Source organism: Arvicola amphibius, chromosome 1 (assembly GCF_903992535.2).
Source record: "Arvicola amphibius chromosome 1, mArvAmp1.2, whole genome shotgun sequence".
Classification (NCBI taxonomy): Eukaryota; Metazoa; Chordata; class Mammalia; order Rodentia; family Cricetidae; genus Arvicola; species Arvicola amphibius.
Genome location: NC_052047.1, coordinates 175,250,335 through 175,394,108, shown reverse-complemented (window position 1 = coordinate 175,394,108; position 143,774 = coordinate 175,250,335). Strand labels below are relative to the sequence as shown.

The 143,774-nt window shown below is 42.3% G+C and overlaps 2 protein-coding genes and 1 pseudogene across 4 annotated transcripts; 1 reads left to right on the top strand and 2 right to left on the bottom strand.

Annotated features, from left to right (window-relative positions):
- Nucleotides 1-2,813: 2,813 nt before the first annotated feature.
- On the bottom strand, nucleotides 2,814-2,960 carry LOC119806153 (annotated as a pseudogene).
- A 37,499-nt stretch (nucleotides 2,961-40,459) lies between these two features.
- Nucleotides 40,460-120,127, top strand: Slc16a12 (solute carrier family 16 member 12). 3 transcript variants are annotated; one of them, XM_038330800.1, is made up of 8 exons: nucleotides 40,460-40,631; nucleotides 96,276-96,537; nucleotides 97,550-97,797; nucleotides 107,803-107,906; nucleotides 111,124-111,267; nucleotides 112,900-113,479; nucleotides 115,546-115,805; nucleotides 117,590-120,127. In XM_038330800.1, exons 3-8 carry the CDS (start codon nucleotides 97,688-97,690, stop codon nucleotides 117,850-117,852), a joined length of 1,461 nt encoding a protein of 486 aa, XP_038186728.1. In that variant the 5' UTR covers nucleotides 40,460-40,631; nucleotides 96,276-96,537; nucleotides 97,550-97,687; the 3' UTR covers nucleotides 117,853-120,127. The 3 variants fall into 3 exon arrangements, with proteins under 3 accessions (XP_038186728.1, XP_038186720.1, XP_038186711.1); XM_038330792.1 differs by lacking the exon at nucleotides 96,276-96,537 and adding an exon at nucleotides 88,610-88,761; XM_038330783.1 differs by lacking the exon at nucleotides 96,276-96,537.
- A 14,575-nt stretch (nucleotides 120,128-134,702) lies between these two features.
- Nucleotides 134,703-143,387, bottom strand: LOC119820997 (interferon-induced protein with tetratricopeptide repeats 1-like). The gene is given in 3 exon segments (XM_038339793.1): nucleotides 134,703-136,663; nucleotides 136,665-137,030; nucleotides 143,226-143,387. Coding segments are annotated over 3 exon segments (1,383 nt in total). The 5' UTR covers nucleotides 143,231-143,387; the 3' UTR covers nucleotides 134,703-135,651.
- Nucleotides 143,388-143,774: the final 387 nt, after the last annotated feature.

Below are 143,774 nucleotides of genomic sequence, written 5' to 3'. Positions count from 1 at the left end.
TTTTATACTAAAACTACTTTAGTGAAAGCATGTGTGTATATGCATACATGTGTACACACACACACAGACACTACACACGCACACACACACACACACACTTGTGTGGTCTCTCTATGTAGCCCTTGCTGTCCTGAAGCTTGCTATGTAGCCTGGCCTTGAATTTACAGAGCTCTGCCTGCCTCTGCCTCCCACGGGCTTGGATTAAATGTGTACCGTGCCTGACAAAGTGCATGCTTTTAAATTTAATAGCTGAATAGCTTTTCAAATACGACATTATTTTAACTATAAACTGGGAGTATTTTTGTATTAAATTCTATAAGTCCATGGGGCTGAAATGAGATAAGTCAACAGCACCGTGAATTTTAAGTTGGGTACTTTTAGAAATTCTCCTCTGGGGTTCGATTACTATTTATATTGGATTCTAAATTCTAAAATGAGCAGTCATTCCCCTGACTGTCAGTTCAAGCGCTGACACCCAGGAGCTACACACTCAATGTTTAGACAGGCAGAAGGAAATGGAGAAGTGAGGCAATTATCTGCATCTCCCTCCCACAGGCAGTCTTTGGAAACAGCAGAGCAAAGAGCTAGTTGTCTCCCACAGTGAGTTCTGTTTCCTCTGCCCAGAATTTATAAGTGATTGCACAGTTCCTTGTATACTTTAGCCTGTGTTCTGAACTTTACATTTGACTTCAGCTGTTCCAAACAGTCTTTTGTGCTCATGAAATAAACATGAGGACTGTCATGGCCAAATTCAGCTGTGAGGATCCACATTCATTGACAAGCTCGAGCTCAGAAAATTTTAAGGATAATTTCATCTGTGGCATTTTAATGATCATTGGTAGAGACGTCATAATGATGATGTGACCTTACATAATAAGAAATTAATCTTTTAAAGAGGGGATGTGGCTTTAAGATTTGAAATTGGGAAGGGGGTACATCTTCCCAGGGCTTGAAGGAAGTTTACAGTGTATTAAGGACAGCTGTACACTGCTATACAGCCAGTCTCCTAGACTTGTATGTGTGTTCATGTGTACATAGATGTGCATGCACAGAAGCAGAGTGGGGGTGGGAATGAGATAGGCATCAGGCATCTTCCTCAATAGCTCTTCACATTACTTCTTGAGACAGGGTTTCTTATTGGCCTGGAACTTACCTAATTAGTTTAGGCTGGCTAGTCAGAACGTCTCAAGGATCCTCCTCTCTCTGCCTCCCTAGCCCTGGGATTATAATGGTACAGTGCCCCATCCAGTTTTTTTAATTTATTTTATTTTATATGTGTTAGTGTTTTGTCTGCATATATATCTGTGTGAAGGTGTCAGATCTTAGAGTTACAGACAGTGGTCAGCTGCCATGTGGGTGCTGGGAATTGAACCTGGGTCCTCCGGAAGAGCACTCAGTATTTTTAACTGCTGAGTCATCTCTCCGCCCCCTCAGCCATCTTTTTATGTGGGGTTTTAATTAATACAGTTTCTGTGTGATTATTTCTGGTCTGGGCGGCTGGGAATGAAAGAGCAGCCTCCATCTACAGGGGAAGCTATACTCTTCACTATTTTTTATAATGTTCAAATACACAGACAAAGGTTGAATAACTGTGCAAATAATGTCAGCTAGGGAAGGTACCTGCATTTAACTTTTACAGTTCTAACCTAGTGCTGGATAGAGAAATCAAGCGTGGGTCAGAAATGGCCTTTAATGTCTTTTCCTTTAAATGGAAAGTGTGTGCTTGTCAAACTGCCATATAAATATTTATAATTATTCTCATAGAGTAGTGTTGCTGTCAGTTTGAGTTAGAGCAGCTTCTTTTCTCAGTTGGAGGCAATCACTGCACAGACCTTCAGCTGGTCCAAGTCATGAGAATTAGTGACTATTGAACACTTGGCCCTCAGAAGGACAGACAATATCACCCTCTTCAAGGCTAAGGGAACAGGGAACACTGGAGAAGAGGGAATGGCAAACATTTAGGGAAGCTAGAAAAGGGAGGCATCTTGTGGAAGGCTGTCTTTCAGACATGACAGGACGTGGTCGTTTCAATGAACTCACAGCAGCTGTGGCTACCTGCACCACAGCTTCACAAAACCAGGTGCTTCAGCAGTCAGTGGGGAGGAGGGGATTACAAGGCCCCATCACTGTCTGAGAATTTGTAGGCAGTTAATGGTTGCCAGGGAGGAGTTCACTAGCTGTTTCTCCTACTTTCCTGCATGAGCAATTGGCTCTTCACAAAGAGAGAAAGATTTTCTTCAGTGGTGTAGCCACTGGTAAGTTGTCCAAGTGCCTGTAAATAACTTCCCTCCATGTTCACCCCCTGCCAAATGGCAACAAAAAGAGAAGAACTAGTTTGGAAGAGAAAACAGATCATCAAGTGTGAGAAGGGAACAAGAGAGAGTAGTCAGGTATAAATATGGTCAAAATATGTTGTATGTATGCATGAAAATGTAATAATGAAACCCATATGTTTTGCATAATTAATATATGCGAATGAAAAATCAGAACCCCTGAAACAGTCTTCTGAAGAAAATTAAGGCTTTGGAAAGGTGAGATGGCTCAAGGCCAATGAGTTTGCTGGCAAACTGATGGCCAGTCCTTGGGATCCACATGATGGAAGGGGAAAGTCAAATCCCATAAGTTTTCCTCTGACATCCACATGTGTGTTGGATGAACATAGGCTTCTGCTCTCCAAAATAAATAAAGATAATTTATAGACACTTTTAAAAGAGCATTAAGATTTCTAAAGATTTTCTACCACCAAAAGGGATGTATACAGAGGCAGTATTTAAATATGCAAATATCCCTCACACAATTTCCTTTCATTGGTAATGGGGAGAAAATGAGTGGGAATGCAGTCCCCTATGACTACAAATTGTGCAGTTGAGTTTACCACATTTGAGTATCACAGAGGGCAGTGCATCCTCACTGAGAAAACTACATTCATGATCATGGTATCAACTCTGCTAGGTAGGTCACTCCCTCCTGTACTGATATGGCATTGCAACGTCTGCATGCCCAGGTTAGCATTTCATCCTAAGGATGAGTTCTGGGTTCTTGATTAAGTTCCTGCCTCCTATTGCTTGTTAGTTGCTATGACTATTCCTCCATATGGCCACCCCTCTTCTCTCCCTCATCACACTTCTGACACCCTCTAAATGGTGATGACAGGCTAGAACTTAGTAAGGTATTTATAAGAATAACAAATAATGAATTTGCTGATTAAATTGCTGTTGGATTAAGTTAATATGTGTTCTGTTTCATCCAGAAAGAAGTACTTACATCACCTTAAAGACCTACACCAAATTATTTTTGAAGAATTGAAGCCAGGGCTGGGCACATGACTCAGTCAGTAAAGTGTTTACCATGAAAACACGAGAACCCAAGTTCAGCTTTGGAGCGTGCATATAAATGCCTGGCACACATGGCTGCTTGTTTGTCATCCTAATACTCAGGAGGCAGAGACAGGGGTGTGACTTTTGGTTTCAGCAAGTAGAACTTCTTTAAACGATTAATTAGCTTTTTATTTTATTTTTTTTTAAAAAAAGACAGTTTTCTATAGCCTGGGTAGACCACAGACTTGCTCTGTAGATGATGAAGACAGGGAACTTTGATCCTTTTGCCTCTTCCTCCCCAAGTACAGAGATTACAGGTGCACACCACCATGCTTGGCTCTAATCATTTATTTTTTTATTTTGTATGTATACAGTGTTTAGTTTTATTGTATGGCAGTTTCTGCTGATTTAATCCCATTTCTCTCCTAGAAATAGTATATGAAAGACTGTACTCCTTAATAAACTTACCTGGCATAAGACATTGCTTGTGTAGGGCCTCCTGACCCCAAACTTCTCATCTTCTGATCCCCTGATGGTCTCTCTCATTCCTCCATTACTGAAGAATGACCTGCTGGTCCAGTCCTATGCAGCACATAACAATAATGTCTATCTCATTATTCTTTTAATTAATTTTTACTTTATACTGTATATATTAAGTGAGTGTGTGTGTGTGTGTGTGTGTGTGTGTGTGTGTGTGTGTGTGTGTGTACATGCAAGCTTGTGAGCGTGGGTGCCCCTGGAGGCCAGAGGTGTCAGACCTACAGGATCTGGAGTTACAGGCAGTTCTGAGTGACTGACAGATGCTGGAAACCATACTCTGGTTTTTTGGAAGAGCACTACATACCCTTAACAACCAACACATCTTCTGGTCCACTAACTAATTTTTAAAAATGATCTATCACCTTGCCCTGAAATATAGTTTATATTATGAAGAGTTTGTCTCCTAAATTCATCGTGATCTTTCTACAATAGTTTTTTAAAAAAATTATTTTTATTCCTTCTCAGTGTTTTTTTTTAAATTATTTATTTATTATGGATACAATATTCTGCTTGCATATATGCCTTCTAGAAGAGGACACCAGACCTCATTACAGATGGTTGTGAGCCATCATGTGGTTGCTGGGAATCGAACTCAGGTCCTTTGGAAGAGCACTCTTAACAACTGAGCCATCTCTCCAGCCCAGTGCTCTTTTTTTTTTATCTCTAGGAATGATGTAGGTTAAAGATAGTTACTTCTAATTTTTAGAAACCACACATATTTATTTGTGTGTGAGCCGATGTGTGTGCAGTGGCACCGCAACACACATATGGAACTCAGAGGACAACTCCGTATACCATATCCACCCAGAGAGCAACCTTCGATTGCCAGCCTTGGCAGCACACACTCTTATCCACCGAGCCTTCTCACCAGCCCTAATTTTCATTTTGAAATAGAATTTTGTGTTCCCAAACACAAACTTATTGCAGCACCATAGCGAGAGTGAGTACTCATTCTATGTCAAGTAATTTTTACCCAGGGGAATAAGGCTGGTAACAATGAGTGAAGTGTGGTTTAGACTTCCACGTCTTATATCACCTCCAACTTTGTACAAAATGTCAAACTTAGTATGTCTTAAATCTCTAGGGAGGGTGTACCCCAGAGAGCATTTTTAAAAACTTCCATGGATGGTCCTTAACATTATCTTACAACTTTTCTTTTAAATTTACATTATTACAGTATTAAAAGTCATATTTGCAGTGCTACAGGGATAGCTACAGGAATAAAATTTAGACTTAGCTTGCAAGAGGCTCTGAGTTCCCCATCACCCACCACCAAATCTTTAACCATATCTACAAAATACTCCTTGTTTCTGTAGCAGCTCGTCTAGATGTAGGGAAGCAGTTGCTATTGATGGCTCACTACTCACTACACCACCTAAGTCAACTTGGTTTCTGTGTTCAGATGGCTGTTGCATGGCTGATGGGCACAGACTCATGCCTCTTAACACAACCGAGGCTATCTGCTTCCCCGATGTCTTATTAAAAGTAATTTTGTGATGTGCTCTTTGGTTTCCCTGCATTTTTCTAATGTTTCCTGTGGCACTAGGAAGGCAGTGTTCTGAGCTGACTTTGCAGGGTTGAAGGTTTGCTTGGTGGGTAGTTACTTTGCTCAAGATTATCTAGAGTTCATCTCAGGTGAGCGTATTTCCTTCAAGAGCAGAAGTGGCAGAAGACAGCCTCACTAGATCAGCCTGCCCTACTGTAGCTGCCATCCCTAGAGATAGCAGAAATAAACATGTTGCATTATTGAAGCGCCCTTCAGGCACACTAAAAACTTGAAGGACAACTTGCAAAGAAATGTTAAGATCTCTTTTCTTGCAAACAGAACATTCTGCTGAACAACAGAGGTAGTGTTTCCTTACAGCTATGTGAGGTTATGGGAAAACAGTGGGCATATCTTGAATCATGCAGTTCTTTCTCATCTGGGGGAGGTCCCCCAAATTTTCTTCAACAGTAAAAACAAAGATCTGTGACAAACCCTCAGCTTTCTAACAGTTAGAGAACATGTTTCTAAAGATCTTGTTACAGGAGCTGAGATAGACCCATTGTCTGTTCACCTCCATTTTATGAAAGGACAGCTAAACTGAGCAAGTATTTATAATTGCCTAGTAGGAGCCAGCTCTGTGTTTAGTTCCCAAACTTGGCAACCCAGAACCCTTATAATTATTGTAATGGTCTGTCCTGTCCCTTTAAGAGACAGGCCCCACCTACTCCCTCCCCCATCCACTGAGGCAAGCAGATTTTTTTTTTGGTTTTTCGAGACAGGGTTTCCCTGTAGTTTCTAGAGTCTGTCCTGGAACTAGCTCTTGTAGACCAGGCTGGCCTCGAACTCAGAGATCCGCCTGCGTCTGCCTCCCGAGTGCTGGGATTAAAGGCGTGCGCCACTACCGCCTGGCTGGCAGGCAGATCTTATACTTCTAGCCTGAGCCCCTTCTTTTCCATCTGTCTCTCTGCTGAAGAGGCAGCTTTTGCCTCTCTCCCTTCTCCCCACTTTTCCCCTTCCCTCCCCCTCTCTGTTTCTCCTTCTCTCTCTCTCTCTTTCTCTGCTCTTCTCCCTTCTCCCCTTCACCCCCTTTCCTTTTTCCTTCCATAACCCACTAAATAAATACCCACTTTCTCTGCATGGCGTGCCTAATAGGCCTCTGTCTCTTACCCACTGCACGGCTTCCTGCTTGGGACCGGCTGCTTTCGTGGTCTGCTGTGGTCTCTCGTGCCTGCTTCCCACCGCCACTACTCGGAAACCCGCAGCATTTTACCATATCAATTATCTCAAGAGTTGTCTTTATATTTTTCTCACAATTAAATCATCAAATTAATTTTAAAAAATCATTACATATTTCAAAAACTAAGTCGTGTTCTCCATGCATAGAAGAGAGATAGATGTTCTTAAATCTCCAGACTCTGGGGTGTCAATGTCCCCAGGTGATTGAGAGTCACATATTTCCTTAGCTATCTAGCTGATCTTTACAAAGTTCCGACGCACAGCATGTATATCCCCAAACCATGGCACTTTGAAAAGACCGGAATCATACTAGGGTAAGACTTAACATAATAAGCACATCAGGGGTTTAGAGAGATTGTTCAACAGTTAAGAGCACTGGCTTGCTCTTCTGGAGGACTCCAGTCCAAATCCTAGTACCCGCGTGGCAGTTTACAACCACCTGTTACTCCTCTTTCTGGCAATTGGATGTTCTCTTCTGGTCTCAGGCACAAGAACACAGTAGAGTAGTGCACAGGTGTTCCTGCAGGTAAAATACCCAGACACACAACAAAATGAAACAAAAAACCAACTAACCAACTAACAAACGAAAACATAGTCAAACAAACCCAATTGTCCTTATCATTTACTAGGTAATTGCTAAAAATTTCCCTTTAGGGTCATTTGCTTTATGACCCTAGAATTCATTTCCAGATTAAAGGGAGGGGGGGTGCATGATGAGGTCATAAAGAAAAAAAGAGGAGAAAGCTAAGACAGCAATACCGCAGAGGACCTCTAAGATGTCTGATGTAGTGGGGCAAAGGGGGCTCCAAAGGGTAACATGGCTATGGAAAAGGAATCTGGAAAGGGAGGAAAAGTTCCCGCAATAGCTCTGGAAAAATTAAGGAGGGGGGTAAAAAAAAAAAAAAAGAGGCAACTCTTATGGAAAGGAAGATGTTTTTAAAAAGTGACCTCAGGGGCTGGAGAGATGGCTCCGAGATAAAGAGCATTGCCTGCTCTTCCAAAGGTCCTTAGTTCAATTCCCAGCAACCACATGGTGGCTCACAACCATCTGTAGTGAGGTCTGGTGCCCTCTTCTGGCCTTTAGGCATACACGAAGACAACATATTGTATACAAATAATAATTTTTTTAAAAGTGATCTCACAAACTTGGAAAAAAAAGATGGCGGAACAGAGCTGAGCAGTGGAGAATGATGAATGAATATCCTTCAATACCAAATCTCAGCCAGCAGGCTGCAAGCACAAAGGCAGTGTCAGATGAGCCACGGTGAGATAAGCAGAGGCCTAGAGCCCCTGCAAAATCAGGTCATTACTAAATAGGGCTGCCCTAGGCCCACCAACCAGTTCCCAACATGAAGCCACCATGGCTGAGGCCTGTGCTGCTTGCTCTGTTGGGAGACAGGGAGTGTGGCAAGCAACAATACTGCCTACAAGCTACAAGCACAAAAGTCCAGCCGGGGGAAGCTCAGGGCAGCAGTCACCAAGGGTAGGAGGTGTGTGACAGCCAGGAGCTGGCTCAGAACCTGGCCCTGGATGCCATACCTGGTCGCACCATCACCCTAACTCTGGGCAACAGCAGGATATCCAAGATGAATCTCAGCAATGGTCCAGTATGTATGGTGCTTCAGAAACCAGAGGCCTTGAACCAGAACGACTCTTTGAAATGAATATTTACATATAAAGATGTTTGGGCAAAAAAAAAATACTGTGCCACATATTGCATGTCACTATGTTGGACTAACAAATATTCAATGGAGGGAAAACAAATTTTAGATGGTGGGAAAATGGATGAACAGAGTGGTGCATGCATGGTGGGGATGGGCAGAACTAGAGACTGGAAAGTGCCGACAGGAAGGAGCTAAGGCTACAGGGGATGGTGGAACAACGCGTCCTTGCTGAGTAGGGCCCGGCAGGCTGGAATTTACGCAGACTCGCCCCCCCCCCCCCCCCCCCCCCCCCCCCCCCGCCACACACATTGCCCAGCCTCACGACACCCCTGATTCTGAACAATAACAGAATGAATGAAGAACAGTTCATTTTCTGGAATGGACCTACTCGAAAGACTCCAATGGTTTGTGCTGCCCCTGCAGGTCACTTTGGTATTAGTGATTTTCTTCCTCAGACCATGGCGAAGCCCGAGGTTCATGCCGGATGTCTTTGGTGTTATAGCACTCTGTGACCAGAAGGCATGCGGATGTTAGAGGTCTGTGCCTGAAGTCATGCTAATGTCCTCAGGCAGTGCAGCCACCACCAGGGGCCATACTGATGTGAGTGACCTTTGTAGTCACCTAGGGCCATGTTGATGTCTGTGAGTTATGCTGCCATTGAGAGCAAGGCCTGGGTCTGTGTTTACTGCAGTCGTGACTGTGCTGAAGTCCGTGAACCGTGTTACCATGGTGTTACTGCCGGAAACCAAGTTGATGTCATGGGACGTGCTGCCATTGGGAGCTATGTTGATGTGAGTAGCCTAGGCTACCTACCACCTGAGGCCATGTGATCTGTATTGCCACCAGGCACCATGCTGAGGTCTGTGGCACATGCTGGTGCCAGAGACCATGTGGCTGTCCATGGTGCCTGCTGTCTCTATCCATGATCTGTACTCCCACTTTTTATAAAGGGCAAGGAAACCACGGTTGACATGGTATCCATGACTGCAGACTCACAGTTGAGAAAGTGGGACAAAGACAAAGGTGTCTTGGACAATCCCTATACCACCTCATCCCCCAAACAGAAAAGTAACAGCTTAGACAAATGCTTCAAAGAGAAGTCTGAAAAATTGTGATGAGATATTGAAGTGCAGCTCTCTGGCAGAAGTGTGGTGTAGTGATATTTCATTTGTATTTTAATAAATAAAGCTTACCTGAAGACCAGAATTCAAAAAGTCAGTCATAGGGGCTGGAGAGATGGCTCAGAGGTTAAGAGCACTGGCTGCTCTTCCAGAGGTCCTGAGTTCAATTCCCAGCAACCACATGGTGGCTCACAACCATCTGGGCCCTCTTCTGCTTGCAGGCATACATGGAAGAAAGGCTGTATACATAATAAATAAATAAATCTTTAAAAAAAAAAAAGTCAGTCATACAGGCCAGGCGGTGGTGGTGCACACCTTTAATCCCAGCACTAGGCGGGAATATAAGGCAGGATGAGACAGGAACTCACTCTTTTCAGTCTGAAGATTTCATAGAGGTAAGTAAGAGATCTCTAGTGGTTGGCTACTTTGCTTTTCTAATCTTCAGATTGAATCCCAGTATCTGCTTCTGCCTCTACCTCTGGGTTTTAATTATTTGTGCTACAGTGTGGATGGGGAAGGACTCAATTTTTTTTTAAGGATTGATCACCAGTAGTTCTACCCTGCTCCAGTAATCTTCTTTCTTTCTTTCTTTCTTTCTTTCTTTCTTTCTTTCTTTCTTTCTTTCTTTCTCCTCCTCCTTCTCCTTCTTCTTCTGTGTGTGTGGGTAGGGAGGCGACTAGGATGGGGGAACAGGCCTGGGGGAACTAGGAAGTGAGTGTGATTGGGATTTATGATGTGAAATTCCTAAATAACCAATAAAAATATGTAAAAAGAACTGGAAAAACAACCCTAAAATTTAAAATCTAGTCTGGTCCACATAGAGTTCTAGTTCACAGGACTAGAGTAATATCTTGCTTCAAATATACCAAAAAAGAAAGGTAATTGGGAGGAAGTGAGAGGGAGGGAGGGAAGGAGAGAAAGAGAAGGAGGGAGATTTAAGGGTCTTTATTTTTTAATTTTTCTTTTATTGAAAATAGATTCTTTTCTCATACAATATATCCTGATTGTAGTTCCCCCTCCCTCTACTCCTCCAGTTCCTACCCACCTCTCCTCTCCTTCAGATCCACTCCTTTCTGTCTCTTATGTAAAAAACACAGGTTCTAAGAGATAACAACCAAACATGACAAAATAAAATATGATAAAATGAGACAAAACTGTCATATTGAAGCTGGACGTAGCAACCTGACAGCAGAAGAGTTCCAAGAGGAGGCACAAGAGTCAGAGACTCACTAGTTCTCACAGTTAGTAGTTCTGTAAAAATTTAAGCTAATAGCTATAACATATACACAGCAGACCTGGTGCAGACCCATGTAGGCCCTGTGCTTGCTGCTTCTGTCTCTGAGAGTTCATGTGCAACTTGCTTAATTGATTCAGAGGGCCATGTTCTCCTGGTGTTTTCCATCCCCTCTGGCTCTTACGATCTTTCTACCTCCTCTTCCTCATGATTTCCTAAACTCTGAGGGGAGGGATTTGATGGAGATCTCCCTTAGATCTCTCTCTACATAGTGTCAGGCTGTGGATCTCTGCATCTGTCTCTGCCTGCTATCAGGAAACTTCTCCAATAATGACTGGATAAGGCATTGCTCTATGAGTATAGCAGAATATCATTAGGAATTAGTGTTTTTTTTGTTTGTTTGTTTTAGCAGTAGTGTTTGGTTTTGCCCTAAGTTTCTGGGCTATCTAGTCTCTGGTTCTTGGTTACACAGTCAGTATCAGACTTGGGTTTCCTCTCCTGGGATGGGTCTTAAGTCAAATCAGACATTGGTGGTTACTCCTGGTGTCCAGGTTTCTCTTTCAGTAGCTTGCAGAGTACCTTCCTGTACCAAAGAACTAGAACACAGGCATGAAGGCTCCATGCAGACACCAGCTCAATTTCTCCATGTTCAATGAATTGTGTAAGTGTCTTCGGCAATGGGGCCTTCTGTCAGTTTGTAGGGAGCAAGCCTTTGTTAGCATCAGCCTGGGTTGTTTGGGAGTTTCCATGAGACCCCCCTTGGCCAAAACGTCTATGATTGCAGTCCAGTCCCGCAACTGAAGTGCTGCCTGGGTATAGTCACCATTTTCTGTTTGATATTCAGTAGCTTTTTCACAGAGCAGAGTACTCACTTTCCTCAGGAAGCCAAGACCGTTCAGATGCCTTCCATCACGTGACAAGTTAAGTCTGTCTAAATGTTTTGTCTATGATATACTTGTTAGTGAGCATAGGAAACACAGTCTCTTTGCTCCATCTCCAAGAGGTTCCAATGAGTTAACTGGGAAGGGGGCCAAGTATTCTGCATTTAACACTCTCACTAAGTGATTCTAGTGTGTGGTCTCAGATGAGAACCACTGGATCCATGGGCAGGAAGGAACACTAAGGGTCAGTATGCCTAAGATGTTGGTTGGCACTGTTAAGCGTTTAATGAAGAGCTGCTGGCTACCAGGTATTGTGGGAGGTGAAGAATACCAATTATGTTTTCTTTCTCTGAGCAGAAAGATGATATGATCAAAACAATATTTCTTCATTTTCTCCCATTTTTCAAATTATGAAAACAACACAACCGTCTTGTGATAACTGTAGCATGCCAGGTGAGAATTCTGCTTTCTGACTATCATAGCCTCTCTTTCCTAGTCTCTCCTTCCTGAGGTAAGTTCTAGGATTAATTCAGTTTTCCCCCTATTGACTTACACTTACAGGTATTCATGGAAATACACAATTTTGATGCCACAGACTTATTGCAAATGCACACATTCATTAGAAATACGAGAGTACAGAATTATAAACAAGACATTACAGATAACCCAGAGGAGGAAGAAAAAGGGTTAGAAGATGAATGGAGGATGGCTACAAATGTTGACAATTAAGCTGCCTCATGGTACTGTCCTGGAATCCTGTTGTTCTTCAAGCTGAGGCAGGAAGATTGCAAGCTCAAGGCAGGCCTTGGTAACGCAGTGAGATCAAGGTCAGCTTGGGCAATGTGATAAGACCTTGCCTCAAAATGAAAAGAAAACACAGGACTGGTGATTTAAGTAAATGATAGTATTTGTCTTAGCATGCACAAGTCCTTGGTTCAATTCCTAATACTGAAAAAACATCAAGAAGTAAAATCAGTTTTGCATAGACAAATATCTGTTATTTCATTTATTTTTTAAGAGTTATGTTTATTTTAAAAATTCTGTGTCTATGCATGTCCCTATGTGTGGGTGAGTTTGTGCTCATGAATGTGGGTGCTTTTGGAGTCTGGAGGTGGGCATCAGGTTCCTAGAAGCAGCTTGTGTACTGAGCAACTGAGCCATCTCTCTAGCTCTTTATTTTTGAATGAGAAGCAGAGCTTTATTTCCATGTGTCCCAAATAAAGCTGGTTGGGTAATTGGTTTGAGGAGATTAACCAAAGAGTGAACCCCATATCCTCTTCTGATTCCTCTGACTGTACCTTGCCTTCAGCTTTGACTGAGCCCACAGGAACAGCTGTGGTGGCAGCAGGCTCAGGGATGGCAGCTACAAATGCAGGTGGATCAGTAGAAAGGCTTTGACCTTTCCAGCAAGTGGGGAGATGGACTGAGTCTTCACAGACAGAGCCAGGACATACTTGGATCTGCTATGATAGAATGTGCCAAGGCAGGGAACAGTTAGGTAAGCAACCCGCAGACAAACATTGTATTTGAGATGCTGTGTGATGGCATGCCTTGGCATTCTCGCCCAGCAGCCCCACAATTATCCTACTGTGGATAATATGCCCAACAGAAACATTTTGGGTACTCACTTCAAAGTTGGATGACCCTTAGGAAGTACTTAGACTTCCAGGTCATCCTTTCCTTCAGAAGAAGTATGTCAGGGACTGCCACATAGGATTTAAAGATAATGCCACTCTACTGAGGATGTGTGGTGAGAAAAGGTTGAATATTCCTTACGTTAATTAAATTTCTCAAATGTAAGAGATGAAATAATTTGTTTTATGTGAGTATACGTTAAATATATTTATTTTTATAAACAGTCTCAAATTTAGGAGAAAAGGTGAAGATGGGAAAGTCCTCACATGCCTCGTGTCAGACTCCCTGATTGCTATCTTCAATTACCCTAGGAAGTTTGTCACAATTAATAAACCATTATCAATAATTCTACCTAAGGTCTATACTTTATTCAGGTTTCTACAGTTTTACCTAATCTTCTTTTTAATTTCAGAATTCCTGTCATCATGTGATTAGTCATTCTTACTTCTAAGATAATGCTTGGCTATGACAGGTTCACAGAATTTCTTTGCTTTCAAAGACTGAGAAAATTTAGGGAAATATTTGAGAAGTATTTTGCCGTGTATCCCTCCACTGGGATTTTCTGCTCCTTCCTGATTAGGCTGGGGTTGTAGGTTTGGGGGAGAGAAATTTCAGAGACAGAACACCATTCTTATACTGTCTCAAGGATATAAACTATGGACCTGTCTTACTGTGATGATGCTGACTCTGATGTCTTGGTTGATGTAACAATTGTCTGGTTCCTCTACTGCAACACTTTCCTTGCTCTTTGCCTCGTTCAGCCTGTACTTGTCGGATGACTGTATTTAAGGACTCCACAGATTGTCCCTAGTTGTCTGTTGGAGCAAGAACCAAGGGATTTTCTTCTATACATTTGTAATGGGCCCTTAGAGATGGAGCCGACTGGATCTCTCTGCTGGAAGATCAACATAGGTGCATGCCATTGCCCCTGTTGGGCTTTTAAACTTTTATTTTTTTTTAAAGACATATTTATTCGGCATCAGGATAAAACATTTAGGAATCAACAGCATGGGTGAGAAAAAGTCTACTTTAAAACACTTTGTCAGAATGTGTTTCTCTTTGCACAGGACAGATGTTAAGATAACCTGCTACACAATTAGTCACAAATTCACCTTTGCAGTTCTTTTTGTCTATACACAGGAATATTGACTAAAACATGTCTTCTTTGTCGTGAGTGGCGAGCCCACTGCCACCTGTGCAGGGCAAGTTCACAAATCCTTTGTGACCTGCGGCTTCCCTGTCACCCCTCTGGCTCTCATCTCCTGCTGAGCTTACTTTCCTGCAGTAATTAGGAGCATCTGTCACTGCCAGAGCTACCATTGCTGCTAGGATCACCATAGCCACCTTGGTTTTGTGGCTAAGCCAAATACTGTCCTTCATCACCATAAGGAACGGAGCCTCTGCCCCCAAAGTTTCCTCCTTTTATTGGTCCAAAGTTTAACGCTTGTTGTAATCATTGTAATCATTGGAGCCTCCACTACCTCCAAAGTTGCCTCCACTCCCACCACCAAAAGTCTCGATCTCCTCCATTGTCAGGGTTGTCATGGCTGCCACTCCTGCCATAGTATTCTGCTTTCCCAAAACCCTGTTCACCACTTCCATAGTCTCTGCTTCCACCAGAATAACCAAGGTTGCTTCCTCCATAACCACCATTGTTACCAAATTCATTATGGCCATCTTCACTGCTGCCATATAGCCACCACCACCATGACTGCCACCAAAGTCACCATGACCTCTGAGGTTTCCTCCTCACCAAAAATGTTATTGCCACCAAAACCACCTCCAGGACCACCACCAAAGTTTCTGGAAACACTTGGAATCTTTTGACTGGATGAAGCACCAGACACTTCTTGCTTCCATGGAGCTTGTTTCATTGCATGGTGTGGCCATTCACGGTTTGGTATTTATGGATGACAGTCTTATCCACAGAGTCATGGTTGTCAAAGGTGACAAAAAGCAAAGCTCCTCTTTCCCTCACTCCGCCAGTCATGGTTTTGATCACTTCAACTTCCCTATACTGTTCAGAATAACATTGTAGGTGATCTTCTTTGGTGTCTTTTCTAATGCCATCACCTCAGAACTTATCACAGCTAAGTGGATACTTGGCCTTTGAGACTCTTCTATTGACAAAGTTCTCTTCTGTTCCTCAACTCATAGCTGCGCCCACTTCCTTCACAATGGCATCCTCGACAAACCTAAAGCCCCTGCATTGTTCGGTGCTTGGATTTCTCATTATCACAGTCAGTTAGTGCTCCCCATTGGTCAAAATGGCTCCTCAGATTTCCATCATTCCTTTCCAAGCTGAGCTGGCCGATGAAGAGCTTGGGCAGTTGTCCATGCCCATCCCCTTCCGTAGGAGATTCTGACTTAGACATGATGGCAGGGAGGCAAGAGCCTTCTGCAAGGCTTCCTCAACCACATCAGGAGGCAGAAAGGAATAAGCCAAGGGATGTGTGGGGGCCTGAACTTGAGCTGAGGTTCTGTGAAGTGCTGGTTCCCGCATGCTCCAGATCAGAATCCACCTTCTCAGGTGTCTTTCTGGACAGCTTTCTGTTTGAACCCACACCGAGAAAAGCTGATGTCCTGCTCCCGCTGACCAGAGAAGTGATCTTCTCTAACCGTGTGCCCGGATCACACCCTCCTTCTACTATTGTTATCTAGACATAGGACTCTTCACAACTCGAGTTTAACTTTTAAGGAGAGAAACTGCCTTTTAGACCTTCACGTTTTTCTAACACTTAGGACATAAGATTGAATAGTAGCTAGAACATTGTAGTGGAGGATTTATATTTCCACCACGTTTTCTTCAGATGAAAGGGTCATGTCCATGAGAATGTTTAATCTCCACTCTCAGCCCCTGGCAAATCCCCTCAGTCTCCATGCTTTTACCTATTCTAGACATCGCTTGTAGGTGGGCTCATGACTGGCTTTTCTCATTAGTACAGTGTTCTCAAAATTCATCCATATTTGTAGCATAGCCCAGCATTTTGTCCCAGTTCTCTCTCTCTCTCTCTCTCTCTCTCTCTCTCTCTCTCTCTCTCTCTCTCTCTCTCTCTCTCTCTGCCTCCCTCCCTCTCTCCCTCTCTCCCTTCCTCTTTCCCTCTCTCCCTCCTTCTCTCTCTTCCTCCCTCCTTTATTTCTTTTTTTTCCCCTCACTTTTCAAGGGAGGAGACACTTATTTTGATTCATGATTTAAGAGATGCAGTTCATCATGACAGGGAAGGTATGTAGGCTCTATGGTGGCGAGAGCAGGAAGTGACAGCGTGTATTTCACTAGAATCCAGTATTTCATTCCCTTTATAGGGTGAATAATCACACACTTGATCTGTTGCAGGGACGCAGCCTCTGCCTAGTTCTACCACTAGATGGCATCACTTCCCTAGGAATTTTGTCGTGCGCACTATTTAGTGAAACCACAGAAATAAATGTGAAGTCTTGATGATTCAATGACTGCTTTCGCAGCAAAACTAACTGAGACCTAACAGATTAGTCACTACAGGTCCATTGGCACTCTAGCACACAACACACATCCTGGATATAGCCAATCCATACGTGGGTTAAAGGCAACAGTGACTTCTACAAAAGTAAATACTTTTGATGGTTAGGCTTAAAAATACTTCTCTCATTCATATTGAAAGAATCATTGTGTTATTAATCTTTTAGAAAAGTTTCAGTGAATAATTCCTATCAAGACTGGAGAAAACAATGTATTGGGTATTTTGTAATGCTTCCCTTATGCCATAGTGAAATCTATGTGAGACTTGGCCTGAAGAATCGATCTCTATTAACTGCAGGACCATAGGCAACTTAACCCCACTAGGCTTCCTTTCTTTTCTTCATCTTCTTTATTTTTATTCTATGTATATGGATGTTTGTCTTATATGTATGTGCACCGTGCCTGATGCCCACAGGGACCAGAAGAGGGTGTGATAACGGGGATTGTAGGCACTGATGAGCCCTCCATGTGTACTGTGCTGGGAACTGAAAGCAGGTTTCGAACAAGAGCAGTAAACTCTCTTAACCACTGAGCCATCTCGCCAACCCCTCAGCAAGCTTTCTTAATCCTCAAAAAATAAAACAAACCTCACACTCCTGTTGGTATTTGCACATTAGTTTAGTATGATCAGCCTAATTATGTCTTATAAATTTTATCAGCCTAAACCAGAATGATGTTCTCAGCATCTTCCTTGGACCATGGCTTGGAGAGGGTGGTTTGAAAAGATTCCACGTGATGTCAATGACACAGGTGTGGAAAGGGAGATTGCTGGGGTCTAAAGGCTTAAGTGTGGAGGGGTATGGGAGGGGAGGACGGAGGCAGGTGTGGGGAGGGATAACCACATCCAAGGATGTGTGAACAGTCATATGTGAATCTATTATTTTATAAGTTTATTAAAACCATAATTTAAAAATGGTCTGAATGGAGATCTTCTGCATTGGTGAATAACACTCCTCCAAGAAGCCATCATTTATACACAAAATCCCAGTGTCAGATGTAGCATGTGAGTCAGGAAGGCTCTAGAGGCCCCCAAACAATAGAGGCTGTTGTCATTACTCTTGGCTGCCAGGTGGGAAGACCCTATCGTAAAAGACACCATACACTTAAGTTACAGGACACAGAGAAATCCAGCTGGAACTCAGTGACAAGCTTCTCGTGCTGGGTAGTTTTCATAGTGCTGGAAGGTTGTAGGTAGCTTGCTGGAAGAATACAGTCGTCAATAGTTGTATTCAAGCTGTGGACCCTGCTCGCTACACCACCAGCATGCCAGGCAAAACATGCCCACTGCTACAATTCTGGCTTAAATCTTATGGAGGCAACCAGCTTCTTTCATTTTGAATTTGACACCCAGTTCACAAGCGAGAATTCATGCCTTGTACTGTAAACTTGGTCAAGAGTCACGGGTTCTGGTAGAGGTGGAGTGGGAGGGCTACGACTATCATTTTGCCAAATGGTTATGCTGCCAAACTGACTTCTAAATACTCATGTTTATACCCACGGATCAGTACCACTGTCAGCCTTCTTCAGAGAAGTTTCTCATTGTTTCAGACAGTAGTCAATGCAGAGACACATAATGAAGTGCCAAGAATAGGGAATCAGGTGTGCAATTGGCTATTGGTATAAGACCTGCACAGATTGGGCAAGTCAGCACCGTCACATCATCACAGAAAGGGAAAGAGCCTATACAATCCCATTCTCACTTGAGGGACTGTGGCAGTTAATGATTGTTGGAGGAGAGGGAGTCATTTTCTTCAGAGGTTTTCATTCTCTGGTAGATAGCCCATGTTTGTACAGGCAACTGTAGTAAACCTCAGTGAGTCACACACATATATAAGACATGGGAATCTGGGGGGATTTTGTTGGGAAGGAAGATTCCAGTGAGGAGGAAGAGGGCATGAGGGAGGATAATAAGCATGGGTAAATTAACTAAAATCCATATACATGAATATGTTTGTGATTACAGCAATTTTCCTTGACTTTGACTGAAAACTCATTTTTTATATTCGAAAAATATAAAAATACTTTATATATTTATACCTATTTTTTTGTGTGTGCAGTGTTTCTGCCTGTTTACATTATGGCATGCATATGGAGGTCAGATGATGACTTGTGGGAGTCAGTTCTCTCATTCCAATAAATTCTGGGCATTGAATTCAGGTCATCAGACTTGACGGCAAGTGCCTGGACCCACGGAGACATCTTGTTAACTCAGCAACTACATTTAAAGATTACTAATATTAATTATTATTATTTTTATTATTATTGAGTGTGTGCATGTGTGTGTGTGTGCGCACACACATGCACATCATGATCCATGTATGGGTGACAGAGGACAACTTGATGGAAGGAGTTGGTTTCCTCCTTCAGTTTCCTTTCATACTTTATGGGTTTCAGAAGGTTGAGCTCAGGTTCCCAGTGCTGACTGCCTTGCCAGACCCCAAAATAAGCTTGGAAATACAGACATTTGTCTTATTTGGTGGTCATAGTTCACAACCTCTTTGTGCGCTTAGTGCCCAATACCGAATTAGACAGTTAAAGAGCTTTAAAGAAGTACACAATGTTAAGTCATAAGGGAGGGACATTTCTTTCACATGGCAGTGTAAAAATTGCCATTGTTCATCAAACATCTCTTCTTGGACCTCAAGCAACTAATATAGGAAGTGTTTACTTGATTCACAGGTAAACTGATACGTGCATCATGACTAAGAGACAGACTATTTGGGTTTAAAAAGCTCAAACTATATTCTGAAATTATTATCAGCCAAATTTCAAAGCTATGTATTCTCTTTTAGCTGGCATGGATGCCCAAGAAGTAGTCACCACTTGACAGGTGGTATGCATAGCCACTTACAAATAACTCAGACGGCCTCCATTTCCCCCAAGGCAGGCAACATGGAGCTCTTTGAATGTGTAGAAAACAGTGTGATCTTGTGAATTGAACAGACCGATGCATGGATTAAATGAATCAATAACACAAAGCTTTCAACTCAGTCAGTACCTGGTTTGCAGCCTCTTTGGGCTAAGGCAGCCCTGTTAGAATAGTAAACAAACAAACAAATAAATAAAATGGTATGATGTTGTCAGACTCTTTCCCTACGACATGACCTGATGCTTAGTAAGAAAACTACTAGTATCTCTCTGGGCCTTGGTTCCTTGCCTGTATGAGGAGCCACTGTAAAGACTCCCCTACCGGGTACTGATAAGGGAATGCCAGCAAAATTCAGAACAATGATGACAAATGTATTTATCTCAACAAGAGTTGCTCTTTTGCACAAATAGACTGTTCCCAGTGACGACAAGACAAAACCGCACACATCAAACCTTTGTTAGTCTGAAAGTATGGATTCAGTGCGTCAGGCCTGGAAAGGAGGTGGATCCTCGGAGCAAAGTTCCCCATGGGAATGTGGTCTTGTAGAGAAGATACTTAAACGCAATTGAGATCATCTGAAGTAGAGAACATGTGGAATTCTCTCCTGAATTCCCATGATTATATTCACTATCTTCATTCTAATGACTTCCATGTCCCTAAATACTTGTTTGACGGGCCTTTGAAGAAACAAGAAATGCCTTCAATCCTTGCCCTGTGTCTATCCCAGCAAGGTAACTGGTACAGGCTCCCAGTCTTTTCTGAAGTCTGGGGGTAGATGAGGCAGTTGGGATACCCAGCGTCTTACTGTGTGATTTTCTCCAGTACTTTGATTATTGCTTTCATCTGAACTTTATTATTATAAATATTCCCAAGACAACCAGGAGTACAGACAAATGCAGGAATTCATGGGCTGCCTTCAGCAGGGTTTTGACCATCTTATGGTAGACTTAATGAATTAATAGCCTTTCAGATGGAGGTACTCAGCAGAGTTGACCAGAAAGCAGCGTCTCCCACTATGACCTCTCTGGATGAGAATGGGACATTCCTCATAGATGAAGAACTTACACAGGCACACCAATGTCATCTAAAGACCTTATGCACCCTTTCTATTGTGCAATCTGAGTTTTAACAAATGAAAAGAACATCTGGATATTATTGGAGTGTCCCTCAAAGCCTCTTTTCTCTAAAAATGCCCTGTGCTCCACCAGTCCAGCCCTGCCTCTAGGGAACCACTAATATTTTTAAATTTGTCTTTGCTTTGATTTGTTGAGTATCTAAGCCTCAAACATGCAAGAGCTCTGCCACAGAGCCATACCAGTCTATCTATCTATCTATCTATCTATCTATCTATCTATCTATCTATCTATCTATCTATCTATCTATCTATCTATGTGATTTTAGCCAAGATCTCTGTGTTTTACTGTGTTGTCCCACCCCCACCCCATGCTCAGTGCAGGGTTAAGTGTTGGCTACTCATAGGCCACATATATGATATGGCAGACTTTTTAACAGTGAAAACATGAAACAGCATACACCTTCTCCAACAAGCTCAATTTAAAGACAGGTTTCTTTTCTTTTCCTTCTTCCTCCCTCCCCCTCCCTCCTTCCCTCCCTTCCTAATTCTCATTTTGTATGTTCATTGTATACTGTGCTGTTATATAAGGACATTTTCATGCAAGTATATATTGTATGTATGCATATATATTTACCCTGATATTAGTCCCTTTATTCCTCTACATATCTTTCCTTCTACTCTCATGCCTTTTATACACAATTCTGTGTTTCAATATAAAATGCAGGAACCAGAAAGGAGGAGAGTTATACCATGCTTGTCTTTCTGAAACTGCTTTGTCTCCCTGAACACAACCATTTCCAGCTGCACTGATTTTCCTGTAAATACCGTAACTTTGTTTTTTATAGCTGACAAAAATGCCAGTGTATACATAAATGGCATTTTCTTTTCCTATCATTCTTGGACATGTTGATATTCAGTTTTCCTAGCACCATTTGTTGAACCATTTGCCTTTTCCCAATGAATATTTTTGGCACCTTTATAGAAATCCAGGTGATTGTAGTTGTGTGGTTTAATATGTAAGTCCTCTGCTCTACTCTGTTGATCTAAGTGTTTCTGAACTACCGTGTGTTGCCTCTGTTCTGTGGTAGAAATTGAAATCAGGTATGATAGCACCACTAGCATTATTGTTTTTGCACAGGACCGCTTTAGCTATATGGGACCTTTTCTGAATCCATATAAATTTGAAGATATTTTTTCCTATATCAGTAAAGAATGACGTTAGAATTTTTATGGAATTGTATTGAATCTGTAGATTGTTTTTGGCAGATAATATTAGATCAGTAATCCATTACCAAAGATATTATCCTCCTTCTAGTGTCTTCTTCAATTTCTTTCATCAGTATTTTTAAATCTTTATTGTAAATCTTCCTTTCTTGGTGAAGTTTATTCCAACATATTTTGTTTTTTGAGGCAATTATTAATGTAATTGCTTGGTGTACTTATTATATAAGAAAGCTACTCATTTTTTGCACTAATTTTGTATCCTGCAACTTTGTTTAAAATATTTATCAGCTCTGGTACTTTTCTGTCAGTCTTGAGAGTCTCATGTACTGAATCTTATCATCTGCAAATAAGGATACTTTCATTTCTTCCCTTCTTTCATACCTTTTATTCCTTCTTTTGTCTTATTTCTCTAGCTAAAATTTCAAGTACTAGTGGGCACCTCATCTTGTTCCTAATTTTAGTGGAAACTATTTGAATTCTTCTTTTTATTATAATGTGGGCCACAGATATGCCACACACAACTTTGTTATGTTGATTTATGAAATCTGATGTATCTGTGTTTGGAGCACATGTTTAAAACTAATATCTTCTTGATGATTTTCCTCTTAATTAGTTCTGAAGTGATTTTCTTTATCTTTTCTAATTTTGGTTTAAAGTCTTTTTGTGCACGATTAGAGCAGCGACATCTGCTTCTTTCCTAGCTCGACTGCTTAGAGTGTCTTTTCCATCCTTTAGCCTTAACATTTCCTCTGTCTTTGGTGGCAACAAATATACGGATACTTCTTATTTGAATTATAACCTGATAATCTGTTTCTTTTGATGAGGCGAATTGAAGCTATTCCCATTTATAATTATTATCGAAAAGTATATTTCTCTCTGTAACAGTCCTAGATCAGGAACTAGCTCTCTAGACCAGGCTGGCCTTTAACTCACAGAGATCCACCTGCCTCTGCGTCCCAAGAGCTGGGATTAAAGGCGTGCGCCACCGCCTCCTGGCACCATTTTCATCATTTGGTTGTGCTTTTCTGTTCCTGGTTTGCTTAACTCATGCTCTAGTGTTGTTTGCTCTTTTCTGTAGCTTCACGGATGGTTTTTTTTTTTTTTTTTTGCTCTTGAGAATGAAGGATTTTTTCATGGATCTTCTGTAGAGCTGGCTTGGTGGTTGTGATTTTTTAATCCTGGAAAGCAGTTCTTCCTCCATTAACTATAACAGATAGTTTTTTGGGGGATAGCAGACATTAGTAGTTTTTAGACTTTTATCATGAAATTCTTATCTTTCTATGTCACTGATTCATAGATTTTTTTTTTCTTTTCATAGTGTTCTAGATAGAATGAATGTTTTGGTATCTTCTTAGTAATTTATCTTTATCATTATCTGAATGTGCCAATTCCTTTACCTTGTCATTAATCCCTGGTAGTCTGCCTTCTCCTTGATCCATTCTGTTTATGAGGGTAATAATAATAATAATAATAATAATAATTAATAATAATAATAAACCAGGGGAGATGAGTTGGTGGGTCTTAGGAGATTGGAGGGGAAAGATTATGTGTGTGGGGTGTGAATAAGCTCAAATGCTTTGTATACATCTATGAAATTCTCAAAGAATAAATACTGAAAATATTATTTAAAAAATAAATGCAATCTACTAACCTAAAACAGTCCTTGTCTCAGAAGGCTGAGATACAGAGACCTGGCAAACCAGGTCAGCTTGTGTTTTTCGGGAAGCCTATCAAAAAGAAAATTAAAAAGGAAAGAATAGAGAAATAAACGAGGAGAAACAAAGATAAAAATCAAATATTGAATTTATCCAGAATACACGCATTTTTATTTTTCAAAAGAAATTTGTAGTTTTATGGACACTTTTCCAATTTTAAAAAAATTAGCAGAGTTATCAATAGGTGAGGTTATTTTTTTTAATAAAAAAATGTTTTTTAGACAAGGTTCTACTGTGTAGCTACATGCTAGCTGGTTGGCCTCTAGAACTCACGGAGATCTGCCTCTGCCTCCTGGATGCTGGGATTACAGGCATGTACCACTGTGCTAGGAAAAAATATTTGTGTGTGTGTTGGGGTGGGGCAGGTTGCTTAGGGTTTTTTGGTAAAAATATTTTTAAGACAAGCTTTCTTATGTCTGGAACTTGCAGTGTGCCGCAGTCTAACCTTGGACTAATCCTACCTCAGTCCCCTGGGTGCTAGGGTTGCAGGCATGTTTAACCTAACTCTCGCTGGGTGAGAAGCTTTTTTATTTTTTAGTACTTTGAGGTTCAATTCCAACTCAGATTTGGAGCTGAGGCACTCATATTTGTCCTGGACTCTGGAGTTTAACCTGGAACTTTACAGATGAAGTACCAGACTGAGGGAAGTTAATGACCTTGCTCTACATTATCATAAAAATTTATGTTCTTCTTTTTTCTTCAGTTAGTCAGACACTAGCTACAAAAGGCAAGAATATGTCTGACCAACATGGGGACAACTACTGTTGGTTGGAGCCAGTGGAGGATGGAAAGGATTGACATGCAACTTGGTCATCATTTGAAAGCATGAGATTTACACAAACAGTGAGTGTACCGTGGTACCTAATGTGGAAAAGGATGATTATCACAGAGGGGCTAATGGGAAAACAGAAGATAGGCTAAACAGTGGCTGGGTCTTAAGCAGGCACTGTGATGGCTCTGTCAAACATGCATAACTATTAACCCGATGGTCAACTGGAAAGCAGCTATCAGATGACGTTATAAGAAGTTCTGGGCAAGCCAGAAATTCTATTAGTTCATAAATCTAATAAAAGAAGCGCATATGAATTCTACTATTAAATTAAGAAAAACAGTGCAATATCACATAGGAAATTGGATAAATATGTAGATATGAATGAGCAGATGAAGGAACATTTAAATCAATTCCATGGGTGGTGCAACTTTGAGAGCTATTCAAATGTACTTGACAGTTATTTTGTGGAGCTAGGGACTAAAAGTAGCTTGGTAACATTTAAGAAAGTGAAATTTTTGAATCTTTTTTATTAATGTTTATTACATGACTAATTCTTGGGTCAAGCTGATAGTGCAATAGGAAAGCCGTATACAGACTTCACCATCTAATCTAGCTGAGCCCTGGTTCCTCTTCATTTTTACTGGCTTTGATTTTATTAGAGTGGAGTTAATGTCCAGCCTGTTACTTCCTGGCTCTCAGAAAGCTCTCAATAACTGTGTAGTTGGGTTGGTTTGACCAGCTGGAATTGAAGAATAAGCAATGGAAAGGGATGGGGAAGTGAATTTTCGTCATCTGCCCACTGCCGTCATTCCTGGTCTGATAGCCCTCCCTTCTCAACTTCAATACGCCCCATGCCACTGTTGGAGAGTAGCCGGGTCTAACTCAGCGCACTGCTTGAGACCTTTGCAGTGGGGCTGAAGAGGTGGGTGTCATTTCTGTTAACAATCATAAGTTTATAACTGACATAGATTTCCGTACTGAAGGCTAGGTTTGTAAGCAAGCAAGCAAGCAAGCAAGCAAGCAAGCAAGCAAGCAAGCAAGAAAACAAGCCATTTGTAGTGGAGAGGTACCTACTTGTAATCAGGAGTTCAAAATTATTCTGGGTTATGAGGAGTGAGGGGGTCAGATTTATAAAGATGTACGGTGAATGTAAGATAGGAGTAAAGCAACTCAATGCGGTGGTGCAGTTAGGGTCCTGGATTAGTAAGCAGTTTAATAGAGCACAGTGTATTTTAAAGAAGCAATAGGAAAAATTAAAAAGTGTCGTAGGCTCTAGAGGTAGGACTGTTGCCAGGAAGACATTTGCTCTTGAATGCAACTGGCATTGCTGTCTCTTAGTGGATGAGTGAGCCCTGGGAAGCACATTCACACAACATGTAGGTGTGCAGAGCGCTCTCTATCTAGTGTTAGCAGATGAGTGAGCCCTGAGAAACACTTTCACTTACACGTGAGTGTGCATAGTCCTCTCTATTTAGCCTCTGTGATCCTGTCTTGCTTTTTGATGAGTAGGAAGTTCCTTTGGGCTTTGATTGTCCTGATATTCCTCTTTATACTTTGGGGAGAATATTTTGGTTTCCTTTTTAACTGCAAAATAGATTATCAGAATATTTAAGGTCCAAATTTTATATTTAAAAAAATGAGGTTACATGGATTCACATTGAACAATGTTTTCATAAAACCACAATAATTAATAGCATTTGCTGTATAGTCAGTTGGCATTATTCCACAGAATTAAAATCCATTTTTCTTGATATATTTTCCCTCTTAGAGAAGAACATTAGTAAATCCTTCCTCAAAGATGCAAAACCAACTCTTGTCACCACGGAAACTGCCTGATAGCATTGTGATTCATCTCTACTGGATTAGAAGAGCAATGGACTCAGACAATTAAGTTCCCAGTCACTAACTGTAACCCTGGAATATGGTTTAATTTTAGAATGCATAAACTTTCTGAGTTGGAAAGGAAGCTTCTAACTTGTCTATTTCAGGGACCTCAGCACTGAGAACTTTGGATCCCTTTTATTCATCTAATCGTTGAGTTCATAATTATTTTGGCAAGTATCATCCTAGGTTTTGAGAGCACAATGGTGATCATGGCGGACACTATTCCTGTTTGCCTTGAGGTTTTAGTTGCTGGTGTGTCTGATCTGTGGCCTGCAGCTCATATGAGCATCAGGGTAAGTGTGAATGTTCATGTGAGCATCAGGATAGATGTGAATGCTCATGTGAGCATCAGGATAGGTGTGAATGTTCATGTGAGCATCAGTGTAGGTGTGAATACTCATGTGAGCATCAGGATAGGTGTGAATGCTCATGTGAGCATCAGGGTAGGTGTGAATGTTCATGTGAGCATCAGGATAGATGTGAATGCTCATGTGAGCATCAGGATAGGTGTGAATGTTCATGTGGCATCAGTGTAGGTGTGAACACTCATGTGAGCATCAGGATAGGTGTGAATGCTCATGTGAGCATCAGGGTAGGTGTGAATGTTCATGTGAGCATCAGGATAGATGTAAATGTTCATGTGAGCATCAGGATAGGTGTGAATGTTCATGTGAGCATCAGTGTAGGTGTGAATGCTCATGTGAGCATCAGTGTAGGTGTGAATGCTCATGTGAGCATCAAAATAGGTGTGAATGCTCGTATGAGCATCAGGGTAGGTGTGAATGCTGTCAAGCACAAAGTCATAAACTTATTTAAAATTCCATGATTTTTTTGAGATTTAAACATTTTCAAATTTTGTATTATTTTACTTATGTTTGTGCATGTATCTGTGTGAGTAAGTGCTGTGTGTGTGGAGAAGCCCCCAGAAGTCAGAAGAGGGCAACGGATATCCTGGAGCTGGAGTTACAGGTGGTTGAGCTGTGCAATTTCGGTGCCAGGAACATAAGTCTGGTCCCTTATCACTAATCCATCTCTCCAACCAGGTGATGTTTTTGATAACTCCACAATGTGGTTCTTTTTTGTGTGAGTTTTGCAGATGGTAACTTCCTGTCACAATGTCAGAAGGCTAGACATGTCTGGAGGTCAAAAACAGGAAAAAATTCTAGGATAAGTCAAGCCTGGGAAGATTGATCTCGGAAATCCACATAATGAAAGATGAGAACCAATTCTCAAATGTTGTCCATTGACACAGGACATGGCACACATATATAACCCTCACCCAAATAAGTAAATGTTTTCTTTTTACTTCCATTGTGATGGACATTATGAATAAAATAAAAAGGGCTTTGATGGAGAGGAATGGAGCAAAGAAGACTGAATATAAATGAATTGTCCTCTCTGGGAAGGGTACAATTGTCATAAGGCTTTATAGCAATGCAAAAGAACTTCTTAGGCAAGTGGAGAGGCCCTTCCTGTCCACTACACCCCTGACCTTGTGCTGAGTGAAAGGTCATGTATCAAGACAAGAATCCTGGCATCTGGGGAGTGTGGCATAGAGGATGTGGACAGCCAACCCAGCTGTCGCAGTGTACTGGGAACCAGAGGAGTGTTCAGCTGTGTCACCCTGGGTGGGACATGTCATCCAAGTTGAGTTTTGAGAAGATGCTGCAGAGACTGGACAATAGAAACTAAGTAGAGAAGTATATAGATTGTGTAGGAGGGGACTGTGGTGCTGGGGAACAGAGAACACGGCAAGTGGATTGGGGGGGCCGCAGAGCGAATTGAAAAGAAGGCGGATTTTGAGGTTGACTTTGGTGAGGAAATTGGCCTGACAGGCCTGTGGGTTGATGTGGGAAGTCAGTGATGACTTTTAAAGAGAAAGGATGGAAAGGGGGGAAAGTTGGATCCTATGTATTAGATCCCCCTCTTCCTTTCCAAAAACCTACAGCTTTAAATTGTGTTGTGCTGAGCGAGTCATTGGGAAAGTCTTTCCTGATGTAACAATCTTGGAGTGGAGTATTGGGTCAGACTGGCCAACATAACTGTGTTTGATGTGAGAAGGAACTGAAAGCATATTTTCATGGTGTTCTTCATTAGCTGTGTACGAATGAAACCAAAATATGAACAATAGCTATTATTTAATTGGTAGAAATTTTCTGAGTGGTTATTCTATTTATTTACTTAATATTATCTAAAACTGTAAGAATTAATTAATGTACATAAATCTACATGTCTGTGGAAGAAATCTAGCACAACAAGATGCAGTAATTTGCTCATTTAAAAAATGGAAATTAATAATAATAACAATAATAATATCAACAGCAACTTGATTGTGTCATTTGGATAACACTTAAGATATGTACTTGTAGGGGCTTGGAGAGATGGCTCAGTGGTTTAGAGCATTCAATGCTCTTCTAGAGTTTGGTCTCCAGCATTCATACCTGACTGCAGTTCACAACTGCCTGCTAACTCTAGTTCCAGTGGATCCAACACCTCCTGGTCTTTGTGGACACCCACATATACTCACAAAGCCAAGGACGCATGCATGCCAACAAAACTAAAAATAAATAAATCTTTATTAAAAAGATGTACTAAAAGCACAGAAGCTAAAAGGAGAGTTGACTATTGCTCATTTCACTGGATGATACTTTTGTGGTGCTGGGCATTGGTCCTAGCGGCTTGTGCTTAACACCACCAAGCTATCGCCCCAGAATGGGCAGGCAGCCTTTGTTTTCTTCAATTTGCGCTTTCTAAATTTATCAAAGGAAGAAAGGGTAATTAATTCATTAAGTTCACCACAGAGAGTCCGGAAAGGTTAATTAGTCTTAGACGAAGAGGGCTGTGTCCATTTTCCAAACAGGTCCAATCAGTCTCCACTGTGTTTCTTTCATGAGTAGTCCCGTGGGAACCATCCCAAGACTTAGGAAAGGCATCTGGCATTGTGGTCAGCAGGTCTTGCTTATTATCATTCTATCTTCTCCCGAAAGAGCATGTTTCCTGTCCGCTGGTGCACGGCTCTCCCTTCTCTACGTGGTCACCACACTGTGGAGATTACATGGTTCTGGCTCCGTCTACTCAGCTGTCAGCTCTGTACTTTCTTTATCTCCCCCACTAGACATGGTTGGCATTCCCCAAGGGCCAGCCTTTCTCTCCCCGCTGCTTTGGCTTTATCTCACCTCTCAGACACTAGAGATTTTCCAGCCATACCGGAAACCTGGACTTTCTCCCCTGGTCCCTGACCTGAATTTTCAATTGCTAACTGGATGTTTTACTCCCACCCCAAGCTCCACATGTCCAATATTAAACAGTTTCCAGGTTGTTAATAATCAACATGCTCCTGGCTGGCTTCATTGGCCTCTTCCACTCTGTATCTAGTCTGTCACTTGGTTCTATTGATTTTTTTCTGTTCCCATCAAATGACTTTTTGTTCACTCCCAAATGTGCCGTGCACTTTTCTGCTGCAAGTATCATCACCCCCACTTCCACCAATGAAGACGGGTTTTCTTGACTACTTTACTTTATTGAAATATTCCAACAAGCCAGCCTCCCTCTTGCTAGCTTCATTCCCATTCATGTCAGGTCTCAGAATTCTCCTATCAAGAGTTGATTTACTTTACCAAAATGATCAAATATCTTCTATTTTGAAATAAAATGACCACATCCACCTTTCTAGTTGAAGTTTTTTTTAAAAAAAATATTTCATCATTTAGCTTCTCTTACTTGCATGGCTGTATTACATATCTAACTAGACGATAAATTCCTTTAAGATGAGAGCCATGCCTTAAAAACACCATTGTACTGTGTACAGGTACTGACCCGACCAGGTGCTCCAGAATGCTGGCTGATTTGTTTGCTCTGTGTTTTCGCCTCGTGGTAGAAATGGGGCATCACTCGCTGTAGTTCAGTTTGTATGTCAGCACATAGTAATTGGCTCATCAGGGACAACTTGTTTCTCTTTTCTTCTAATGTATCATAAGATATTTTATTTCCCTCTAGAGTAACCGAGAAGACTATAAGAGCGTGAGAGAAACATGAGAGGATTGGCAAGACGGCTCAATGAGCAATGCGCTTGTTCCAGCCTTGACAACCTGAGCTCAGTCCACTGGGACTTACTTAGTAAAAGGAGAGACTGACTTATATACAGGATGTTTAGTGACCTCCATATCTGTGCCCTGACATGCCTTCGAATAAGTAAATATAACAAGAAATTGAAAAAGAAACATAAGTGAAAACCGTCTGATAGGTGTTTGCAAAGTTTTCTCTCTTAGCACGACTGTAAGGTGTATTTAATAGATGGAGCTTGGGTGACTACGTTTTCCATTTCTTGATTAACTAGTGTTGAAGAACAAATAGCCATGCCTCCGTGGTTACTTATTTTCAACACGAGTAGGTCTTTGGCTGAGCAATTCTGTTAATTTGGTCTGGTCTTGGTGGGCTCACTCATGCACCTGCTGCCTGCTACAGAACAGCTATGCTCTTCTTGGCTAGACTCACTCAGTGTCTGGACCTTGAAACTAACAACTGGGCTGACTCAAGCTGGCCCATGTGAACCCTAATAGCCCAATAGACCAACTCCACTGTCATTTTTCTTCCCTATTTGCTAAAACAATCACAGGGTCTGCATACAAGGGTATGGAAATAGGTACCATATCTTGTTGCGGGGAGCTACAAAGTCACACTGCAAAGGATGTGGAAGCAGAGATGGTGGGAAGAATCCAGCTGTCTTTGCAACTGATTACCCCAGAGCTAGACCTATTTCACAGACCGACACTGCTTACCAGGCACACAATGTGGTATCATTTCTTTAACCACTTGTAGTTATTTTACTTCAATTGGCAAACAGGCATGGTGAAAACTGAATAAAATAACATATACACAAAGCTTGGGACATCACAGGCACTCAATATTAATGTTTATTAACATTAATAATTAATAAATAGTCCACAACTTTCCATTTAAAGGGATGCTCTTAACACTAAGGACATTAAATATTTTATTTAAATAAAATGTGAGAAACAAAATGCTAGAACAAAACACATACTTGGAGAAAAGAATAAGTAACATATTGAATGATATAGCAATGGGAAAGCTAATCCAAAGTCATTGACACTAATACTGATACAAAGCCTGCGTGTGGATCTAGTGAGATCAAGAAAAATATGTCTGGAAGTTCATGAATCATACCTTGGGGAATTGTCCTCATTATTTCCGTGTTTGATTTGGGGACAATGATACAGAAAAACACATACTTCCATTCCCCATACAAACATATATTTATTGGTCTAAAATTATCATTCAAAGGATTCTCTCTTTGTTAGAGAATGCTATAACTACATAGAAGTACCAAGCTTGGAAATTTCTCATTCCACTAATAAAGAATTAGGCTAGGAGTGGGCCTGTCTGGGCCCTCCCTGTGCGGGGTGGTTGATGTTAATAGTAGTTGCTTTATAAATACTAGTTGAGTGGATCTACCAGAGCAGCCTCAGACGTCATCAGTAGAAACAGTACATAACTAGCATTCACCTGTTACATACCTCATTCTGTAGTGATTAATTAATACTCGCGACCTACAACCAAACAGAGAATGAGAGCCCAAATGTAGGTCTTTATCAGGTCTCTTCTCTCTGAGCTTCGGGAAACCTGCAGAAAGGTGTGTGTGTGTGTGTGTGTGTGTGTGTGTGTGTGTGTGTGTGTGTGTGTGTGAAGAGTAGGAGCCAGAGGGGTTAGGACACCAGGAGAACACTAAGCCCACCGAATCACCTAAGCAGGGCTCATAGGGGCCCACAGAGATTGAAGTGGTACTCATGGAGCTTGCATGAGTTTGTGCTAGGTCCTCTGCAAATACGCCATGGTTGTTAGTTCTGTGTTCTTTGGGGACTCCTAATAGTGGGAGAAGGGGGTGTCTTTGATTCCTTTGCCTGCCCCTGGGGCTCCTTTCACCCTGCTGAGTTGCCTCACACAACCTTGATGTGAGGGTTTATACCTAGTCTTATTGTAATTTATGCCCTGTTCAGTTGATATTTCTGGGAGGCCTGCTGTTTTCTCAAGTGAAGAGGTGGAGGAGGAGTGGATCTGGGAGGAAGGGGAGGTGATGGTAGGGAGCTGGAAGGAGTGGAGGGAGGGAAAACTGTGGTCAGGATGGATTGTATGAGAAAAGGACAAGAAAAATTCTTACTCTTTAGGCACCTGAGGAATGGTCAGTAGGACAGAAAAACTGTTTCCCATCAAGCATCACAAGCTGAGGTGTTTAAAGCAGAAATGTTGGTGTTTATTTCCAGCTAAAATGTTTTTAGTGCTAGCTTCAGCTAATTTGATAAGTATCCCACTGTTCTGTTTGCCATTTAACCTTCATTGCAGTCGTAGGGAGAAGACAAATTAATGAAGAAACTAAAGTTCCGAGTTGTCATGTAACATGCCCAAGGTCACCCAGCAGACAAACAGTGAGTGGGTCTGGGCCTTGACCTCCAATCTGTCTGGTATCTGTGCTTTGCTTCTTAATAACGTTGCCTGGGGCTGGCGTGATGGAGGCTTTGTGGAAAAATTGGGTTGCTTATTTTAAATTTCAACTTATTGTTATTATTTATTATTTTACTATTTATTTTGACAATTTGAAACAAACCAAATTGAAAGTGTCACATTGTGAATATCTATAGGTTGGTATATAAATTCTAAATTGTTATGTTGCTGAATGTGATTTACTTTATAACTACTTGTCCACTCCCCACTCTAGCCATTAATTATTATTATTATTATTATTTATTATTATTATTATTATTATTATTTTGCTTCTGATGGCTTTCAAGAGAAGCTGAAAACATCAACAGAAGTTGAGATATGAAGTACTGTGAAGAACGCCATCAGATCTCTACAGGCCAAAGTCGGGGGTGGGGCAGTCCCTAGACATGTGTAAGAATGTGGGAAAGAGATAGTGTGTGATGACCTCATAGAAGAAGAAGGTGAAGACAGGACTAAGGATGAGGCTCAGTGGCTGAGCATGGAAGGTCCTGTGTTCAGTCAATAAAGAGGGGGCGGGGAGAGAGAGGGGGGGGAACACATGGGGAGACAGAGAGAGGGAAGGGAAGGAATGACAGGGGCACAAGGAAAACCAGTTTTTAGTAGAAAGGATGCTGGCTATAACTGTGTTGAGAAGGTCGGTTGTACACGTTGGGCAGTGGGAGAAGAAAAGGAGGAAAGCAGTTCTAATGACTTCTGCATGAAGGGGAATGAGACTGAGGAGAGCGGCTGTAGACAGGGAAGTAAGCCCGCTAAAAGAGGGCCTCCTTTCTTTTCCTGTTACAGTGACAAACTGCTCGGAGGAAAGTGACTTCAAGAAGACAGGGCTTAGCTCATAGTTCCTGGGAGGCATGACATAGTCCGTCATGACTGGGAAGGCATGACATAGTCCATCATAAATGGGAAGGCATGATGCAGTTCGCCATGACTGGGAAGGCCTGGGGGACATGATGCAGTCCATCATGACTGGGAAGGCATAACACAGTTCATCATGACTGGCAAGGCATGACACAATCCATCATGACTGGGAAGGCATGGGGGGACATGACATAGTCCATCATGACTGGAAGGATATGACACAGTTCATCATGACTGGGAAAGCATGGGGGGACATGACACAGTTCATCATGACTGGGAAGGCTTGGGGGGACATGACATAGACTGTCATGACTGGGAAGGCATGGCAGTAGGCAGGCAAAGAATGAAGGCACAAGCAGGAAGCTAGTGTTGGCACTGGGGATAAACAGGAAATGGGACTGGCCTATAAAACCTTAAGGCCCATCCCTTACTGGTTCATCTCTTTCAGTAAAGACCCTCTTCCTAACTGCTCCAGAATCTTCTTAAATAGTACCACTGGCTGGGACCAAGTGTTCCAATGAGCCTTACTGAGGGACATTTCTCATTCAAATCACAAGAGAATATAAGAAATTTCTTTTAGTGTTGTTTCAATTTCAACAAAATATTTGCTATTGTGTAATTCCGAACAACACAATTTAATTTCCCCCTTAAAGGTGTTCATGAGATACTCAGCTATAATTTTTAAGAAGACTTTACCTTGATTGAACTTCATACATGAGTAGACATCCATATTCTGTAAATAATAACCCTGGTCAAAAACTACACCAGCCATTTCCTATTCGTCACCTTATGTAAGCCACTGTGGCTCCTCCCAGCCTTCCTCTGGCTTCATGAGTATATTTGGAAGTACTGAAGACAGTCACTATGAATAGGAGGATGTGTGTTGACCTCTACTGGTCCAAGACCAGGGATGCTGCTGAATACTTTACAATGCACTGGTCAACTTGAGAGCTTTGTGGAAGCTAAGAAAAAAAAATCACAGGGATAAGTAATTTTAAAACTTGAAGTGATGGAGAGGGAGACTGGAAGTGAAAATAACTAGTGGGTGTCAGGTGACAAGAACTGAAGTTCAGAGGGAGGTCAGGACTGGAAATGCCAAGCTGCTGACAGCAGGTGTTAGCCACAGCAACGAGAAGGGGCCTGGGATGGGCTCAGAAAGGCGCTCAGGAAGTAGGAACTGAATTCTAGGAAAATGCTTACAAGAATAGAAGGGATGTGAAGAGTAAAAGAGGAATTAATGACTACAGTAAAGAGAATGGGATCTGGGAAAGGTTCAAGGGTCATGATATTTTATTCTTTTAAAGCAATTCTTTGTTTATAATTTTTTAAAAATGGTTTATTTGTTTTTATTTTGTATCCATTAGTGTTTTGCCTGCATGTATGTCTGTGTGATGTAGTCGGAGGTTGCTTGTTTGTTTCCCGGTTGCCCAGGCCTGAAAAACCACACAGAAACTGTATTAACTGCAGTACGGTTCAGCCAATGACTCAAGCATATTTCTAGCTAGTTCTCACGTCTTGAATTAACCCATTTCTATTAATCTGTGTATTGCCACAAGGCTATGGCTTCAGGGTAAGTTTCCGGCTTCTGTCTCCTTCACTAGCTACATGGTGTCCCCTTGACTCTGCCTACTCTCTTTCTATATCGCTGTTCAGATTTCCTACTTGGCTTTGCTTTGCTAAGTCATTGGACGAAACACCTTTATTCATTAACCAATGGCAATAAAACATATTCACAGTATAGAGAGGGGAATCCCACATCAGTGTAAGACTGTCAGATCCCCTAGAACTGGAGTTACAGACAGCTATGAGCTGCCATGTGGGTGCTGGAAATCGAATCCATGTCCTCTAGAAGAGTAGTTAGTGCTCATAATCACTGGGTCATCTCTCCAACCCGTCATGATATTATTTTAAAAGCCAGATGAATTAGAGTTTGAGAAGATAATATTTAAAAATATGTTACTTAGAGTCCAGAGAAGAATTTCACTATACTCTCCTACCAATTACAATTCCATGTAATTGATGACACATACCCTTTCATTGTCTGTATGCTGTTTATAGCTATCATTAACATCTTTATTAGCCTTGAAAATAACATCTCAGTTCTATTTAGACAAAAGCTTCAAGGCCATATGCCCACATCCAGACCATCTGGTAGCTTTCATTTTGATGTGGACACTGTACATCCTCCTCGTCTGAGGCCCATGTTCTCATTGGCTCTGCTGAATCCACACATCTTGTTTGACCAGGCAACAGGAACAAATACTCCTTCAATAATGGCTGTACTGAAGGTGTCATGCTTCTCAGACTCTCTCTGGAGATTAATTAGACTAAACCAGCAGTTCTCAACCTCACTAATGCTGCAACCCTTTAGTACAGTTCCTCATGCTGTGGTGATCCCCAAGCCATAACATTATTTTATTGCTACTTCATAACTGTAATTTTGTTACTATCATGAGTCATACTGTAAACATCTGTGTTTTCCAATGGTCTTAAGCAATCCCAGAGGGATCGCGACTGACAGGCTGAGAAACTCTGTACTAAGCTATGGTAGTTAAAAAAAAAACATACTTGTTAATTATTGGCTATAAATGGTAGGGCTTTTACCAAATAAACTGTGCCTCCAGGCTGGAATAGCATAGGTAGTGTGCAGTTCTGGAGGGGAGAGGAAGGGCAGCTGAGTGTTCAGATCAGCTGATCATATCAGCAGAGATTACTTCATTAGCACTGACATGACTATAGTACCATGCCTCCTGTTAATGAAAAATTGTTCAGTGACACTTGGTAGAGCATTGTAAAGAAGAAATTTTTTTTTTTTCTGGAACACAATTTTTTAAGGAACCACTATAACAAGGTATTATAAGGGGAGAAAGAGATACAGTATATCGCTCCGTACATTATGGGCAAGTAGGATTTTATAACCAAGGGTATAGGGTCTCCACCTGTACCAAGGGCATAGGGTATAGGGTTAGATGATTGAAAACTACCAGGAGGAAACTTCGGGGATAAAGGAGGTTATAGCTAAAGCAACCTATTTGATCCCTGCTGAAGATAGGCCAGAGTAGTCAGACATCCTGTGGTATGGAGGACGAAGAACTGGCCAGGTCTGGAGGGTAATCAGATGTGAGGGAAGAAAGATTCTGGCCATACTAATGTGGAGGTCCAGAACTGGCTCAGAAAAGAATCCCTGTCAATCACAAATACAATATGGGTAAAATTTTGCATGGTTACAATGGTCAAAACACTGAATTAAATGCATTCATTTAATGCAATGTTACTACCTCATTTAATGTTATTATCTCATTTAAAATCATCTCATTTAAGGACCATTATCATTCTGCACTGCCTCTGAACAGGTGACAGCTTTCAGAGAAGTACCATATCTGGTCTAACCTCCTCATCCAAGCCCTAGCCTGTAACCATCACTGACCGAAAGGCCTGCTGTGACGAGGGGTGGGTTTTGTTGTGGCCCATCTTGAGAAACACTAGTTGCATGTTGGTAAGGAGCCCTTGAAACATGGCTCACAAAACAGATGAGCACAAAAAGAAATGGCACACACAAAACCTGAATTTAGTTACGTGATTAAAGCATGTGTGTGAACAGCCGCATGTGGGGTGTTGTTGAATAGTGCGATTGTAGAACATTGCAACCACTGCTGAAAGCTTGACCCACACCTCTGCTTGGAAGAGAGTCAGTGCTTTGTCTTCCTTCCGTTTGGAGTCTAGGGTCCCACCTTTTCTTCCAAGGAACACGAACAGATGGGCTTTCCTCTCTAATCCCAGCCACTCCAATTCTTAAGTGTAAGAGAAAAGAGACTTTTCTTCCTCTGTCCAGCTCCCCTTCTGTGTGGCCTACACCTGTATCAGCAGCAGCTTCCATAGCCTGAAAGGGGGGCTCCATAGGAAGTGGCTTTCCTGATGAGGCTCTTCCTATTCAGGTTACACGTATCAGCAACCCACAATTACTGAACACCTTTTACTTTTTTATTGTCAAGGAGCATTGAGACGTCACAGTGGAACACTGTGATGTCACACGCAGCACTAGACAGCCCTGTGATAGTACAGGACAGCAGCGTGCTAGCAGCAATAGAGCATCATGATGCCATCAATAAGCATCGTGATATTGCAGTGGAACAGTCGAATGCCATAATTGAGCTGTGATGCTACAAGATCGTGTTGTGTTAGCGCCATGGAGAATTGTCATGTGACAGTGGAAACTTGTGATCCCATAGTGGAGTACTATGATGTCACAATGGAGCAATAGACACAATAGCCACAGTGGACACTATCACGCATTACAGTATAACATGAGAATCACTGTGATCTCTTAAGAGAGTTGTGATATTGCAGAAGAGCCTGTGATGTCATGATGTGACACTGTTTTGCTACAATGGAACATTGCGATCTCATAATAGAGTACTATGGCGTCACAATGAAGCATTGTGATATAATGAAGCATGGTTGTGTCACACAGAGCATTGTGATCTCACAATGGAGTACTGTGAAGTCACAGTGGAGTACTGTGATGACACAAAGGAACATTGTGACAGCAAAGCCGCGCATAGTGATGTCACTATACAGCAGTGTTCTGTAAAAACGCAACGTTTTGATGGTGCAGTGGAGCACTGTGATGTCGCAGGCACCATCATGATGATTGCATTAGTATGACCCATTGCTGTCAGCATTTTCGCTCTAGATATTTATGATTCACTGGCTATATTACTCAAATTTAGGGTTAAATGTCACCTCTTATGAGAGTCCTCCCTTGTGCTCATTGTTTAAGCAATCACCCGGTCAGTCATCCATCCTCACATCCGGCTCTATTTACTCCAGAGGACTTGTCACTCTCTCTATGACATTACATATTTCTTTAGCGCTCCTTGCCCTTTAGACTAGAGAGAGCTTAAGGGGAGCAAGGGGGAAATTCTTTGGTCCATGTTTTATTCTCTGCTCCCAAGGCTTGGTGAGCCCAAGACTTCATGTCTGCCAGGCAGCACTCAATCAAGTGAGTCACCACAGCCTTGCTTCCAGTACATCACAATTTTCATGTGTTTATTTATTTTGTGGAGGTCAGAGAACAACTTGGGACAGTCAATGATTCTCTCCTTTAATCACATGTGTCCCAGGAATTAACTCAGCTTTACCTGCTGTCTCGATGGCTCTTGTCTGTCTCTTCAAGGACAGAGGTCTTGTTATGTAGCCCAGGCTGGACTCAAAATCACCATCCACGACATGCCTTAGACTCTAGAGTGCTGGAATTGTTGGCATGTACCATCACACCACCAATTACTAAACTCTCAAAGGTTAAAACTCCCTCTGCCAGAGAGCAGTCAGGCAAACAAATTCTGAACACCATCAAGGATAAAACAACAGAGGCATAGCTCTTAAACCAATAAATAAAATAGCTCTGGGCTTTGTTAGAGGCCCCATGAGCGGTGACTTAGAAAGAAGTCTGAAGATTTGTTCTGTTCTCCAGAGGTTTTCAAAAGAACCAGTTGTCCTGTATTATTTAAATGGAAGATAAACTGATTTGCCACTGAAAACAGTATAACTGGAAGAAATCTTTTTCTCAAAGCAGGGTTTTCAAGCCTTTGACCTAAGGACCTTCATAGCTGAGGGGTTAGGCTCATGGCTGCCCCTGCATTTATAATCTCATTTTCAATGCTAACGAATTCAGCTTTCTGTGTATGTTTTAAACACACATTTACTAATCCCTTAGATCTAAACTAGAGTTTCACGCAAGTAAAAAGAGTCCTTAAATTCCAATTTCTAGTTAAAGTGCAGGAAGGTCAGCAGAAAGGGAGACATACAAGGCAAGGGGCAAGATGCGCAGGGTGTTTAATCTGCTGTTTTTTGTGCAACGTTAGGGATGGAAATCAGAGCTTAGAAATAACAGTCGAACACTCTAGGATGGCGCCAGAACCTCACCCTCCTGGCTTGTTTTTAAAATGCCACAGCACCTCTGAAATTCCAGCACAGGGGCCCTGAAGGTGAGAGCACTGAGCATTCTAGGCCAGCCTGAACCACACGGTACCTCCTGTTCTTAAAAAAACCAGAACCTTCATTCCCAAACAGCAACAAACCCGAAGTAGAATGTTGCCTATTATTGACCATTGACTTCTTGTTATTCTCAATTTTTCTGAAAACTTAATTTCTTTTCAAACTTTGACATTCATCAGAACCACCAGGGACTTTTGTTGAAAAGAAGACAGGTTTAGGGGTTTGCATTTCTAACCAGTTCCTAGCTTGTGTCAATCCAAGGACCACTCTGAGTAGCAGAAGTGTCTAACTTGTCGGTTCAGAGACCCTTCTGGGATGGCTAGCCAGGAAGCTGCTCCACACACTTGGCTCCTTGAGGGCTGGGGCAGTTCCTCTTCAGGCGTTATCCCGGACTGTTATTGCACCTGGCACCTGCGCCTCAGTCTTTCTCTCAGCAAGAGAGTGAAGCAAAGGTTGCTTTTATTTCACAAATGAAGCTGCGACTCAGAATTAATTTGATCTCCTAAAGTCGTGGGCTTTGTGAGCGAGTTGAACTCAGGTCCTTAGGATGCTAGTAACTGACTGATCAGTGAAATTGTCAGTTTCACTGGGTGGCAGGGTCCCCTTCCCTGCCAGATGCAGACGCAGGAGACTTTGTGTACCTTCTGCTCTTTGACCCTTCAGGCAAACGTTCTTTTTGAGAACACAGCCTCCTCCTTCAGTGTGGGTCCGAGGCATCCCAGGCTGTTCGGGAGAGAGCCCTGCCTAAGGAAAGCCGGCTCGCGACTGGGCCGGAGCATTGCATAACCTAGAGGTGCCCCTCCTCCCCGCGCCCCTCACCCGTGGCCGAGCCCCCAGCGCCGAGCGAATCCCGGAACAATGCTTCTTCCCCGACTGGGCAGAGTCACCCTGGGGCTGGCGTGGCTGAGAGCCTGGCTTCTCGGGGGCGGGGCAGTGGGATCACTCCAGCGACAGTGTCCGGCAGGCGCTGCCCGCCGCCCCGGCCCCTGCGGCGCCTCCGCCCAATGCGCTCCCCGCCCCTCGGCTGCCACCAGACGCCCGGGGCCGGGGAAGGGGCCGCCGCGCAGGGGGCATGTGGGCTCGCCGCCGCCAGCGCTGCAGTTGTCCCCGGGAGGTGAGGACCCGAGGGCCCCGGGATGCGGGCGGGCGGGCGGGCCGGCGGGCACCCGGTAGAGAACTGCGGAGCGCGCACCTAGTCCCGACGCTGTCCCGGTGTGGAAAGCTCTGCTCTGGCTCTTCCCGCTTTCCGATTCGGTAGTGCAGGTGGCACGGCTTTCGGGTAGGGTGGCAGGGTTGGACCTAGACCTCGGGAAGCACCCTGGCGCTCCGTTCTAACGTCTGTCCCAGCGCGCAGCTGTGTCTAGATCCTAAATCTGGCCACCTGTTGGGTTTAGAAAGGAAACACGTGCCGATTCGTCCTGTGTCCTGAGGTGTCCCGCTGAGTTTCTGGGCAGGTGGCTGGAGAGAGTGGCTTTGATCTGTGTTCTGCGGTTTCCAGGTGCACATTTCCCATGCAAGACAGACCGCCTTTCCCCCTTGATTATCGGTGTTCTTGCCTTTTAACCCTACTCCACTCCCCTAATGTTTATTACCGGTAATTGGTCTATTCAAAACACCAGCCTTCCACGTTTGAAATGAATTCAACTCTTTTTCTCCAGTCGCGCCTTAGCCCAAAGCAGCAAGCAGTTCTCAATCTGTGAGTCACGACCCCTTTGGCAAACCTCTGTCTCAGAAATTACAGTTATGAAGTAACGACAAAAATAATTCTATGATTGGGCGTCACCACAATATGAGGAATTGTATGGAAGGGTGGCAGCATTAGCAAGATCGAGAATCACTGGTCTAGTGCAAATTGGCGATTCAGCATTCTGAACCACTCGGCTTGCATTTTGTCTGGCCTTTGGTTAGCTCTTCCCAACTTTGCTGAGAGCTGTGTGGGCATTCCAGCCGCCCTGCTGACCTAGCCCAGAGGGAAGAATCTTCAGGCTTGCCAAGTTCAGGAAGACCCTGTGGCTACAGGTATCTGAGCTCACTCGCTTTTGAAATCTGCACCTGCTGGCTGTGCAATTTGTCTTCCCTCCAAAGTTACACTAATCTAGGGCTTACGGTGTCCTAGCCACTCATGATGCTCAGCTATGACTGGAAAGTATGGATCAGTTACTTAGAAAGTATGGATCAGTTACTGAGTGGCTGGACTCAATCACTTATTACTTACTTGATCTTAGGATTGAAAGGAGTTTTAGAGAATCTACTAGATTCAAACCATTAACTTAAACATCTTGGGAAACTCAGATCCATGTCTGCAAGAGTTGGCAAAACTTATAGCGTAGCTGTGTAGATGAGACCAACGTTGATATTTAGATGTTCTCATTCTCAGATCAGGTTTCAAAGCTCTTTGCTTCTAGGTCTTTAACAGCAGGCTCCCCCTCCCCGCCCCATGACTAGAATGGCCCAAGCATATCATTTTCCTATTCTTGCTTTTTAATCATCTCTTTTTAAACTGGAAGAGTTCTGAAATATATGAGAGTTAGATTTAGCCAAACTGCTTTGTTGTGTAAGTGTTAACAGTAGGAATCCTTAAGTCTGGTATGATGGTACACTCAGTAATTCCAGCACACCAGGGATGGAGGCAGAGGATTGCTGGGAGTTCAAAGTCAGCCTGAGCTGCATAGTGACTATTGGGCTAGTGACGGCTACATAGGTAGAGCCTGTCTCAAAGAACAAAGAAAGGAAAGATGGTGGGAAGGGAAGGAAAAAAAAGATGGAAAGCCGAAAGCAAGGAAGGATCCCTCATTATAAGCAATATTTAAATCCTTCGCTTATCAAGATGATTATGCTGATATTGCCCAGATTCATTCCCAGAAGAAGGAAAATAATCGAGATGGGTAGGCGGAAGCTTGAACAATGCTTCTTGGAGTCCCGATTCTGTGTCCCCTCTGGCCAAGCGAGGAGGACATGATGGGAGTGACTTGCAATGCTGAGCTGTTGCAAGAAATGTGGCCCGGAGGTTTGTCCTGAGCAACACAGTGATCTGGGACAGAAGTCACGGCTAAAATTTTAAAATTGTGGACTGACTTAGCTGATACCATTGCAGCATGCTGCATATTTTTCAATTTGGTTCAATGTAACAGGTATTGATTGAGTGCCAACTGTATACTTAGTGCTCTCCTGAGTGGTGGGTGTCAGTGACCAAAACAAAGGACTTTGGCTCTGAAGAGCTCAACTTGAAATTCATTTATCAAAATTTTTCCTGGCGTTTTAGTTTGCCAGGTAGAAGAGAATTTCAGTTTTATGTTCAGAAGAGAAACAAATACGAAAGTTCTGTCCATCTTCTTATTCAATCATCTTGTTGATCTTGCAGTCACATGAACAGCTCTCCAAGTGACTTTGATGTTTATGAACTGACTTTGGCTACACAGTCACATGACTTTTTGGTAAACCTGTCACCATGGTTAGTATTTCTCTTTGAATTACGCACATTCCTGCTTAAGGCATTCCCTAATTCTCTCAGTGGCATTTTCTGCAAACAGCACAGTTTGCAAGCTCAGGCATGTTTGCTAATTTTAATAATGACTTCTGTAAATGAACTTGGCGGGTTTTGGGTCATATACCACCCCCTCCCAAGTGTTCATTGCAGTTTCTGGGTTGTTTTTGTATTTTTGATTTAATCTTTTGATTTTCTTTTAAAAGTTGCCAAACTGGGAGCCATTTTCTTGAGAGTGGGTATCTTTCATGCCTAGCTAAAAACTCACCCATTGCTACGGTAAAATTTAATTGAGGAAAAAACAAATCACAGTTGAAGATGTTGGAGAATTTGAGCACAAAAAGGTTCGATGTTCTAGTGTGTATGTGTGTGTGGGGTATATGTTTGTACAGGTGGGCTTGCCCATGCAGCTGTGAGTGGACACCAGAGATTGATATCAGAATGTTTCCCTCACTCTGTTCTTTACCTTATTGATTGACTGATTGATTGATTGACTGATTCATTTATTTGAGTCAGGGTTACTCACATGACTTGGAGGTTGCCCTCTTGGCTAGTCTAGCTGGCCAGCAAGCCCCAGGCATCTGCTTGTCTCCACTCCCCATCCCTGTGGTTACAGACAGGGGTTGCCCACATACCTGGGGCTGGCGATTCCAGATCTTGAGTCTCATGTTTGAGTGGTAAGAGCTTTACCCACTGAGTCCTTTTCCCTGCCCTCTTTGTTTCTGTTTTTAAGTTGATCTCTATCAAAGGCTATCAGGAAGTCTCATTATCTATCAGTACACTATTTAAGAGTGGTTTTTTACGAAATAGGTAAGTTCTCAATTTCTGCTGTTTGCTAGATCAATTCTCTCTCTCTCTCTCTCTCTCTCTCTCTCTCTCTCTCTCCCTCCCTCTCTCTCTCTCTCTCTCTCCCTCTCCTCACTATGTACCCCTGGCCAGCCTGGAGCTTACTATGTAGACCAGGCTGGCATCGAGCTCATACAGATCTGCCTTTTCCGATTCTCAAATGCAAGGATTATAAAAGATTTATGCCACCATGCCTGGCTGTTTTCTTTATCTACTTATATTTTTCTCCATCATAGATGGTCCGGGGGAGAAAATTGTTGTAGTGCTATAGAATGCACCTCTCAGATGAGGCAGAAGAGAGATCAGAAAGAATGGAGAAGCTAAGGGTGGTGGATGGCTACAATAAATCCCTGTTTTTCAGACATAGCAGGGAGTTGCATAGATGGACTGATGGCGTTATGGCGACATGCATAAGGCCACTTACTGTTTTCGTTTTTTGAGTCAAGGTTTCATGATGTAGCCTGAGCTGGCCTAGAATTTGCTATATAGATAAGATTGACCTTGCACTCACAGGAATTCACCTGAAATGCTAGAATTAAGGGTGTTTTTCACCACAAACACATCACTACTGTACTCTGCTGTGTACTTCTTTTCAGTCCTGGGTAATGAAGTTGACTAACACTAAATCAACTCATTGGGCTAGCATTGTTCTCCTTTCCATTGGAAATATGAATTGATTGTTACTCGAGGCATTGGGATTACTACAGAATATCATTGTCGTAAACTGGTATGTTATGCTTTTTATAGTTTATGTACATGCTAACAGTGTTCTTTAGTCTTAGCCCTGTGTAGGCCAGCTGCATTTGATATTATAAATTTGCAATGAAATTAAATATTTCCTAGACTAATTTAATGTCAGTGTTAGATGACGAGCCCTGCCCTCCATGAAAGAAGCTGGTTGTTATATGGGCCCATGGTTACCCGCCTTCACTGTATTAGAATGTACTACCTCAGATAATTAACTCAGACAGAGAAAGGCTTCGTTTGGATTACATGTTTTGGAGATTATAGTCCAAGATGGAATTGACCCATTGATGTGTGTCTTAGTGTGTATGCGTTTGCATCATCGTTGGCTGAAAATACATGGCAAAGAAAACTATTCACTTTATAGAAGTCAAAATAAAGGGTGGGAAGAATATGCCATAGTACACCTCAGTGCCCATCTCCAGCCAGCAACCTAAAGATATTCTCTGAGACCCCACTTCTCAAGACCTGCACCACCTTCCCTTACTTTAGAGATTAAGCTTTTAACTCCTAGACCCCTGTGGGGATGCTCAACAGCCAAGTTATAATAGCCCAAGAAAGTTAGGCACACTGAAAAGACATCGGTGCATGGCCCATGAAAACACTAGGTGACAGAAGTAAGGTACAAAAGACTACACAGTGCCTGACTTCAGAAGTTCAGAGAAGCAAATTCATGAAGGAAAGAACGATTCGTGTTAGCCAGGAGATGGAGGTGAAAGAATAGGGAGCGACCAGTAATGGTGCAGGTTTCTTGACATGATGCCTTGGGTCTGAATTCAGATAATGAAGTGGCTTGCAGAGATTATGATTATACTAAAGTCAAAACTTTAAAGTGGCTAAGTTGGAACCAGGCATGCAGCTTAATGGAGTATTTGCTTAGCATGCCTAAGGCTCAATCCTTGGTGACATAAGAAAAGAAAATCTGAGATGATCAAGTTGGTAAACTATCTGCTATGTTGATTCTATCTCAATTTAAAAAGAAAAAAACCCAAGGAGAAAATTTGCCTGGCAAAACACTTGGTTTGTAAACATGTAATAAAAATCTCCATGACCGATATAAAATATTCTGGGTGTGGTAGTGTGCACCTATAATCCAAGTGCTGGGGAGAAAATGACAGGTGGGTGGGCCACTGGGGCTCATTGAGCCTCTACACTTGGTGCTTTCTAGATGAATGAAAGACCAATACTAAAAGTATGTCCAAAGGTACATGAGGAATGGCACCGTAAGTTGTAATCTGCCCCATACCCACACCCACACATGTGTACCTGCACATACATGAACACACATATGCAATAAAAGCTCCTAAAGCTTTAAAAAAGCAACATGAAAAATTGCAACTTAGGCGTAGAGTGGTCAGCTATAAAATATTAGGGAAGTACAGTAAAAAAATATACCTAAAATGTGCACTCAGCTATTTTTTTAAAGTTTCTGTAAGGTCCTATTCCATTTTTAAAAGAAATAGAACCATAACATATGAGTGTGGTTTAACCAGAAAACAGCACAGAACACCAATCATGACTCCATACCCAAAGGCTGGGGAGGTAATTTATATTTACTCATATAAAAGTTGATTAAGATGCTGAAAATGTATGGCACCCGCTTTTCTACTCTCTTCTGGTGGCTTCTGGTTGTTTCAGTCAAGAGCGTCTGAAGTTCCTGATTCTGAGTTTTCTCAGTATATTCTAAGAAGAGCTCATATTTTGGCATCAGCATGCGGTTTTCCTGTTTATTGGCCTCTTATGGATACAGAATTGTGCACGTGAGATTTTTATGGGAAACCGGACACAATCTTCAGATTTCTAAACCACCATAAAAGTCAGCAGTGTGTTTCTCTTCAAACCCTGGGTGCTTACCTCCTAATTCGAATGTAAACAGAATGGCAACACACTATGTTAACTACACCAACCTGTAGAACTTACCACCCCAGACCTTCTTATGCTGGAATTCTTCGATATATTCTTGAGAGCAGTTCAGCATTTCCTGGATGATTTGACATATCACAAGCTAAGAGTGCAGCTACTTAAATTCGGGAACAACTAGTAATGTTTTAGCAACTCTGCTTCACTTGGTGAAGTACTTTCCATGGAAATGAGATCATATTTATCTATTGAAACCAGCTGTATTTCTCAGAATGGCGATTCCAGCTCTTTAAATCTGGAACTTCGAAACAGTTACCTTGTGGCACATGGAGGAACCCACCAAGACGCACAAACTTGCTCTCTCAACAATCCCAGAAAGAGAGCTTCAGGTAGACAGCTATCAAGCCTGGTCTTAACCGTCATTATTCTGTTTTTACCAATGGGAAAAGCCGCTCTCAGAGTGGCTTGTTCTGGTTGACTCTCAACATCTTTGTATCATGTGTGTTGACTCAAGTCTCCAGGTCAATGGTTCTCAGTGCTGTCTATACACTAAACTCACCCAGAAGGGACTAAAATATGAGTGTCCTGGCCCTAAAATCTTCCCATTAAGTAGGTCTGGGGTAAGGTAAGGATATCAGGAGTTTATGGAACTCCTATATAAGGATTGTGTATAGCCAGGATTGAAGATCATTGATCTATATATTCAATAATCTTACACCTCTTCAGTAAAAAAATATTGAAACAAATAGTTGCTACTTAGTATTTTCTAAGTATGTCTTTTCTGGGGTATCTTTTAAACATGTCTGATAAAAATTAAACATTTTTCTTAAAAAATTTATTTTCATTTTTCAGTATGTGGGAAGCCTTGCTCAGTGGTGAAAGGCTTTTCCTCTGCTGTGAAATTCATTAAGCTTATTTTTACATAAGGTCAGAACAATAGATTCACTATCCCAGTCTACTTTTCTCTTGCTCTAAAATGACTGAAGCTGGATACTGTGTAAGGAAACAAGGGTTTACTCAGTTGACAGTTGATCAGGAGACATTATCCGTTTGGCCTCTGGTAGGGTCTGCCTCACTGCATAGCATCGTTGTGGATGGTTGCATGGTGGGACTGCATGCAGGAGGGAGAGGTCACATAGGGATACAGGAAGGAAGCTGGAGAAGGGGGCAGGCTAGACCACTCTCCAGGAGCTAACTCACTTCACAAAGACCAGTGTTAGTCCTGTGCGAGGGCTCCCGGTGACCATTAGGTACACCTACTAGCGGTTCTGTCTCCTCTTAATTTTGTCACATTCAGCCCCATGAACTTTGTGGGGTGGGGCGGGGCAATCGGCATTCAAGCACAGTACCCACCAAACTACATAGCCATGATTTGCCAACCAGTTAATTGGTCAGCCTTCTTTTGCGTGGTAATTTTTTTTTCACATGAGTATCATTTTGAGACTGATAATTTGACCTTTGTAACTGTTGTTTCTTCTAAACTACCTATAAGATATTTCTTCCTCTCCCCTTCTTTTCCTTCCCTTCCCCTTGTCTATGGGGTTTTCTATCAAACTAAGACTGGCTGAGCTTAGATTGCCTGCCCAGTCACTGTGTAGCGCAGGCAAGCCTTGAACTTGTGTCTTCTTACCTCTATTTCCTTAGTGTTAGGAAAACAGATGTGTACCACCCTACCTGGCGTTTGCTGGATGTTTCTTTAAATTGATGGAGCTGTAAAACATATTGGTCAAGGTTACCCTCTGCACACTTTTCTCTTTTATTTGGCTGCGTCATAATAGATTTTCAAATATAGGACTTTTATATAAGAAAGATATAATGGGTTCTTATAAGAGAAAGACAAAAGTTTAAATATTGCCCTTTGTGACTAACAAAGTTTGATTAATTTTAGGTTGTTCTTGTCCTTAGGACTTACTGTTTTTGAGAAAATGTGGTGAGGCTACTAACACGAAATCCGGAAAACAAACAAAAACTTGCTAATCAAACAACTTAGAACTAATCTTGCGGCTGGGGATGTGAATCAGTGGTAGAGTGCTTGCCAGCGTGTGGGGCCCAGGGTTTGATTTGTGATACCATCAAACAAGACAAATGAAAAGAACAACCAAGAAGAGCTGTTATTGTTATTTTTCAATTGAATGGGAACACACATCTTGTGGTTTGTGAGATGACTCAGCAGGTAAAGGCCCTTGCTGCCAGGCCTGGTGATCTGAGTTTGGTCCTTGAAACCACATGGTGGAAGCAAGAATTGACTCCTGAAGGTTGTCCCCTGACCTCCAGATGTGCCCCCATGGTACACATATGCCCCACCCATACACAGTGAGTAAATAAATATAAAAAAGGAATATCTTCATAGATTTCAACTGGTGGTTTTTGAACAGTCTTTTGTAGGTTTCTGTGAATTAGCAGGATCCCTGGGACCTGGGTAGGTAGCAGGTGGAGTCTGGCTTCATGTCTTAGCCTTCTTTCTGAGGACCCCTTTACAGCCTGGGAAGGGGTGCTTTTCCCATTTTCACACACCAAGCTTCCAAGCAAGATGTTTTTTTAAACAAGAGCTCTCTCAGCTAAAACAAGTTTTCAGCAACTGGGCCACATTTGTACATTTCTGCTTTTTTGTGTGTATGTGTCTGGTTTGGTTTGGGTTCCAACAGGCCCTGCTTCTAGGAGCTGTTGTGTATCTGTGTTGAAAAGTGTTGGGGGAGACTTTAGCATTAGTGACTGTAAATTGGGGTCTGATGGAAGAGCTATCCAGTGGTCAGTTGGATATTTAGGACAGTAAGTATATATTTGAAATAATGAAATATAGATGTTTTGTGCAAGATAAACCTCTTATGAGAGAGTGTTTATAGAGAAAAATGAAATGTTTCAAATGTAAAATTCTGGATAATAGCTAGGCTAAACTGGGTGTCTTTCTCTGTCCTCATGTTAGCTTAATGCAAAAGTTTGGTCAATAAAACTCACTTTTAATTTTAAGTTTTGAGACAAGGTCTTGCTCTGTAGTCGAGGATGCCCTAGATCTCTCTGTGTAGCCCTGGTCAGCTTCAAACTGTGGCGATCCTCATATTTCAATCTCTTCAGAACAAGGGTTGCCAACACAAGTCACCACATTCAATTCACGTTTTACTATTTTATTTTCTCACATATATGTGTATATAGCTGTAAAAAAGAGTTTGATTATATATATTAATGTGTGTATAGATGGACAATGTTAAGTCTCAAACCCTGGAACAAACGGCTGAGGTGCCTACTTAACAAATCAAGGTGTACCTGACTACCAGGTTTTCCCTGCATCCCTTGGTCCCTACATGTTGCAGAGCCGTCCTGCCTGGCATACCCCACCCCTAAATTCTCCAGCCTACAGTCTGGGCTGCCCTTCCCCCAGCTGTCCTTCCCTATATAACTCAGCTATTTTGGCTATCTTGACTTTTGTCTACTTTCTTTTGGGCCTCCTGGCTGCTGTGCCTGGTGTCCCTCTCACCCCTTTCCTTTCCCCTTACTTCTCTCACATGGCTCAGGACTCTCCCAGATGTCCCTGCCTCTGCCTATGCTTTCCCTTTTACTCCTTCACCATACCTAGGAGCAGTCTTTCCCTTTTTGATTTCTTTTCTTTTCTCCCCCGCCCACCCAACTCAGATGGTAGCATGGTGGTGTCAAAGGCAAGAGGCAAGGAAATTTTTCTGAAAAACCCTAAACTCTGCAAAAATCTCTAGGACCTCTTCTTAATGTATATGGAGGTGTGGGATGGTAGATTCAGCCATGGGTATGGATACTGTGGTGTTCCAACTTTCTCATAAAATGATGTTAAATAGTGGTATGGTTCATCATTGCCCCCCTGTTTTTTATTTCTCCCCTATAGAATGGTACCTGCTGGGTTTTGGGCATAGTCCCACAGGGCCCTGGGATAGGTCCCCACTCTCTGTATGTCTGGAAATTGTTGTGTTTCGTTGACCCAAACACATCTGTGCTGGCCACCTGCTTGAAAGGGTCACCAGACACCACTGCATTCATTTAAAAACTTAAGAACAATGACTTGGGCATGGTGGCATGTCCCTTTAATTTTAGCACTCAGGAAGCAGATCTCCATGAGTTTGGGGGCTAACCTGGTCTTCGTGGTAAGTTCCAGGTCAGCTAGGGCTCCATAGTGAGACTCTGTCTCAAAAACAGAAAAAAGAGAAAAATTTATGCTTATTTTAGAAAAAGCCAAATTTCCAAGGTAAAGAATAAATGCCATCAATAGGACACTTGCCCAAAGCAGCTTACCCAGGAGTTCAGTGTCCCAGTGATGATGGACTGACCACTGTGCCAAAATTAAGTCCTGTTCATTTCCTTCTTCTCTTGTTTCTTTTCATTGGCATCTCTGTCTTCTGCGTTCAGGGAGATAAGATTCAGACACCTTTACATTCTAATTTTATTAGAGATAAAGTTCCCAGTAAAATTTCAGGTGAAAATTCAACTTTCTGATAAAGTGTTATGATCCAGCTGTTCAAATAGCTTAGTGGCTTGCCGCCTCACTAGGCAGATGCTCACTGCCTATCCAGAGAGCTCTAGGCTCTGTGCTCAGGCCGATGGCCCTAAGGCAGCTTTTACCTTAGGACACTTTCAGGTTATGCAACCTGCGTGACCCAGGAGCCTACAGTTTCCTTGTGTGAGTGTTCAGGGCCCAAAGCATTTCAGATAGCCTTTGTGGGTCAAACTGCTAAGGACATGTAGCTTTCAGAGGAAAATATTGTAGACATGAGGGGTATTGTGTACACAGGCTCTGGGGTGGAAAAGCACATGCCCAGTGAAAATGCATCTCTCTTCATAGTGATGCTGTAAGGCTCGTGTGCTAGGGTCCCAGGAAGCCAAAGAACAGACAGGAGTCTGGTTAGGGTATTGGATAATCAAACCATCTTTCAATTTTGCTTTGGTTGTTTCTTTTTTCTCCTTTCTTCCTTCCTTCCTTCCTTCCTTCCTTCCTTCCTTCCTTCCTTCCTTCCTTCCCTTCTCCTTTTTTTATCCTCCTCCTTTTTTGTGTGTGATAGTATCTCTGTACTGCCTTGAAACTCACAATGTATAACCCACAGAGGTCCACTTGCCTTTGCTTCCTAGTTTTGGGATTAAAGGTATGTGCTCCATGCCCAGATCCTTTGGTAGTTTCCTAGATGCTGTAGGGATGATAAAATTAACCTATGCTTCAGAAAGATAACTCTGAATGAGGGTTTTTAGAGAAGCCCAACAGAGAGAAGGACTAGGAGTCTGTTGAACTTGGACAGAGGGGAAATAAGGTTAATGATTCACAGTAACACTTATCTTTATATTGATATTCTTGGTGCTCAGTGTTCTGCAGGGCATGTAGTAGAGATGTCTGCTAGGCATTTGCCAAGGAAGTCAAATTTTGAGCACCATGTACTAACGCTATCAGTTGAAATCACTTGCTTTGTTGTGATTACCTGGGAAAAACACAAGAGAGAGTGGAAGAGGATCACAAGGCTGTGTTCCTACTGCACCCAGGTCGTGTCTTGGCCATTACACTTTTTTGTTTGCTTTTTGTTTTTTTTTGTGGGTTTTTTTGTTTTTGTTTTTGTTTTTGTTTTTGAGACAGGGTTTCTCTGTGTAACAGCTTTGTCTGTTCTGGAACTCACTCTGTAGATCAGACTTCCCTTAGACTCACAGAGATTCACCTGCCTCTGTCTCCTGAGTGCTGGGATTAAAGGCCACCACTGCCCAGCACACTTCTTCTTCTTTTTAAATACTGTCTATCCATATGTTGACTCTTTCCTCTGAGCCAAGTATGAGGGCAGGGACGACATCTTATTTATAGTGTCACCGTAACAGAACTTTGAAGGGCTCTCTTTGTCGATGTGCGCCATGTCTGTGTAAGGAATACATAGACATGTGTATTCCTCTTGAGGAGAATTTCAGTGGTTCCTGCTTAACCATTTTTATTGTCATGGTACCTACTCTGGCTTGAATTCAGCTTGTCTCCAAACCGATGCTGGAATCACTCCTGCTATGCGATATGGAGGGGTGATCCACATGGAATCTCCAAGAGGCGATTAGAGTTCTGCCTTCATGAAGTGATTAATCTATCATATAATTAATAGATTAATGGATGGGTGGGTTGTCTCTAGAGTGGGTCTGCTATAAAATCTAGTTTGGCTATGTCACTTACCATATTCCATTTTTACCATATGATGCCTAAACTGCCTCAGGACTCTGTCATCAAGGAAGCCATCACCAAATGCATCTCCTTGACCTTGGACCAGAGCTGTGAGGGAAACAGGACTTCCTTTCTTTATAACTCTCTTAGTTTATGGTAGTGTGTTATAGCAACAGAAAACAGACTTAGTTCCTTGACATGGGGCTAGGTGTTGAATTTGTTTATGCTGTAAGTAATATAACATATGAGTGGCCAGAAGAAGAGAGTTTAGCATAATAAAGGAAGAGGCGGGGCTCTGTAGAGAGGAAGGATAAATAGAAGAGACTCCTGTCAAGGAATTCAGGAGAGCAATTTCAATAAGGAGAGAGATGGTGCAGCACTATAGAGATGTCAACTAGTGAAGAATGACACATTTGCTGGTAGCCATGGGGGGGGTCATTGGTGGTGAAGCCAGAAACAGCCTGGGTGTCGCTTAGGGAAGTCAGGAAGCCAAGACTATGTTGCACAGAGGTGGGAGGAAGAAAAGGCAGGAAGAGACTGTGCACAGCCAGAGACGTGGATGAGGTAGAGGGGAGCCTTCCTCAGCTCTGGCCTCTCCACCCTCATTGCCTTGCTTCTGCCTGTACGAAGACAGACTCCTGAGGGAACTTGCAGCCTAATGGATTCCAGGAACATGTCCGAGTTCAGAGCACAGAAAAAAGAGATAAAATATCAAAAGTCAAGTCTTTCTTTGTGACATCAAAAGAAGATGGTGCCCATGGGTCTGAATAAACCAAGAAAAGGAAGTAGAGGAAGGTCCCACAGGCCTCGGTTCTTTCTACCTAATTGTAACTGACATGCTCTGGACACTTTTTGCCTCCAAGCATTGTTAAAAATCATTTTATAGTTGAGTGGTGGCGCACGCCTTTAATCCCAGCATTTAGGAGGCAGAGAGGCAGAGGCAGGCAGATCTCTGTGAGTTCAAGGCCAGCCTGGTCTATAGAGCAAGTGCTAATATAGTCAAGGCTTCATACACAGAGAAATCCTGTCTCAAACAAAAAAAAAAAAGAAAAGAAAAAAGAATATGTTTTAAAAAGTCATTTTGCATAGGTAACTTGTTAAACTCTCACAGCATCTTTGTGAAGAAAGAATCATTATCTTAACTTTGAGTTAAAGCCAGTGACACACAGAGAGGCTAAGCTACCTCCTGTCTGAGAGTGTATAGCTACTAAGTGGTAGGATCAGAACGCAGAACTCCTGACACATTGCTGTCTACACTGCCAAAATTATGAATTGCAATTAGGATATGAAACAACAACAACATGTAAGAAAGTGGTGTAGTACAGCTGCTGAGTCAGAACACCAAGTGATGGGTTCATGTTGCAATTCAGAATCTGAAAGCCCGGGAGATTTCTGGTGGCCAAAGTTGCCTTACCAGTTACAGGGGAAGAAAGGTTGGGAACCTTTTAATTGACGGCAAATCAGGGGCTGGCAATTTGTGTGTGCATGTGCGTGTGCGTGCGTGTGCATGTGTGTGTGTGTGTGTGTGGATTAGTCTTGATTGTCGGGTTATAGGAATTCAGAATCACCAGGGAAACAAATTTCTGGGTGTGTTTGTGAGAAATCATCGAGATTGGGATGATTAAGGTTGGAAGACACACACTCCGTGGAGTCCTGAGCTGAATTCAAGGAGAAAGAGAGGTGAGCACAACAGTCATGGATCCCTGCTTCCTGACTGAGGATACAGTGTGACGAGCTGCCTCTTGCTCCAGCTGCTGCCCCTTTCCCGCCACAGTGGACTGTATGCCGTGATGCTGTAATCCAAAATGAGTCTGTCCTACGTTAAGTTATTGGGTTAGGTATTTTGTCACAGCAGTGGGACTAGCAGCTAATGCACGTGACAGCAAGAGCGATGGGAGGGGTCCACCCTGAAGTCTAGCCTCTAAAGAGAAGACAGAGAGAACAGGACCAGCTGATGGGAGGGGCCAGAGCAGTAGGGAAGGGGTTTATGAATTTAAGGGATTTCAAGCTCAAGTACAAGGGGAATTGCATAGACTGAGAACTGAGAATAGGCTATTCTCATGTGCACAACAGCCCTAGATTTCAGAAGGGTTGCTGTCTCTGACAATACGTTGACAGTGTGGCTTACCAATGCATGGCTGAGATGGGCTGCAGGGAAATCTTATGGGACACAGTTAAGCTGTGACCTCAGACATATAGTATGGGTGATAAGTAGTCTTTCCGTCATCGGTAGATGATTCTTGGTAGCCCTCAGGGCTGGTCTGTACTGAAGAATCCTGCAATTCAGTTTTGCAATGGCTCTCAGGAAAGATGTGCAGATTAGCTAGACTCTTGTTGAAGAATAGTTGAGTAGCTTGCGCCTTGGAGAAGACCTGGACTGGCCACATAACACATTTCTCAGGTAACTTGGGGTGCCTTAGTCAAACATCACTGCTCTAAGAGGAGACCGCGCCTCCTTCTTCCCTACTTTTTTCTCCTGAAGATGCGTATCAGCACACTCCATGGGTAGTGAGGCAGCTGAAGACTGTCCAGCTTCCAGCTGTGCAGCTGTTATGACATGCGGGAGGCAGGGGTCATGGGAGAAGGGCCAGAAGCTTCAGTGTCCCACAGTGTGCTGTCCTCGGCTTCTATAGTTAGCCACATGGTGGGAAATCAGCAGTATGTGTTCCAGCTGCACAGCTGGACGTACCATGGTGTCCCTTTCTGCCCAAGTGGGATTCCGAGAATTGGGTCTGAGCTAAGTATGCACAGCCCTACGTGGGAGGCAGTGGAGCTGACATGGAGCTACAGATGGTGATACCCGAGTGACGTGAACAGAAAGTTTGTCAGGTGGGATGTTTGGAGATGCAAGCAACAGAAATCTGGGCTTGGCCTGGCTTCCATTCCCTCACGTGTTGGGAAACCCAGGAGAAGTCTGGGCCAGTCATCCGCAGGCTCTTCTTCAAAGCATACTGATTTTATTCTTTCACGTACCGGAGCTGTCTGCGACAGTGTGAAGGATATTTCTAGTGCATGCAGAGAGACCATGTCTTCATGTCTCCTCAGCCAAGAAGAAGCTTTCCATGGAAGCTTCAGGAAATATTTTACTCAAGTCCTTAGTATGAATTGGGTCACTATTCCTCAAGAGAGCCCATACTTGCAGAACACACAAGAGTCTATAATTTTTCCCCTTTCTGATACAGGGTCATGGTGAGTAGCCCAGGATGTCTGTGAGCTTATGGTCATCCTTCCTTGATCTCCCAAGTGCAGTGACTAAAGTTATGTGCCATTCCTGGCTACCATAATTCTTGAATAGCCATTTTGAGTGGTTTTAGTCCCTTAAAGCCCATGATAGAGAGAAGTTCAGAGACACAAGCATATGGTTCAGACAGCCTTGTATATGTGTGTATGTCACGCTGTTAATCAGATCTTTCATGGTGTAACCGGTGTGCCAGGTGCATCTCAGTCATCAGTTGGGTGAAGTAATTTTCTGAAGGTGTTCACAGCAACCTTTCAGGAGGGCGTGGTCTATCATACCATATTGGGATAGAAGCAATCCAACGGGTCTCATTTTCTGTAAAAATAAAAGAAGAATCTCTTTTCCAAAGTATCATATCCTTAGATCCTTAGATCCAAATTCTAAAGTCAAGGTATTTTCAAGATATCGTTCTTGGATTAGTTCAGCAGCATTTGTAAACAAATATCTTTTAGCAGCTGTTGCTCCTTCCTCAGCATTCAAACAATTCAAAGAGAGCATAATAGCATACAGTATCAAGATTCTCTGTGTATTTTCCATCTTTGTGAGGCTTTATTTTAACCTCTATTTCATTTATTTTTACTTTTATTTTTTGAGACAGGTTCTCTGTATATCTTTGTCCTGGAATAACTCTATAGACCAGGCTGTCCTTGAACTCTCAGAGATCCACTTGCCTTTGCATCCCAAGTGCTGGGATTAAAGGCGTATGCTACCACACCTTGAACTCACAGAGATCTGTCTGTCTCTGCCTCCCAGGCATTGGGATTAAAGGCGTGTTCTGCCACACCTTGAAGTCACAGAGGTCAATTTACCTCTGTCTCCCAAGTGTTGGAATTAAAGGTGGTATTACCACACCCAACTACTCTTTCTATCTTTTTTCTTTTTTACTTTTAAGAACTTTAACCTTTAGCCTGCATATATTTTTTAAAACACTGTAAATCATTCAGATGTTTTCTTCGACTTTGGATCTTTCTTTTACTGTATATCTCTCTTTTTCTGACTACATGAGTCTTTAATTTACCAAACAATTTTGGTAGGACTAAAACCGTGACTTTGGCAGCTAGATCCAGCCCATTCCTTAGCTTTCTAGCCTCATGGCAGAGGTACCCGCAGGAGCCATGTTTATCACCACAACTCTATGGCATTTCAAGGTCCCTGAAGCAAGCAAGCTGCAACAGTGTCAAACAACAATCAAAAGCTCCATAGTCAGGACCGCCTGTTTGAAAGAGTCAGAGTTTGTCCTGGCAGTACAGACCAGAACGCCAGCATTTTAAAACAGCACAACTTTTTTTCCTGCTATGGCTGAAAACAAACAAGCATGCAGTCAGCTTTTATCAACGCCATTTAAGTGTTTCGTAGCAGGACCTCTTAAAAGAGCTGCAAGATTTTGCAGCTAAAGCTGAGTCAGGAAGTCTCTCTTAGATGAGAGTGCTTTCTTACCTCTAGCAAGCAAAGCCAAACCTGAGAAATAGCTGCTACCAAGAAAACATGCTTTACTCTATTCTTTCCCAAGCTTTCTCAGGCCTTCTGTGGATTCAATTATCCACGTGGGCGCCATTCTGTAGTGAGGAGCTATAGGCAGGCCTGCTTTTCATCCTGCCCGGCTCCCGCATGGTTAGTTTTACACCCGAAATAATTACATGGAAACTGTATTCTTTTAAATACTGCCTGGCCCATTATTTTCAGCCTCTTACTCACATCTTGACTAACCCATATCTAATAATCTGTGTAGCACCACAAAGTGGTGCCTTACCAGGTAGATTATAGCGTACGTCCATCTTGGGCTGGAGCTTCATCGCGTCTGGCTTCTCTCTGAGGAGAGGCACGGCGGTCTGCCTAACTTAAGAGAGGCGTGGAATCTGACTGAGCCATCTACCTCACTTCCTTCTTCCTGTTCTGTCTACTCCGCCCACCTAAAGGCTGGCCAATCAAATGGGCCAGGCAGTTTCTTTATTAGCCAATGGGAGCCCTCCATCATATGTATGTATGTATGTATGTATGTATGTATGTATATATATATATATGAGCGTCTGTTTGCATGTGTTTGTATTATATGAGTGTTTGTATATGTATTTTGTGTATGTATGTGTATATATGTATTGGTGTGTGTCTGTGTGTATTTGTGTGTGTATATTGTATATAAGTCATGTATGTATGTATATAGTAGATGTGTATATGTCTGTATATATGTTTATGTATCTGTGTGTATATCAGTGTGAATGCTCTTAAAACACTTGACGCTTTTCTTTGCATTGTTACTTTAATTTCCTCAAATATGAGCTTTTTCCATTCTTTTTGTTTTTGGAATAGAAGAGAAAATTTACAAACAATTAAATATTTGCCTGTTTCTTTTTATTAATTTTTAGAGATGATAGTTTATCATTTGCCATTTCCCCTTCCCTTTCCTCTCTTTCTGTATATTCCTAAATAAATAAAAACAACCTTCTCAGTCCATATGATGTTACTTGTGTGTGTATGTGTCATTGGGTATTGGATACCCCTTTGGTGTGCTCTTCTCCGGAGAAGACTGTTTCTGCCGTTCGCAGAACTTCTTAGATGCCTGTATTTCTCTGTTTGGGTTGAGGGCTTGTGGTTTACACTCCCAGCTGTGTGTTTCTCCTCTCTTTGAATTTACAAAGAAGAGTCTCCTGAGTTAGACTTGGTGGCAGAGGAGCCATCAGGGAGGTATGAAGTTCGGAAATAAAGAACAGAATTGTTTTGTTGTTACACATTGCCTTGCTTCAAATGCCATAATGATGAAAAATCCATTCCAGGTTTAGTTTATAGTCTTATGATAGTTTTATAAGAATAGCTAGGTCAAAGTGCTTACCTTGCTTTTCTTATGTCTAGATGACTAATTGGTCCATGAGTGACTTTAAATGATGAACACCTTGCATTTATAGTATCATTGTTGAACTATGCATTTCCTCTTTCTATAGTGCTTTATATTCCTGGGATCAAAAATAGTTCCAGAAAACTTGAGTTGTTCTGATACCATCTAACCTACCCCTATCTCCCTTGTGTTTATAATAAAAATGTTTTGTGTGGTTTTTTTTTAAATGGCTCAGCTATTTTAGACTTTAAGGAAACAGTCCATATCAACTCCTTCCCATTAATCCTTCAAGTTCTTGGGAGAAGCTAAAATTGAGCATCTTGACTCACTCTTCCCTTACTGTGAGTTCCTTCTGGGGCTCTGGCCTCTGCTCGCAGACCCCCTGGAGGTTTGCCTCACAGTCACATCTGCTTTCCATTCATTGCTCTGGCTCTCACGCTGGGACCCTTGCTATATCCTGAAACAATTCGTGAGTAATTTGATGGGAAACATGGAGTGGGAGAGTCCAAGTTTTGGCTGACACAGTACGTATACAGGATGCTCATTTTGGAGCTTTGGTGGAAGGGGAAAGACTTGTTTGCTTGCCTTGATGTCTCATAGAATCCTTTAAGAAACTCCCAGTGTGCCTCACTAATTCTTCCTACATGCCCACACCGAGAAATGGTGATGACAAAGCTTTGTAGCAATGGAAAAATCCGAGATAGGACCTGTCACTATTCCTATGTAATTGTGTGTGTGTGTGTGTGTGTGTGTGTGTGCATGTGCACGTGTATGTGTGTATGTATGTGTGTTTATGTGAGCACCTTTGTGTATGTGCAGGTGCATGTGTGTGCACATACATGTGAGATCAGAGGGAAGCCTCCTCTGCTCAGTGCCTCCTGCTTAGGGCTCCTTTCTTGTCAATGAGTTCTGTTAAGAAAGGAAGCTGTGGAGTACTAGTTTTATGTCTTTCCTCAATGCTCTCCAGCTTTTTTTTTTTTTGAGGCAGGGCCTCTCATGGCCTGGGAATTGCTGGAGTGGCCTAGGCTGGCCTTTAAGCCCAAGGAGTCCACCTGTCTCCACCTCCCCACTGAGAGCTTTTTGTTGTTGTTTGAAAGGGGGTTCTACCTAGACAACAATGAGGCCCCTAAGAGAGACATACATAGATCTAATCTACATTGGAAGTAGAAAAAGGCAAGATCTCCTGAGTAAATTGGGAGCATGAGGACCATGGGAGAGAGTTGAAAGGGAGCAGAGAGGAAGGGAGGGGAGCAGAGAAAAATGTAGAGCTCAATAAAAAAAATAATAAACTCAAAATAAAAGAAAGTGGGTTCTAGGGACCAAATTATTCTCTCCTGCTCGTAAGGCCAACATTTTACTTACTGAGCTATCATTGCAGCTCCCTAAATAGATTTTTTTTTTTTAAAAAAAAATCCTAGTTGGGACCACACTGCATATAATGTGACACCTGTTTTAAATACCCAATATGTTAGGTATGTCAATAGAAAGAGAAAAGAATAGGGCCACAGCTGCCAGGAAAGAGCACGGCGACATGGACCACAAAGCATGACCAGGCCATGGGGCAGCTGGAAAGAGAGAACTGTATTCTGTGGCTCTGGTGTGTAAGTAGAGAATGGAAACCGAGGAGGTCTAAAGTTTCAGGTGCCCAAGGAGGGTTTTCTACAGCAGGGCACTGTGGGGTCATTATAATTACAAGGCTGGGAGTGTGGACCTAGAAGCCGTATACTTCCTTGAGATCCTTTAAGGAAAATGGGGGACACAGAATATGGGTGTCCTTATTTATCTTCTTCTTCAATGACAGGGGCTTCTGCTGAGTTGCAGAGGGAGGCCATATTGAGCAGTGTTGAGAAAGGTGTTTGGCATAGACTTGCTGTCTCTGCTACTCCTGCTTTAGTCTTCCATGCCCTGGAAGGTTTTCAGGTTTCTAACATAACTGCGAGTGTTAAGGGCAGGGATAGTTGTCATGTGGGTTCCCGTGTCAAGAGCTTCATCAGATGTGTCCCTGGAGATCATGAATTCTGCCAGACCAAGGACTCACTCCTTAATGTGGGGGAATTTCTCACTGGAGAGAGGCCTAGAAATCGTATATGCTACAGAAATGCCCTTGGGCTCCTCATGTGCCCCCATCGCTACAGAAATGCCCGTGGACTCTCCGTGGACTTCCATCCCTACAGAAATGCCCTTGCATTCATTTAAGAAAATGAAGAAAGAAAGAAAGAAAGAAAGAAAGAAAGAAAGAAAGGAAGGAAGGAAGAAAGAAAGGAAGAGAGAGAGAGAAAGAAAGAATAAAAGAAAAGGAAAGGAAAGAAAAAAAAGCCACACAAACAACTTAGTTTTGCTTACGGATGTGGAATGTAAGGACCAGTGACTCTGCTGTTTTGCTTTGACTGACTGGGAGTAGGGCTGAGTTAGTTGATCCAGGCCAATGTCCTTCTTCAGTTTTATTTACTGCTTCACAATGTGATGATATTTGGAGGGGGCCTTTGGGAAGTGATTCTGTTTAGACAAGGTCATGGAGTGTGGGTGGAGACATGAAATAAGATTAATGTTCTTTTTTCTTTCATTCTCTTTTTTCTTTCTTTTCTTTTTTTTTTGGGGGGGGGGCATTTTCGAGACAGGGTTTCTCTGTAGCTTTGGAGCCTGTTCTGGAACTCAGTCTGTAGAGTAGGCTGGCTTCGAATTCACAGAGATCCGCCTATCTCTGCCTCCCAAGTGCTGGGATTAAAGGCGTGCTGTTCTTATGAGAGGAGGAAGAGAAATATCTTTTTCCTCTGAACAAGTGCATGGGCTGAGGAGACATGAGCATGTGGAGACGGTAAGCTGGGATGGGAGCCCTCAGTAGAGCCTCCGTGCTGGTTCCCCCAGTTCAGGCTTCTAGCCCCCAAAATGGTGGAGAGGAAGGTCTGCCATTGAGCACTTCTGGCCAGCCGGAGCACTTCCCAACAGCCTGAGCAGACAGTGAGAGTTGCCCTCCTTCTCGGGGGTCCTGCCTGTCTTCTTTGACTTTAATGATGCCTGCTCTGTGTGTTTTACCTTCTGGCTAGATTTTCCCCAATTTCTCTACAGCTTTCCCCAAGCCTCCCTTAGAAACAAGATCTGCTGACATCTGAGTCTCTCTCTTCCATGCACCCTGAGGGCACCCTGCTCCTGAAAGTGTGCAGGGCCTGAACCAACAAAGGCCTCTCTTGGCACTTGCTGGAAGGGTAGATTTCAGATCCTATCCTACTGAATTTGAGGTGCCCTTTAGTGGAAGGCTGACAAACCCGTTCTTGAGGATTTCAGTGGCCAGTTGTGCTCCAAGCTCCAGGTGTACATACCATACCATGTCTTAGTCTGTTTTGTGTTATTGAAACAAAATCCTCAGGCCTGGGAGATTTCTAGAGGAAATGGGATGACATTAGGGTCTGATAGGGTACCTCAGGCTGTACTACAATAGAGCAGAAGGGCAAGGGAAGAAGGAACAGTCAAGAGGCCAAGTGTGTGTGGAGGCCTCATTTTGGAACAACCTCTCCTATGATAGCTAATGTGGTCTGATAGGGTTACAACTCCTATGATATGAAAATTAACCCTTTACAAAGGCAGTGAGTGCTTTACAACCTAATTATCTTCCACCAGGCCCCACATCATGATGGCCGTAACTACCAAGCACAGGGCTCCAAGTCCTTAGCACGTGAGCCTCGTAGAGGCAAACAACAGCCTCTGAATCCCAGCTCTCTTGGGATCTAGTCCAGTTCAACTACCAGAGTTTCCCGATTATCTATGTGTAAAAACAGATTTGTTCTAATTTACTTCTAAGATCAGTTTGTGTTACTGTATCCTCTGTTGCTTATTACACAAGAGCACAGACCAAGTAACCCTCAAGGGAAGAGGGAGATTTGGGCTCATGGTTCTGATCCAGGGTCAGGGGGATGGTTTTGGTTGAAGGCCTTGCTGGCAGATTTCTGAGGCAATGCAGTTATCATACGGAGAGAGACGGCATGACAGGTGCATCCTGCTCATCCCCGTAGAAAGCCGCCGGCATTCACAAGCCTTCATCAATGTTCACAGGAATCCCTGTCCTAACAGCTTTCCTGAATCCTAATACCTGCTCCAAAGCTCTACCTATGAACACTATAGTCAAAGTAGGTTTCTGCCCCCTTAAGACCTCAAAGAAAGGACTAAGTGTTAATGAGTTTTGGAGGGTACATATCTTATTCAAATCAGCTTGACTCTGATATTTTTATTATTATTTTTGAAACCATCAAAAGAGGAGGGTACTCAAAAGACTAATTTTAGGACTCCTATTTAGCTCCTGTACCAAGTGCTTTCTTTGGAGTTACTCAGGCTTGTAGCTCACATGCCTTGATCTGACGGGCCCGCTGACCAGCAAGCCTGTTCCCCTAGTGCTCAGTGTCCCTCTCAGCTTTGTGCTAGGTATTTTGAATATTACAGGCCTTGTCACATTCACCTAGAAATACTTAAAACTTTTCCTCTTCCACAGTCAGTTTCAAGGTGTACCATCATTTTATAAATATTTGCTGTTTGGCATTAATCATTATATTTGTTTTTAATTATTAAGATTCACACATGTAAGTGGTTAATATTATTTAGCAGTGAGGGAAAACAGTGTTTTCTTTTTTCAGTGTCAGAGTTTGAGATCCTCTGTGAATGACCATAGTGAGTCCCAAGGAAGGCTATTAAAGGTGAAGGGTGGCGTGACAGATCCTGTGTCCTCACATGTCATGTGAATGACTCATGTATCTTTCTCAGTGAGATGCCATAGGCATAGGGTGTCCAGCAATAAGGAAGTTAAATGGTTTGCAACTGTGAAGATGATCAGAGAGAATACATTATCAACATGGAGATATATCCACAATATTATATTAAATAAAAAATTAAGCTTGGAAGAATTGTAGGGTTTGTTTTTTTAAAAAAAGTCAGTGTAAAATATACATGACAAAATTTCTATTAAACCACTTTAAGTGGAAAGTTCTATGGTATAGAATACTAAATAGCAAAAGCAAAAACCATTTTCCCTCTGTGTTCTACTCTCAGACTTCAACTATAATACCAGATTTCTGGAATTTTCCACTCTAAGGAGTCCTTCAATTCCCTGTACCTTCCTAATGGGTATCTATCTATCCTACAGTTAAACTCAGTTCTGACGTTATCTACCTAGACATAGTAAGGCACCCACAGAACAAGTACTCAGCCCCAAAGATTTGCACTTGTCCAATGCTGCGTGTGGCATGATTCCTAGGGAGATGTGAACAAAAGTGTACTCACCCCAGAGAGGAAACCCACAACAAACCAAAGAACAGATACCAACAGAGGCCACACTGCTGAACTAGTGAGGTTTTTTGAGGGGGTTAACAGAAATGACTAGACTGTTACATCACCAATAAGCCCACACCAGTGTGAGTTAACAGTTCGTAAGCTGGAAACCTGGACCAGGTTGAAGTGTCCTTTCTAGGTTGGTCAGTTGGTCTGAGCCTCTTGCAGGCAACTCTGTTGATCTCTGTTTTATTTTCCCAGGCAGCTTGACTGATCTGTTTCTTTCAGGTGACTCCACTGGTCTGAGTCTTTTCTCGGCAGCTCAGATTATCCGAGAGTCTGTCAGCAGTCTTTCCAGTGTATGTATGGGAAGAAGGAGCCTAGTGAATTTGGTCAGTTTTAGGGACTTCCTGAAGACTTTGAGCTATTTGCTTCCTGGGCTTAATAAGGTTACCTGCAGGATGGAATATTTCACCTCCTCTTAGAATATCCTGTTGTTTCTCTTCCTTTGCAACATCTGCTATCTTCAGTTTCCCTCCAATATGCAAGTGTTGATCTCAGAGAAAACTGCTGCGCAAGGAATGCTGATGGCAAGTTCAGCTTTTCATCTACACCCCCGAGCCTCTGGCTGCAAGGCCAGGGGTCCAAAGGTTCTCTCACCTTTGCTCAGAACAGCTCACAGAATTTAAGAATATAATTTACTTGACTATATAAAGTTTTTACTTCAAAGGATTGATTTTTTTTATACATTCAAGTATAAAAACTAGCAGCTAGTTGAAAAGCTAGGGTAGGGTGAGGTCAGATCAGGCAGGAGCTTCCCCAGGGAGCTTGGGGTTTCACCACTCCACTGGCATGTGGTCGCATTTTTGTGTTTCTTCCCCAGCCGCTGTCTCAAGCCTGTCTTTCTAAGATTTTATGGAGGCGTGACTTCTTAGGCATGGTAGATTAAATCATTTGTCTCTGACATTAAGTCACTGTCCAGACATAGTTTCTTTCCAAGGTTAGGGGTGGGGTATCAGCACGCATTCCAGCCCTCCAATGACGTGGATAATTCATCTGTCAGTCAGTTCCCCTTGGAGGCCTCTCCAGGAGTCCCCAACCATCAGTCACCTCATTAGCCTGCAAGAAGACACTCAAGGGTTCCAAGATCTTTATGGTTTCTGAAAATTTTAAGTGTTTTAGGAGCGGTGTGCCAGGAAACTGGGGCAGTGACCAAGTAGAGTTTTCTTATTATGTCAGGAACAGATCCACACTGTTGCCTATCCTTGTCAACATCCATCTCTAGACCCTTTTTATCTTTTCAAACCGAAACTCCGCATATTAGCCCCATTCTCCCCTCTCTACAGTTGCCGGCAACCTCCACTTTACTTCCTGTGTGTCTGACCGCGACGGTTCCAGACACACCCATGTCACTGGACTCCTAGAGCCCTTCCCACTGAGCATCCTGCTCCACACTTCTGTTTAGTAGCATCTGTCAGAATCTCCCTCCTAAAGCTGGGTGCCCTTACATGATGAGTACAGAAGACATGCTCTATATCCACTCTCCTGTCAATAGACATTCGGGTTGGGTGGTTTCCACGCCCTGGGTACTATAAATAGAGCGGTGGTGCACATGGGTAGGCACATAATGACTTGAGTGCCCGCTTCTAATTATTGAAGGAAAATTGCTGGATTCTCTGGTAACATCTTGAGGAGGTAACACGGTGTGTTCCACGAGGCCAACATCATTTTACAATATTACCAGAAAGACACGAGAGTTTCAATTCCTCCCCATCCTTGCCAACACATTATTTTTCTTTTGCTTTTACAATAACCATTGTAGTGTATTCAAAGTTACAATTTTATCCTTAGGAATTATATTTAAACATACATACTTGCATAGAAGATAAGTAAGTAAGCAAGCAAATAATTAAATAATCTGAAGTATTTCCTACACATAGTGACTGTTTACTAGTTTATGTGTGTGTGTGAGGGGGTGAGATACAGCTTATTGTTATCATTGTCTTTTTACAATACTTCATCTGCCTTAGACTATATATATGTATATATATATACATATATATATATACATATATATATATATAGTGACAATGGTAAGTGTTCTGAATTGGGAGTTAAAACTACTTCCCTTCCCAAGTCAACAGTCATTCCCCTTTGCTTTAGTGGGGCCCCTTTCAGACAGCCCAACCTGCATCTGACTTATACCAAACATTGTGTACGTCAAGGCTAGCCTCAGATGCTCCAGTGCTTGGGGATCCGCTGCCATGTGTTCCTATGAGCAGCGAAGCAGAGCCAGGGGCTGCCATGTGTTCCTCTGAGCAGCAAAGCAGAACCAGGGATTTCTGGCAGGAGATCTGTGCAAATCAGGTCCCCATACTTGCCTCTCTGCTCCCTTGCACCTCCACCCCTTCTCTGTCTCTCACACAAAGCTGTCTCCTTTCCCGTTTGTTCACTTAGCAAGTTTTGTCAGGTCACCTTGGTTGACTGCAAGGGGAAGGGAAGTGTGCTTCCTGTTCTATGAAACTGCATGTTCTGTAATTTTCCGGTAAGCTTTAAAGCCCACAGCAAGTGCTTATCTCAGCTTAAAAAGCAGCCAAGATATAGCAACTTGAAGGGGAAAAAAAGGTGCAGGAAATATTTTCATGGAACTAATTACTGCCCTAAAAAACGTCAAGGCTATCATTCATAATATAATTCAGGTTTTCTTGTAGTCATTGGGCTTATGTGCAGGCGGAGCAGGTGAATTAGAAAGTTTATATTATTTTTCCTCGTTAGGGAGTTGGAGGTACCAGGCATTAGGCACTAGGTCAAGGGCTATTTTATTACCAGTTAAAAGACTAGATGAGATTCACCATTTCAGTCAGTCTTCGATAGCATTTTCTGGAGTGTGTGTTCGTTTTTGTCCTGTTGTTGACTTACAACTCTGTCTGGCTTCAGTAGAAAAGAGACCGTTGAAGCTCCCTGAGCTTGGGCTCTTAAGACTCATGTGACACTCGATGCCTCTGTTCAGATAAGGGAAGAACTGAGAGCTGGCAACTGTTTGCAGGGAGGGAGTTGAAATGGAAGATCATATTGCCATGGGGAGTTCCAAATTTATCTTCACTTTTTCATCGTTTTATACCTGAGCAACAGTGCTGCTGCTTTTTCCTTTTCAGCATTTCTTCCCTGAGCCCAGAGTTCTCAGGCTTTCTATTTGGAAAGCAGCTGAAGCCTGCAGGGTTTGGCTTTCTGTACCCTTTCCTCCATGCGTCCAGCTTTCTGACACAGTGGCTTGTCTAGATCCAGGACTCTCTGCCCAGGCAGCCTGTTCCTTCCTATCACAGTAGTCCTGGCTAGAACAGGTCTGAGTGACCCAGATGTGGTGGGAATCCTGCAAACTCCATTGGCAACATTCTTGCTGGTATAACTGTTGATTTTTGCTCAGCAATTACAGAGGGTCCTCCATGTATGAAGATGTCTGACTTCTGTGATGGGTAGTGTTAAATGTCAACTTGACAAAATCTAAAATCACCTGGGAGATGGGCCCCTCAACTTGTCTGCAGGAGATTGTCTTATGTTAATGTAAGATAGGAAGACCTGTCTACTGAAGGTGGCACCATCCCCTAAGCTGGAGATTCTAGACTGTATAAGACTAGAGTAAGTGAACATAGCACCACCCTGCGTTCATTGCCTTCTGCAGACACAATGTGATGAGTCCCTTTGAGTTCCTGGTGCTTAGACTCTCCACTGTGATGGACTATATCTCGGAACTAGGAACTGAATTAGGTCCTTTCTTCCTTAGGTTGTTTTCATCAGAGTATTTTATCAGAGCAACAGAAAATGAACTAAGACAACTTATGATTATTTTTAGACTTGGGAAATAGTGTTAAAGTGATATATATATATATATATATATATATATATATATATATATATATATTTGGTAGAAACTGTAGTTCCAATTTTGAATTTTAATCCTTTTTATAGGCTGGCAATATTCAGTAAGACACTCTTATGCTGGACAGTGAGTGACAGGGAGACACAAGTCCCAGTCAGTCACATGATTATGAGGGAGAGTAATCCATGCTCCACAGTGTGCTGGGTTCCTATGTTACCAACACACACAGTGCCCATGTATGTTCACATGAGACATTGAACTCTTGATTATGACGTAGGCTATGATGCTAGACTATTTTTTACCAGCTGTAGACTAAACAACCTGAGGAGGGCTAAAACCTCTGAGTATGAGGTAGTATGGGCTCAACTGTGATGTTTCATAGGTTAGGTATATCAGAGGTATTTTTGCCTTGTGGTATTTTCAGTCTCTCTTCATCCTCCTCTCCTGCCTCCCTTTTCTATTTCTTCCTTCCTGTCCTTTATTATCTCTTTTGCATGCTAGGAAAGAGTTTAGCCACGGAACTGCCCCTCCAAGCCCCTTGACTTAATGATATTTTCAAAATCTCTGGGTTTATTAGGATGCATGTAGTCTCATCATATGTTAAGGAAGACACTTCTGTCTCTTGACCAACCTGGCGCCAAGGTTGTCTTCAGGTCACTACCTGGGACCAGTGGTCTGTGCCTTTTATTTATGTAAATTTAGGAAGGAACACAGTCATGACCTTACTAGGTTTTGCCTTTTCTCTGCACTTTGAAATGTACAATCAACTCATGCTTCGTCTCCTTTGAGTGAGTGTCCACACAGGAGGAAAAAAGTCTTGAAGAGAGCAGTTTTTTTGCAGACCCATAGGGGCAGGGGTGGACACTGCAGAGATCTTGTCTAGTTTGGAGTGGGATTGGAGTAGCCACTGTGGATTGGTGGCATAGACGTATATGAGTTTTCTCTTTTGTCAGGAAGAGTTGCTTCTGTTTTTTGCTTTTATTTTTAACTTTTCCAAAGTCAGACAAGCCTGTATTTACATAATGATGCTAGATAAAGACTCATTAACATGACATTTTAAAATAAATGAAAATAATGTAAAACTATAGACGCCAGTTACATGAGAAGTCTTTGGATATGTTCTATAATATATGAATATAATATATGTGAAGGAAGTGTTCCTTATTTCTTTTAATGCCCATGGAGTACGTTTCTTCCTTCTGGAGTTTACCATCTGCAGTCTGAAGAGTAACAGTAAATAAATTCACGAATGAGACAAACCATAGCAAGTGTGTTGACGTGAGTGAAAGCTTTATTTAATCCAGGGACACTAAGGACTGGGGACAGAGGTGCCATAGAATTGTGAAGAGTTTCAAAAAGACACTTAAATTGTTTGTTTGTTTTTAAATTTATTAGCACTATTACTGTTCTCATTGTGTGTGTTTGTGAGCATGACGTGTGTGTGTGTGTGTGGCCCACACCTTAAATGTGGAAGTCAGAGGACAGTGTTAAGTTGGGAGCTTAGGCCCCAGCCCCTTGCATCTGTCCTAGCCCCCTGACCCTGAGAGTTAGCACTCTGGATTCCAAATCCCAGCAGGCCAGGTCCTGACCCCTCCCTGGCATGGGGGGGGGGAGTCAGGACCACTCCCACAGAATATTTACGTGAACTCCCAAAAGAGGAACACGTGGTCTCTTTTCTTTCCTCCCGGTGGTCACGTTTGTGGCCCCTCGGGGGCCACCCAAGAGTGCAGAACTCCCATTGAACCTGGATTATCTCTTAATTTGGCTTGTTTTGATTTGGCTTGATTGGAATTTTGCGTCATGAGCTCGCGTTAGGAAAATATTCCTAACAGACAGTTTTGTGGAGTCAGTTCTCTGTTTCCATCCTTACCTGGGTTCTGAGAATCAAACTCAGGTCACCAGGCTTGTGAGGCAATCTCCTTTGCCCACTGAGTCATCTCAGTGGTCCAGAAAGGGACATGGGAACAGAGACCTGAGTGACACAAAGCTTTGTGAAGACAGGGAGAAGGCACTACACACAGGGAAGAGCCAATATGAGAGAGAGAGCCTGAGGCAGAAGTGAGGTTGGCATTTTCTGAGACCGGAATGAATGTCTGGAAAGCTGCCTCACTGAGATGAGGGGCAGTGCTAGGAGGCGATGTGTGAGCACCTGAAGGCAATCAGATTCTTCAAGGTACTCCAAGCTTTACCGAGGTTAGGTGCTCTTCTCAGGGCAAGGAGGAAATACTTCAAGCTTTAAGCGGTGAGGTAGCATCCAACAAATAGTGCTGCTTTCTCTGTAACTCTGTAACTTTGTCACCATACTTATCCTGAGAGTGCTGCTCAGAAACTAGTGAGTCACAGTTTCTCAATGAAGAATCGAGGGAACAGTTGCTCTGTGTGAATTCCAACACTGGTGGTATTTGCAGGGACACTGCTTGGTCACCCACAGAGTCTAACATCCATGTGACCTTGGGTGAGTGGCAGACGTGTGGGGGGTGGCACACGCGTGCATGTGCTCGCACGTGCCTGCCTGCCTGCCTGTCTGTTTCGCCATCTGTGCAATGGCCCTTGTTTGAGTGTTTGATGTTTAATGGCACTGGAAGTTTCACAGACTTTGTCACACACTTCTCACACTTGGTGACATTTGTATGCTCAACACTTCTCACACTGTGTCCCAGTGGCATTTGTGTGCTCATTTTGCTTGGCACGGTGGAGGTCATGTGGAATGTCGTTGGTCTTTGACTTTTACGGACACTAGCAGTTTTCAAAGATAATTGCATGAAGTTTCACCTCTACCAACGGCTTATGAAAGTTCCTCTTGCCTTCACATCATTCTTAATGTTTGCTGTTGCTACTCTTCAGAATTACAGTTTATCAGTCTGGTATGTCTGTTGGCGGGGCTATTCCATTGTGACCATGTGCATTTAATTAATAGGCTATCTTTTAAAGACATTTTTAAAAATTTATTTATATCTAAATCTTTATTCTTTGAGACTTTGATACACATGTACAATGAAATAACACCGTAGCCACCCCCAACTCCCCCTGGATCCTTCCCAACACATCTGCCTCCCAACTTCATGCTCCCTCCCACCACAGCCACCTCTTCCTTCTTCTTCTTCTTCTTCTTCTTCTTCTTCTTCTTCTTCTTCTTCTTCTTCTTCTTCTTCTTCTTCTTCTTCTTCCTCTTCTTCTTCTTCTTCCTCTTCCTCTTCCTCTTCCTCTTCCTCTCCTCCTCCTCCTCCTCCTCCTCCTCCTCCTCCTCCTCCTCCTCCTCCTCCTCCTCCTTCTTCTTCTTCCAACCCATTGAGTCCAATTAATGTTGCCCTTGTGCATGGGTGTGGAGCATCCACTGAAGCACGGGCAGCTTACCGGTAACCACAGCCCCAAAGAAGAAAGAAGCTCCCTTCCCCTAGCAGGGTTCAATGAGAACCACACCTCGGCAAGGGTGGGGCCTCATGAGCTGCTCCTCCATCTGTGCTGGGTGTTTGGTCGGCTTTATATTTGTTCAGGTAAGAGCAATAGCCCGTACATGTCAGGAGGACGGCATTTCAAAGCCCTTCTCCACATCTCGACCTCATGCTTCCTCTCTTCTCTTCCTTGGTGTTCTCTGAGCGTTGGGGTGGGGGTGTTGATAAAGATGTCCTAGAGGGTTTAGTACTCAACAGTCACTTATCCTCAGCATGTCGACCAGTTAGTAGATGCAGGGTTCCCATAAACTCCCTCTGGTCACTTGCACTTGAGTAACACTGTACATTAGTGTGGTGAGTTGGTTATGATTTGATGAACCAATAATGACTGACTAGTAACTACGGCAGGTAGTCTCAACACAGTTTGTTTACATTAGGGTATAAATTTCTCTGTATTGTACTGTACTGTACTGTACTGCATTGCATTGCGTTGTATTGTATTGTGTTCCTTTATTTCAGAGGCAGGGCCTGTCTAAAGCACTCAGGCTGAACTGAACTTGCTAACCATACTTCTTTCGCCTCCTAATGCTGCAATTACACTCACACCACAATATATATCTTCTTGTGTTTGCAACTGTGTTTCTGTGATTACAGGTGAGGTCCTCTCATGAAGTCTTGATGTGGTTAACCCTTTTCTGTGATTCCTTGGTTTCCTTTGGTATGGCTGTCTGCCTGAGACCTCTGCTGCTTATTGGGTATTTTTCCTATGTTCTTGGTGGAAGCCCTTTGCTGGTTGCATACAATTGCAGATACATCCTCTCACTCTGTCTTCCCTTTGTTAAGTTCCCGACATCCTTCAAGACCTGGGAGTGTGGCTCAGTCGATGGAGTTCTTGTCTAGCTTGCACAAAACCTTGGGTTTGATCCCCAGTCCTAAGAGCATGGTGATGCATGCCTTTAAGGACTACATTTGCTAGGTGGAGTCAGGAAGATCATAAGTTCCAGGGCATTCTTAGCTCCATAGCAAGTTTAAGGCCAGCCTGAGATATATGTTTCAAAAAAACATGTTCTTTGATGAACACAGTTATTGACTTCAGTATAGTCAGATGTAATACTTGTTTCCTTTGCTTTTTGATTCCTGTTTTAAAATTCTTCCCAATTCTTTTAACCACTAGAGATTCAGGAATCCACTACCCCCATGGGAAGATTTCCAAGACTCTTATTAGGTCCCTAAATCTGTAAATAATGCCCAACTCTATACTTTATATTTTTCCTCTGTACATGAAAGTTTAATTTATAAATGAGACAAATAAGAGGTTAACAATACAAATCAATTTAATAAAATGGAAGAAACCTAGTGATATACGATAATTAAAAGCTACACGAATGTGGTCTTTCTACATTGTCCCAGGGTAGGTGACATGTAAGGGAATGACCCGTTCTGAGTGGGGACAAGGATGAACTATCATACTCCTCAGAAATGGCAACTTAAGACTTAGGAAATACTTATTAGTGGGATGTTTGTTTGTTTGTTTTTCAAGACAGGACTTTCTCTGTGTTACAGTCCTAGCTGTCCTGGAACTTGTTCTGTAGACCAGGCTGGCCTCCAACACACAGAGATCTGTCTGTCTCTGCCTCCTGAGAACTGAGATTAAAGGTGTGTGCCACCACTGCCCGGCTATTTCTAGGATTTTCTGTTAATGCTTTTGGACCATCGTTGATACAGGCAACTAAGACTGCTAAAAACAAAATCATGGTTAATCAGCATCATAGCATTATGTTTGTCATGCTTTTGCTCGACATTTTTAGTTGATTTTGGTCAATGGTGTGAAATAGGGGGCTGTGGGTCTTTATATGAATTTTATTGAACCTGAGCTGTAGGATAGAGTTTTATTATATTTCTCTCTTCATTGATTTCCTCCTTGTTCTTGTGAATTATACTCCTTGGAGGTTGAGTTTCCCAAATTAATCTATGAATTTTTTATTCTTTATAATATTACATATATCTTTGTGCTTTTGAGTATTCTGTGGAATATTTTTTCAAGCTTGTCTTCCAATTCTACCAAATTCCACATTTTCATTACCATATTTTAAATTCCAAAGGTTCTTCTTTAGTTTTCAAGTGTTTATCTTTAAAGTTTTATTTTCACTTTGTGTGTGTGTATGTAATATGTGTGTGTGCTTGCGTGCGTGTGTCTGTGTGTGCGAGGTCAGAGGATAACATTAGGTAGTTGGTTCTCTCTTACCACCATGGCTTGGGGTAGTTAAACTCAAGTGTTCAGACTCATGGGGCATGTGATCCTCACTGCTAAGCTACCTGGCTGATCTAATGTCTCTTTCTTTGTAGGTTTTTATTCTAGTCTCATTTATGTTTCATCCATTTGTCTCCTTGGATTTATTTTTAATTTCTATTTAAATTTATTATGCACATGTACCCACATATTCATGTGCCTGGTGCCCATGGAGGTCAGAAGAGCATATTGGATTCCTAGGAACTGGAGTTAGGGATGGTTGAGACCATAGTGTAAGTGCTGGGAACTGAACCCAGATCCTCGGCAAGAGCAACAAATGCCCTTAGCCACCAAGCCATCATTCTGCCATATCCTTGGTTTTATTAATGCAGGATGTTTTAAAAGTTTTCTTTCATGTGCTTGCTTACCTTTTCATGTTCTGCATTATGTTAGTTTCTCTGAGTTCTCTTCTGTCCTTTCATGATTCATCTCTCTAATTTTACATTAATGATTAATGTAATTCTTAATGATGTGAGTTCTTAAACTCTTGGTTATTTGATGATCTGTGGCTGTCTGTTCATCTCAGAGTGACGCACTGACAAGCTCGTTAGAAGGCAAGGGGGTTGGCAGATTTTGTCAAGTAAGCAGCCTTGCACACAGTGACTGCTCACAGCTCCTGGAGGATGCTCCCAAATGTCAGGATCTTACCTCTCAGCCTGGCCAGTGTCACCACATGTATTTGGGTCTTTGATTCATAGCTGGACCCCTGCCTGGAGTCACACGTGGCCAGGGGTAAGGACGGGGGACCTCACAATTCAGCGTGATAACCCATTTGCTTTGGTCTGTCTAGTGTCACTTTTCCCAACTCACCCAGCTGTCTGCTCCTTCCAAAGATAGTATGTGGCATTTCCACAGAATAAATACACTCAGCATCAGTCTTCTTTCAGAAGGGAAAGTTAATTATCAAGGGAAAAGGGCTGGGACTTTTAGGACTTCCTACTCTTTTTATTTTTAGCCCATTCCACACTCAGTATACCATAGAAATTCTCTGTTCTTCCATTATTGACTTCTTTGTGGAATCTGAAAATGGAGTCACTTTTACCACTTCTCCTTGTCTCCTGTCTGCTGCTCTTTGAGTGTTTGTTCAAAAAGAGATAGAAATGGGTCCAGGTGTAATAGCTGATACCGGGAAATCCCAACACCCAGGCTTACAGGTAGGAGAATCTGGAGTTCAAAGTGAGCCTCAGCTAATAGAAAACTCAAAGCTTAAAGTGTTTGGGGTGGGGGTGTGTTAAGGTGCATTTTTTCAGATCCCTGACACAGAAGAGCAGCTCTGTGGGATGGCTGTCAGGAGCTGGCAGTGAGGTAGCTCAGTTTGCTTTCTCCATCTTCATGGTCCCTGTTTTGTTAAGTCAGATACCATCTGTTCACTTGCTTCGCAGCTTCCAAAATCTGTTTGACAGCTCTTATTTGCCAACACCTTCCCTCCTATTCTCTTTCTCCTGTGGCTCCCTTTTCAGGTTTTTATTGTCAGCGGTGCATTAGGAGGAAGCAGACTTGGGTGTGTTCACTCTGTTGGACCCATCTCAGCTCACGCACTAATTCCCTGCTAATGGAAACTTAGTCGACTGCTTTCCAGTGTCAGGTCATGCTGATGGACTTCTGCACAAGCTTCAGAATGTTTGGGGGGAGGGTCACTATGGCATATTCCTAAATGTGAAAGCACTGGGCTAGAAAGTTCATTGCTTCCGATAAACAGTACCAAATAACCTTAAAAACAAAACAATTAATACTTGTATCAACAGTATGTGTGAGACAAGGTGTCTCTGTATTAATAACTGGCTTCATGTCCTTTGAGTTGCTGGAGCACTGGATCGAGTTGTTTAACTTAACACATTTCTTTAATTTAGTAATCCTGGTAGACTTTCAAGTTGGAAACCCCAAAACTCAATACTAAACATTACTATTTTTGTAGTTCTTTAAGAAAAGTGTGTGATAATGCACTTAATTCACTTGTCCAACCAAAATGGAGCTGGGACAGTGGTTCGAGTCTGCTTTACTTTGCTGTGCAGTTTGATGGGTTAATCTCAGGCTGTACCGGAAACTTTGGTATTGCAGAGACTGGTGGTATTGTTACTGTTATTGCTGCTTTGACAACATCACTTCATGTGTCTACTGTGTGTTCATCTTCACCCTGTTTCTGACGTGACTACTGACTCATCTGGTTATTTGAATGTTTGAGCAAAAAGGGGATCAAATGCATTTATTTAGGCCTATGAAGCACTGGAAAGATGTCTTAGCTTTTCATTGCTGGGATAAACACACTATCACCAAAAGAAACTTAGGGAGGAAAGTTGTCCCCCCCCCCTTTTCTTCCATCTTACAGTTTATAGTTCATCATGATGGGAATTTAGGGCGGGAACCTGAAAGCAGGAACCAAAGAAGCAAAACCTGTCCAAGAATGTTGCTCACTGGCTACCTTTATATGGCTTGCCTAGTCAGCTTTTTTATACTACCTAGAACCACCAGCCCAAGGGTGACACCACCCACGGTGATCTGGGCCCTTCCATGGCCATCACTAATCAAGAAAATGTCCCTGCTTCCCGAGTGCTGAGACTAAAGGGACATTCCACTGTGCCCAGTTAGAAGTAGCAATTATTCTTGAAGTTTCCTTTTTCCATCAGATTGTCCTGTAGGCAAGTCTGTGATACAGTTTCTTGATTTTCCTTTTACTATTTAGAGGATGAACTACTGTTAGGATACTCACATTCCTGCAGGTCTGTTTTCCAGCTATGCATCTTGTTGCATCTTTCAAGACCTTCTTGGTGTTTACCTGTATGGATCTGTTTAGGCTCCTCCTTTTCCTGCTTGCTGATACCCTGTGCTTGTTGGGGCCTCCTTACCTTCCTCACCCCGATTTGTTTTCTTGCAGCTCATTGCTCTCCATCTTTCTCTCTGCATCTCTCCATAAACCTTCTCAGCCATGTGTACTTACAGGTGACGTGACTTCTGATGGAATCGTTCTTCTTGCTGTCTGAGCTCACCTCCCCTAAAGCTGTCTCAGGCACCTTTGGGTGGAGATAACATCGACTCATTACCAGTGTTAGGCAGAAGGGAAGTTCTATCTAATGGTTCTCGTACATGAAGAACAAGGGGTTTAAAGTATTTCAGGGAACCTGAGGCAGGAGGATCTGGTAGACATGAGCAGATGAAATTGGGACCCAGGGAGGCACTGGCAACGACATGAGGGTTTTCCCCATCTCTCCCTGTAGAAGGAGCAGCAGGCTGCGTCCCGCCACCTGGCTAGCATTACCCGAAATAATTACACAGAAACTGTATTCGTTTAAACACTGTCTGGCCCATTATCTATAGCCTCTTATTGACTAACTCTCACATCTTGACTAACCCATTTCTAATAATCTGTGTAGAACCACGAGGTGGTGGCTTATCAGGAAGATTCTAACCTGTGTCCATCTTGGAGAGGAGAGCTATGGCGTCTGCCTCACTCTGCTTTCTTTCTCCCACAATTCTGTTCTGTCTACTCTGCCTACCTAATTCTCTGTCCTATTAAAGGGCCAAGGCAGTTTCTTTATTAACCAATGAAAGTAACACATGACAGATGACCCTCCTCCATCATCTCCCTCTGTTTGATGTTGTATGATTTTGTGTTCTGGGTCTAGTTCAGTTTCATAATTGTGTCACTATTGACATTTGGGGCCATATAGTTCTTTTTACTTATTTTTCCAGGAGTGTTATGCGTGTCCTGTGCATTGTAGGAGGTCTCCAGCATTTTTTGCTTGTGTCTACTAGATAACAAGATATCTCCTAACTGGTATTTGAAATGTAAAAGTCGTTTCCATTTAAATGAATTTTTGTCTTCTCCAGCGTGCTCCTGCTGAGTACTTAGGCTTCTGTTTTCCTGTGTATAAACATACTGTGTTTGCCGGGGCTTCTTTTCTCTGAGTCGTGTTCTACTCCTGACTCATACCCCAATTATCACAACCAAATTTATCTCTACATTTTGCCCAATATTCTCTGAGACTCAAATTACCCTTGCTTGGGAACTATTGCTGTTTATCTTTTTAGTTTCTTGTTCCAGCAGGACGTGGCTCTCCAGCATCTCTGAGCGCTAGCCTGGTTCAGTCCCTCGGAATGAGTTGTGCTCTCCTGGTCTGATGAAGAAGGCTATGGAGGTGCCGATCATGAAGCAAATCACACTGGCAGGTCCTCTTTCCTGGGGCAGGGATCAATTTAAATTTCCCTTGAAGTTCAGCTTGTTTTCTGTTCAGGCGTATAGATATTTCTAACTGATGTGGAAAAAAATTCTAAAAATATTTTACTCTAGTTTTTGCTATTGTTTCCTTAAAACAGGCTCTGGCTATAGCCCTGGCTAGCCTAGGAATTGTTATGTAGATCAGGCTGTCCTGAGTTCACAGAGCTCTCTGCCTCCTGAGTGCTGGAATTAAAGTGTGCATCACCATGCCAGGTCCTAAGTCATTTGTGAAAAGCTTTCTTAAACAGCTTGTTGTATTTACATGGAGTCTTCATTACTCCTGAAGACTGCAAAGCAGGGGCTGAGGGCGAAGGATTTGGAGTTCAGGACGACTGTGCCAGATGCCAGACGGTGACTTAGACTGTTTGGAGTCTGTCCCACTTTTTACATCTTCAAAATGATGGTAGTGATAAAAGCAGTCTAGGATTGAGACGTGTGTTTCCCTTATCGGCTGTTCCAGGGCGTGACTTTACATACACTAGCTAACTTACCCAGTTCTCACATTTGTGAATTTAAATGTCTGGGAACCCCTTGGGGCTAGGTATTTAGTTATGGCTTGAGGAGCAGGATTTTTATACGTAGCAGTTCCCTGTAGTGAGGTAACAAACCACTCCACAGTAAAACACAAGAATGCTCTACCAGGAAGTAGATAAGATTTCTAAATACTTTAGGTCTTACACACTGCCAGATGTGAAAAAATTGCTTGCAAAAGATTTTGGAGTTTTACAGTTGCCTGTGTATCTTCATTTAATAGGTGAGAAAAATAGGTTTTGAGAGGATTAGACACTTAATCAAGCGTGTGCTATTAAAAATTCACAAGTTGAGGTTTAAAGGCAGGGATTTGGGTGTCCCAGAATTTTGTTCTTAGCTACAGTGTCACGTATAAAGACAGGACAGGGAAGGGAGTGAGTTCGTTTAAGCATTAATGCCTAGCACGTTTTCTTCTTTTGAGAATGGCTGTGATTTATTGTGTCCCAGTTAGCAGTGCAGTGATTTACTGACTTTATTAAGCCAGAGCTTCCTGTCCTCTTTAGGGCAGGCTGACCTCAAAACTCATCATTACCCTAAGCCATACTGCAGTAAGCATGTGGCCATGAATGCCCTACGACTTTAGGTTACGGTCAGCAGGGGCCGCACAAACTTCTCCCTCCATGAGCTGAAAGCGTTTATCCCTGGCTGCATGCTTGTGTCTCCTGAAAGCCATATGCTAAGGCCATAAGCCTCAATATGATTTTATTTGCTGATGGTGCCTGCAAGGAAGTCATTATGGTTAAATGAGGCCTTAAGGGTGGCTCCTGGTATAATGGAATTAGTTTCCTTATGTCTCAGTTTGTTTTTTATTGCCAAAACCACAATGTCTAAGACACAGCAAATGCCCTGGTTTCATTTGTATTGATGTGACAAATGCTCTGACTAAAGCCAATGTAGGGACTCAAAGGGCTTATTTGTTTAACAATTCCAAGTTCATCACTTTGTCAAAGTTAAGGCAGACCCTCAAGCAGCTAGTCAGATTACATTCACAGCTGAGAGCAAAAAGAGAATAAACACACCATTGCTTATGCTCGCTAGCTTTCTCCTCTTTTAAACCATTGGGATCCATGCCTAGGGAATGGTGCTGCCCATTATGAGCTGGGTCTTCCTACATCAATTAACACTCAAGACAACCCTCAACGGATAAGCCCACAGGCCAACTTCATCTAGATAATTCCCAAGCAAGACTGTCTTCCCAGGTGATTCTTGTGTCAAGTTGACAATTAAAACTACCAGCACAGGAAGTTATAAAGAAGTGAGGTTTATTTTGGTTTATGATTCTGGTCCAAGATGGAGGAGCTGCATTTTAATGATGGCCTTCTTGTTTGTTGAGTCCCGAGGCAGCACAAGACAGCACATAGTGAGAAACCGAAAACAGAAGAAAGGCCTAACTAAATTGGCTTTATAGAAAACACATTCCAGAAGTAACCCATGTCCATATCAAGCCATTAATGATGGCATTACTGGGTGGATCCATCCCTATAGACAAAGCCCTAATTGCTTCTCAAACTGGCCCCATTTTTTAATAGCTCATAATGGGGATTAAATTTCAACATGAGTTGCCAAAGGGGGAAAAAAAACTATGTTCAAACCATAGCACTCTGTAAGAAGAGATACTGAGGAACTCAAGTCTCTCCTCTTTCCCATGCATATGCTCCAAGGGATTCCAGGTGAAGAAGGTATAGTCTCTAATTCAGAAAGAGAACTCTTACCAGGAGCTGGGTTTTCTGGATCTTTAGTCATGGACATCTTCACTTTGGAATTATAAGAAAATAAGTTTCGGTTGCTTCCGGCCTCCAGTATGTGGTGTTTTTAAGCAGCATGGGCAGACTAATGTAGACCAGTGTCACACCTGTAGCTCAGCTTGTCAGTCAGCCTGATATGCCCAGAGGTGTTTGCTTCTAGAAAGAATGGGTTCAAGCTGTTAAAATTTCTGGGTCTTTTTTTTCCTCCTTTCTTTTTGACTTGGTCTTCTCTACTATTAGATTCTTAACTAGGGCTTCTCATTCTTGGTCATAGATTGGACTGTGATGTTTCACATTGTGACAAGTTGATCATCCATCTCTAAGTGGAGGCTGGAACCCATAAAACCAAGTATGTTAGCATGGAATCTTTCGAAAAAGTCCGTGGACACTAGTCACAGAAATGTACCCGAGAAGAAAGAGTATTCAATTGGCAGCATAGACCATTGCCATTTGCCAGCCTTTGTTGAGCTATTTTAATTGGTATCAATTTTGAGGAATGATAAACTAAATAAATAAACTAAATCTGCCTAGTTTGATTGCCTTTTCTAGATGTAGAGTTAAGGGCTAAAGTCATGAGAAATTAGAGCCTGAACTATTCTCTTCAGCATTGCAGATGGTTATTTGCCATAAATCATGCCTTGCCTCAGATTATCTTATTTAAAGGCCCGAGGCCTCTTGTAACACTTGGAAGAGGCAGAAGGATTGCTGTCTGTTCAAGGCCAAAAACAAATGGCAAAAGTAATCTGAGCCTTTACCTCTTTACATCTTGCAAACATTAACTTGTTCTTATCTCCTACCCCTGCCTCTCCCTCCCCCCACCCCCCCGTGAGACTATTTCTCCATCATGGGCATTTTCTGAAGAAGTTCATCAGAGAAACCAAAGGGATTTCTCTATGGGAGCCTAGAATGCTAAGGGAACAGAGCGTTCTCATTCTGTGATAGGCAGCTGCTCTCCAGTGGACTTGCTCTCTGTGTTATTTACTCTTCAAATATTGCGTTATTTTCTAAGAGGAAAGCAGTTTGGAAGATTCTAGTCACAGACCAGACTGGGATAAACCTTTTATTTATTCATAGAAGCACACACATGACTATCTATGCATATCCCTGCCAATTAGGTCATAGCAAATCACAAGCCAATGTTTAGAAATTTGAATTTGTATTTATTACTGTGTGTGCGAAGAAGGAGGGAGACTCATGTGTGCCATGGCATGCATGTGGAAGCAGAAGACAACTCGTGGGACTTGGTCCTTTGTGTTGTCAGGGGTTAAACGCAGGTAGTCAGATCTGTGTGGCAAGCATCTTTACTTACTGAGTCATCTACCGCTGGGCCGTTTATTCTCATGACTGTTGTTTTAGAAAGAGTCTTACTTTCAAGGGTGGGCTGATTTGGAGATCATTCTGTGACCAAGGCTTGCCTTGAACTCATAGCAATCCACCTGCCTCAGCTCTTATGTGCTAAGTTTATACCTGTGAACCACAATATAAGCTTACTTTACTATTTTAATTTTTGTAAGGTATGCACTTTTTTATTTAAACTTTTTATTAATTTTACATACCAACCGCTGTTTCCCCTCCTTCTTCTCCTCCCTCTCTCCCCACACTTCCCCCCAACCCAGTCCCCATTCACTCCTCAGAAAGGGTAAGGGCTCCCATAGGGAGTCAACAAAGCATGGCACATTAAGCTGAGGCAGGACCAAGCCCCTCTCCCCTGCATCAAGTTTGAGCAAGGCATCCTACCATAGGGAATGGATTCCAAAAAGCCAGCTCATGTATCAGGGATAGAGCCTATTCCCACTTCCTGGAACCCTTCAAACAGACAAAACTACACAACTGTTATCCACATGCAGAGGGCCTCGGTAGGTTCCATGCAGGCTCCCTAGTTGTTGGTCTAGATTCCAGTAGCTCCCATGACTTCAAGTCAGCTGTCTTCTGAGGATTTCCCAGACATGATCTTGACCCCACTTGCTCATATAATCTCTCATCCCTCTCTTTAACTGGACTTCTAGAGCTCTGCATGTGCTTGACTGTGGAACTCTGAATCTGCTTCCATTGGTTTCTAGATGAAGGTTCTATGATGACAGTTAGGGTAGTTACCAATCTAAACACAAGGGAAGGCCAGTTCGGGCACCCTCTCTCTCCATTATTGCTAGGAGTCTTAGCTGGAACCATCCTTGTGGATTCCTGGGAATTTCTCTAGCACCAGGCTTCTCCCTAACACCATAGTGGCTCCCCCTACCAAAATGTCTCTTTCATTGTTCTCCCCGTCTGCCCCTCCCCCAACACTGTCATCCCATTCCCTTGTGTTTCCATCCCCCTCCCCTCTTTTCTCCCACACCCTCAGTTTACCCAGGAGATCTCCTCTATTTCACCTTCCCAGGGCAATCCATGCATCCCTCTTAGGGTCCTCCTTGTTACCTAGCTTCTCTGGAGCTGTGTATCCTTCACTTTACATCTAGTATCTACTTATCCTTTGATTTATATCTAGTATCCCCTTATGCGTGAGTACATACCATGTCTGTCTTTCTGAGTCTAAGTTACCTCACTCAGGATGATTTTTTTCCTAGTTCCATAAAGCTTCTCTAAGTCAAATGAACACAATGAGGTAAGGTAATTGAGACAAAAAGGCAGCCTACAAAATGAGAAAAAAATCTTCACCAACCCCGTATCTGACAGAGGACTGATCTCCAAAATATAATTAAAAAAACTTAAGAAACTAGACATCAAAATAGAAAATAATCCAACTAAAAATGGGGTACAAATCTAAACAGAAAATTCCCAACAGAAGAATCTCAAATGCCCAAAAGATATTTAAGGACTTGTTCAACATCAGGGAAATGCAAATCAAAATGACTCTGAGATACCATTTTCTACCTGTCAGAATGGCTAAAGATCAAAAACACTGGTGACAGCTTATGTTGGAGAGGCTGTGGAGTTTGGGGAACACTTCTCCATTGCTGGTGAGAGTACAAACTTGTACAGCTGCTTTGGAAATCAGTATGGCAATTTCTCAGAAAACTGAGAATCAACCTACCTCAAGACCTAGTCACATCATTTTTAGATATATACCCAATAGATGCCCAGTCATACTACAAGAATTCTTGCTCTATTATGTACATAGCAGCATTATTCGTAATAGCCAGAACCTGGAAATAGCCTAGATGCCCCTCAACTGAAGAATGAATAAAGAAAATGTGGCATGTTTACACAGTGGGGTAAAAAGCAATGACATCTTGAAATCTGCAGGCAAATGTAAGGTACATGCTTTTATTGAACCTCTCTCAAGTCAATGCACAGACAAGCCCTGGCTGCTTTTACACCTCAGCCTTTTCTCACAAAGACCAAAAAGCCTTCAGACGTCTCAAACTGGGGTGGTAACACACACATACACACACACACACACACACACACACAAGGGCTATTAAGAAATTAAGGAAAAGACTTAAAACTTTTGGGTATATAAATGACACAAAAACTGTGTGGACTCAGTGTAGACTGCCATCCGGGAGGCAGCTTTTGGGACAGCCAGAGACTTCTTGTAGCCTTGGCTACTTCTTGTAGCCTTCTATCTCATGTATTCTTGGAATGACTGTTTGTAAAACAGCATGATACAAGCCCTCTGTAAGCAATCTTTTCTCTCCTGCCTCCACAGTTTCCAAATAATTGACTCAGAGGCTTGAATATAAATTATAAATGTTTGACCGATAGCTCAGGCTTGTTGCTAGCTAACTCTTTCAGCTTAATTAATCCATATTTCTTATCTATGCTTTGCTGCATAGCTTGGTACCTTTTCTCATTACACATGCCCACCTTGCTTCTCTGCAAGGGACTCTCTGACTCCTCCCTTCTTCATCCCTGAATTCCCCTAGTCGGGCTCTCCCACCTAATTTTTTCCTGCCTGGCTATAGGTCAGTAAGCCTCTTTATTAGACCAATCACAGTGACATAGATTCACACAGTAAAGTAATATTCCACAACACTCTCAGACGCATTGCAGAACTCTGAGGATGCTTGCTCCAACAAAATGCTGTCTTTCACTGTTACAGTTTTTCAATCTTGAGTCAAAGGCACCAAAAACAAACTTACAAAATTAAAAGGTAATGAGTATAGTAAAGACCATGGCAACATCTAGTTTTTGGTCAAGCTAGGTGTTAAAGAAAATTTGTGAAGCAGCTCCCCCACAGTCCAGCTAGAAGCATGCGCAGTCTATGACAAAGGGGGTGGGGCTTGTGGTTCTTCCTGAGTGCTGAACCACAGTTGCTGTAAGATGTACGAACAGGTTCCGGTTCGAGTCGCTATCCATATGAACCGGCATGCTCAGCAGAGCCGTGGTCTTCATTTTCATCGTGCTGGGAGCCATGGCAGTGGGCTCCTTTGCACCCTGATGGAAATGCCTGGGTGTCTTCTAACAACACTGTATTGGCATCAAGACACTTGGGTATGTGACGTCACATTCACGATGGCGCGGAAGGTAGTTTGTGAATGATGCAGGACTCCATGCCTGGAAAGGAAGGCTGAAAGAAAGCTCGCAACTGCAAACTGTTCGTTGCCATGGTCATGACCTGGCAGTCGGAAACTTGTTGCTCTTCTCTGGGGGAGAGGTGTCAGCGCCAGGTTCGAACTGGAGGGTGATGTAGCATAGCCTCTTCACGTCTTGTGTAATTTTCTGCTTAGCCATGGCGTTGAGATGTAACCGCGCCGGGTCAGATCTTTATGACGTAGTCTGTCTGTCAGGTCTCAGCCAACTGGGTCCAGATGCAGGATAAAGTAGGGCTAAGGGAGGCCTTTCTAGATGGCCGCGTGCATGACACTGTTGCTGGAATCCATAGCGACAACAGTGGTACAAATGGAGGCGACAGGGACAGCGCAGCCTGGATGGTTTATGTACATGGCTAGGGTGCTGAAGGTCTGCAGCATGAACTGGGCCATCTTTTCAACGTTGGCTTTCGGGTTAGGGAGGTCTTGCTCCTCACAGCCATTGTAGCTGTGGCGCCAGATCTTCTCCATGTCCTTTCAGTTGGTAACATCGGGTACTTCAGGATCAGGACCCCTCTCTTGCTCTGGGTCTTGTCACCAGTGTAGGAGTCCTTCTGGCCTATGCCCACCATCATGCCCTGGTGCCACAAGTGGCTCACCAGAGGGAAAGCTGGCTTAGGGAGCATTGTCCCAGAGAAGCCGGCTTTGCACGTATTGGAATTGAGAAGGTGCCCAATATCACTATCCAGGGTGACACCTGTGGGCTGGAGGTGGAAGAGCTTTGAGGGTCTCTTGCCCCGGGGTTGGTTGTGAACGAATCAGTCTCACTAAAAACCTAAACCTGGACTTGAACTCAGTCCCTCAGCCTCTGAGTGATGGGAGTTTAGGTGAGTGCTACTATATCTGGCTCTACAAAGAGATCCTTTTTCTCAGCTCGTTGGGAATATGAAAAGTACAGGGGATGCCTTTAATGCACACACGAAAGCCTAGAGCCAGAGCACTGGGAGCGCTTCTAGTGTTCTAGTCTTAGTATGTTTCACCAAGGGAGGCCGACATGAATGTGGTAAACACATAAGGTGTCAAACATCAACTCTGGCAAACACAGAGAAGCATGTGGGAATGGATGTTCGTGGAAAAAACAAGGCTGGGTATAAGTATACATACTTAGTCAAAAAGATAGTAGCGTGTCCCAAGAGTCAGAAAATGTAGGAATAGTCTATTGATAATCTCAAGTTTCTCACTCAGGTGCCTGGCTGTCTTCCCTCCCATCCTTTTTCTTTCTTGTGCCATGAATTTATACATGTGCATTCATAATACATACATTGTGTGTTCTCTTTTTGAGTTGAGCCCCATATGTTATCTTTTGGTGTGCTGTTATAAGCCTCAGAACTGCGTTTTGTAAGGCTTTATTCTGATTGATGGTTGGATATATCATCCATAAATACTTGGGAAAAATCATCAAAAGGGAAGAAATAGAAACCTATGTATTAGACAGAATTTTCCTGTAAAGACTTTCCATACACAGTTCAAATGGGAGAAACCGCTATATGCGGCGATGAAGTAAAAAATTGTTTAAACATTGACGAACACACCACTGCTGTGTGTTCTTTTGCTTCTCCACTCAGTGTTTGACTCCTTTGTATTATCTCAATAAGGGGAAATCGAGAGTGGATGAAGATGTTGGGTCTTTTAGTTTTCCCTTTGGATACTGTGAGCAAAGTATCTGTTTTCAGTTTTTTTCTAATAAATATTTTAAAATATCAAAGATACTTATCTCTTAGCAGCATTTGAAGATGCTCCTTTTTGCTGTAGGAACTGATTTAACGTGTGCGTGGGTGGCTGTGTCTGGGTATCCAACTCAGAGACTTACGCATGCTGGTCAGGTGTTCTAGAATTGAGCTGCACCCACGGCCTCTAGGTACGCAGTTCTCTTTGAGCACCTATGTAAAGACTGCAAGCCAGCGTCTCTTGCTTTTAAATTGGAAAATGGCTGGGAAACAAACAAGTAAAGCTGAAGAATGCACCTGCTGATGCCTCAGGGGCAGAAGTTAGTAGCTATTAATAGGTGACTTTTTTTTGTCCCATGCTTTCCCATGTATTTTGACTTAGAAGTGGGATTCAAGTCTACTGAAGAGGAGCTAGTGCTCTTAAGGGATGTGCAGGAGAGTTTTGGAAAGCCAGGCGACTTTATGACTCGTCCCTGAGTTGTGTTGCAGAGCCACACATGATCAACCTCATGCCAGGGCAATGCTCCGTGGCTGAAAAGTGTCCTGGTAAATGGCTCAGGGGCAAAGGCACTTGTCATCAAGGCTGAAGACTTGCATTCAGTGCCTGGGCCCAAGGTAGCGAGGAGCGAACTGCCTCCTTCAAAGTGTTCTCTGACCTCCACGCTGGCACTGAGGAGCGCGCACACACAAAGAGCTTCACAGAAAATAAATAAGTGTGACATCGTATATATATTTGTAACATGGCTTTAAAGGCCTTGCAGAATGGTGTTATTACTGAGGTGAGGGACCCATAGAATTCTTCAGCAAGGAGAATGTTGTTTAGAGGAGTGTGGGGCTCTTTTTTTGTTTTAGAAATTGTATGTCTTGGAAAGGGACTGGCAAAGAGGAGAAGAGGACAGTGGGGGGCTGGGAGAGAAGGGAGAGGAGGAGGGAAAGAACAATCGGAGGGCCTGTGTAACCTGGGGCAGACAGTGGGCAACATGGCAGGCTTTGCACGTGAGCCCTCCCAAGGCCCACAATCCTTTATAGCCACTCTGTGAAAGGAGTAAGCTTTGAATCCTGGTAGTGGAGTTCTACTTCCAGGCTTGCTTGTCCCACTCTGTACACTTTATACACATGAATGAAATTGATTTTTAAAAATTAAAGTATTTCAGGAATGTCTAGCTAGTGGTCCTCTGGACATGTGCGTTCAAGGCACCTTACGGGCTGATAAGAAACCTGCAGCTTAGCAGAAGATGAGAGGCAGAGATTGAGGTTTTTGCATCATGCTTTTGAAGGTAACAGCTACCTGAAGCCCAGGGAGTGCCTGTGTGTCGCAGAGAATGGGGGCGAGAAGTCTCACAAGTGGGTTTTGTGCTCGGAAAACTGAGAGATATGACTTGGGAACTGCAGAGGCTTGGAGCTTAAGTGTGAGGCTGAGCACCAGCTCCAGACTTGACCACAGCCCTAGAGGATGCAAGGCAAGCCAGCCCCTGGGTGATGCCACTGTGCAGCCATTCCCATTGGCTTCTTCACCATCTGATTTCCTCTCTGTTCTCTGCTCTGGATGCTGGGAGCATGGACAGCTGGGTTCTCACTGGGTTCAGAAATCCCACTCTGGCATTCTGAAGGCAGGAGGAACCTGAGGATGGCACACATATTATATATATTTCCTCCACTGTTTCAATGCCACATCTTGTACAGTGGCTGCTTCCCTTTCCAGACCTTCTACAGCAGCACACCCAGTAGCCGCTCTCTGCCTGTGCTTTCTCAGGCATCATGTGACTACAGCGGGTGGTTGTAACTAAGACCTTTATTAAAACTTCAACTGTCCATACCTTTGTGAATTGTGCCATTGTTGAATTTCATCCCACTTCCTAGTTCCTGTTGGACCTTACATGTTGCTAACCAGTAGGAAACTATGCTCTCCAAGGCTGTTCTGTATAAACAGAGGGGCTTCTGCTCTCAGAACCTCAGACCTGGGAGACAAACAAGTCCAGGGACTGCAAAATCCACACATATGCGCAGTGTTGTCAGTTGGTGGCATGTACTACACATCATGATCTCCAAGTGTACAGAAATGCCTTAATGTGCCCCATGAAACACACTTGGTTTGAAATTATGAAGTTCATCTTACATGATGTCTTTATATATATTCCACCAGATAAATTATGTTAATAATAATAATAATGACTACTTCCAGTTTGGCTAAAGGCATCCAGAGAAGCTGGGACCTAGTTCTGAGATGTTTGTTGTCACAAGACTTTTGTTTGGGTCCGAAACTAGAATGCGGAATCAAATGAATCGTTTCTCAATGATTTCATGAGAACAGGAACAAAGATGACTGAGCCAAATTTGAAAAAAGTTTTGTGAGATTTTTTTTCTAGCTTTTTGGTTTCAAGAAAGAAGTGTTGGTCTGAGTCTTAGGGCGCAGGAAAAAGGAAAGAAATAACAATGGCTGCACTCTGTTCTCAGCTTCGGCGGCTCCTTGTCCTTCGTGTGACCCACTGTGGCTCAAGCAGTGAACAGAGTCTACAGAACACAAAAATAAACAATGCCGAGAGCCTGTGGAATGTGATGGCCTGTGGAATGTGGGGCAGACAGCGGTAGTGTGCCAAGCTCTGCAGGTGAGCCCTCCAAAGGCCCACACTCCATTTTGCCACTCTGCTAAAGGAACAAGACGTGATGCCTGGTCGTGAAGTTCTCCTTCTAGGCTGGCTTGTTCCCCTCAGTTGTCGGAGCCTGGGCTTGCCCTGTGTTCCCAGTGAGATGTAGTCACGTAGGGCTTCGTGGCTTAGGTTCTGGGAAGGCTGGCTACAGTGGCTATGAAGAACAGAGAAACGGGTGGATTCTTAGCACATTTCTCAAGCTCTTTGTACCACCTGCCTACGTGATTTGAGAAAATGTTCAAACTAGAGAATTGGGGAAGTTCAACGCTTATCGACTCTATTTGCTTCCAGCTACCAACTTAGGCTCACTTCCAAACAGTTCCCACACTAGTCCGCAATGCAAAGGGTTAACTTCGAGCGAACCGAGATATTTGACTCACTGTCCCTCCTGTCTCAACATGACAGTGCGCAGCAATTACAGAGCGAGGTGATGTGGGACAGACAGGCTGGACTCTTATTCTTCAATACCAGGCTTCCTAGCGACCGAAAAAAAGACCTTGTGCATTATCTCAAACCCCAGGTTCTCCTCCGAAGCCAAGGTGCCTTTAGGATAATGTGATTTGACTTAATGATGCCATATTCTGTGGCTGTGTAAACTGGAGTTAGAAGGTGTGCAAGAAGTCATTGAGCGAAATGAAAAATTATTCGCCGGATTGGGTAAATACCAAGCACCAGCTACATGCCAAGCATTTTGCCTGGGCTTCGTTGTATGGAATGTCTGTCTCCATCTCAGCCATCTGATCTTAATATCCAGTCTCTACCTTCGATGTCCCAAAGCAGATTCTGCTCAGGGCTCCCACTTACTCCAGAGCCTCCACAAAAGAGGGAAAAGAACTCGGTTACCCGTTGAAAATGGAAACTGGGGACAAGTTCTTGCTAATGACCACATTGGAATCAACTGTCTGACATTGCCTGGAGTCACTGACTGTGCGGGTCGGAGCTGAAGGGGTGGTGGAGAATATTTTGCTTTCTGTACTGGTGTGAAACACTAGATGTGCCCGCTCCTTCCTTCCTGTGGGTCAAATACCATGTGGATCACACGGGTGTTTGTTTTGGGTTTTTGTATAAAGGGTTTCTAGCTTCAAAATACCACACACAATGTAGAAACTGCAGCAGCTTCTTCCGCAAAGGTCAGTGTTGCAGTTTAGCGCCCAAAGCCTTCTGTGGAAGCCAGTAGTTAATCGCTCGTTACTAGGATCTGTGTGAGGACTAACAAGAGAGGAGCAGGAAGGAAGAAAGGAAGAGCAAAGCACTAGTCTTTCTTTACCCAAGGATAACAGTTTTTTTTTTTTCCATGACACTTGAGGAAGGTCATTAAACAACAAAAGGAAATAACTCCATGTTTAGCTGAAGGCATACTTAACACCAAGGACTCTAAATGTGTAATAGCAGCTTGGATGCGGCCAGAACCTATTCAAATTGAACCTATTCAAATTGTTTTTATATAACTTTCTCCCGTCTCGGTCTTTGGATTTGAGTTGGTCCCTGGATGAGAGACTGTAAAGCCACCAGCTGGAACCCTGCTGCTCTGATGTAAAGACTCTGAGAAAGGCTCTGAGGCTTTTTTGAAATTCTCTTCTAACAGACTTGGAAATTTGCCCCTTAATAGACTCTACTGTACATGGTTGTCCCTCGGGGTTGTCCTAACCAAAGGCCAGAGTGTTGAATGAGCTTTGAGTCTTCGTTGGGGGTAGAACCAAGAGTTTCCTTGTTGTTTAAAACAAGTGCAAAATATGACTGGCGGGTAAGGTGTTACTCAATGAGCATCCACAAGAGATGTACAATCAGGAGGGCTTAGCATGTGTAGCCAGGCACTGTTCCAGGTGCCAGGACACAGAGCCAAAAGGATACAGACAAGATTAAGTATAGATACTTACTTCCTCCTGCTTCTCCAGAAACAGGCCTATCTAGAAAGACCAGCTTCAAATGGAACACTCTGAGCACTAGACATGTTATACCCCCCCCAGAGAATGCCTTCATAGTGCATAGCCAGCAGCAACCGAATCTACTATGAAACCTTTCAATTTCTTTGTTCCTATCATAAATCTAAATTCTTTACAAGTCTGAGTTTTAAGTGAAGGTAAGAATGGGAAATTCATTGCTTGTGTCCTTCTTTAAAAAAAAATGTCTAGCCCCAGATTCTAAAGGTCTTTCCCCCATTTACTTCTAGCAGTCTTATAATTTTTATTTTATGTTCATATCTGCTATCCATTCAGAGTTAGTTTCTGTAAATGGCATGATTAAGACCCTAGATTTATTTCCCCCCATTGAATTAGTCTGTTTTGCTCTGATAATCTACTTGGCATTCCCATGGTATTGTTTACTTTGGTTTAGAATAGGTTTTAAAATCAGTTGGTATGTTATCAATCTGTGGTCACTCTTTTAAAAGTATTTATTTTTATTTTACGTGTATTAGTGTTTTGCCTGCATGCATGTCTGGGTACCATGTGAGTGCCTTATGCCGGTAGAAGTTAGAAGAGGATGCCAGATCCCTTGGTACTGCAGTTATCGACCATTTTGAGTTAGGACTCTTTGTGGGAGCCAGCACTTCTCATGTGGGTGCTGGGACCTGAACTCAGGTCCTCTGCAATAGCAGCAATCACTGTTATCCACAAAGTCAACCCTCCAGCCTCTGTTCTTTCTCTTAAAAATCCTTTAGACTTTTATAGATCTTTTGTATTTTTTTTTTTACACATTTTAGAATCTGCTTGTCATTCCCTATAAAAAAGAGACTATTGGCATTTGGTTGTGGTTTCATTGGAATTGGTCAATTTGGGAAGTGATGCTACTCTCCAAGTCTGTAAGCAGTAACCATGGCTTTTCTAGTCCTCTGTCTCTCAGGCTTCCTTAAATTTCTCTGAGTGCTGTTTGTAATTTTTAGTCTTTAAATAAGATGTATATACATATTACAGTAAATTAATTCATAAGCATTTTTAATTCTCCATCCTTTATAAAGTAGTATTTTAACCCCAACTTTTAGATAATTACTATTATTGTTATTATATGTGTGTGAGCATTTTGTCTTCATGTATGTCTCTATTCCATGTGTGTGCCTGATGCTTCCATGTCCAGATTAGGCTAGATTCCCTAGAACTGGTGTTACAGATGGTTATGAGTCTTCATGTGAATTCTAGAGATAAAACCCAGGTCCTCTGGAAGAGCAGCTGGTATTCTTAATCCCTGAGCCCTCTCTACATTCCCTATTCTCCAACTTTTAATTGTTTGTCATTGACATAAAAATAGAATTAAGTATAAAATTAATAATAATAAATTACAATTAATTGAAATTAATAACCTTTGCTTTTCAAAATATAGTGTTAAGGGATGAAAAATTCATAAAGTATGGGGAAATATTTGCAATACATGAATTTATATCTATAATAAATAATTGTTATATACCAGCAAAATGAGATCTTAGTGTTTCAATAATTGCTTCATACAGTGAGATTTATGAAGAGTTAATTATAATGTGAAAAGTGAAAAGTAGTTAATAGCCTTAGTCATGGGGGAAGTACAAATCAGAACTAAAATGAGATTAGCCGCACACTAGAATAGCTGAAATAATCATATCTCAGTACCAAGTATCACTGAGACTGAGAGGTAGTTGGAAGGCAGTATGCTGTTGACAGTATCACAAACCATCTCTAATAGTTTGGCAGTTTCTTCTTAAGTTTAGGTATATCCTCATGTAAGACTCAGCAATTTCATTCCTAGAGATTTACTACAGAAAATAAAACACATGTTCACAAAACACTTGTACACATTTATAATGATCTAAAACTGCAACCAGCATTAGTGCCCATCATAGTGAATGAATAAACACTGTAAGGGGTCCATAGTACTGACATTAAGAAGCAACAAAATAGAACCAGCTATGGACAACACAGACAGAATGAAGCTCAAAACAAAGCTCAAAGCATTGTCAGAAGGTTCTAGAGGTGTGGCTCAGTTGTAGAACACATGCTTAGCATGGATACTGTCCAAGTTTGAGCCCTTGAACTAAAGAAACCCAATATGAATGAAATTCTTTTTTTATTAATTTTTTTTAATTTAGGAGTTACTTTTTCATTTTCCATAGCAACCACAGTTCTCCTTCCCTCCCCTCCTCCTGCCTCCCCCACCTGCTCTCCATCCAACTAGCCATCCACTCCTCAGAAAGGGTAAGGCCTCCCCTGGGGAGTCAACAAAGTCAATAAAGGCATATCAAGTTGAGGCAGGACCAAACCCCTCCCCCCTGTATTGAGGCTGAGCAAGGCATTCCTCCATAGGAAATGGGCTCCAAAGAGCCAGTTCATGCACTAGGTCCCACTGCCAGTGGCCTCACAGACTGCCCAAGCCACACAACTGTCACCCACATTCAGAGGGCCTAGTCAGGTTCTATACAGGTTCCCCAGCTATCAGTCCAGAGTCAGTGAGCTCCCATTAGCTTGGGTCAGCTGTCTCTGTATGTTTCCCGTCATGATCTTGATTCCCATTTGCTCAGATAATTCCTCCTCATCTCTTCGACTGGACTCTGGCAGTTCAGCCCAGTGCTTAGCTGTGGATCTCAGAATGGCTAAGATCAAAAACACCGATGACAGCTTATGCTGGAGAGGATGGTGGCTCACATCTGCCTGTAACTCCACTTCCAGGGGATCTGATGTCCTCTTCTGGCCTTTATAAGCACTGTACTCATACATACAATACACACATGTACACATTTATCAATAATAAATCTTTAGCAAGTATGTTTTAGTATATGTAAAAAATCTCTTAGTTTTAAAAGTTTTTAATCATTTTTAAGGGTTTGATCTACTTGCACACACGTGGCCTTTGGTGTATTATTCATCCCTGTCTAAGGCGTGGCTCCTTGGAAGGGTTGTGTCTCTCCTCTCTTGAGTGTCTGGTTTAGGAGGCAGCATGCGTACAGTCATAATAATGGTGGAGGTGGCATTTGTCAGGTTCCCGGTTGTTTAAGTTCTCACAAGCCTGGGCAGAGATGTTTTATCATTGGTCACCTAGCAAACTTTGGGTCTCTTACACCTCATTATAAAATGATTCATCTTGCTGGTGTCTAGGTGTTGGCATCTGTTGCTAGGGGAATCTGGTTTGTACTCAGCCAGAACATAGATACATTCCCGGTCTTCCTTATGGGAGTCATTCAGGATCAAACATGACTCCCAGTTGACTCAGTGTGTTTAACACAGAGTCACTTTGCCATGGCCTTGACGTGTGTCACCTGTTTACTGTCTGTGTCACCATTGAGAATACAGGTGAAGATCCAGGTCATGGATTTGAGGGACAATGCAGAGATGCCGTCTTCATTTCTTTCTGTGTAAACCCATCACAGGTGGTAACCCCATGACCTTCTCATTACAGCCTCCCTTCCAAGTTAATGTGTAATTCTCTCTCCACCTCATCACATCCCTGTGGCACGCAGAGAAATATGGGCATTTTGCCAGTCCTCATTTTAGAAATCTCACCCCTTGAACTCTGTGGCTACCTTGCCTTTCTCCATGGTGGCAGTTGTCCCCAAACATGGTCCATGGTTCTTTGCCTGGAGCTATAATTATTCTAGACAGGGCTTATCTTCTCATTCCTTCTATCTATATGTCGATATGCTTCTGGCTTATTCCTAATGATAGAAAAGGACCATTGAAAAAAGGGCAGTTAATTATGAGTTATTTCAAAAATATTTCCTGTATAACTGGAATACTTCATGAGTGCTCAAAAAAGAGTCAGGCTGACAAATTTTATATTTCGTAAACACTAACAGAGACTAAAGCCAATTAGAGTTTACGGTCAGTGCTCACTCTACCAGGAGACTTATATAATAAGGATGTACTTAGTTCAGGGTTCTGGATCAGCTATGAAGTATCCATCAGAGAGGCTTATATGTTTAGGACTTGGTCTCCAGTCAGTAGTGGTTTTGATCTCTCTCTGCATATCTGTCTCTCTCTTTTCTCCCACCCTTCCTCCCTGGGCAACATGAGATTGGTCATTTTATTCTGCTACCCCCTTCCTGCCATACTGTTCTGCTTCACAGGAGGCTCTGACTTTTAAGCAATGAAACTAGCCGACCGTGACCTAAAACCATGAACCGTCATCAACTTTTCTTCATTAAACTTGTTTTTCTCATTTGCCACAGAGACAAAAAGCTGACTGACCACACCTGGCCCCCTGAATTAGAGAGACTAGGTCTCAGTAGTTCAGTGTCCTGTTTTTCTAAGTCAGGAAATGGTGGCAGAGAGGAAGGATTCAGACGGGGTCATGCCACTGAAGAGGGCCACTTAGACACAGTCATTGCGATCTCTCTCGGCAACTTTCCACCATAGCCTTTTTCCTCTGTTATGGCTGCACACCAGCTTATAGAGGAAACATACTGCTCACAGGGAAGACACTGGGGATAGGAGACATGGGGAAGGGATGCAATGGAAAGTGACTGTTCAGAGCTTTCCAAACAGAGATTCCAGTTTCCTTTAGCTGGCTGCTGATGTGTGAATTTGTGCATTTTCTACAGATACAAGAGGTCACTTTAGAAAACTCCACCCAGGGTAGCAGGAAAGAGATGCACCCCTGCCAAAGTGAAGAGCTTTATAGCAAAGTTGCAGAGTGTTAGCAACTCTTTGCAAATGATTAAATTCTTTCAAGCACCGCGAGGATAATAGGAATTGGGAATGAATTCCAATTTGTACTCAAAAGGATAGTTTTAGAAGGACATTCTAATACAGAGTTTTTGATTGAGGAAATCTTTCTGAAGCCAGAATAAGATATAGCTCACAATTATGTTTTAGTGATTGATGTAAAAACACAATAAATTAGGGAATTGTTAGTAAAAGGAAGTTAGTAAAATGATGGGAGTGCTTTCTTTGCTTACAGTTTTAGACATACTGGTGAGTCAGTAAAAGATTTCCTTGCTGTTTTTGACAAATACCAGATGGGTTAATCATTTACAAGGATGCTCAAGTTAATATGATGGGAACTGTTGGCTACTTCAAAGTCTCCAGGCAGCGAGGTTCGCTGTGTGGAACCTGTGCATTTCTTTGGGAAGACACATCTATTGATTGACCTGTTTTGAGAGAAACTTGAATGTTGTTTCATGACCAACCATAATTCTAGCATTGCAGGGTCTCCTTCTCGCTTCCTTTGTCATGCTTTAGCATTGGGTGGACATCTTCTTGACAGAAATGCTGGTAAATTTGAGTTCTTTATATATTTTGGAGATCAGACCTTTGTCTGATGCGGGGTTGGTGAAGACCTTCTCCCAATCAGTAGGTTGCCCTTTTGTCTTAATGACAGTGTCCTTTGCTTTACAGAAGCTTCTCAGTTTCAGGAGGTCCCATTTATTCATTGTTGCTCTTATTGTCTGTGCTACTGGGGTTCTACGTAGGAAGTGGTCTCCTGTGCCCATGTGTTGTAGACTACTTCCCACTTTCTCTTCTATCAGGTTCAGTGTGGTCAGATTAATATTGAGCTCTTTAATCCATCTCCAGGGCCGGTATCTAGCTGTATCATCCAAAGTCTGCCCCAGATACCCACTCTGCCATATGCATTCAGCTACTGCAGCATCTGGGAGTCTCCTCCGAGGAGAAGCTTCACCATTGTGAAAGGGGGAGAGAAGCATTCTTTCTGAGAATTGTGCCTTTGGGGAGAACTGGGTTGGGGCTGAATGCTCTCAGAAGTGTTGTGTTGCCACCTTCATCCTGGTGAGAATAGTTCTCACGCCGTGGTCATCCTTGCCCTGTGGCCATCCAGGTTAGCTTTGACTCACAGAACTCAGTTTATCATGTTGTCTCTATGGCACAGTATTGATTATTGTTTCCATTTGTTCAGATTTATACTATTGTGTTTGTTTTTTAGAAGATGGCTTTTCCAAGATCTCCTGAGTAAACTGGGAGCTTGGGGGCCACGAGAAAGGGTAGAAGGGAAGAGAGGAGGAAGGGAGGGGAGCAGATAAAAATGTATAGCCCAATACAATAAAAAGATGACTGTGACATGCACATTTTCTTTGCCCTGTGTCTGAATCCATAGAAAAGGCCAGGACTGTGGAATGCTTCCTAGCCTCCTTCCTTGGTTCAGCTGAGGACTGAGTATCATTGTAGCAAGCACACTGTAGTCTTTCTCCCTTGCTATTTTCCCTTCTTTTTAGCAGCGATGGTGTATGTTCTCAACAGTACAGGAATGTCTAGATAGAAAGAGTAAACTTCTTGTTGTACACGAAAAAATTATGTGGCTCTTTCAATATTTAAACTGCTATACATCTATGATTTTGTTGTTTTTATCTCAGAAATAAATATAATACTTTGATATGTAAGTATATATTAGGTTATGCTAGTATTTATACCTATCTTAGAATTTAAATTGTAGGTGTGTCATAGTATTTTAAGGTATAATTTTAAGGTACTCTATATTAATATTATTTGTGTTAATGCTTTTTAATGTTTATATTACATAATATATATATGTATGTATGTGTGTGTATATATATATATACATATATATATATGTGTATATCATAAGCTACTGTCAGCTTTCTTGGGATTTTTGTACCAGTTCTGAAGGAATGGTAACTTTTCAAGGATTGTAAATAAACATTTTTACATTTAAAGAATTTTTTTAAAGGACAGATAATGGTCTTTACCATGTCTCAGTATTCATAGTTGTAAGTAATCATATTAATAGGAGAGTAATATGGAATTATCAAATGAAAAAAATGCACCTTTGGGCATGGCACTAGAATAAAAGCATGTCCTTGTTTCCACTTTAGATGGCCAATAACCCCTGTGCCAGGCAGCATCCTGTACCAACTTGGAATAGCTACTAGAAGTTATCGGGTAGCATACTTTCAAGATCATAACTTACTGCTGAAGTAACTTGGAAAGAGAAGAAAACCAGAATTGAAACCATGGCAAAGATAACTAGAGTTGGCTCAGCATCTCCTCCAGATGGAGGCTGGGGCTGGATGATTGTGGCTGGCTGTTTTCTTGTTACCATCTGCACCAGGGCAGTCACCAGGTAAGTGGATCTTTCTTCTTGATTTGTTAAGGATGACCTCATCTCGTTCACATGTGTGTTTGACTGCTCATGTGTCTTTTTTCTTTGCAAGTTATCATACTACAGTGCAATAGAGTCCTGGAAATTGGTCTCTTCTCTAATAGTTAATATATGTTAGGATACTTAGGAGTTTTTGAATGTGTTGCGCAAAATCTAATCCAGACATTTGTTTTCATGAGTATCTCTACAAAATGTAGAAGAGTGTGAAACATTTTCCAACTTTCATATTGCACTTATTTTTAGTGTGAAACACATAAACTCCTCTTATATAGAATAACATGAGGATTGTTTTGATTTTTTAATTAGAAGAGGATTTTTTCCATGGTATTTTCGTAAAGAAATCAGTTTTCTAGGGATTTTAAAGAATTGCTAAATGCATACCCAAGAAGATTAAGTTAGCATAACCTGAGTTGGCTCTAGGAAAATATAAGATGATCTTTATAAGTTTATTTTTCTTAGATATAATATATTAATGCAAAATCTTAATTAGGGTAAGTATTAATCATTAAGATTTTAGAATAGCAACCAAACTGACAAGGCTCACACAGAGCCCGTCCATGCTGTAGAGTCCAAGCCCATCACCATTGGGAGGACCTTGGACTTAACATAGTGAAGGGAACCCTGATGGCTCTTTGGCCTGGAGAGGGAGGGAGTGGGGGTATGGGTGGAAGGGAGGGGAGGGAAGGGAGAGAAGGAGGGGAGGAGATGGAAATTTTTAATAAAAAAATGAGGAAAAAATATTTTTAAAAAAGAAAGCTGTGAGTAAAAAAAAGATTTTAGAATAGGAGCAATTACATTTATAATTCATAATCCATAAATGAGAAACATAATGACAAGAGACTGTAGTGTGCAGTATATCTTCAAGTCCGCAGCATAGGAATAAGGAAAACTATGCCCATGATTGAAGTAGAGTTATTCGGTCTATAATAGGGCTTGTGGACACACCATTACCGAAGTCAAGCTTGGATAGGGTTAAAATCTATCTCCTCATAGGAGGGAAACTATGGAATTTCAAACAAAAAAAAATCCTTGAAATCCCTTCTGTTTGTTAGGTATTGAGACTGGGGAGTGTCAAACCTAGAATTCAAATCTTGGGGGTTCACGTGTTTTGGCTGTGGTGCTGGGGCCGGGTTGCGGTTTAAGAAAAGCAGCGGCATGGAGCAGGTGACTCTTCCATTTTCACTTGCTTGTCTGTCTTTCCTCAAGAGGCATGGTGCTCACTACACTTCGTGTCCTACTAGCTCACTTCATGTGTTTATGAACTAACACTTGTGCTATGCACGCAATTGCTTCTTCCTGACTTTTGTTCAAATGGACTTGCATTTCTCTTCTCTGACATACCTTCTGGTCAGTACAAGGAAGTGTTTGTACTAATAACGTTACTTGATATCATAAATGAAGATATTTATATCCTTCTGCCAACAGATACAATGCAGGGTGTTTATATTTGCCACCATTATGGTTTGTTGGTTATGTCTCCTAATTATGGACTTTTTTTCAAAATAATTTTATATTGAGTTTGATTTTCTTCCTTCTATATTCTGAATGTGAGGAGGCTGTAAAACTAAAAAGGAATTCTTTTGTGTACCTTCTTATAATTGGAAACTTCTATTAGTTCCATAAGACGAAAGTTCTGGAAGTGGGTTCATTTCTTTATAAGGAGGACTTATGCTGTAGCATTCTGGGTAGTTGAATCTTCATGATGAACCTGTGTTCTCACAAGGCTGTCTATAGTGCTTTTGGTGGCAATCCTAAGATTCTCTGTCAACCACATTGTCTCATGTTGAGTCTTGCGATTCTCACAAAATGGGCTACAAAAGAACAAATGAGTCAGAGTTCATAGACACTTAATGGCCTACATCAGAAGTTTGGAAGACCATCAGTAAATGGCTGGCTTGTCTTATTTGGCATGGTGTTAAATCCCTGACTACCACCAAAGGCTGAAAGCCTTGTATTTTTTTTTAGGTTATACTTTTTAGGTTATAATTAATTTAAAACCAATTCCATTGATGATTATTTTATATTCATTGAAGATATGACTCTGTACTAGAAGCTTCTAAAACTAAAGATACATTGGCTATTTCATGGTAGACTCACGCACAGTTAACTGAACTACAAATAAAAATATCTATATTATAAAAGTTATATGACATTTGATGACCTTTGGTGGTAGTCAGGGGATTTAGCACCCTACCAAAAAAGACAAGCCACCCATTCACAGACAGGCTCCCAGCTTCTGATGTAGTTCATGAAAAAAAGTTATATTAACTTTGGTCAATAGAGATTTAAATTAAGATTTTTATAGAGACAAATTCAGGCCTAGAAGTTCAGGGCAGGCTTTCTAAAGAAGTTGTCCTTGGAGTGAAACGTTAAAGGATGGAAAGAACTTGGCAGAAATAAAGGAGAAAGATGTTTCAACCTGTACCAGTGTCTGCTCTTCTTTAACCCACCCCCACCTGCCAAGAGTTTAGTCAGAAGTCAGAAAGGCAGACTGTGGCCGGCAGCCCAGGCGGAGTACTGGGGTCAACAGCAGAGGCCAAGAGAAGACTACTTGAGCAGAATAAAGGCAGAGGAGAAAGTGTGCTGATGTAGCCAGCCTGGCAATCTAAATGTCACAAACCAAGAAGCTGCCATGAGAACTGGAGCTGAGAATAAGAGAGCAAGCCAGGGCAATCTGCCCAATAGAAAATCAGTGTCTATGGGACAATTGCTCTTTGATTTTCTATTTAACAAATACATCTCAAAACAAAATATCTTTTGGAGCACTGGACTGAGCTCCCAAGGTCCTGATGAGGAGCAGAAGGAGGGAGAACATGAGAAAGAAAGTCAGGACCGTAAGGGGTGCATTCACCCATGGAGATGGTGGGACAGAACTAACGGGAGATCACCAACTCCAGTTGGAATAGGACTGATGGAACATGCGACCAAACCGGACTCTCTGAATGTGGCCGACGGTGGAAGCTGACTGAGAAGCCAAGGACAATGGCGCTGGGCTTCGATTCTTCTGCATGGACGGGCTCTGTGGGAGCCTTGTCAGCTTGGTTGATCACCTTCCTGGACCTGGGGGGAGTTGGGATGACCTTGGACTTAACATAGAGTAGGGAGCCCTGATGGCTCCTTGGCCTGGAGAGGGAGGGAGGGGGGGTATGGGTAGAGGGGAAGGGAGGGAAGGGGGAGGAGGAGGGGAGGAGATGGAAATTTTTAAATAAAAAAATAAACCATGAAAAAAAATAAAAGAAAACAAATCTTGCATTCAGATTGTAGCTCAAACATATTGAAAATATATAAACTATTTTTTCTTCCTTACTTCCTGACTCAATTTCACTGCCTAAAAATTAAGACCAGCAATGATTTTTTTTAGTTTAGTCTCAAAATTAAAACCAAAAGCTCCCTCAACCTTTAACTGACACAAATGCACATTCATGTTATTTACATAAACAGGGTCATTTGGATACAAGGTCATAAGGAGTGGGTTCTGATGCCCCCTTATACTTATTCTTGAGATTGTTCCATGTCAACAAACATGGCTATAACTCACTGTAAAACAGTTGCTTAAAATTCTGTCATATGCTTGTGCCCACAATTATTCAATGCATTTTTTCTTAATAGGATTTTATTTTTTTCAGGGTTCTGCTGTTACAAATAATGTTATAATTTGATCCAAGTCATTTAAAAATCTTATTTCAGTTCTGGACTTGTACTTTGCAAATTTCAGATTTTAAAATTCTATAGTCCATGGAAGCAGCCATTATTATTTATTTATGTCATCTATTTACTAATATGCATTATTTTTATTTAAATACATTATCCATGTAAGAATCACATTTAAAGTGCAATTGCATGAATTATCTGCATACATTGACAACTTGATTGAATACTGGAAAAGAAAAAAATTTGATTATATTTCCAAACAAAACAGCATCATATGTCTGAGACTTGTTTTTGCCTAGATTTTTCTGGGTCCAAATCAACTTAGTTGAAAGAAATGTCTGGAGTTCTTTAGAGTTTTGCAGCTTTTTAAAAGTCTTTTAAGAAAAGTTGGGCTTTTCTTAAATGAGCTTCTTTTATGTGTGGCTTGTTGTCTAGCTTTCAAATAGTTTTCATAAAGTCATTTCCTCCACATTACAAGATTCATGATGGTACATGACAGTGATTTTGACTAGTAGGCTGTAATGCCCCAGTGTGTCAGTTCTTGAGCTATCAGCAGATAGCTTCATCAACCTAGACAGCCCTTTATCAAGCCAAGCATGAGCAACAATTGTGTAGTAGCTAGGGCAGTGTTAGAGCAATGACGAGATCGAGAGAGTCAGTGTGCTGACCCGTTGAGTCAAATTATCTTTAAAAAGGCAGTTTTGGTTTTTTAAACAAAGTGATGATGCTCGCTATGTTTTGTTTCTACATTTTTATGAACAAACCATATCAAACCCTCAAGGACTGAGATGCCGTGAGACTCATCATTCTGACTTTTGTGAGTCATGCTTACAAAAATGCTTGATTTATAGTTGAAGAAATTGAGAGCCTGAGAGATCAAGAACTTTCCTCAATAAATGTTTTCCTGTGCTATGACTCTGGAATGAGAGTTTTGCTTTCCTGACTCCTGTTATCACAACAAAAATCCAGATGCATGTATGCTCCTGTTACAATTCAATTTCTGTAAGATCACCACTGGCTCTTAAATCTTACAACATGAGCTTCCACCATCTAAAGAGCTCTGCAGTCATTTCTTTCCTTTTTTAAAGAGGTGAAGATGACCATATTATTTCTTTTCATTTTATTTTTTGTCGTTTGTGATTTGGTCCACTTCCTTTTGAGTGACATAATCCATCTTCCTGAGCATCACGATCACTGGAGTGCTTTGAAAGATGGATGTAGCTATTAAACATTTTACCTCTGGCTAAGGCACACGTCCAGACATGAAGATCACGTCTTTGATTTTCATACCCAAAGTTTCACTATTGCGAGGAGTCAATTCAGTTCAGAAAATCAACAAGTGGAAAACAAGAAAAAATTTTCCAAAGGGGAAAAAAAAATCACCACAGACATCACATTGTTACTAAGTTCCCCCAAATGATTTAGTGACCAGAAGGGACTGTGGTTTCTAATGCTAAGATAGTTTACCATCTCTCGACTTTGTGCTTCCACATTGCCACCTTCCCTCCAGCACCTGGTCCTGCTAATTCCTTCTCTCCCTTTAGAGCCTGTTTGATGCTTCATATCCCTGCTTTAGCTCACCCCACTCGTGCCCCCTGTTGGAGCTAAGCCACCAGTCATCTTCCTCTCTCTGAAAGCATTTCACTTCCTTACATTCCAGTCATCCTTTCTATCTTCAAGTTACTCCCTCTTCCCCCTCCATCCCTTTCTCTCATCCTCCCCCTTCTCTTCCCTCCCTACTTTCTTTTATCCTTCCCTCTTCATTGTCTCCTCTGAGAGGGGCTTAGAGGAGAATAACAGAAAAAATAATGATGAGACGTGCATAAAACCCAGGGAGTGTGTTGAAAGAGGCAGAAAGAAGTTCAGTGTGGCTGACGTCAAGTATCCAGCAGTGGACAGAAAGGAACATGACGAGAAGGGCCAACTCTCAGGATCGCATGAGTCAAGCTAAAGCATTTGAAATGGCAGGATCGGGTTTGTGTTCCAGGAAGGTAACTCTGGCACTGTTTGCAGGATGTACGAGAGGCAGCCAAGTGTGAATTCAGAAGCAGCAGTTAGGAGCTTTGAGCTACAGTGCAGGGGGAAAGTGCTGGCGTCAATTATGAACGATAGGGGGACTGAGACCCAAGGAGGGATTTGAATGCGCTGCAGAGGGACTGGAAAACTTGATGATTAGATCACTTGTCAGTGAGGCTCATTTTGCTTTCAAGCTTAATAGCAATGTCTAGAGACATTTGGTGCAGAAGTTGGAGGTGCTGTTAAGCATCCTACTGCACAGAACAAATCCCTTAAGGAATTACCCAGCTGCTCCAAAGTCAATAGTGTTCTATTCAGAATCCTGAGTGATGGATATCTTAACTATTTTGATAATGAGGCTGTATCTGTTAAATCATTCTTCACTTAGATATCTAATAGTAGACATTTTAGTACCAGACTAGAAGTTTTTTTGGATGGTAAAAAGAATCACAACATTTTTGTTATTGCTTTATTTTATAGAGATTTGTTTTTATTAAAACATTTAAATTAGCATACAAGATATTGATACCATTATTGCATATGACATGTTTCAGCGATTCTTAGCCCCATTCATCTCCCCAGCTGTCTGCTATCGCAAATTTCCCTGTGTGATGTCCCCAACCTCTTCCTCTTTTTGCATCCCGTGTGTCCTTCTGCCTACCTTCCATCTTTCTTTAGTACCTATTTTACCCTCTCTTGGTCTCCTTTTGAGTTTATTTTCAAGACTTTCTGTAATATTTTAATTCAAATTAAAGTCATCCAGTTGTCTGGGTAGTTTACGCTCATTGTCTGGGCTGTTGAGGGTGACTACATGCTTTTCAATACTCCAGCCTCTGACATGATTACTGACTTCACAATGGATTTGTTACAAGTGCTGTATGGATTCTCGAATCAATGGGTGGAGAAGAACAACTTTTCACATCCTTTGGCTGAAGCGACTCTGCTAGCCTTCAGTGTGGAGTAGCACAGGGCTGTGGTGAACACAGAGATGTTGCATTAGTATAGCCTCTGTTGAACAGGACATATACAGAAGCACACAGCTGTAGCTGTCAGAGTCCTCCCTTCTCTGGCTCCTGTGGGAAGCCACATGTTTTCCAGGGGCCATCATATCCGATGAGTGGCGGAGAGAGACTGAGATATCCTTTGGACCTGGATGAAGAATCCTTAGGTTATATTGCAGTTTGACCTCTCTGTGCTAATCCTATATTCTTTCCTTCCCTTCTCCTCTGTTATGTAACACAGATGCCAGATTCCATGCCATTGCCTCTGGGTTGATTATTTAGCTCCTTATAATACTCTCATATCTCTTTTCTGCCACCAGAATTGGCAAACTAAATAAAGAGCCCAACACAAAATAAAAATGCAGGGAAAGAATTGCAAAGCCATAATGGGAAAATACTTTTTTTTCTTGAGTAGTCACTCAAATTTCCATGCTCTTCTGTTGGCATTTAGTGCTCTCTAACCAAGAAAAATAGGAATGTACTTCAAATGCAAATGTGAATACTGACTTTTATGTTGAATCACTGAAACTGTATAACTCTTGTTTTATAGCTGGTACATGCAAAAGAGTTTGATTTTCATCAGATCAGCGGAAATCCTTAATATACCTGAAACCCCTATTTTCTTATATTTGCATATCAATCTCTTCATTCTTTATCTATCTATCTATCTATCTATCTATCTATCTATCTATCTATCTACCTACCTACCTATTACCTGTCTGTCTGTCTCTCTCTCTCTCTCTCTCTCTCTAATCTTTATGTGTGTATATGTGTATTTATGCAGATCTACACATATGTGTGTACACAAGCATGTACTCATACATAAAGAGTCTTGGGGTATTCCTGGCTCCATATCCCTGGAGCTGACATTATAGGCAGATTATGCCACACCTAGTTTATCTATGGGTTCTGGGGATCTAAACTTGGGTCTTTATGTTTGTCCATTAAACACATTATCCACGGAGCCATCTTCAGCTTTCTATCTGTTACTCTTCACCTTATAGGGAATGTGTGTCCTGTGTTCACATGAAGCCTCTGTTCCTCCATTGAAGTTCAGTTATAAATCTAATTCCAAAGGTATAGTTATTAAGAAGTCTTATTCAGCCAGGTGGTGGTAGTGCACACCTTTAATCTCAGCACTAAGGAGGCAGAGGCAGGCAAATCACTGTGAGTTTGAGGTCAACCTGGTCCACAAAACAAGTTCCAGGACAGCCAGGGCTAAGCAGCGAAACCCTGTCTTAAAAAAAAAAAAAAAACGAAAACAAAACCAATAAACAACAAAAACAGAATTTTAATTCAGTGAGAGCTGAGCATCTATCAAGGTTCGTGCTTTGGAATGTGTCACCCAGCTGTCCTGATCCCACCGACTTCACTTCCTTCCCCAATCTCTCCACCACCCATCATTTTATCTAGAAGCACCTGCAGAGCAGTCAAAGGCTATAGACAGCAGCTGGCTATGGGCTGCTGAATCGTGAAGAGTTGTAATGTGGACACATCCAGAAAGATGCATAGCCTCTTCTCCGCAAGCAACATGACCAGTGTTCTTTCTCTGCTGTCATTCACCTCTAAAGGGCCTGGCCCTAAGTAAGGTCATGAAATGAATCTGTATGAGGCTCCTTCCAAGCAGTGCTGTGATAGACTATTGCCTCGCACACTCCGTAGGTAATTATGTTTAACATCATGAACGTTATTACCCTTTTATTTTTTGCTGAACATAGATTCATGACAATATGTAAGAAACCATCTTGAGTGGGAAATCATTTGAAATCTATAAGAAGGTTAGAATAGTTACAGTCCCATCATTTTCATATAACGATTAACCAAAATACACAAAGGGCCTGAGCCAGCTCAGCTGCCGGGCTTTTTGTTTATTTATATGAACTATGCCTTAAAAATAAGTTCTTGCTCCATGAACTGTTCTGTAACTTTTAGATTCTTTTACATTTGAAGTGGGGGCACACATACAGAAAGCGGAGAATTACTCATGGGAATTTGTTCTCTCCTACCACCAAGTGGGGTACACTGGTCAAACTCAGGTTTTTAAGCTTGGGGACAAGAATCTTTATGTCAATTACCGGCCCTTACTTTTTTTTCTTTAGTTAAATCATGTTATAAATTTATTTCCAAATCATTAGATACAGATCAATATCATTTAAAAATATTTAATACAATTTTATTTTATTTTATATCATAATTTGTTTAATCAGTTTTGGTGTAGTTGGAATGAAATGACCCTCATAGACTCATATAGTTGAATGCTTAGTCCCCATTTGGTAAGATATTAGGAGGTGTGGCCTTGGAGGTGTGTCACTTGGGCCAGGCTTTGAGGGTTCCCAAACCACCCTCCCCAGTTAGATTTTTCTCTCACTGCCTTGTGCTTGTGAATCAAAGATGTAAGCTCTCAGCTCCTGTGCCAGCAGCAAGCCTGCTTGCCTGCTTCCATGTTCCCCACCATGATGGTCTCTCGACTTCAACTCTTTGAAACTGTAAGCTCCAAAGAAACTCTTTCTTCTCTAAGTTGCCTTGGTCACAGTGTCTTATTACAGCACTATAAAAGTAGCCGAGTCAATTTTTTTTTTGTATTTTGATTTTGTTTTTTTTTTTTTTGGTTTTTCGAGACAGGGTTTCTCTGTAGCTTTGGAGCCTATCCTGGAACTAGCTCTTGTAGACTAGGCTAGCCTCAAACTCACAGAGATCTGCCTGCCTCTGCCTCCTGAGTGCTGGGATTAAAGGTGTGCACCACCACCGCCCAGCTCAAGACAAGTCTTTTAATGACAGACAGGTCAGTTACAATATTCAACTATAATAAACTGTTCTCTAGACTATATTCATTGCATTACATCTATCATCATTATTATCATCAGATTACGGCCTTTGTAAAATATTAGAAGTAAAGTTTCTGAGGCTTATTTTTTATGTTATTCTTCACTTTTTCAAGTATAAAGTTTCTATTACTTTTGAAAGCACTGTAGAGAAAATATTATTAATGATATTTGACAATACGCTTATATATTTGACATGTTCTTAACGTGTTTTTTTTTTCCATAATACCTTGTTAGAGCAGTGAGTGATCTTCCTATCTCCATGGTTTCAGCAGTCTCCCTGGTGATAGAACACTTATTTTCTGGTTCCTCAGAATGGCCCCAACGGTCAACTCCTGGTTTTCCTACTGATCATAGCTGAGTAGCTAAAATCCTTTGAAACTGCAGCAGCTAATTGAGAAACAATGTTAGGTTCTGCTTCAATTCCATCTTCATTTCTCTTTGGTATGAAATGCCTGCATTGTGTTTTTTTTCAGATGTATCTCCATTTTCTTTGTGGAGTTTCAGACGTACTTTGCTCAGGATTATTCACAAACAGCCTGGATCCATTCCATTGTGGACTGTGTGACAATGCTCTGTGGTGAGTATTGTTTCCAGGGTTGACAGCTCCTGGGTACCGTGGAACTGAACATGACAATGGCTTCTGACTGAGACAAGTGACACTGTCTTTACTTTTAGTTTGCTAAGTGGAAGGACTTACTAGTTAAGACTGAAAAACAAGAGGACCGATCTCATCTTCAGCTAAACGTAACAGGACTTGCTTTTGGAATTGACGGTCTTGCCTAATGCCAGATGGAGGAGTTTGTCAATACACTGAGAAAGACGCACATCATTTGGTTAACCTGGATCTGAGTGTCATAGAGCTTGTGATTATCTGGGGAGGAATTACATACATGGGCAGAACATACACGGCTTATGTCTTCCAAATTTGATGGCCTTCTCGTTCTCTAGTCATGCACGCATACATTAGACAGGACAGTAAGCCATTTCTCCCATCCAGATAATAACAGGGACCAGCCTCACTTAGCTTCCAAGATTCAATGGGATCAGGTGCTTTCAAGGTGGTTTGGCCCTAGATGGTCCATGAACCATTCTATATGGTCTCCTTAAATGAGTGCCAACAGTGATGGATCCTATCTCAAGTCTTGGCTTTCTTTCTGATTCTTTCTCAGAGGGTTTCAAATTTAAATCACAGATTTCATCTTTCCATGAATAAGAGAAATATTGCAGAAGGGTAGGAGTGTGTGATCAAGAGCTAAGCATACTCCCCGTGGTCATAACTTCATCTATAAAGCCTTAAATGTGTTCTCTAGGACATGGATAGTGTTCCAGAAACTCATGGGAACTAACATTGCATCTGTGGTAGAGGATACTAAACTTCTAATTTTATAAATTTTGAGCCAAATTTCCTAGCTTTGTTTGCTAGTGAATTCCTAAGGTTACATTAAATCGGAACAATCCACTTCTAGTTGGGACCTGCTCTATCCTTTCATTAAGATAAATCCTAAATGCATTAGAAACTGTTGTCTCTTAAAAAACTTTTATCTGGAGTTGGAAAGATTGCTCAGTGGTTAAGAGCACTTGCTGCTCTTGCAGAGGACCCAAGTTCAATTCCTAAGACACACATGGCAGCCAACAACCATTTGTTCCTCCAGTCCTGGGGAATCTGATACCTTCTTCTGATCTTTGTGAAAACCAGGCACAGATGTGGTGTACGTACAAACATACAGGCAAAACAGCCATACACAAAATATAAAATAAATAAATCTAAAATTTTTGTTTCAGTGGCAAAAGGGAAGTACTATACTGATCAATAAGTCATGATGAATTCATCTGACTCCATTCTAAGTACCAAGTTATAGTACTTATTTCTGATGACTTAAATTTTGTTATTTTTCTTCATTTTTAATAATTTTAATTAAGAAAATAGCACGCTTATTTTTAAATGTCTAGGTTTAGGAATCAGTGGAATTGTGTTGAAGTATATTTCTGGTTCTAGGGTAGACTGAAAAATTTTTTGAAAAGACTTAAATTTACTTTTCAACTTAAAAGTATTGAGAAAATCATATATTTGGGTTCTCTGTGTAGTTCCCCTCCTTGAGCTAGCGCTGGATTTTCAGGGTCATATTGTTAGCCACAACGTTCATATCAGCAGGCTTCAGAGGATATGAATGACTCATTTCCCTCCATGTTATCTTTTGGAGAATATTTGTGATTCTCCACAGAGCAATAACAGTGTGGTCACTATGACAGCGTAGGCTCTGGACAGGGTAAAAGAGTGTATTTATGTTCTGTGAAAGATAGTGAGCCTTGCTGTGCCTGTTTACACGTGTCTACCTGCTCACCCAGTTCTATACTATGAGAATTCAGAGCATGAACAAGAGACTACACGGTTGCCCTGAGACAGCCCCTGAAGACAATCTGCTGTGTGATGAAACTTCCTTGTTGAAGCTGGTGTAACGTCCTCATCAAGTCTGGTTTAGATTATGACAAAAATATGTGTTTTCACTGTCTGGTAACCACAGTAGCAGCAGCACCCCTGAGATTCAACATAGTCCCCAGGGATTTGCTCATTCCCATTCTCCCAGGGTTAAACAGCCTAACAGCCACAGCTTTAGCTTGTAGGAGATGCTGGCTGGTAACAGAGTGTGTTATGCATGAGTCTCCAATCTTAACTGATTGGTTCAAAACTGAGCACATGAAACAGATATTTAGGAGCTCAGCTCTTCTGGTAGTTTTTTTAGGGATACTGGTAAGACCATAATTTTGTTTTGTTTTTTTTTTCTCCTTCAAAATAAAAATCCACTCATTGTAGTAGTACTTTCTTGTCAGGACTACCAGCTCCCCAGTAATAACACAGATTTATTATTAATTATGAAATCTTGGCCTTATCTTATGCTTTTCCCCAACTAACTGCTATAACTTAAATAGCCTGTTTTATTAATCTACATTCTTAACGCTCCTCTGTGCCATATGTCCAACTTCAGTGTCTTGCTGGCATCTCCTACTGCTCTAGATTCTACCCCTGAATTTCTGTCTGCTCAGAGGTCCTGCCCAATCTCTCCTGCCTAACTCTTGGCTATTCAGATCTTTATTAAACCAATCACAGAGACACATCTCCACACAGTGTAAACAAATATTCCACAAGAAAGCGTCAGGTAGCTGTCATTATTTCTGTTACATTGTAAAAACAATACTGCATATAAAATCCTTGAGCAAGTGAATGCAATTTAAATAAAGAATTGATTCCTCTGTTAAAAAAGCAAAACAAAACAAAACAAGACAAACAAAACAAAAACCCACTTTCTGTCTGAAGAGATAGCTCAGCAGTGAAGAGCACTTGATATTCTTATAGAGGACATGGGTTTCATTTCTAGCAACCCATGTCAGCTTGCAACCCTCTGTAAATCCAGTGCTAGGGGATCTGACAACCTCTTTTGACCCCAACTGGCACCAGGATGCACATGTTGTATAGGCATACATGCAGGCAAACATTCATGCATGTAAAAGTAAATAAATACAAATAAATAAAAACATAATAAATAAATAAATAAATGAAAATGTAATAAAATATAAACAAAAAGTCACCCTCTAGTCTGGGAGTATGAAGAGAATGATGCTAAGGATAAATAGTGAATCTAAGTCAGGGCATCTTATCTCCATCCTTGTCCTCCTCCTGGTTGTGTAGTTTCCAATGGGTCGCTTTTCCCTGGGTATCCATTTCCAAAGCTCCAAAACCCACATCGTTTTCAAGGTCCCCCAAAGCATTTCTACTGACCTGTTTGTTGTTTTCGAAGCTCCACTGGGGAGTGTTGTCAGTAACCACTTATCCTGCCAAGTGGGAATCATGCTGGGTGGCTTGCTGGCATCTACTGGTTTCATCCTGGGCTCATTTGCCACCAACCTGAAGCATCTCTACCTCACCCTGGGAGTTCTTACAGGTGAGTACACTTTCTTCCTCATGCCTCGACACACTTTAAACAGGTGTTGTCAAGCACATAAGCAAAGCAGACATAGAGAATATTCATTTTGCTAGACACATAATGTAGTTGACTTAGCTAATGGCTCCCGACATAGCAGTTACACAGAGTCGGAACTGTGGTTCCACTGCGCTAGTGAGCATGCCTCGCCACGTTAATTTAGCCATGTGGTGAAAAATAATGTTTCCTTCTGGTATTATATATGCCTGACATTCTGTACTCAGAAGAAATGATAAATGACTCAGCACAGTATAGATGGTCCACAATAGTCATTCTCCATCTGCCTTTGCTAAGACTCTAAACACTGTGCTCAGCCTGAGTAGTCCTGGCTTTATTATGAGTATTATTATCCAATAAGTGGGAATTTCAATTTAGAAAAGATAGCACGTGGCCACAGCTATCCTCCTATTTCACATTCTCTCAGTGATATAGAAACATCACTTTAGAAAATCATAATGGATCTTATGAAATGAGAAGAACATGTACATCCCAGAAGCTATACTTTAAGGGGACTGCATAGGATCTGAATGAAGTTGACTGGAAGGACAAAGGTGGGATTCTGTTCATCACTGATACAGGCATGGAAAGTGGTACCCACTCCTGTCTGAGTACTACGCTATGAATGTAGCATGAATTAGGTGGGTAGTGGATGTAAGCTCATAGGGAGGCTGTCGCTAAGGAAGGTACAAAGACGGAGTAACTCAAAGGGCCTCACTGCTAATTTGCTAGACTCAAATTGGTCTGGTTTAGCGCTACAAGTCCCACTGGAAACCCATCCATCTGCTAACCATGAGAACAAGAGCTGGGAGCAGTTCTCGTTCTCTTCTCTGGCACCAACAGCCTTCAGATGTGCTCTATTACCTCACAGCTATCTGTAGATGTGTGGAGGCAAATTACCTACATGTTCCAAAACCTGGGCTTGAAGCCCTGTAGATTGTCTAAGTTAGACTAAGGTAATAGAAGTCAGAAAGCTTTTAAAAGCCTTTGGGACTATTGGCATTTTTCTGAAGACCATGAGGTCTATTTCCCAGCTCCATATTTCTGTGTAATGTTTCCTATTCTATGATGTATCCCACCTAAGTGAAATTATTCTGCAACTTCCATGTACTCACGTGTCCTCTTTCTGTACCAATCCAGGGTGGCACAGATGTCAAAGCTGTGTCTCCTCAGGCTTTAAGAGTTGAGGCAATCATTTAGCTAATATAACCTACAAAAACAGGCAGGGAGGGAGAGAGGGTACAGGAAAAGGGAAGGAGGGAGGAATTCGTTTCTTAGCATTTTCTAAATTTTGCTAGTTAAATTCCAGTTTACCTTGAATAGTGCTTTTTTTCAAGTTCTGTATTCTCTTTTCTTTGAGAAATCATTTCTTTTAGTGTATTCTCCCTAAGAAGAATGCCACGTTAGGTTGTGTATTTTGCTAGTTATGGATGACTGACAGGAAGACTAATTTTTCAGCTGGGTATACAAACAGCTTTAAAGGGATGTCCTGGACGATCAGATTCTTTTCAATCCCAGCCATCCTGTTCCAAGACCGTTTTCCCCCCACTGGCCGCTCATCGGGAACCAGCACTCACGGTCTTCTCTGTCTCCCAGGTCTCGGATTTGCACTTTGTTACTCTCCGGCTATTGCCATGGTTGGCAAGTATTTCAGCAGGCGGAAAGCCCTGGCTTACGGGATTGCTATGTCAGGCAGTGGCATTGGCACCTTCATCCTGGCTCCTGTCGTTCAACTCCTTATCGAACAGTTTTCCTGGCGAGGAGCCCTGCTCATTCTTGGAGGGTTCGTTTTGAATCTCTGTGTCTGCGGCGCTTTGATGCGTCCGATTACTCTTAAAGAGGACCATTCGAATCCAGAGAAGAATCATGACCACGGAACGCAGAGGGAAATCTGCAAACAGGCGTCTCCCTATTCACCTTTGACCAAAGAATGGGCACGGACCTGCCTCTGCTGCTCTCTGCAGCAGGAATACGGTTTTTTACTGATGTCGGACTTCGTCGTGCTAGCGGTCTCCGTTCTGTTCATGGCTTACGGCTGCAGCCCTCTCTTTGTGTACTTGGTGCCTTACGCTTTGAGTGTCGGAGTGAGCCACCAGCAAGCGGCCTTCCTTATGTCCATACTCGGGGTGATAGATATTGTTGGCAACATCACATTTGGATGGCTTACTGACAGAAGGTAAAATTAAAAAAAAAAAATCTATGAAAACACAACTGGTTTCTTCAAGGGGACTTTAAGGCCCAAGTTTCCGCCGACCTTACCTTGTCACACCTACCTTTGAAGGGTGATTTTGATATCTGAAGATGGCTTTCTTGCTGATTCCTATAGATTAGATTTTGGCAAACTTTTTTATGTAAAGGGACATAGAGTAAACATTGTTTGGCTTTGTAGATCACATCATCTTTGTCATGACTCCCCAGGACAGCCATCAAAGCCCCAAAACAGCTGTGTGCCCATGAGCATCAATGCACATTTAAACATCAGTTTCTTGAAATTTTTATATTTTACCAAATATCGTTTGCTTTTTTGTTTCCAACTATTTAAAATGGGGGGAGGTATAATTTACATAAACAGCAAACTAGATGTGACCCTAATTTGTCCATCCTTGTTCAAGACTGCTTAGGTTGATGAGTCTGTCTGAACTGCACAGGGTCAGGACAACTGAAAGTCCCAATGCCAGTTTTAATTCCAACTGAGGCAAATTAGTCCTCCACAGAGACTACTGCTCGTCGGCTGCCGTGGTTTTAACTTGCTTTGAATCATCCCAGGGATTACCTAGTAGCAGAAAGGGGAGCTGAATCTAGTCCAGGTAGGAGGCTCAGGTACAATACCGCACATACACATTGTCTTTAGCCACACATATAGATCTGAACATGGGAGAAGAATACTTTCAGGATGTTGTAAACTTAGAGACTAAATTTATAGGAAATCTACAGCCAGTTTGGATTGAAGACTGCAAACTTCTAATGGTGCCCTGGATGAGGAATTTTACATTTGAGTTATGACCGAAGAGAATATCACAGCTTCATACAAATTATGCTTTAGTTAATCAGGATGTGACTGTCACTCTCTAGCGTTATTAATATGATATTTAGGATGGGTTCTCCTTGTTTTGTGCTTTGCTGGTGATAAAACTAGCACCTCCCATTCTGGACAAACTCACTGAACCACTCCCCAGTACTTCCACAGTTTAAATTAAGGGCAAAGGAAGGGCGGAGGGCGATGTCCCCGGCACAGTGTTGATTCAGACAGAAGCGACATGTAAACTGAAGGAGGCATAGCTAGGCACAAGACCTAAATTCTCGTGCCAGCTCCGTCTCTTGCTAACCCCATAGTCCAGGGAAAACTCACCTAGTGCTCAGGCTCTCGAGCATCTCCTCCTGTTCAACAAGTCAGTATAATATTTGGAGGATACTGAGAGAGAGCATTTGCAAATGGCCAGAGCTGACATCTGTATAGTTTTTCAAATAACTGGAATCATGGAGGGGATGGGGTCGCAGAGAGGAATGGAGTGGAAGTACCGTCGGGAAGTCTGCAGATGGGGCTTAGTCTTAAGTCAGACCATCACCACGTTCCAGTCTCGGCCGTGTGTGACCAGTTGAGTTATTGAGCATTTGCTGTGTGTTCCATACCAATGGCTCCCACATCTCAAAGCACTCAATATGGTAGGTGCTTAGAAAACTGTAGCCTCTGGACATGCTGTGTGTTATGTCACAACCATTTTTATAGATATTGAAGCAGATAGCCTCAGTTTATGGTGAAGAAATTTTAGATTAGAGTTACACAGCGAAGCAGCAATCTCGTGCCCATCTAATTTCAGAGAACCACCGCACTATGCTCCCTACAGACATCAATTTATTTGCATTTGCCAGTAGAACAAGTAGGGGATTGCAGGGGCTGGGGAGACTGCCTTGCCATAAAGAACACTTGGTACTTTTGCGGAACACTGGGGGACAGTTCCTAACACCCACACTGAGCAGTTCCCAGCCATCTGTAACTCCAGCTCCAGGGAATACCACACCCTCTTCTGGCCTCCATGGGATCTGATGCTCATGCTCACATATGCACCCCCCCACACACACTTAAACATTTGATCTTTAAAAAGAAAAGAGCAGTTGAAGATAGCACAAATAGGAAGGGATCCGTGTAAATAGCTGCAGTGCCTACAGCTTCATGGCTTGCTTCAAAATCGCTTTTACGGAACCCGTGAGTCCCATTCTCATCATTGTTCTTCCCATCCGTAGGTGTCTGAAGAATTACCGGTATGTTTGCTACCTCTTTGCCGTGGCACTAGATGGGCTGTGCTATCTGTGTCTCCCAATGCTTCAAAGTTTCCCCCTTCTTGTGCCTTTCTCTTGTACTTTTGGCTACTTTGATGGAGCCTACGTTACCTTGATCCCAGTAGTGACTGCAGAGATAGTGGGGACCACCTCTTTGTCATCAGCGCTTGGCGTGGTCTACTTCCTTCATGCAGTGCCGTACTTGGTGAGCCCACCCATTGCAGGTAAGCATTAAAGACGTGCTAGGCACTGTTGTCATAGCGATGTGGAAGAAGTGAACACACTCTCACGAACACCAATGCTACTCCACAGGCTCGGAAAAACTTATCGCGTGAGTTAGGGAAGAGTGAGAGACAAAGACAACGGGAATGCAGGAGCCACCAAAGAGACGCAGCCCTGCCCACATTATTCGTTTATAATCTTGTCCCAACCAAGTAACGATGGTGGCTTGCCTGGAAAGAGAAAGTCCTTATATCAGTGTATTATTCCAGTTCATAGTAATAGTAGAGGTAAAAGAACTTGTTCCGATTTGTTCCAATTCTAAGTAATCCAGGCACATCCAGAAGGAACTTTTGCTTCCAAAATGGAGCAGTGGTTGGTGAGGTCAAAAGGACAGGCAGTAGCATGACGGTGTGGTTCTGAGAGCGGAGGACAGGGTTCTGCATTCTTTATCATTTGTATGTACTAAGTGTTGGTGACATTGAAGTTTTTGTGCAAACTGATGAAAGTATATTTTAGAAATTGTGAGCTAGAGATTTATGACAGGAAATTAAGATCCCATTTTAATGCAAACGGGAGGAAGCTGATGAATGTCTATTGACTTTCAAAATGACTACTTTGCTCCTATGGAAATCCACACATGAATCAGACCATAGCAGAAATGTATGCAGGGAGTACGGATCGTGGGGAACTTTGTAGACTGTGAATTAATCTTTACACACCCTTTGGACGGCTGGGTTTGAAGTGGGCATAAAGAGAAGCGGTGTGCTTTCCTGGTGGATTGCTGGCACATGAATGATGTTTTGAGGAAAAATTTAAAGATGCCCCTCGTCAATTACAAAGTAGCTGCCTGCTTCAAGCCTCCGATTCTCTGATCCTTGTGACCCATATTTTTCTCTTCATACAGCATGGTTGTCCTCAAATTTTGTGGCTGGCATAGATATTGGGATTGATAAGCTACAACAGCAACACCATTAAAAACCAATCTGTGGTTGTGGATGTGTGGCCTCAGGTGTGTTCATTTAAAACAATACACACCACCACATTCAACCTTAGCCAAAAGGCCAAGAAGCAATGGCCCGAAGTCCTTATATTTGAGTGGGATATGAGTGGTTAGGCTTCCATTGACAACTGGGTACTGAATTGAAGCCTATTAGGTTACTTAAAATAGTGTGTGGGGTCTGGGAATTCTACTAGCATTTCGCATGTCCACTCAACCCCCTATGTAAATGATCCAACTTTAATAATTTAAATGATGTTTAAAGTTACAAGTGATGAAATTTAAATTCGAATCTTTTCTACCAAATTTCATGGAGTTAATAATCACTAATATTTGTTGTGTGATGACTGAGTACAGAGAGCTATTCTTTTTTATCTGAAAATATAGAAGTATTCTTTTTTAAACTGATTTTATTGAGCTCTACGTTTTTCTCTGCTCCCCTCCCTGCCTCTCCCCTCCCGTTCAACCCTCTCCCGTGGTCCCCATTCTCCCAATTTACTCAGGAGAGCTTGTCTTTTTTCTACTTCCCATGTAGATTAGGTCCATGTATGTCAGAGGGCTGTTCTAAGTCCTCCACTTGATAGCAATTATTAAATTATGTTATGAGTTACCCTAATGAATCTGAATGTATTTCTCAGCTGCTGCATGGTAATTTCAGACCATCTGCTTTTCATTCGGTCATGGTGGCTGTGGTCTGTGTGGTCATCCTGCAAACCGATTCAATTTGAGTGTGGGTAAATCCGGTAATTGAATTTTCAGTTCAGCAATGCGGTTTTGCCTCTGCCGCAGGATGGCTGGTGGACACGACCGGCAGCTACACCGCAGCATTCCTGCTCTGCGGATTTGCCATGATGTTTAGCTCCGTACTGCTTGGCTTCGCGAGGATTGTAAAGAGGATGAAGAGAACACAGCTGCGGTTCCTGGCCAAAGAATCAAATCCCAAGCTGCCGCTATGGACCAATGGCTCAGTGGCCTACTCGGTAGCAAGGGAGCTGGATAAGAAAGACGAGGAATCCACCGCTACAGCTGTGCCAGGCCGCAACCTCACGTGACCAGTGTGGCCTTATCCTTGGGAATCTTCAAGGCTGATGGACCCGAGGCCGCCGGATTGTTCACATTTTGGAAGTGTTTTATTTTGACAGAGTATCACCTCCCAAGAAAATTATTAATTACTGTTTTGCTAACATATTTATAAGGGGAAATAACCAACAACCAAGAAATCTGGAGTAGCCTAGAGTTTTCTCATTCAGGATCTGTTCTCATTGTAAAGCTTAGCTCCCTGGAGGAGGTCAGGGCATTGGAATTTACTGTATTTAAGGGTGACTCCAAGGCATAACCAAAGCAGAGGCCACTGGGCAGAAGTTTTGCCATCAGAAAGACCCTGTCTCTCTCTTTCTTCTCATTCTTAAGGACGCACTGGGTGTGCTGGCAGAGAGTGAAGATGCAGAGCTGGCTTTGGGTGGAGTGTCTCAATTTTTATATAGAGTAGCAAACGGGTATTTGAGACTCTTTGAAAGGCAATGGTTAATATACATCAGATTGTCTTTTATTAGTTTCCCAATCAACCCTTTCCTCTTCCAATGGGTCGACATCACTTTGAGCGTCCACATAATCATGAAACACCACGGTTGGAATGGACTTTAAAGGGTGGCAGGCAGTGTATTTCGTCTGAAACTGTCTAACCGAAACAGGAAGCTCTTCGCTCAGACTGTCCCTGCCACTCACCTGCCACTGCCACATAATACTCTAAATTTAACACAACTCGTTGAGTGAGGGAGGGAGCAACTTCTCTATCCTTTCTGAAATGTGCGTAACACCCCAGGAGTCCCCACCTTGCATTTGAACGGCAGACACATTCCTATTAGGGATAGAAGAATGTTGGCGCTACTCCAGTTGAGCGTAGTTGGATTCTTAGGTCAGCAGGGTGCCTGATGGGAGTTTTCTTTGCAAACCAGTCATTAGATTCATCATTGCCCAAAAGAAGACTTGGGGGTTGTCTTATCATAGTGAGGTTTTAAAACTGGGATTCCGTGCTCACCCCGCTCATTTTCTGATCATAATTATAAACCTGACTCATCGGTTTAGAACTGTCTTGTTTATTCTCAAAAACCCAAGTTTTCTGTGACTTGGAATCGCTTGGAATTTTCAGATTGGAGAAGAGGACGTGGAGAAAAAAGAGGGAGGGCGGCCCCCAGTTTATCTCCAGCTGTTTCAAATGCATAGAATTAAGAGTCCCGAATCCCCAATCAGGTCACGTCTGCAAAGAAGTCAAGTAATGCAATTAAAAGGGGCGTCTTAACTACTGAAGAGTTTAAATCCAAGTCACAAGGAAACATTTTGATCTCAAAGGCCATTTAACCTACCGTCCCCAAGAGGCCTCAGAGTGGCTTTTTTGCCAGACCTGGTGCTGGGAGAAATAACAAAGCATTGAGGAAAGTCTGAGGATGGCTGAGACCTTGTTTGAATTGGAGTGTTTGTGTAGCTACATTGCTTTCATGTTGGGACACCGGCTTGATTTGATGGGGAAACGATATTCCTCCATTGCTTTTCACAGGGAGTGTGAATGTTCTGTTTTTACTCACCCTGCGGCTTTAGTTTTGAATCTGCCCACTTTGTCATGTGCAATTCTAAGGATATTTTGGGTATATCTGCAAAAATTGAAAGTTAAAATGAAGTACTTGTTTTGAAATAGCACTTTACCTTAAGTGACATCTTTTTTGTCACCTTAAAAATGATTTCTTTAAAAAACATAAGTGCTCTTATTTGTATGCCTTCAAAGCATTGATTATAGTAAATTTTGTTTATGTGATTCTATAAGAAAATTTCTCTATTATGTTTATGAAAGATTAAGATAACAATCAAAGATTTTAACATTTTATATTAAAACATTTCAGATCTTTTCACGTTATACACGCAATAAATTTGCATTCTAACTTTCTGGGGGCAACATATTTTGAAGAACCAGTAAGAAGAAATGTAGATCTTAGAGTTTACAGTTGGGACCTATAAAAATTTCTACTGTTTTTTTTTTTTTCTTCATGAAAAAATTTGGAACAGTTAGTTCCAAATTGTAAGGAATTCATGGGAATGGGACATTTTATGGAATCAAGAATAAAACTGTAGAGGAATGATTCTATGCCTTAAATACAGTTGTTTCTCCAACTGTAAGTTCTACTTAGGAGATGACTAAGTAGAAAAACAGAAGAAATGATCTACCTTTTCAATGTGCCATTTGTTCCTCTGTTTAAATTAATATTTTACAAATGGATCTATATAGGCGAATGTTTTCCTAGTTCAAAGGCAAAATAAAGTGGATTTATAGACACATGTTTGGAATAATTTCTTTTCCTTAGACAAGGGATTTGGACAGATTGGGCAGCGGGCCTATTCAGATCATATTAAGACATTGCTAATGTGATTCATAAAACCCTAAATCCTTCATTGAGTTTTTTCTAGAACACTATATATAATGATAAGCACTTCCTATATGCCCTCCAACTTAATCCCTATGTTAACGCAAGTTCCCATAATCTTCTATATGTGGAAACTGAGGTACCAGGTCTCACAGATCAGCAGCTTCTACACTTCGAGTAAGGATGATACCTGATACCGACTGATACTGGAGACTGCTCCTTCTCATTGTGACTGTTTATGCCATTTTACATGGATTCAAAAAACTGCCAAGCCAGATCCTCTACTGGATTCTGCATCAGTCCTCTGAATCATTATAAAGGATTTAGAGTAGCAATGTCTAAGAGTTCCCCAAGAGGGATATTGCTTTGTTTTTTAATCACACACACACACAAACACACACACACACACACACACACACACACACACACACACACACCCCTTCTACTACTTCCAGCAAAGTGACTTAGTTTACTGTTGATTAATGCAGGCTTCTCTTTGGAAGAATTTTGGGGTGGGTGGGCAGTGATGGGGGAGGAAGCAAATGCCCCCCAGCTCCCCTTACTATGTAGCCTGCTCTATTGCCAGTCTACTTGGCATTCTCTTTCTGGTCCTGAGAAGCACAGTTTGGAGATTGTTTATGGACGTGAAATAGTGTGGATTCAGAGTAGGTAAACGGAGTCCCCACACTTCAGAGTTAGTGAAGTCTTGTTAAACTTCACCAAACGTTTGTTAATAGAGCAGCTATCAGTGACAGGTGGCTGGGAAATTTCCTGTTTCTCATTAGAACAGGAAAGGTATTTGATGGAAGGAGTGGGGAAATGTTAAATCACAGCAGAAAGACTATCTGTAAGGGAAAACATTTTACTACTGAACTTTCCAGACATTTCCAAAGGTTAAAAAGAATAATAAAATGAACTTGGCATGCACATCCGTTAGTGTCTATAATGGCCTGGCTACTAGTCTCCCCTCTGATGACATGTTGAACATGTTAACAAACTACCATCACATGTGAACTTGGCACAACAGCTTGTTTGGTGCTAGAAAGAAGACCCAGGCATGAAGTACAGTGCCGCTTACCAGCCACATTGTTTACAAAGCAAACCGGGCCCTGTTCTTCCTGTGGGTTTGGAGCCTGAATCACAGGTGAAGTTTTCCTTCACCTCTCTTTCTTGCAGAAGAGGCTGGATGTGGGGAAAACCACATGGGACAAGCACTTTGTGTCACAACTTAAGGTTACAGCAGAACCAGAGCCACATGACAAATACTCTACCAAAAGATCCACAAAGGTGTCTGGGAAAATGTTGAGATTTAGGGGATGCATTTGAATTCTCTGCGTTGTAAGGAGGAATCTTTAAGGCATAAATAAGGCTTGCTTCAACATTCACCTCTCAACTATAAAAAGGAGCGACACAATTTTCTCTTTAAGGAGCTTCGAAAGCATAGGAAACATTTTAACATTGAGCTGTTTTGCTGCACTGCCATCTGCTGGATATCATGAGACATTGCAGTGCCCCAACTGTTCACTGTTGCTCTTTCCTGGTCTTCCATCCTTTCCTGGCTATCTATCCTGCGTTTATCCTCTTCCTCTTACAGTGTAACTATCAGGCTAAAGATGCCATCCCTGGCCCTCCTATTTTCCTACATTGTGAGCTTTACACTGTATGAAGTGATTTAATACATTGATAGAGGATCAAGTTAAAAATGTGAGATGTAACTGGGTGGTGGTGGCGCACGCCTTTAACCCCAGCACTTGGGAGGCAGAGGCAGGCGGGTCTCTGTGAGTTCGAGGCCAGCCTGGTCTACAGAGTGGCTTCCAGGATAACTGTCTCAAAAAAAAAGTGAGATGCATAATCTCCAACAGTTGTTAGCAGTCAGATTTTGTAAATTATCGAAACTAAATGACACAAGAGAGTAGGTTTTGTGACAACTAGGAAATATCAAACATCGTGCTTATTATAATATCAGGCTTACAACAAATATAGTGGTTAGATATCCTTTAGAAAGTGTTGTTCTTCTGAGATTGTGGGAAGATGCTATTAGAATTAGAATTACTGACCAGACTTCACCCTCTCCCCGGGGCTCTGTATTCCAGTCTACAACTTTGGATGAAGACTTTGGCTTTATCAGAGGCCAGACCAAATCCGGGGACCCCAGCCATGGCAGAAAACTTCTGCTGCACTGGAGGCCAGGGTGTGCTAGGAATCCCAGAGGCCACACAGACCCCCCTCAAACCCCAGAAGAGACACCCTATCTGAAGACAAGTTAGTCACCAGAAACCTTGGCCACTTAGAGCAGAAGACCATAGAGGAAAGAGACACCAAGGAACAAAACACCCATCCTACAAAGGCAAACGCAGGAATCAATGCCTAGACCTAGAATCATCCCAAAGCCAGATGCCTAAATGCTGGTGTAAGAAAACAACCAGAAGGGGCAATGTGGCACCACCAGAACTAGCTGTCCTACAACAGCAAGACCCCAGTAATCCAACGCAGCAGAAACACAAGAAAATGACCTTAAAAATAACTATATGGAGATGATAGAGGTTCTTAAAGAGAAAATTAAAATTAAAAGCTCCTCTGGCAGCTGTGTTAAGGCCGCACTCCCTCCACCAGGATAAAGCAAAACCAACAATACAGGTAGATATTCCTGAAGAAATGGAGATAAGTCAGAGTTTCTGAGCCTTGGGACTTCTGACATTTGGTTCTTACTGTGGGAAACTGTCCTGTATGTATATTGTAAAGATATCCAGGCTGCATTTTTGTGTTGAGCCTCTAGGTGGCAGTAGTACTTCACATTTGTGACAAACACCTCCCCCCCCCCCCCCCCCCCCCCCCCCCCCCCCACGCGCGCATCTCCCAAGCCCCGGACTTGCTGAAGCCCTCTGCATCTCGGTGGAGAATCATGGCTTTAAGAAATATCCTCCTTGTTTATTTTCCGAATTGAAAATATGAATATGCACAGCACAGGTAAGAGATAGGAGGCGGGATACGGACGGGGTCGGGGAGGAGGTGGGAGGGTAAGGGTAATGAAATCAGATCACAGGCTAATTTTAATATTCAAGATGAGAGCATGTGAAAGGGTGGAGTTGGGGAATATTAGGGATCACTTAGTCCCTTCAGCAGGGACTTCATAGTGGAAGGTGATTCCCACATTTGGTCTGGCTGAGGACAAAATACGTATAAAGCTGTGTCTGCCACAGCCTAGTGGTAGGTTTGGAGACGGTTTGAGTGTGGAACCCCAGAGATTTGCATTATTAAAAGCGCGGTCCCTATAGCGGTGATGTTAAGAGGTGGTAGGACTTTTATAAGGTGAGGTATAGTGATTGGTTGAAGCTGGCCCCTCCCTGATCTATGGTTTCCTGTCTTGTTCTATTTCCTCAAGCACATATTCTACCATGAGCCCATTGACAATGCTGTGACTTTTTTGGGGGTTAGCCTCCTAAGCCAAGAACTAAAGAAACTTTTTCCTTATGGTACCTATGCTCACACGTTTAATGTTGGGTCAGCGGGCGTCGCACAAAGATGGTGACAGACCACCAAAGCCTAATAAATCAGAAGCAAAGTTTATTCCAGGAAAAAGATTTAAAATTAAAAAAGTAAATCTCCATGGGGCACAAAAATCATATCAGCTAGCTGAGACCACAGCCAGAGATGGATTTCGTAAGGCTGTGGCAAAGGCCAGTTTCTGAACCCACTTTTTTTTTTTATAGTAAGAAGCATCAAGCATTAGGTCTGAACAAAGGAATTTTTACAATCTCAAGGTGAAACTCAGACACAGATTGCCTTACTTTACAATCTTCATTAACAGTTTCTAGTTAAACTAGTCTTTGTACTTAATCTATTGTCTTCCCTGGTACTCTCAGGTGGTGTTTACTGAAGCCCTGTGCTCTCCCCTTTGATGCTGCCAGTTTCACATAGCAGGGATGATGGCTATATGTGACCTCTGGGTCACATATAGCCACCTCCTAAGAGTTAACTCAGCTCATATCCACCGTTAATCACGGATGGCCGGGGTGTTATCTTAGGGCTAACTCTCAGTTTGCAGAGAGATGCTTCCGCCTTGTAAATAGAGCTCTGGGTTGTAAAGCAGAGTAACGCACTGTTAATAGCTAATCCTCAAGCTGCTGAGAAAGCTGCTGACAGTCTGCTCTCATTCTCCTAGGCTTACAACTTTGTATTTCTTTATTTCTACAGTCTTATTTCTGGAATCTACATTTTTCTATTCTTATTCTTGGATCCTTCATTTAATATAGTAACAAAATAGACTAATGCACTAGACAATCCATGTTGAAGCAGACTGTAGGGTACATACTTTAATTTCTGGTGCCGTTATCGCTCTAGCCAAATCATAGGTGACCGGAATAGCATGAGGGGCTGGACTACAGCAGTGTGTAAGGAGCTGTAGATTGGCCTGAGCTAACTGTCAATCTAGATAAGGTCACTGAGTGAGTTCTGCTAATCACTTACATGTCTGTCAGTACTATGTTTTTGAAATTCATTGCCTATTTTGCCGAGACATCTGGGTGTCATCTACAGATGACCCTGAAAGAGAGGACATTCGTGTTATCAATTCAAAAATGCATGCTATTCTAATGATTTAGTTCTTGTTTTTTTGCTGTCAACATTCAAACTGCACCACATTGTACCATACTTATGACTGGGAAGGAAGGACAGACATCTTCTCTTCCAGGGTTGGGCAGGGCAAGAAAGAGTGATATTGTTAGGTTGACAGGAAGGCACTAAATAGGTATGCTTGGTGAAGACCGGCAAACTCCTCAGCACACTGAACGTCCCAGACACTTGTTTTGCTGTGTTAATGGCTGTTGCTTTGAGTTCATTTTGCATTTGTTTAATGTTGCTTAGCTTAATCAGATCTACATCAGCAAGTGGCTGAAGTAATACTTCAAGATAAAGCAGCATAAAATGAGAAACTCATGAGAACAATTTGACAGTGAATTAAACGTCAAATTGAATGCGAATGTCACGCACCTGTTCGCCGATTCGTTCATTGGCGTCGAAGCTGCATGAGGTCCAACAGAAATGCCCATCTCTTTGCCTTGTATTTTATGTATCTAGCACTAAGTTGCTGGTTGATAAAATGCATTAATCAAAATGGTCGCAATGTTTAATTGCTACACATCTGCCCTGACTTCTTTCTGCGGTATGGCACTCACGCGGATGCCCTTTCTTCTCCACTCCACCTCGTCACACGATGCAGTCGCTAACCACTCATAAAGCACTCCTTAGCCACTGTCTGCTGGATACAATTAGTATTTTACCGGACTTGAGTAGCTAGAGAAAGGTTAAGGCATTCTAGTGAACTGTGTGACGTTTCTGAAAGCTGCAATTGGAACGTGGGATGGGGATAGGTAAACCTAAGAGCAAATGAAATGTGAAAGTGGCTGATAGCTTAGCAGAGAGGGACCAGGCCTCATACCTCGCCAGAGTCAGCAGTCAGCCTGCTCATGACATTTAAAGGTTGTAGACAAACCCAAGGAGGCCAATACATGTCTCCCGTTTCTGAACAATCAAATTTTATCCTTGGTAAATAAAGTATTTGTGGTTTTTTATTGTTTGTAAATAATTCCTGGTTGAATTGACTTCAGCTTTCTTATAAAGAAAACTTGATTTCTAAATATTGGCCATAGGAGAAATATTTGTCCATTGTATGGTGATTGTTTCCCCGGTGGTTGAGTGGATAATGTTTGGAAAGCATTTTCAGCGTTTGCAAGTCCCCACTTAGATATGCATATGTATGAGAAGCAGAACAGCATAAATGCGCTTTTGTTAAAGACGAAATGTGACTAACGTTGCCTTTCTGTCCGAATCCTGTCTTCTCCTGCCCTCTAGTGTGCATATTTATAGCTTGCTTTATTTGTATGGTCCCTGCCAAGACAGCTAATCCTGAGGGAGGAGCTTTCAGGTCACTCTGGTTCTGGGGCCTCTGGTCACTGTGTCTGAAATGTGTGATGTCTTCAGCAACAGGGACTTGCCTTCCTCCTTTGGGGCATAACCAAAGGCAATAACAATACTTTATACACCCTTTTTGGGTGTCTCTTGGACAATCTGAACCAACAATTTAAAGAAAGCCTTTCATGCCTGGTGTTGGGGTTTTGTTAGATATTTTTTGACTGTTGGAGAGAACATTGTCAGCCCAGGTGGGAAAACTTTATTCAAACTATACATGTTCATCTATCCACATACTTCTGTGTATTATAGGTTGGGAGTAGATAGTGAAGAGTATGATATTTATTATGATTTTCAGATCCTTACTATTATTTTATTTTCTTCCTATATTTATCTCCCTCCTCCTCCCTAGAGAGCCCCTCTTTCTGCTCTCCCATCAGATAATTTATACCATGCTATTCTTCTCTCTATTGCTCCCCCTAACCCTCTCCTTGGGCAATGGTCCCTTTTTACTTTCCTGGTTTCCATAGTTACTGCCAGTTACATACTCACGTCTGCAGAATTGGAGCTAGGAACTTCCGATGAGACAACATGCAATGTTTTTTCTTTTTTCTTTCTAGATCCAAGTTACCTCACCCAATATAATCTTTTCTAATTCCATCCATTGAGCAGCAAATTTTTATTATTTCAATTTTCTTTATATCTGACTAGCATTCCATAGTGTACATGTACTACATTTCATTACCCATTTATTAGTTTAAGGACATTTAGGTTGTTTTCTATTCTCTAGCTATTGTGAATGCCAAATAATCAGCCCTGAAAACATACATACAAGTGACGTTATACAGAGTGAGCAGGTTGTATTTTTGTATTTAGGATTATAAGTGTGTATGTGTGTGCATATGTGTCTATATAGACATATACATAAATGTGTCTAACAGCAATAAAAAGAGGCTATAAATTTGGAAGCGATCAAGATGGAGTATAAAGGAGGGTGTTTTTTTATTGATTTTATTGAGCTCCACATTTTTCTCTGCTCCCCTTCCTGCCTCACCCCTCCCCTTCAACCCTCTCCCATGGTCCCCTTGTTCCCAATTTGCTCAGGAGATCTTGTCTTTTTCTACTTCCCATGTAGGCTAGATTCATGTATGTCTCTCTTAGGGTCCTCATTGTTGTCTAGGTTCTCTGGGATTATGAATTGTGGGTTGGTTTCTTTCTTTTATGTTTTAAAACCACTTAGGAGTGAGTACATGTGATAATTGTCTTTCTGGGTCTGAGTTACCTCACTCAATATAATGTTTTCTAGCTCCATTCATTTGCCAGCAAATTTCAAGATGTTATTTTTTCTTCTGTGTAGTACTCCATTGTGTAAATTTACCACATTTTCCTTATCCATTACCGAAGAGGAAAGGGAAGGGAAGAATGATATAATTATATTGTAAACTCAAAAGTAAAAGAAATATTTAAGTAAACAAACTAATAAAATTTCCAGGATGTTCTGTGAAAGCCAGAGGAGCCATACCTTTCTTCTCCCCGTCACCTACTGCAAAAAAGAAAAAGAGTGGGATGGGGGAGGGGAGATGGGAAGAGAAAAGTGTGAAGTGGAGGATGGGAAGAGCTTGGGGGAATAGGATGGTTGGGATATAGGAAAAGTGGATATGGGAACAAGGAATTATATATCTTAATTAAGGGAGCCATTCTAGGGTTGGCAGAGACTTGACTCTAGAGGGGTTCCCAGGTGTCCAGGAAGACGCCCCCAGCTAGGTCCTTGGGCAGCTGAGGAGAGGGTGCCAGAAATGTCCAGATCCTATTGCCATACTCATGAATATCTTGCATATCACCATAGAACCTTCACCTGGCATTGGATGGAGAAAATGACAGAGCCCCACATAGGAGCACCGGACTGAGATCCCAAGGTCCCGATGAGGAGCAAAAGGAGGGAGATCATGAGCAAGGAAGTCAGGACCGTGAGGAGTGCGTTTACCCATTGAGACGGTGGGACAGATCTAACGGGAGACCACCAAGTCCAGTTGGAATAGGACTGATGGAACAGGGGACCAAACCGAACTCTCTGAATGTGGCTGACGGTGGAGGAGGACTGAGAAACCAAGGACAATGGCAATGAACATGAACTCTACAGCATGGACGGGCTCACTGTGAGCCTTGTCAGTTTGGTTGCTCACCTTCCTGGACATAGGGGGAGCTGGGAGGACCTTGGAGTTAACATAGTGAAGGGAACCCTGATGGCTCTTTGTCTTGGAGAGGGGTGGAGTGGGGGTATGGGTGGAAGGGAGGGGAGGGAAGAGGGAGGAGATGGAAATCTTTTATAAAAAAATGAGAAAAAAAAGAAAAAAAATCATCTAGTTATTAAAGTTAGTTATTCATTGTGCAATATTTCATTTTGATCTAAATAAAAACAGAAACATTTTATTTATAAAAAAAGAAAGAAAGAAAAAGGAGCCATTTACTATGGTGTTTGGAAGCCAAACCCGGTGTAACCAAAGGAGAATTTGAAAAGCCTTGTAATACTTGAAGTACCACTCTGATAAGAACCTAAATGAAAGGAATGAAAGAATGAGTTTGGACAAATAAATACTAATTCTCTTGCAACTTTACCAATGGCCTGCTGAGTCACTTGGCTCCACTCATGACAAATTTTGTTAGCTGGGTTATACGCTCCAGCTAGTTTTCAGTTTGCTTAGATTAGCCAGCGACTAAGGTCACCATGTGTTTCACAGTAGCTGTGCAACTGAGCCAAACTAAAAGCTAATGCTACCTAGGGTGACAAGGACACTCCTGCGTGTGTCCTTTCCAAAGAGTGAAGACGTGCACTTTAGTGGCTCACACACGTTTGCTCTGTGAATTGAGGTAAGCCTCCCCATGAAACGTGGCTTTATGTAGTCAGAGCTAAGGTTTCCGAGGAGCAGCTAGGTGAGCCCCAGAGTCACATCATTCTCATAGAGAATGGAAAGTTTTTCTGCCTTAGTGAAATCTTACATAAGCCATTTCTCATGAGATCCAATTCTCAGTGGGATTTTTATTTTGCTCTTGCCTGCTGTTTCCCCTAAGGACTAGCTGTCCCTGCCACCCAAGATCTGTTTTCTATTTTACAGAGTCATTGTACAGCAAAAATTAGCAGAAAATTCACAGCTCTTCCCTTCCTGAGTACTCTCTAGTCCTAAATTACCGGAGGAGACCACACCCTCTCAGTGTGATCTAAGTGGTGGGTTAAGAAAGAACACTGGGAAAGGGTAGGTGGTACTTACATGGGAAACCATGCTCCCTCCAAACCTACTGTCTAGCAACCCTTTCCCCACTCTGTATAGGGACCTCCTCCTTCTTAGTTAGAAGACAGCTAACTGCTTGGATATTTTAGAGAATGTTCTAGGAGACGGAATAATTATAGGATTTCTACCTTAAAATTTGTGGCCAGACTTCTGTTTCTGCTGTGTGTGTGTGTGTGTGAGAGAGAGAGAGAGAGAGAAAGAGAGAGAGAGAGAGAGAGAGAGAGAGAGAGAGAGAGAGAGGAGAGAAAGTTTTATTTATCTTCCCTTTCTTGAGTACATTTAGCCTGTGTGATGGCTTGCTTGTGAAATGCTTCCGACTGGATCACATATTTGACCACCCTGTTCCTTCCCAGTTGGCGGTGCTGTTCTGGGAAGCTGGGGAGCCTGATTAGTCTAGGAGCACTGGTCATGGACTCTGATCTCCGTGTTTCTGTTTGCCACCCCTTGAGGTCACATCATACCAGTCCCGTCAGGATGGACTGACTCTTCCCTCTGATCCAAAATAAACCCTTCCTCCCTCAAGTTGCTCCTGGCAGGTGTTTTGTTATTGGGGCACCAAAATAACTATTGCATTCTATATGGTTGTGATTTTTTCAACTTGTCAAATTGGGGAATGTGTTATCTTTGCTTAATGAGGGTCCTCTGGTACTAAGTCTGATTTATAGTTATAGACCTGTGGCCAATAAATAGATGATATTTTGTGGCACTGTGGCCTGGCCATAATATGCCTTGGGGTTTGAGAAAGGTTGACTTAATTATTACTTTAATAATTTAATTTCATTTTTAATTTCATTTTTATTGTGAGAGAAAAAGATTAAGGAATTTCCTTAAGTGTATTCTTTTATGATACGTTATGGTGCTATGGGAAGACTGTTGAGTCCTCTGATGGTTCGGAGGCCAAGCAAGACCTTTTCTTTATTTCCTCATAGATAGTCTGGATAGGAGGGAGAGGATGACACAAAATAGGACCCAAATAAAGCAGAAGGGAAAGCTGCACTAAATGGTTACCCCATTTATTCTGGTAGGATTGAGACTGGGACTCCCCCAAACAAAAATCTTAATGAAGTAGAAGAGGGCTTGAAAGATGCCTATTGGGACTCTCGAATGCAGAGAGAAATCTTACCACGCTTACCACTCTCGTACAGCTGTAGAGCCAGGAAGACCAAATGATTGAAATATGATAAATATGACTGTTAGGGCAAACTACCCCAGATAAATGAAAGAGATGATGGACAGATGATGCTCACCCCGAAAGGAATGAGCTTCTTTAAACTAGTAGCTGCCATACGTAAGTTTTTTCAAAATGAAGAGCAGTGCTAAAAGCCAGAAGTCAAATGCTGGTGGCATCCTGGAAGGAAAGGAAGAAGGCTCAGGCAAAAGGTGGGTATGGATCAGGTAAAACTGAGTGCGCCCTAAGGAAGATGGCCTTTAGACGGACAGCCATGCTTTGTAGTTTCCCATAGACAAAGGAGGGGCATTCAGAAGACTCAGAAGCAACTCTGAGTGCTTGGAGATTAGAGAGGCCTGCCTCTGAGGTTACCTAAGTGCCCCAGTGGTGCTGATGGCAAATGATGCGGGCAGGCCCACAGAAGCAACTTTGGTGAGTTGTCCTCCATGCTGGGGTGTTCCTTTGAGTCACTCACACACCTGTAAGTAACCCCAGTAACCTCAACAGCTCTCTAAATAGACTCTTGGCTCTGCGGATAGTGCCTTATTTGACATGAGTAGATGTTTATGTCTCTCCAGAAAAACTTACCAAGCAGATTACCTTTACCCTCCCCAAACAATGGGAAGTTTTCAATAAAAGACCTGTTCTCTAAATGTTAGGGATAGAAGAAAGCTTGGATGAGGACTAGGGAGGCCTTGGGGCTCCTACAGATATGGTTCAACCCATTTAAATTTCCTTCAGGATTTTTGTGGGGACCACAAGATGGGTCCTTTCATTAGTGTTTGCAATGTCAGCCAGGCGGTATCACTTTAAAATGCAGCTGTCTTATGGCAAATCCCTCCCAGGCAAACTAAATGATTGCTAAACCCTTTCCTCAGGACAACAAGATAAGCAGGCTCTTCCAGAACATTCTTTACAGTTATAGATAATCACTTGTGGGAAGGGAGCAACAAATTTAAGAATAACTGTCTTCAAAATTTTATAAAAAGTAAAACCTGAACTCTGGGCAAAAAGCATGCTAGGAAGGACTAGAAACTTACTACTTATGCATATTGAACTAAAGACACCACATAGGAGTACACATTTGAAATAATATTATAGCAGGGGAGCTCAGAAGGGCACCCACCTAGGTGGTTTTACAAAAATTTTTAAATAGTGATTTAATTTGGCCCTGACAGTCATCCTACGACACCTCCAGGACTTCCAGATAAAACCTTGAAACTGAGGCCGAGATGTAAAATAAATAAATTAATTAACTAATTAACAAACAAGCAAAAAAAAAAAAAAAAGCTTGATTTAGGAACTGGAGAAACGGCTCAGCAGTGGTTGCTCTTCCACAGGACCAGGGTTTGATTTTCAACATCTCCATGGCAGCTCACAGATGTCTGTTACTCCATCCCCAGGCTCCATGGGCACTGCACATAATGTGCTACACAGACGTTCTTACCTGCAGGCAAAACACCCGTCCACATCAAATACAAAACAAAGGGAAAAAACAAAACAAAACAAAATGAAGCCGATTTAGATGAATACAGATTCTTTCAGAACTTTGAGGTTATGAGTGATATTGTCTAGGATATTCGGCAATGATTCATGCTTCAGAAACCCGTGAGTGGGTTTCACGATTTAAAAGATGCTGCTTGAGGGCTAGGGGCATGACTCAGTGGTTAAGAGTGCTCGCTGCTCTTGCAGAGGACCAGAGTTCAGTTCCTAGCACCCACGTGACAGCTCACAATCCTCTGTAACTCCAGTCTCAGGGGAGCTGACGTCCGCTTTGGGGCTTTGCAGGCACCAAGAGCATGTGTGGTCCACATGTACATGCAGTACATGCAGGCAAGCACCCAGATACATAAAATTAAAATGGATAAATCTTTAAAAATAAAGTAAGTGTGTGTGTGTGTGTGTGTGTGTGTGTGTGTGTGTGTGTCAGGATTAAGGCACAAAGGCTTCAGTGCTGTACTGCTTTTACTCACAGAAAAATAGTACAAAATTTCATTTACTTTTTCATGGTTTTACTTCCATATACGTGGAGAGGTAGGTACACATTCCTCTACGGCTCTGGTTTCTATGTTTTTCTCTGGTCCAAACTGTAGTGACTGGTAAGCGCAGTATTTACTCTGGGACTTAGCCCAAAAGATTAAAAGTCTCCTCCACCCAATTCTGTGTGAAAAGAATCTGGATAACAAAGGATAGACTAAATGCTGAGGGGAGAAAGAAGAGCAAATGAAACCCCAAACAGCTGAAATAATAAATATGAGCAAAGAGGTGCTCCTCAGTGTGGGTGGCACAATGGTGGGAGCTAAAAACATAGCTGTGGGAGGCTGGAGAGATGGCTCAGAGGTGAAGGGCACTCGCTGCACTTAGAAAGGTCCTGAGTTCAATTCCCAGCAACCACATGGTGGCTCACAACCATCTGTAATGAGATCTGGTGCCCTCTTCTGTCTTGCAGGGACATATGCAGGCAGACCACTGTATACTTAATAAATAAATAAATCTTTTAAAAACACACACACACACACAGCTGTGAAAGCCCAAGAACTAGGTATAGTGGCACAGATCTGCAACCTCAGTGATCCTACAGCAAGATGGGAGGAAGAGAAAACAGATGTGGCCTGAAACTTGTAGGGAATTTATCTGGGGCTACACTTCCCAGCAGCAGAAACGAGAGAGAGAGCCTGTCATTGTGGAAGATAACAGCCAACTGAAAATTGTCTTCTGACCTCCACATGCATGCCATGGAATACACACACACACACACACACACACACACACACACACTAAATACTAAAATAAAAATGCAGACTGCGTATGAAGCAAGACATGTATGTCTTTACATCCCTTCCTTTCCTTTAACCCAGGACTCTGGAGGCTGAGGCAGGAATGCAGGTTCAAGGCTAACCCAAGCTACATAGCAAGACCCCTTTTTTTTTTATTGTTTTGTCTTTTTCAAGACAGAGTTTCTCTGTGTGTAGCCCTGACTATCCTGGAACTCACTCTGTAGATCAGGCTGGCCTTGAACTCACAGAGATGTACCTTCATGCTCCACCACTGTCCAGCTAAGATCCTGGTTTTTGTTTTTTATTTTGATTATATATGATTCAAAGTATTGATAAGCCTTCTTACCATGGAGGCCCCATTCTCAGAAATTCCTCCTTGTAAGACTAAGTCTTCATTCCTTAAGGATTCACTGTCCCCTGAAATCTGTGCTCTATAGATTAACTCTACACTAATGTTAGCCAGGAACACACAAGCTCACCCATCCTAAGCTCCTTCTAGTTACATGTTATGAAAAAATTCTCAAATGGAAGGGAGATTGCTGGAAAACCAGTTTATAAACTATACAAAACATCAGCCATCGGCCACTTCACTATGAGCAGACACCTTTATTACTAATGTCTTCTTCAGATCCTGCTGAAGACCTCAGTTCTGCGGATCTATGTGAAGGAGATAAGATACTCACCCTTCAAAATAATCCTGTTTGAAACACAAACATGAGGGGCCTCCCTCTTTAACCTGAGCATCTTTCTTTGAGAAATCATGCAAAAGTTTCCCTTGGAGCAAGAGGAAAACGGTCCTAGAAAGAGAGGTGTGCTATCTTCTCAAACTGGCTGGTTAATAAAGTTTTCAGGACCCACCCTCTCTCCCTTCCTTCTACCATGGTATCTCTCCTACTTCATTTGTAGACTTAGTAGTCAACCCTGACATGAGCCTTCTTGGAGTACATGAGTTATTTCCTATGCTTGTACTTAATAAACATGTTCTTGTCTTATCATGTGTAAATCTGAAAACAGTTTTCAGCTGTGCGTTTCTCGGGTGTTGTGTGAATGACCCAGATAAGCCTGTCCCTAGCATCAGACTCTGGCATTCATAAATGCCAACCCTTAGGATGGGATGATGGTGACATTAATCACCCTTGCAATTCATGACACAGAGAAGTAAACAATTAGCTCTCATTTACACACACACACAGATGCACACACACACGCACACACACTCAACCACCGGGCAGTGTTTATATGCATACACCTTCTTTTTCTCCATGGCTGCTATTGTTCCATTCACTGCTATTGCTGTTTCATGACCTTATGTATTCTATTGCTGTGATGAACACCATATCCCAAAACAACTTGGGGAAAAATGTTTATTTGACTTAAACTTAAAGATCACAATCCATCACTGAAGAAACTCAGGGCAAGAAGTCAAGGCAGGAAATTGAATAGAAATCATGGAAGAATTCTGCCTGCTGGTTTACTTACAGCTAGATATCTTATACAGACCAGGACCACATGCCTAGGGATGAAACCACCCACTGTAGAATAGGTCATCCAACAGCAGGTGAGAATCAAGACAAAATCGAACAATATGCCCATAAGCCATTCTGATGGAGGCAGTCCTTTCCAAATGACTCCAACAAGTATCAAGCTGAGAATAAAAGATATCCAAGATACTATGCAAATAGACAATTGCATCTTTTAAAATGCCATCAACAAAACATAACAAATTTGTTATTGCAGTTGCTTTAACTTGATATTTTTAGCATACAACTAATGAATGAAGGTATTTATATAATTTTCAGGCTATGCCACCTAAAAGGGCTTTCCTTGTATTTCTCTAATAAGCTGAAAGTCTTCTTGGTTCTTCTGAATGCCCAGGACTGCGAGACCTCCCCGCTTTCAAACTCTCTCCTTTGCTCATGTCTTTTGCTCTGAGGTTGTACTATTATAAGAGTTTCTGATGACCTAAAATGAATCCTAATTGGAGAAGACTTCTTTGTCCAGGACATTGACAGGCAGACAATGAAGACTTTCTTTGTCACAGCACAAACATAAGGAAAAAGGTTTGTGACAGGGCTCGAAGGGTCTAGAACAGCAGGAGTCAGTCCTGGCCATTAAGTGAGCAGATGTAGTGGGGACAGAAGTTCCTCCTAGAGAGGACAATGAGGGTGGGAAAGAGGTTGCAGGAGCCAATGCATTTAGGATTGGATTCCAGCAAGTATGCAGGTCTGGGGAAAGCAGTCAGTTAGGAAGGATGGAATCTCAGTGATGGGTACATTATCTTCACAGAGGTGAGCTGCATTCAGAACTCAGGGTTCATCTCCCCAATGAGCCTCAGAGCCCTCTCGTAGTACAGCAGGGCCTCATGCGTGTTCCCTTTCAGCTTGTGTACTAACCCAAGGAGGCTGGTGCTCTCCACAGGTCGAACATTCTGCCGAACCCATCTGTCAGCCACTTTCTCCAAAGCTTTGAGTAGTTTCCTCCGGGCATAGGACATTTCTTCTATTTTTAGACCTTTTAAGTAGTGGGTGATCGCCTTGTCCTCTGATTTTTGATGAAATAGCTGGTAACGGCCATAGCGGAAATGAATGTCCTGCTCTGTATGACCCGCAAGGTTCTTCATGTTCAGAGCCATCTGGAAATTTGCCTCAGCTTCTTCATATTGGCGAATTTCTGCCTGCACTTCAGCCATGCAAACGTAAGCCATCTCAAATGTGGGCCTCAGTTCCACAGTCTTCTGAAATTCAGAAATGGCCCGTTGTGCCATTTCCTGCATGCTGCCCTGCCTTCTGGGCTGTTTGTTTCTGGATGTCTTCACTTGGATCATTTGTTGCTTGTAACAGAGCCCTGTTTGGTAATGCAGGTAGCCAGAGTCAGGTGATGTCTGCAAGGCCTTGTGTAGGAGTTGGAGAGCTTTGTCTGTGCAGCCTTTCCTTCGGTAATACTTGGCTGCATAACGAAAGACATAGGTTTGACAGGATGTGCTGCTGAGGGCTTCTTTGATGTGTCTTTCTGCTTCATCTGTTTCTCCTACATCCTGAAGTTTCAGGGCAAGATAAACTTTAGTATATGGATATGTCGGATTTAACCTGACAGCCTTCCTTAGGGGTTCCAGAGAAATATTATTGTCATCGAAGTCTTCACGATAGATGGTGACAGCATAGCCAGTGTTGTATTCGGGGTTTTCAGGCTCAGCTTCCAGAGCTTTTGCAAAGCAGGCCATGGCTCGTCTATAATTCTGTCCTCCACACTTCAGCAAGGCCCAGCCTTCCTCACAGTGCATCTCGGCACACTCCATCCTGTAGCGGAAGGGATTCCTTGCAAGTATTCTCCACCTTATCCAGGTAGCTCTGGGCTTTTGCCAAGCTGCCCATGTGGTAATGCACCCAGGCACAGTTGCCCCAGGTCACCAGGCTTCTCTTGCCCAACTGCTCTCTCTGGCCCAAGGCTTCTGCATCTTTCAGGCTCTGCAGGGCTTCCTCATGCTGGCCTTTCAGGTGTCTCACGTAGGCCAGGAGGTTGTGCATCCCCACTGTGCTCATGATGTCTAGGAACTCGACCTGCTCCGAGATTCTCACTTCCAAATCAGGTATGTCAATGTCTTCAAACAGCAGCATCCACGTGAAGTGACAGCTCAGCTGAAGCAGATTCTCCTTGATCCGATCAGCACCAGCATTCTCTCTGCCAGAAGGAAGCAGAAAGATTGGTTATGTGAGACACGGCCAGAAACTGACACCATGCAAAACACATTTTACAACATTCTTGCTCATTTCCTGGAAGTGTGACACTTTGTTTCTTTAGAATTTCTCACTATTTTTTCCCATCAATCTCTCAGGTCCATTTATGAGAACTACCAGAGACTCCTTGTCCATGCACGTCTATGTACGTGTACTTACAGACTTAGGCTGCAGGTTACTCCTCTCCGTTGAAACTGGACATGGTCACACAAGCATACATGTCAGACTCCTGTCCTAAGGTTTGGAACTCTACAAAACTATTCCCCTTTTCCTTATGTCTTTGAGGACAATGTGCACAAGTGCCTGCCACCTGAACTGACCTAAATAGGACCTGTCCATGGGTTCAACACTCAGTATTGAGGAAAAGTCATTGCAGTGTGGCTTGAGACGACCGGAAAAACACACCTCCAACCTTTGGTGGTTTGGGGGGAATTTTCAGGGCTTAAGAGTCCGGAAAAGGTGGAGAGATGATCAGTCAATTACTCAGTTTTCTTGGGATCTTTCAGGTCTTTATCTCAATTTCGGACTTCTGAGTTTTTATTACATAAGGTCATCTTTTCATGTGACATCTACAATGCCAAAATAGTAGAATACAGGTGTGCTACCTTGTATTGCCCATAACAGAGCAAACTACCATACTGCCCATGACGTTACCATGTTACCATGTTACCATGTCTGTTACCATGAGCCCATGGAAACAGTCATCAAAGTAGGCCAGTGGAAACAGTCATCTAGATACCTCATGGATCAGTTTAGCTCACCCGTACCCCATGCCTCCATCTATAAATGCTATGAAGACTACACTAGGCACTATTGATGGCCTCCTCTTCCAGGCTCCACGTATGTTAAACCACAGTGTTTTCTAACCTTCTTAATGCTGCAACCATTTTTTACAGTTCCCCATCTTGTAGTGACCCCCAACCATAAAATAATTTTGTTGCCAGGTTATAACTCTGTTTCTACTACTGTTATGAATCATAACTGGGGTCATGCTCCATCTGTGACCCCAGATGGAGCGTGACCCATAGGTTGAAAACCACTGAACTATAGAAACCTTGTCTTCTTTTTTCAGTGAAGTTCCCACTTATAATCCCACAGTGAATCTTTCTGAAATCCCCTTCTGTGGTGCATTAGCATCAGTTCTGCAGACTATAAGAGCAGAACATAGTACCACTGACTCAATGGAAGCTGTGTGTGACTGTAAGCCTTGCTCAGTGGGTCCTGGATTAAAGTCACCTTAGTCTACAATCCTTCTCTCTAGCTCAAATCCTATTTCCTCTGCATGACACTAGTTTTAAATGCAGAAGTTTCCTGAACATTATTAACTTGAGGACCATCTAGCGCATGGAACAGGACAAGGACGATGATGGAAATGACGTTATGTTTGGCCAAAATTATGTTTGCCTCTTTTACCTGTAGAGACTATAGAACCATGGAAAGCTTCCCAGTCAGTGCAAAGCCCTGACTTTTCTTTCTCCTCCACCCAAGTTCTTTCAATAGGTATACCTTATGCAATTGTAGGAAAAGAACAGGTTAGGAAACAGAGGTTGCTTCAACCATACATGGAAGCTGTCTTTTGTCCCCTTAATGATCAAACCTCTGGAACTGAAATCTCTCAGCAGCCTCACAATCTTCCATCACTACCGCCTCCACTTCCTGCTACCCCTTCCAGGCACACCTATAGCCTCAAGCCCCATACACTTTTAGCCTTGGAAAGTGTAAACGCTGTCACTGTCTCTGTAATTAGCCATTTCAAGAATGTAATGTAAGTGGAAAAATGACCCAAGAAGGGTTGCTGAATTTGTGGACATCAGTCACTGCAGCAGAGAATGTGGGAGACAGTTGGAGAAGGGTCGATTTTGCCCAAGGGATCATAAAAGGTAGACATACACAATGAACTGTAAACTGTAAAATTATTTAAAAGACATTAAAATGGAAAGCAATGGAATGAAAACCCATACTAATGAGGTGGGGCAGCATTCGTGTGGCTTATTAAAGGCCCATGAATGGAAAGCTGATCCCTCCTAGCCCATGTTAGAAGATCTACCACTAGGTGGAGACCTACCCGTGTACCCTCCGTTGAGAGCTATTGCAGTTGGGGAGGTCACAGATGAAGCCAATGATCTGAACTGGAAAGGCAAGTTTACCTTCAGTCTGGCTGAAGAGATAAAGTGCAATAAATTATCCTGGAGCCCCTGATGGAGGATTCTCATTGGCTAATAAACAAACTGCCTGGCTCATTTAATGGGCCAGCCCTTAGGTGGGTGGGGTAGACAGAACAGGAAGAAGGAAGTGAGGTAGATGGCTCAGTCAGATGACACACCTCTCCTAAGTTAGCCAGACTGTCCTGCCTCTCCTCAGGGAGACAGATGCGATGGAGCCAGCCATTCAGACATGCTGAATCTTTCCCGGTAAGACACCATTCGTGGTGTTACACACATTATTAGATATGGGTTAGTCAAGATGTGAGTAAGAGGCTGAAAAAATGAACCAGGCAGTGTTTAAAAGAATACAGTTTTCATGTAATTATTTCGGGTAAAGCTAGTCGGGCGCCACGGGAGCTGGGCAGGAATGCAGCCCGCCGCTCCCATCACTACAAGCCCCCTTTTCAGTCCATTTCTAAATCTGTTTAAAATGGGACTATGTGCCCTAAGAAGGTACACTGCTTTCAGCTTCTCAGTAAGATCATCCAACTATCCAAATAACCACAGATTAGATGCAATCCCTACTGTAGGAAATGACATTTTTTGACATGAAGTCTTTACCCCCCACATTCTATGATATCTTTAAGGTCCTTCCAATAATAAAACCAAATTTGAAAACAGAATTAGACTCACTATAACCTAAAATAATCAACACATTATGGTACCAGCATGAGTTCCCCTGTAAGAATCTATACCATGGGAGATAGGGTTACAAAAAGACCAAAGAGACAAAACACTGAATGTATGGCTAAGTCCTTCTGCCTCAGCTCTATAAAATAATCCAACTTTAATCCCAACACTCAGGAGGCAGAGGCAGGCAGATCTCTGTGAGTTCAAGGCTAGCCTGGTCTACAAAGCAAGTTCTAGGACAGCCAAAGTTACACAGAGGAACTCTGTATTGAAAAACAAAAACAAAAACAAACAAACAAACAAAAAACGTAAAAGAGAGAATCCAATGGCTTACACAAGAAGAGAACTTTGGTGGGTTTTTGTTTTTGTTGTTTTGTTTTTGTCTTTGATTCATCTTAGCTAGTCATAAATCTCAGACTACATTGCCTGCCCCTATAGCCTCTCACCTAAGCAGGTGAGACTTTCTGACTTGCAGAGGCCACAATTCTACTCCATCATCGTGCAGTCTTTCCTGTCTGTGCCATGAACTCTGAGTGTGTGTGTAAGTGATTGCAGTAATAGTTAATAAAAACAGCCAGGCGATGGTGGCGCACGCCTTTAATCCCAGCACTCGGGAGGCAGAGGCAGGCGGATCTCTGTGAGTTCAAGACCAGCCTGGTCTACAAGAGCTAGTTCCAGGACAGGCTCTAAAACCACAGAGAAACCCTGTCTCGAAAAACCAAAAAAAAAAAAAAATAGTTAATGAAAACAGAGGGCATGGATTTTTAAACAAGAAAAGAAGAGTATTACGTGGGGATTTCAAGGAACAAAAAGAAAAAAGGGAAGGGAAGGAAAATATAACTAAATCATAATCTCAAAAATGCAATTAAATCATATTCTCAAAAATAAATTATTTGGAAGATTAAGAAAAGCAAAATCAAATACACAAAGAAGTCATATTTATCAATATTTAACGGTGTTTAGGGATCTTGTTTAAACTCTGTTTTTTCTCAGTACTCCTTTTCATGTGACATTTACATTGGGTGCGCACGTGTGTGTGTGTGCACGTGTGCATGCATGAGTGTGTGCATGTGCATGCACACGTGTGTGTGCATGTGTGAGTGTGTGTGTGTGTGTGTGTGTGTAAGGCATGCTACAGCCAAGGCATGCATATGAAGGTCAGAGGACAGCATTTTATATTGTGCTTCACCTGCTTGTTTTTTTGGGAAGGAGAGACGGTTTCCTGTTCTGTCTGTAACAGAACTGGGGTTGCAATCCTCGTGCTTGCTTGGCAAGACCTTTACCCACTGAGCAATCTTCCCTGCACTATTTTAAATCTCCTAGGGAAGCAATTGTGATGCTTCCCCTCTCCTTTCTTATGACATTTCAGATCTTATGGAGAGCGGCTTGAGATTGGGCACCAAAGAGAGAACAACAGCAAACAAAGCCTGTTTGCAGAGAAACTCTGGCGGAACTTCCTTTCCTAGGCTTCAAGTAATGGACAGAGGATGCTCAAAACGTTCATGATGTACCAACCTAGAGAAGAGACAGGGCTCTTTGTTCATGCCATGTAAAGGGTATGAGTTTCGTGGCCCAGTGCTCTTTGGGTTTGTCCCTTATCTCACTCGTCCATTCTAATTTCCACACCGCTGTAATGAAATGTCTCTATTTCTGTTTCTAGTCATGTGGCCCTGGCCCAGTTCATTGATGTTGGACACAATGACTTGGATATCTGAAAAGTGTATCTGGGAATGCCTGGCAGCTGTGCCTGCCTGGACTCAGATCTTAACCTGTAACACTCGATGAGCCAGCCTAGAAAGAGACAAAAGCATAAGCAATTACTGTTCTCTCTGTGTCTATCTCTGCCTGTTTGTCTCTGTCTTTCTCCCAAATAACATAATGCATGGCTATCCCTTCTTTCCAGAGCACTTAGGAATGATGGACAGATTTCTGTAGGAAGATTAGTCATGGCCCGGGGACATCAGATGGAATCCTGCTTGAATTTGCTTTCCCTGCCTACAGCAGCCCACAGCAGAAACTAGAGATTGTGCCCTCACATTATGGGAAATAAAGACATTGTCAGGGCAGCTAAGAACACTCTGACAACTGAACACCAGCTGTCCAGGGAGAGCTGCCTTGACTGGGAGGCTCACAAGGATCCTTTTGGGAAGCTGTGCCCCAAGGGGGAGGCACATGCACTTGTGCATAAGCACATGCAGCAGGAAAGCTGAGCAGCACAGAGGCAGCCGCCATTTGTGTGGGCAACAGGGACAGAAAGCAATCAGGATCCCACTGCCCACATGGTTGCTCAGCATCCCCTGCACAGCTGGAGATCTCCAGCCTTTCTGGCACTGCAGGCACTCATTTGCAAACCAGTCCTAGCCACCTGCTAGAGTCATGGGAACTGTAGCCCCAGGCATGGATTGGAATATTGACCCCATGACTATGACTGTCACCTGACTGGTCCTCTCCAGCCTTTTGCCCTCTAGTTACTTGGGATCCACACTTTTCTACCACTGTGATTTCCATATTCTGTCTCATCAGACAACAGCTGCTCTCCGTCTCCTGCATACTCACATACTATTGATGATCCTTTGTACAAAGACAGAGGAGTAATTGCCCAAGTCAAGAGATGCTCAGTGACGTCCTAGATTCCATGAAAAAGAACTCCACTGACTGGCACTTTAAACCCAAAAGGCAATTTCAAACATAAAAAAATCAGAGCCATTCACATAAAGAAGACTCCACTCAGTACCTAGTATTTCTTGGATATATAATAATATATATCGCATATGCATTGAATATATATACTATAAGTACATATAGTTTCATGTATAATATATGTACATGTATATTGAGTTTCTTGTGGTTGGGGGGGGCACTAAAATACCTCTTGTCAGAAGAAATTGTATTTCCATATTTTTGTTTCTTAATCCTGGAAGATAAAAAAAAAAAAGAATGTGTCCTGTGCACTGGTTAAACCAACCTGGGGTGGGCAACAAAGCACCTGGCACTCATAGGTAATCATCTGTCTCGATGAGATATATTCATGCTAAATTCTCCCCTAGGTATTTTGAATTACCTGTGTGAGACAGCCTTAAAAACTAAACCAAGCTTCCTGTCACCCATCCTGGGTGCCAACAGCACTCCCATTAAACAAAATCCCTGGACCCTCAGGATAATTAGTGCCCTTGTTCCCTTTTCAGTAGTGCAAAGAGATGCCAGAGCACAGAGCAAAGGAATATAAGCAGACTCAATCAGACTTGGTCACAAGCAAATGTCTGTGTCCTGGGTTCACTCAAACTGCAGAGCAGGAAAATCCTTACCCCATGGTGGCTGTGAAGGTGGCTGCAGTTCTCTGGACTTTCACCAGGACAGGACTCCTCAGGATCTTTCCTTGGTGCTCTGCTCTGTTGTGGACTTTTGCACCCACTGGGCTGGGCTGGGCTGGGCAACAGCTTTGTGGGCTAAAACCACCAGGGGGAAACCAAAACTGAAGGTAGAAAGTGAAACTAAAGCCTGTGGCTTTCCCCCTACGGGGAAGCTCAAAGCAAGCAGGGATTGGCCTTCTTGCTCTCTCCCCTGAACCAATGGGGAGAAGGCTCTGGAACAGACTGACTGCAGTAGGTAGCTCCTACATTTTTATTAGTTTTTTAAGTGATTTTTTTTGAAGTTGAATCCAGTATCTCTGAAAGCCTCAACGTTTTCCCAGAGTTCTGGATTTTGATAGCTACTTAAATGTTCAATATGTTTAATGGAAAGCAGAAAGAGTTTGCTGTTAATTCAGAGGTGTTTAGTCTCATGACATTTCCAGAGTGAGCAGCCTGTCTGCAATAGACACGAACAGAAGCTCAGGCAGAAAGTGGCCTGAGTGA

What these genes read in the sequence shown, in the direction of transcription:
- Slc16a12 (XM_038330783.1), top strand. Translation starts at nt 97,688, where the DNA reads ATGGCAAAGATAACTAGAGTTGGCTCAGCATCTCCTCCAGATGGAGGC. An exon ending in GGATGGCTTACTGACAGAAG is followed by an intron (nt 113,480 to 115,545) that starts GTAAAATTAAAA and finishes TCCCATCCGTAG; the next exon opens with GTGTCTGAAGAATTACCGGT. An exon ending in GGTGAGCCCACCCATTGCAG is followed by an intron (nt 115,806 to 117,589) that starts GTAAGCATTAAA and finishes CCTCTGCCGCAG; the next exon opens with GATGGCTGGTGGACACGACC.